This window comes from Capra hircus, chromosome 25 (genome assembly GCF_001704415.2).
Source record: "Capra hircus breed San Clemente chromosome 25, ASM170441v1, whole genome shotgun sequence".
Lineage (NCBI taxonomy): Eukaryota > Metazoa > Chordata > Mammalia > Artiodactyla > Bovidae > Capra > Capra hircus.
The window spans coordinates 37,296,178-37,407,538 of record NC_030832.1 but is presented as its reverse complement, the minus strand read 5'-3'; the positions used below and the strand labels follow the sequence as shown (position 1 = coordinate 37,407,538).

General features: G+C 45.5%; 4 protein-coding genes, 1 long non-coding RNA gene and 1 other non-coding gene across 6 annotated transcripts; 2 read left to right on the top strand and 4 right to left on the bottom strand.

Moving 5' to 3' along the window:
• LOC102168685 (olfactory receptor 2AE1) lies at positions 24,709-36,509 on the bottom strand. The gene is made up of 2 exons (XM_018040004.1): positions 36,503-36,509; positions 24,709-25,670 (listed from the first exon to the last, which is right to left on the bottom strand). The coding sequence occupies exons 1-2, from the start codon at positions 36,507-36,509 to the stop codon at positions 24,709-24,711; spliced, it is 969 nt and encodes a 322-aa protein (XP_017895493.1).
• On the bottom strand, positions 38,539-54,951 carry TRIM4 (tripartite motif containing 4). The gene is made up of 6 exons (XM_005697862.3): positions 53,702-54,951; positions 48,408-48,503; positions 47,500-47,730; positions 46,470-46,492; positions 46,116-46,213; positions 38,539-40,345 (listed from the first exon to the last, which is right to left on the bottom strand). The coding sequence occupies exons 1-6, from the start codon at positions 54,092-54,094 to the stop codon at positions 39,759-39,761; spliced, it is 1,428 nt and encodes a 475-aa protein (XP_005697919.3). The 5' UTR covers positions 54,095-54,951; the 3' UTR covers positions 38,539-39,758.
• TRNAV-CAC lies at positions 51,643-51,715 on the top strand. Its single transcript has one exon. It is a non-coding gene; the product is annotated as a tRNA-Val (tRNA).
• On the bottom strand, positions 58,886-65,283 carry GJC3 (gap junction protein gamma 3). The gene is made up of 2 exons (XM_018039908.1): positions 65,233-65,283; positions 58,886-60,236 (listed from the first exon to the last, which is right to left on the bottom strand). The coding sequence occupies exon 2, from the start codon at positions 60,233-60,235 to the stop codon at positions 59,405-59,407; it is 831 nt and encodes a 276-aa protein (XP_017895397.1). The 5' UTR covers position 60,236; positions 65,233-65,283; the 3' UTR covers positions 58,886-59,404.
• AZGP1 (alpha-2-glycoprotein 1, zinc-binding) lies at positions 77,090-81,612 on the top strand. Its single transcript, XM_005697863.3, has 4 exons — positions 77,090-77,253; positions 79,161-79,421; positions 80,144-80,419; positions 81,053-81,612. The coding sequence occupies exons 1-4, from the start codon at positions 77,121-77,123 to the stop codon at positions 81,346-81,348; spliced, it is 966 nt and encodes a 321-aa protein (XP_005697920.2). The 5' UTR covers positions 77,090-77,120; the 3' UTR covers positions 81,349-81,612.
• LOC108633847 lies at positions 78,614-81,526 on the bottom strand. Its single transcript, XR_001917197.1, has 2 exons — positions 81,226-81,526; positions 78,614-78,783 (listed from the first exon to the last, which is right to left on the bottom strand). It is a non-coding gene; the product is annotated as an uncharacterized LOC108633847 (long non-coding RNA).

The following is a 111,361-nucleotide window of genomic DNA, read 5'->3' as shown; positions in this document are numbered from 1 at the left end:
AGACCTTGGATTATAAATATCGTTTACCACTGAAATGAACCAGGGATCCTTAGAGAAAAGGCTGATTCCGGGGTTGGGAAAGTATGTGATGATGATGGACCATCTTGGGCTAGAAAGCAGGGAAATGTAAACATTGAGGGGGACATGTGGAAAGGACACTGAGCCAAGCTGAGGGGACTGTGTATGTACATATGTATATGTATGTATGAATATATATATATATATATTGCAATTTCTTGAGGAAACTCACAGCTTCAAAGTACTGCTGCTCCAAATGCCCACTAATTATAGAGGGAAAGGGGAGCATCAGAGCAGAGAAATCTGGCAGACACCCCTTTCATCAAGGGATCAGACAGCGGCATCAGGAATGGGATAAATAGCTGGCACTTCACCTGATGGGACACAGTGAGAACTCACTTCACCTGTGTGATAATCCTGCCAAGGAGGCAGGAAATCTGAAGAGTCAGACAAACCCAAGTAGGGGAGCATTCTTCTCCTGGTTTGTAACTGGTTTGGAATCTTTGAAAGAGGCGACATCACACGTTGCTGATGAAGGAGACTACAGAGGTGATGTCCTAATGTAGCTCAGGAGCTGGGTCCTTCTGCTCCAAGGACATGGTTGGGCAGGTGGGGGTCTGGGGCTCTGAGTTTAGCTGCTAGTGATGTGCATTAACCTCCAGACTTGTAGGTTGTATTGTGGTCACATAGGAGATGTTGTTTGTGGGAAATACGGGGGTATGAATTATCAGGTTGGCAATTTGCTCTGAGATGAATAAGAAAAATAGATCTTTCAACAGACTCTTCCATAGGTTTGTGATTATTTGTTCAGGCTCGTGGTCACAAGGGCTCCTTTTGGCTTACATAGCTCTCTCCATCTCTCACCCTGGTCTTCTTTGTCTGGCTTTCTTATAAGGAGGCAGCACCACACTCTGACTGAGAGATGGGTGCCTCTGAAGCTGGAGCTCCTAAGTTTAAAACCCCAGCACTGTCCAGGACTGAGTCTAGACTCATCAGCAGCTTTGGGCAAATGAGGACAAGTGGCTTTGGGTAAATGTGGTCTTTGCATTGCTTAGACCAAAGACTTTGCGCTGAATTTCAACACCTCTATGTCCCTCAGCTGAATGTCACTGTACACACATTGGCTTGGACTCAGTCTCTGTCTTAGGTTGGGTTCCTTAAAAGCAGAACCTGATACTGGGGTTCTGGCACAAATACTGAGAGAGCGATCTCAAGTAAAGGGATGCGGGGACCTGAGTGGGGCAGAAGGGAAAGCCGAGTTGAAGATGTGGTTTCTGCAGAGCCCAGTCCCACAGGGAATCTGAGACAGATTTGTAATCCAGAGTGGATCCCAGTTGGGGGCAGAACCAGCTTTCTGCACCCCATCATAGACTGGCCCTATCTCCCAGGATGTACAAACTCCCAGGTGAATAAGCTTTAGTTTGGCCCAGGGAGATTATCCAGAGTTTGGGTGGCCTGTTATGAGTAGCATCCAATACTCCCAGTGACTCAGGGTGGGAATGAATGACTCAGCCCAGGAAAAGGAATCTGGTAACTGCCTGGAAGTCTTGACTGAATCTTATAAATACTCTGTGTCTGTAAGTAGGGAATGTGCTCTTCTTACTCCTGTTTGTTCCTTTGGGATTTTATCTTTTCCTTACCAACAGTGGACTCAAGTTTGGGAACTTTCTAGAAACAATTGCTACCCCAAGCCAGGAGGAGAAGAGTGGGAGGGATTTCAACCCAGGGGGGCTTTGGCACCTATAGGGTTGGGGAACGTGGGGCTGGAGGTCCCACTCAGGGCCCTGAACTCACACAGCAGGACAGACACCCCTAACCCCAATTAGAATCCAGGAAATACTGTCCTAAACATTTTTGATTCAGTATCTCCATACACAGCAGGTGGTAAATGAGCCATTTAAACACAACCAATAAGGAGTGAAAAAATGAAGAGTTCACACTCAGCAAACTCCTAATAATTTTAATTATTTTTCACTGTAATTTGCTGACAAAAGACATTCAACAGTTTGTATTTACTCTAGAAGTCTTGATACTAATTAACGGTTTATGAACTCATATGAGTGCACCTTTCTAGAGGGTCTGCTAAGGATCAGGTATCTGATGGGTGAGGTCACATGTTCTCTTTAGTCAAAGCCACCAGAAGGCCAGCTTGGAGATCCAGGACCCAAGCCCTTTAGGTCATGGATCAGGGACTTGTTTGGTCTGGTATGCACTCCTTTAGGAGGAAAGCTGTTAACTCTCATTATATAGTTTAGGCAACTGAGGTTGAGAAGGTTTATATAACTCACCCAAGGCCTTCGTATCAGTCATGCTCTGTGGATCCCTACTAGCCAACTGTCTATATAGCAGAGAGTATAGGTGTCCCTGGAGCACGTAGAAGGCTCAGGGGCCTCCTGAAGCAGGTTCCCTCCACACTCTTTCCTCTCCTTTCTCCCCCTCTATCTCTGGCAATCAAACCAATTGATCCTAAAGGAATTCAACCCTGAATATTCATTGGAGGGACTGATGCTGAAGCTGAAGCTCCAATACTTTGGCCACCTGATACAAAGAGCCATGCATTGGAAAAGACCCTGATGCTGGGAAAGATTGAAGGCAGGAGGAAAATGGGATGACAGAGGATGAGATGGTTAGATGGCATCACCGACTCAATGGACATGAGTTTGAGCAAACTCTAGGAAATGGTGAAGGACAGGGGAGCCTGGCGTGCTGCAGTCCATGGGGTCACAAAGAGTTGGACATGACTGAGCAACTGAACAACAACAATCTCTGGCAAATTCTTATAGATTCTTAACCATTTGGATTTTTTATTTTAGTTACAGAAAATCAAAGTTTCAGAAATCTTGTTGCATCACAAGCACTACGATGGTTATAAATAAAAAAGGTAAAAAGCAAGTATTGGTGAGAATGTGTACCAATTGGATGGCTCGTTCATGCTGGTGGGATTGTAAAGTGGCACAGCCATCATGGAAAATGTTTGGCAGCTCCTCTGCAAGGTTGGCATAGAACTACCACATGACTCAAGAATTGCGCTTTTGGATAGATGTCTAAGAGAACTGAAAACAGTTTCTCAAATACATGTATCTTCATATCCATTGCAGTGCTATTCCCCAAAGCAAAAGGGTGGAAACAAAATCAGTGGATGAATGGATAAACAAATTGTTGTGTATCCATACAGAATGATACAAACTTCTTTTCGAGGCAAAACAAAAAAAAAATTGCTTTAATTGGAGTATAGTTGCTTTACAATGTTGTGTTAGTTTTGGCTGTAGAGTGAAATGAATTAGCTATTTGTATACTATATCCCCTCCCTCTTGGGCCTCCCTCCCACTCACCCATCTAGATCACTGCAGAGCACCAAGCTGAGCTCCCCATGCTAAACATAATATTATAAAGCAACTATATCCCAATTTTTTTTAATAAAAGTGTTGAACAAAAAAGGTTGACAACAACAAAAAAAAGAAAAAATTTTCATACATAAAATTCCTTCTCTACATCTGGGCCACCCTCTCCTTTAGGGTACCTTGTGCACATGCATTAACCAGCCCTCTTAGAAGACATAAGAATGCCTGCTTCATGTCAAGAGCAGTTTTCTCTGGTGCCAGCAAGATGACTCCCTAGAGACAACAATCCCTTTCATCTTGTAAGGGTGCAGATCTGGGTCACGTAAACTGCCAATATGTCATTTGGTATACAACCTTTTCACTCAAAAACTTAGCTAACTTTGCTTTGACCTCAAATGTTCAGAACAGTCCTCAGAACTTTCTGAAAGATTGTCTCTTGGGTTATAATTCTCAGATTGGCTCAAAGAAAATATTCTGTTTCTTTCTTATATGGACTATTAATTTTTTCATCCACAAATAAAATAGTATTCAGCCATTGAAAGAGTGAAGTACTGAATGCACGCTGTAAGAGGAATGAACCTTGAAAACCTGAATGAAAGAATCCAGACACAAAAGGCCACATATTACCTGCATCCATTTATGTGAAACATCAGAAATAGACAAATCTGTGAAGAGAGAATTTACATTGGTGGTTATCAGGGCCTAGGGAGAGGAGAGAGTGGGGAGAAAGTGTTTAATGGGCACAAATTTTACTGTGGTATAATAGAAATATTTTGGAACAAGATAGAGCTGTTGGTAGCACAACTTTGTGAATGTGGTAAGTGACACTGAATTGTTCACTTTAAAATGCTTGATTTTGTGTCATATGCATTTTACCTCAACGAAAATTTTCAAATCCCAGTGATGGACCCTATCAAGTATAAGATGGGTCACTATGGTGCCTGCAAAGCCCAGTGGCTTTTTCCAGAGGCCCTGCCACTGGCCAGCCCTGCTGACCAGACCAGGGTGAAACTTTGACCTTACAAGAAGAAGGTCCCTAGTTGGGTCTGGGATTCAATCATTTCCTTATTATTAATAGCAGTAAAAATTTGGCTTAATTTAGACCCTGTGTTTTGCAACTAAGAAATGAGAAGCACACTCAACAATGATAATGATGGATAAGATCAGCCGTTCTCACAGCCTGAAATGCCCTCTCTCCTGTTCTCCCTCTGGCCAAATGCATGACGAGATGGGTCAAGACAAGTTGAAGAAGCCACTCTTAGCCAGATGAAGAAGAGTCTTGAGATTCTACCCTGAGGCACTAAGATTTTATCTTGGGGATGATGAAGGTGGTTGTAAGGATTTGAACCACAGAGGAATGTCACAAGATCCATGTATTAGCAGGCTCTGTCGGTGGTTTAAGAAGAGAATCACCAGGAGGGAGGTGGGAGGGGGGGTCGGGACAGGGGGACACATGTACACTTGTGGCTGGTTCATGTCAATGTATGGCAAAAAAAAAAAAAAAACCCACAATATTATAAAGTAATTAGCCTCCAATTATAATAAATAAATTAATTTTTTAGAAAAAAAGAATCACCTGGGTGAGGCCAGCATAGAGTCAAGCAAAACTTGTTAGTAGTCACTGAAGCAATGAGGAGAGGCCAGTGCTTTGCCTTTCTTCTGCTATGTACTCCAGGACACTTGTTTTTTCCCTTCATCTCACACTTCTTGTTTCATTAATTCCCTTCTATATGATTGTCTGATATTTCCCTCTCGTCTTTGATTCCTCTTTTACTCCTTTTCATCACTTTCTGCTCTTCTGGAAACCCAAATGATTCTGATAGTGACATGTTTGAACCATCTGCAACACCCCCTAATATCTGACACCAAAAGTTCAGTGAATACCCAACATAGTCATGGGTAGAAGGAAGTACATATCATCTTTGTGGTCACAACTGGCTTTGTGGCATTTGGAACAAGAGTGGGAGCATGATGGGAAGTATGGAAGGAAATATTTATCCCACAGGAAGATGACACCACCTGCAGAGTTATTTCAGAAGGCCCCTTGAATCTAAGCAAACAGGCAGAATTTAGAATCCCAAGTTCTGGCTCTGTGTTCTGGATTCATAGTTTAACTGCTTGGGTGGGACTCTTCTCCAGCCTGTCAAGTGGGAATTAAATAACCCCAACACTGTTTATCTCACAGAGTTTTCACAAGGATCAGTTAAGAGAGACACGAAGGAACTTTATATGGTGTAGTTGAGAAGATGTTTAGTTGCTAAAATGTGTCCAATTCTTTGCAACCCCATGGACTATACACTACCAGGCTCCTGTGTCCATAGAGTTTCCCAAGTAAGAATATTGGAAAAGTGAAAGAAAGAAAGTGAAGTCACTCAGTCGTGTCCGACTCTTTGCGACCCAATGGTCTGTAGCCTACCAGGCTCCTCAGTCCATGGGATTTTCCAGGCAAGAATACTGGAGTGGGGTGCCATTTCCTTCTCCAGGGGATCTTTCCGACCCAGGGATTGAACCTGGGGCTCCAGCATTGCAGATAGACACTTTACCCTCTGAGCCATCAGGGAAGCCCAAGAATACTGGAGTGGGTAGCTATTTCCTTCTGCAGAGGATCTTCCTGGCCCCAGGGGAAGATCCCCTGCATTGGCAGGCAGATTCTTTACCACTGAGCCACCAGGGAAGCCCTTGGTAGAGATGTTAGTGGTTAATTTATCAGGAAAGAGATTTGGGGATAGAGTAGAGAGTGAGCAAACCCTAAGGAAGTCCTCCTCCTCCTCTTTGCTGTAAAGTCTATAAAAGTGCCTCTGCTTCTGGGAGGGGGAGGGGATTTCTCTATGGGGCAATGTGTGTGGGTCTGAAAAACAATTCTCCTACTTCAACCCAGCCATCTTGTCTCTGGTTTGGGTGCCTACCCTCTCAAAAGATCCAGGCTTTAGTGATAGTCCCACCCCCGTCTACCCCACCCCCTCACGCCGCACCCCCCCCCCACACACACACACACACATGCACTATACTCCTGGGCAAGGCTGAGCCTGGTTAACACCTTGGGCTCTAAAGCTAGATGATCTAAATTTGAATCTCAACTGCTTGAGTAGTTAGGGATGCATACTTGAGTGATCACTTCACCTTTATGTGTCCCTTCTTGCTAATTTGTAAAAGAGGGGATATAACAACACTTAACTCATAGGGTTATAGGGTAGACTGAATATCTTAATGCAGGCCAAGTGCTCAGAACAGGAATTATTAGCTTTCCTTGCCTGAGGGAGCAGGGGCGGGGGCGGTGGTAGGGGGTGCGCCCCTGTCTCTGCAGTCTCAGTTGAGAAACTGAAGCAAAGCAGGCCTGAATAGTCCTTGCCGCCCCTCCATGTCTTCAGCCTGCCTTTTCTCTGTGGAAAAACTTTAGCTAAAGAATAAGCTTAATCAGAGAACTGAGAAAATGCAGAAACAAAGGAAATCAGTGAAAGGAAACCAAATAATAATAGTGTCGTTATTACGCATTGTCTTTTCATGCTGTTCATGGGGTTCTCAAGCCAAGGATAAAGTGGTTTGCCATTCCCTTCTCCGGTGGACCATGTTTTGTCAGAACTCTCCTCCATGACCTGTCCATCTTGGGTGGCCCTACATGGCATGGCTCATAGTTTCATTGAACTACACAAGGCTGATGGTGTGATCACTAACCTAGAGCCAGACATCCTGGAATGTGAAGTCAAGTGGGCCTTAGGAAGCATCACTATGAAAAAAGCTAGTGGAGATGACGGAATTCAAGTTGAGCTATTTCAAATCCTAAAAGATGATGCTGTGAAAGTGCTGCACTCAATTTGCCAGAAAATTTGGAAAACTCAGCAGTGGCCACAGGACTGGAAGAGGTCAGTTTTCATTCCAATCCCAAAGAAAGGCAATGCCAAAGAATGCTCAAACTACCACACAATTGCACTCATCCCACGTGCTAGTAAAGTAATGCTCAAAATTCTCCAAGCCAGGCTTCAGCAATACGTGAACCATGAGCTTCCAGATGTTCAAGCTGGATTTAGGAAAGGCAGAGGAACCAGAGACCAAATTGCCAACATCTACTGGATCATCGAAAAAGCAAGAGAGTTCCAGAAAAATGTCTACTTTTGCTTTATTGACTATGCCAAAGCCTTAGACTGTGTGGATCATAACAAAGTGTGGAAAATTCTTAAAGAGATGGGAATACCAGACCACCTGACCTGCCTCCTGAGAAATCTGTATGCAGGTCAAGCAGCAACAGTTAGAACTGGACACAGAACAACAGATTGGTTCCAAATCGGGAAAGGAGTACATCAAGGCTGTATATTGTCACCCTGCTTATTTAACTTCTATGCAGAGTACATCATGAGAAATGCCGGGCTGGATGAAACACAAGCTAAAATCAAGATTGCCTGGAGAAATATCAATAACCCCATATATGCAGATGACATCACCCTTATGGCAGAAAGCAAAGAAGAACTAAAGTGCCTCTTGATGAAATTGAAAGAGGAGAGTGAAAAAGTTGGCTTAAAGCTCAACATTCAGAAAACTAAGATCATGGCATCTGGTCCCATCACTTCATGGCAAATAGATGGGAAAACAATGGAAACAGTCAGAGACTTTATTTTCTTGGCCTCCAAAATCACTGCAGATGGTGACTGCAGCCATGAAATTAAAAGACGCTTGCTCCTTGGAAGAAAAGCTATGACCAACCTAAACAGCATATTAAAAAGCAGAGACATTACTTTACCAACAAAGGTGCATCTAGTCAAAGTTATGGTTTTTCCAGTGGTCATGTATGGATGTGAGAGTTGGACACTAAAGAAAACTGAGCACCGAAGGATTGATGCTTTTGAACTGTGGTGTTAGAGAAGACTCCTGAGAGTCCCTTGGACAGCAAAGAGATCCAACCAGTCAATCCTAAAGGAAATCAGTCCTGAATATTCACTGGAAGGGATGCTGAGGCTGAAGCTCCAATTATTTGGCCACCTAATGAGAAGAACAGACTGATTGAAAAAGACCCTGATGCTGGGAAAGATTGAAGGCAGAAGAAGGGGACAACAGAGGATGAGATGGTTGGATGAAATCACTGGCACGACTGACATGAGTTTGAGTAAGCTCCGGGAGTTGGTGATGGACAGAAAAGCCTGGCGTGCTGCGGTCCATGGAGTCGCAAAGAGTCGGACGTGACTGAGCGACTGAACTGATTATGCATTGTCAAGGACCTTTAGTTCCTTTTCAAGGACTATAGATAAAATTCTGAGCCATATCTTGTGAGCTGTGTTGTAGATACTGAAACCCCACCAGGTGGAAGAATTTAAGTACATGATGACTGTGATGTAGCCACAACATAAGCTGCCACAATTCTGAGAGTTGGCCTCAAAGAAATGGAAACAAACAGCCCCTGGATCTGAAGAGTAACTATATTTAAAACAATCAAGATGGGACTTCTCTGGTGGCCCCATGGTTAAGAATCTGCCTTGCGATGCTAGGGATGTGGGTCCAGTCTCTGGTAGGGAACTAAGAACCTACATGCTGTGGAGCAACAAAGCCCGAACACCACAACTACTGAGCCTGAGAGCCACAACTAGAGAGTCCATGCACTGCAATGAAAGATCACACATGAGGCCGCAAAATCCTACATGCTGCAACTAAGACCCCCCACACACAAAAATAATCAAGATGACATTGATCAGACCAGACCACCAATGACTAATTCAAGATGACTCTCAGAGCCAACTGTGCTATTTTGCAGGTGAAGCTTTTGCACCCTGATTGCCGAGAGGTTGGGAGTGAGGGGAAGGAGTCAGCATTTGGACAGGCATCTGCCTTCCCCTCCACCCCCCACCCCCAGTTACCAGCATCCAAAATAAAGCAAGGCATACTTTCCATCAGCCTGGCCTCTTTATTGGATTGGAGAAGGAAATGGCAGCCCACTCCAGTACTCATGCCTGGAAAACCCCATGGACGGAGGAGCCTGGTAGGTTACAGTCCACGGGGTCTCGAAGAGTCCAACAGGACTGAGCAACTTCACTTTCACTTTTCACTTTCATGCATTGGAGAAGGAAATGGCAACTCACTCCAGTGTTCTTGCCTGGAGAATCCCAGGGACAGGGGAGCCTGGTGGGCTGCCATCTATGGGGTCGCACAGAGTCGGACATGACTGAAGCAGCTGCAGCAGCTTTATTGAATTTTGAGTAGGTAGCAGCTGGACTCCACTTTCAGTAACAAGGACACCCAGAAAGTTTGTCTATTTCCATCTCCCAGCCACCAAAACTTAGCTATAACCTATTACCTCAAATGGCAAGATCAAGTTTTGCTGTCCTGAGAGAAATGAGGATATGGGAGCAGAGATATATCACAAGTCTATCATCTTGCTTTCATTGTTTGCACACTCCAGAGTGTAACCTGTGAAATTTGAATCTAACACATGAACCACTCCAGACCAACACTGCCTCTCATATTGTGGGCGATCCTCTCAGCCAGTGGAAGTCAGGACTGACTTCCCAGAAGAGGAACCAACTGAGCTAACAAAATAGAAGGATGGGAATAGCAGGCTGATGGGGCCTCTTGTGTCTCCGAGTCTTCCCTGAGTGTGGTTTTTTGTTTTTTTTTCCTGAGTGTTATTTGATTTTCAACTTTGACTGATTGCTGACTTGTGAGGAAGAAGATAATCTGCTTCGAGTTGCTGAGGATACTGTGTTCTCATGCCTGCATAGTAAGTTTTCCTTGGCTGTACTGTAACTGCCTGTTTATTTGTCTCTGAATAATGTCTGGATCTTAGTCACATCTGCACCCTAAGCACTGCGAACAGAGCTTTGAAAGTATGTGCCGAGGCCATTCATACACAAATGAGTACGCAAGAGGGTGCTCTTCGTGCACACGTCTTTCTTCACAGTCAGAACGTGAGTCTCTTCCTGTGAGGTCTTACCAGCTGTGGAATGAAGGAACACAAAGATCATGCTTTCTATTATTTCCCCTTGCAGAGCAAGGCCATTTGCCTTTGCTAGGATGTGGCTCTGGCTACATTTTATTCCCAGGAAATGACTAGTCTACCTCTGTTGGGTTAGACCCCAACCAGCTAGACTGGCCCTGAGGTGAATAGGGCAGGTGATGGTTGTATAAGGCTTAGTGAGAAAGTCATCAGAGCTGAGTATATGCTCTGTAAGAAGATAAAAGCATATACTTCCTACAAGAGTTTTATTCTCAAGAAGAAGAAAGGCTGTGGGTTAGTTGAGTGAATTAAGTTGTCAGTTGTTATCAGATATCACCCCAGTTGTCCCTGTGGGAGGCAGTTTGGGTATCTCTCAGTCAGGAACATAGAGAGGTGGGTCCTCATGACTTGTGCTTGTCCTTGTTCCTGCTGAGGTGAGATGGAGTCCTTGGTTCTGGAGACCCATGGAGGAGCCTCTGGGCAGGGGTAGCTGTGGAGACAGAGGCCAGAATTTTATCCAATTTGCAGTTGTAGCCTTGGGTCTCACTATTTCCCAAACTGACCCTTATCACGAAACAGCAGACATGAAATACTGGCATTTCAGAGCAAATGACTTGCCACCTTTCTCAAGAATATTGAAGTGAGTGTTGTGTGTGTTAGTCATTCAGTGAGTAGCCATTCCCCTTTCCAGGGGATCTTCCCAACCCAAGCATCAAACCCAGGTCTTCTGCATTGCTGGCAGATTCTTTACCATCTGAGCTACCAGGGAAGCCATTTCTCATATTAGCTTATTTATAACATGTTGTTTTGATCAATATTTGTTGGGAAGGCATTTGCAGTCACTGAGCCTCAGTTTCTACATCTATAACTGGGAATATTGGCATTAAGCTACTTAACAGTGCCCAGAGAAGGCACCAAGAGGCGGCAAAAACACATCAGAATTCTTGGGACTTTCTATCCTACTTTTCCTGAGGGTCATCTTCCAGCTTCCCAGGTCTGTCCTTCGTTGATACTCAGGCTTGCTTCCATTTCTCTCCTTTGTTACCCCTCTGTAGGGCTCCATTTTCCCAGAAATTTCAGAGCTATGCCCCATACTGACCTTGGCTGTGTGTCTCACTCCCTCCACCGGGAGGCCACTCCCAAGGGAGGGACTATATGGATTTCTAGCCCACAGCCCAACACAGTATCTGTACCTAATATTCACCTACTTGTCCTTGAGTCAATGGACAAACGAATAGATATATTCAGGCATTGTATTTACAGTGGCAGCTGTGGATTATAACAGGTGCCTCTGGGAGAAAGTCTGAACCAAAAGTTGACAGGCTATGATGGCAGAAATTTCATGCTGTGTGATAAGTTCCCAAGTAAATGAAAGAGGGCAGGAGACATAGTTGGGACTTACTGCAATTTACCAGTGAAATATCCACACACTCAGGCTGCCATCCAACAGCCCTGCAAACTCTCAGGCCAGAATGAGGGAAAAAGTAGGTGAAAGGTGAGTGCTACCTTCTGCAGATGAACTGAAAGTGAGAAAGGATAAACAGAGAAAGAAGTCCACAAACACAGCTTACATGTCGTGTTTCCATTAATTTTAAGAGTCTTATAGATTTCGTTTTTCACATAATTCATGATTTCCCAGACCAAGAAGTCCCAGGACATATGGGGTCAGAGTAATGCCAATAAGGCCTTGCAATTTCCAGACCCTCAGTCCTTGGGCTTCTCTCATCAGGAATGGAGTGAAGGCTGACTGATGACACCGACTTCTAATATAATCCTCCTCCTTGCCATGTCCTCATGCCCCGTTATAGAGTCCCTATTTGTCACAAAGCAGGAGACTATCTGCTCTGACCCGATTTTGCCCCCTAGAAAATCTTCATGCCCTCTTTCTGGAGTCGCGTACGTGTACTGTATGTGCCCCGTCACTTGTGGATAAAGAGGTGGGGTCCACGTGATGATCGGGCTGCTTTCTCCTCTTTATACCCATTGATCTTGGACTTGCAGCCTTTTCAGAGAGAGAGGCAACCACTATTTGGTCTAGAATCTGTGTAACTTGCTGTCTACTGCAGGCCCCTCTGAGGGCAGGACAGAAATCAGCCTGAATTGATAACTGTTGGTGCCGCCATCACCACCTCCTCCGTGTCCTGTGTCTCCTTCAGGAGCCCTCTCATTAACAGAATCCTGATGGATCCTCCTAAATGTATGGGGACAGTGACCAAAGGCCCAGCCAGGCCTTCAGATTGTGTTAACAATTCAAGAAGATGGTGTGATCACCAAGAACCACTTGAAAAGGACATGCAGCCACCCAGTGGTCTTACCTCCACCCAACTCAAGTCCACCAACCTTTCTCATTCCTGCTCGGCGGGAAGCGCTCTCTTGGTGCCAGGGACAAGTGTGTTGTGTTAGCCACTCAGTCATATGACTGAGTAGCCCACCAGGCTCCTCTGTCCATGGAATTCTCTGGGCAAGGATACTGGAGTGGGTTGCCATTTCCTACTCCAAGGGATCTTCCCAACCCAGGGATCAAGCCTGGGTCTCCCGCATTGTGGGTAGATTCTTTGCCATCTTAGCCACCAGGGAAGCCCATGGACACGATGGTGACAAATACCTACCTATGTCCACAATATAAGTGCGGCAGGGGAACTAGGTGAGGAATCCCGCAATGGTGCTGGAGATAATAGAATTGTGTGCAGAGGACAGAAGTTTGCCAGGAGAGGAAGGGGTTATATCTGTTCAAGGGAGTTGGTCAGGAAAATCTAAAACAGGGGATTCTGTCTGCGCTGGGATTTGAAGGATGAGCAGGGGACTTATGAAAAAGGGGAGGCGTTTCTAGGCAGGGGGAGCTGCATGGGCAAAGATCTTCAGACCTAGCTCGCTGGGAGAATTTCAGGTATTTTAAAGCATGAGCACAGGGTAACTGAGCACAAATTATGAAGATAAGAATAATTTAGAAGAGACACGGCCAATAGTTTTATGAGAGTTTCTGTAATGGTCGGGCTTACTGATGACACTGATTGAGTTGTTATTGAATTCCCACAGAACACAAAACCAAATGAGTGTCTGTGATGCTCTGCCACCTGTCAAAGCAGAGAGGGCTCCTGCAGGTGCAGCCAGGTGGCCCTTCTACTGGCTGCAGCTCCAGCCCCACCCCCTTCTCAGCGCTTAAACCTCCCAGCCTCACTGGTCTCCACTATCCAGGAAAGGAAGCTCCACATTCAAAGTCCTGTAAAGAATAGCACACACAGCTGAAAGGAAACTCAGAGGAGAGGCTCTCAGCAAAGTTTCCATGGACTTGATCCCACACTTTTCCGCGGAATCCTGGGTTCTCCTGGTTACCAGTCTGGTGCTCCTCTATTTGTGAGTAACTGTTCAGACTCCTCTCCTCTGGAATCTTGGACTTGGGGTGGTAATCAGGTCTCCCTTTCCCTATCTGTTTTGAAGATCAAAGTTAACAGAGAGGATGTTATTAAAGTTTTAGGAACTACCAAAAATATTTCCCCTTTCTACCTAGAATGAGAATCTCGAAATCATGAGTCAAGTAATACATGTTTTTGTTCGATCTCTAAGTCGTGTCCGACTCTTGGCAGCCCCATGAGCTGCAGCACACCAGGCAGGCTTCCCTGTCCTTCACTCTCTGAGCTTTGCCGAAGCTCGTGTCCAGTGAGCCAGTGATGCCATCCAACCACCTCATCCTCTGTCTTCCTCTTCTCCTCCTTCCCTCAATCTTTCCCACCATGAGAGTCTTTTCCAATGAGCCAGTGATGCCATCCAACCATCTCATCCTCTTTCTTCCTCTTCTCCTCCTTCCCTCAATCTTTCCCACCATGAGAGTCTTTTCCAATGAGCCAGTGATGCCATCCAACCATCTCATCCTCTTTCTTCCTCTTCTCCTCCTTCCCTCAATCTTTCCCACCATGAGAGTCTTTTCCAATGAGTCAACCCTTACCATCACGTGGCCAAAGTACTGGAGCTTCAGCTTCAACATCAGTCCTTCCAATGAATATTCAGGGTTGATTTCTTTTAGGATTGACTGGTTTGATCTCCTGGCAGTCCAAGGGACTCTCAAGCGTCTTCTCCAACACCACAGTTCGAAAGCATCCGTTCTTTGGCACTCGGCTTCTTTATGGTCCAAGACTCACATCCATACATGACTACTGGGAAAACCATAGCTTTGACTACATGGACCTTTATTGGCAAAGTGATGTCTCAAGTGCGTGCATGCTTAGTCACTCAGTCATGTCTGACTCTGAAACCCCGTGGACTGCAGCCCGCCAGGCTCCTCTGTCCATAGGAATTCTCCAGGCAAGAATCCTGGAGTGGGTTGCCATGCCCTGGTCCAACAGGTCCTCCCAACCCATGGATCAAACCCAGGTCTCCCACATTGCAGGTGGATTCTTTACTCATAAACATGAGTAATTCCCTGAAAGGATTCCTGCCTGAACCTCTCAGGACCACTCAAATTAGAAATATTTATCAAGTATCCATTTTAGGATTGGTCCCATGAAGGCTTCAGCTGCTTTTAACTAATGATCATCACTTCCTGTGAGTCTCACAGTGGAGGTGGGAAAGGAGGTGATGAGTGAATGTAATATCACTTTTGGAGTTGCTGATATTATTTATTGCCTACATGTTACCTCCCTAATTTGACAGTTCCAGTTCTGAATCAGCGACTGGCGGCTCCGGCACCAACAGTCCACAATTTCTGTGACCTGGTTTTCTGTTTCACTTTATAGATACGGGACTTATTCACACGGATTTTTTAAGAAGCTGGGGATTCCTGGACCAAAACCTCTGCCTTATTTTGGAAATATTCTGTCCTACAAAAAGGTGCGTGCTATTTGAGCTCCAGCTTTGCTTCTTATGGTTGCCAATCTCAGGTGAGTTCCATAATAAAAATTCCCCTGCTTAGGAAGAAGGTATGAGGTTTCAAGCTCTCTAGAAGTGGCATCATAGGCTCTACTCAGCACACGGCCAAGGTTATCCCATGGCCCCACTGCCAACTGCTAAGAGCTCAGGTTTGCCTCCCCAGACAGCTGAGTTCTCTAACTGATTCAATACAGGACTTGATGTTTCATCTTGTGAGTATTGTGAAGAGGATTTTCTTTCTGCCAGATTCAGATTCTCAGGAAGGCACAATCCCCCTTAGGAGAAAAGAATGAGGGGGGTGCCCGGTCATGACTCGTTAAGCTGAGTACACTAGAGTCAGACTTTCCTGTTGCCAGCATATGCTGTGGGTTCCCCCTTTTTAAAAATTTCTTGTGGATTGATTGGAAACTTCACTTTCTAAGACAACCCTCATATTCACCCTTGAGTAATTGGCACATACGTGAGCTCCCTCAAGAACTGCAAACACCGACAGTTATTTCCATACACCTCTTGTAGCTGGTGACCACTGAGGGGATTTGAGAGCTGAAACAAGAACTTCCTGCTTTACTTCTGTGCCTTCAAAGCAGGCACCTCTTGCATGGGTCTTTGCAGAGTGAGTGAGTGAGCATCTAACAGAAACAAGATGATGGCTGTCTTCGACTTCAGATATTTATCTATTAAATTAATTGGTTTTAAAAATAAGGCAGAATCACTTATATAAAATCACTAGAAAGGATGTGATTTGGCAAAATTATTAAAATTTTAACTGAAAGGAATGTACCAGGTGGCAAATGGACTGTGAATTCTAACCAAGCCTTGATATTCATCCAGCTCTGATGCCTCCCCCAGGGCCCAGGCCCTGAACTGAAGGTTGTAAGTTATGTCCAGATGTTCAGAGGCAAAGCCCTGTGTGCAGGCTGCTCTCTGGCTCAGATTTCCTGTCCTGCAGACATGAGGCTTATTTCTCAGATCCTGATTCTCCCAACAGAGCTCTTCATTGTCTCATTACTGCCTCAGAACTTCCTGAACTTTCTTTCCCTCTGAAGAAGCCATAATTTCCCCTCCACCTTTCCCAGATAAACTCCTTTTGTAGATGCACCCCAAACCCACATTGCTGGAACTTTTTTTTGCATAGTTAAACCATCAGATATCCCAGCAGAAACTTAGCTACAGGAGGTTTCGTTTTGGGGTTTTTTTCTTTTCACTTTCTACTTTATATTTTTTATTCTTTTAAATATAAATTTATTTATTTTAATTGGAGGCTAATTACTTTACAATATTGTAGTGGTTTTGCCATACATGGACATGAATCCACCACAGTGTACATGTGTTCCTCATCCTGGACCCCCCCCCCACCTCCCTCCCCCTCCCATCCCTCTGGGTCATCCCATTGCACCAGCCCCAAGCACCCTGTCTCATGCATCGAACCTGGACTGGCGATCCATTTCACATATGATAATATACATGTTTCAATGCCTTTCTCCCAAATCATCCCACCCTCACTCTCTCCCACAGAGTCCAAAAGACTGTTCTATACGATAGGCTCCAGTTTCATCCACCTCATTAGAACTGATTCAGATGTATTCTTTTTAATGTCTGAGTAATATTCCATTGTGTGTATGTACCACAGCTTTCTTATCCATTCGTCTACTGATGGACATCTAGGTTGCTTACAGAAGTGAAAACTCAGGGCACGTGTTTTCATTGCACTGTCCTTTGTTCTTTCTGTAGTTGTGGCATCTCCCCATCTTTTCCATGTTGAGCTGGAAAACTAGAAAGTGAGTCCACTTTGAAATTCATTCATTTACTCTCTCTCTCTCATTCAACATATGCTCTCAGTTCCGTTCAGTTCCGTCGCTCAGTTGCGTTCGACTCTTTGCGACTTTATTCACTTTTAACTGAAAACCAAAATTCCTTTATATAAACTTTGGATTTAATATATCCTTTTCAAAGAAGGACTAGGGATAATGAGTGACAAGAAAAGGAAACCATTTCTGATCAGCTTTTAAAACATTTCTCTGGTTTTTGTTGTTTTTAAGTCAAAACTTTTCAATCTAAGTGTATAGAAGTATTGCTTTAATGACTCTGTCCCTCTGACTTTGAAGAGATGTGGGATATTTCTAACCCAGAGTGTTTCCAGTGGGCTGATAGACTTGATTTTATAGAGTGGCCCCTGCTGATTGCAGTGGCTGGTCCCTTTTACAGCTGATGGAGGTTTGGTGAGAGCAGAGGAGAGTTACCATGGAGAAGGCAATGGCACCCCACTCCAGTACTCTTGCCTGGAAAATCCCATGGATGGAGGAGCCTGGTGGGCTGCAGTCCATGGGGTCGCTACGAGTCGGACACGACTGAGCGACTTCACTTTCACTGTTCACTTTCTTGCATTGGAGAAGGAAATGGCAACCCACTTCAGTGTTCTTGCCTGGAGAATCCCAGGGGCAGGGGAGCCTGGTGGGCTGCCATCTATGGGGTCGCACAGAGTCAGACATGACTGAAGCATCTTAGCAGCAGCAGCAGCAGCAACAAGGTACAGAAAATAGTGTAAAGATTCTTTCTGCTCAGGATAACTTAACTCTTTCCTAATGTATAGGCAGCATTCTTTAATACAATGCTTAGTGGTAGCAGTAATTGTGAGGTTTGTATCTTTAGTTTTGGAAATGTTTCGAATGTTTTTTTTCCCATTAAAATGTATGTTTGTGGTACATTTGGGGATTATAGCTTTTTAAAAATCATTAACGATGAGAGTACCCTGTATTCAATCCAGGTTTGAATACAGCGTACAGTTCAGTCCAATTATGTAAAAAGTTTTTACATAATTTTTTAATTGAGATAAAATACCCATAACATAAAACTTACCATGTTTACTATTTTAAAATATATAGTTCAGTAACATTAAGTACTTTCATATTGTGTGCAACAAATCTCCAAAACTCTTTTTATCTTCCCAAACTACACCTCTACACCCATGAAACAATTTCCCATCACCTGGCATTCATCATTTTAGGTTCTGTCTCTGAACTTGACTCTTCTAGGCATTTGTATTTTAATAAATGGTTTAGTTCTCATAGAATAATGTCCTCAAGTTTCATCTATATTGTAGTACACATCAAAATTTCCTTCCTCTTCGAGGATGAATAAGATTCCATTGTATATATATTTGCCACGTTTGTTAATCCATTCATTCATCAATCTTGAATTGCTTCCACTTTGGGGCTCTTGTGAATTATGCTGCTGTGAACAGGGTGTACAAATACTGCCTTGAGATGCTGCTTTCAGTTCTTTTGGCCATACACCCAGAAATAGAATTGCTGTAATTGTCTTTCTTTTTTTAATCTTTTGAGGAACCATCAAATTATTGAGTGGCTGCACCATTTTATATTCCACCAACAGTGCACAAGCTTTCCAGTTTCTCCACATCTTTGCCAATAGTTGCTCATCTCTGCTGTTTTAGTAGTAGCCATCTTAATGAGCACGATGTGGTATCTCATCACGGCTTTTGTTTGCTTTTATTAAAGAGTGAGATTCATTTCTCCTACTGCTGTTAAGATGTGAATGGCATTTGACATTGTGTTAGTTCAAGGTGTACAAGACAATGATTCAATGTATGTATATATTCCAAAATGATTACCAAAATGAGTTTTGTTAATTTACCTCAAGTAGTTATAGCTTTTTCTTTTTTCTTTTTTTTTAATTTTACTTTATTTTACTTTATAATACTGTATTGGTTTTGCCATACATCAACATGAATCCACCACGGGTGTACATGAGTTCCCAATCCTGAACCCCTCTCCCACCTCCTTCCCCATACCATCTCTCTGGGTCATCCCAGAGCACCAGCCCCAAACATCCTGTATCCTGCATCAAACCTAGATGTAATCTCTTGGCAACTTTCAAATATACAATTCATACTGTTAACTATAGTCACCATGCTGTATATTATACCCTTCAAACTAATTTATCTTACTACTGGAAATTTTTAAATTTTGATCACCTTTTCCTGTTTCCCCCACCCCTAGCCCCAGCTCTGGCAATCACTAATCTGTTTTCTGTATCTAAAAGTGGAGGGGTTTTTTTGATCCTACACATAAGCGATATCATAGAGCATTTGTCTTTCTCTGTCTGACTTATTTCACTTAGCACAATGCCCTCAAGGTCCACCCATGTTGTCACAAATGACAAGAATTCTTTATTTTTTATAGAACTAATATTCCATTGTATATATAGGCCACCTTTTCTTTATCCATTCATCCATAGACAGACACTGAGGTTATTTCCATATTTTGACTACTATTAATAATACTGCAGTGAACATGGGGAAAGATAACTTTTCAAGACAGAGATTTCATTTACTTGAATTTCTACCCAGAACTGGAATTCCTAGATCATAATGTGGTTCTATTTTTAATTATTGAGGAACCTGAATATTTTTTCAATAGTAACGCTACCAATGTACATTCCCAAGATCCTGATGCTGGGAAAGATTGAGGGCAGGAGGAGAAGGGGGCAGCAGAGGAAGAGATGGTTGGATGGCATCACCAGCTCAATGGACGTGAGTTTGAACAAACTCCAGGAGATAGGGAAGCCTGGCATGCTGCAGTCCATGGGGTTTTTTTTTTTTTTTAATTTTATTTTTTATTTTTTAAATTTTAAAATCTTTAATTCTTACATGCGTTCCCAAACATGAACCCCCCTCCCACCTCCCTCCCCACAACATCTCTCTGGGTCATCCCCATGCACCAGCCCCAAGCATGCTGCACCCTGCGTCAGACATGGACTGGCGATTCAATTCTTACATGATAGTATACATGTTAGAATTCCCATTCTCCCAAATCATCCCACCCTCTCCCTCTCCCTCTGAGTCCAAAAGTCCATTATACACATCTGTGTCTTTTTTCCTGTCTTGCATACAGGGTCGTCATTGCCTACAATTCCATATATATGTGTTAGTATACTGTATTGGTGTTTTTCTTTCTGGCTTACTTCACTCTGTATAATTGGCTCCAGTTTCATCCATCTCATCAGAACTGATTCAAATGAATTCTTTTTAACGGCTGAGTAATACTCCATTGTGTATATGTACCACAACTTTCTTATCCATTCATCTGCTGATGGACATCTAGGTTGTTTCCATGTCCTGGCTATTATAAACAGTGCTGTGATGAACATTGGGGTACATGTGTCTCTTTCAATTCTGGTTTCCTTGGTGTGTATGCCCAGCAGTGGGATTGCTGGGTCATAAGGTAGTTCTATTTGCAATTTTTTAAGGAATCTCCACACTGTTCTCCATAGTGGCTGTACTAGTTTGCATTCCCACCAACAGTGTAGGAGGGTTCCCTTTTCTCCACACCCTCTCCAGCATTTATTGCTTGCAGATTTTTGGATCGCAGCCATTCTGACTGGTGTGAAGTGGTACCTCATTGTGGTTTTGATTTGCATTTCTCTAATGAGTGATGTTGAGCATCTTTTCATGTGTTTGTTAGCCATCCATATGTCTTCTTTGGAGAAATGTCTATTTAGTTCTCTTTACCAAGTGGTGCTGGGAAAACTGGTCAACCACTTGTAAAAGAATGAAACTAGATCACTTTCTAACACCATACACAAAAATAAACTCAAAATGGATTAAAGATCTAAATGTAAGGTCAGAAACTATAAAACTCCTAGAGGAGAACATAGGCAAAACACTCTCAGACATAAATCACAGCAGGATCCTCTATGATCCACCTCCCAGAATACTGGAAATAAAAGCAAAAATAAACAAATGGGATCTAATTAAAATTAAAAGCTTCTGCACAACAAAGGAAAATATAAGCAAGGTGAAAAGACAGCCTTCTGAATGGGAGAAAATAATAGCAAATGAAGCAACTGACAAACAACTAATCTCAAAAATATACAAGCAACTTATGCAGCTCAATTCCAGAAAAATAAACGACCCAATCAAAAACATGGGGTTTAAAGAGTCAGATTCAACTTAGTGACTAAACAGCAACAACAACAACAACAACAGGGCACAAGGATTCTCTTTTTTCCAAATCCTCCTCAGCAATTGTCTCTGTTCTTTTTGAGAAGAGCCATTCTCACAGGTGTGAGGTGATACCACACTGTGGTTTTGACTTGCATTTCCCTGATGATTAGGGATATTGAGCACATTTTCATATTCCTGTTGGCCATTTGTGTGTCTTCTTTGGAAAAAGTCTTTTCAGTTCTTCAGCCTATTTTTTAATCTGATTTGTGTGTGTGTGTGTTGGCTATTGAGTTGTATGGGTTTCTGATATATTTTGGACATTAAGCCCATATCACATAAATGATTTGTAACTATTTCCCCCATTCTCTAGGTTGACTTGACGTTTTTTGATGATTTCCCTTTCTGTGAAGGGCTTCCCTGATAGCTCAGTTGGTAAAGAATCTGCCTGCAATGTAGGAAACCCCAGTTCGATTCCTGGATTGGAAAGATCCGCTGGAGAAGGGATAGGCTACCCACGCCTATATTCTTGGACTTCCCTAGTGGCTCAGCTGGTGAAGAATCCACCTGCAATGTGGGAGACCTGGGTTCGATCCCTGGGTTGGGAAGATCCCCTAGAGAAGGGAAAGTCTACCCACTCCAATATGGCCTGGAGAATTTCATGGACTATAGGGTCACAAAGAGTTGGACACGACTGAGCGACTTTCACTTCACTTCACTTGCTGTGAAAATCTTTTGCTTTTTAGTTTAACATGATCCCACTTGTTTCTTTTCGCTCTCGTTCTTTTTGCTTTTGGTGCCATATCTAAAAAATATTGTCAAGACTAATGTCAAGGAGCTTGTCCCTTATGTTTTCTTCCAGGAGTTTTGCAGTTTCAGGTCTTACTTTCAAGCCATTAATCCTGTTTGAGATGATTTTCATAAATTATACACCAAATGATTTGTGAGGTTGAGCATCCTTTCATGTGCTTGTTGACCATTTGTATAACTTGTTTGGAAAAATGTCTTTTCAAGTCCTTTGCCCATGTTTAGGTTATTTTATTGTGACCGTCTTTGAATTGTAGTCATTTTTGTATATTCTGGATGTTAACCTCTTATCAGGATGCTTTTCCCTTATGTTTTCTTCTAAGAAGAAAATAATAGTTTAATGGTTTTAATTCTTACATTAGATATTTGATACATTTTCACTTAATGCTTTGTATAGTGTAAGGTAAGGGTCTAGCTTTATCCTTTTGCATGTGGATATCCAGTTTTCACAGCACAGTTATTGAAAAGATTGTCCTTTTCCCATTGAATGATCTTAGTATCCTTGATGATAATAATCTCATTGTATATATGAGGATCTTTTTCTGTGGTGTCTATTCCATTCCATTGGTCTATACATCCCTATATATGGTAGTATCACACTTTTTTGATTACTATAAATTTGTAGTAAGTTTTGAAATCAGAAAGTGTGAGTTTTCTAGTTTTAGTCTTTTCCAGGATTGCATTGGCTATTTGAGGTCCCTTAATTCCATATACATTTTAGGATAGATATTTCTTTTTTTGAAAACAAAATGCCACTGAGATTTTGGTAGGTTTTGCCTTGGCTCTGTAGATCAGTTTGGGTAATAAAGAGGTCTTAACAATGTAAATATTTCCAATCCATAAACATAGGATATCTTTCCATTTATTTACATACCTTTACCTTCTTTCAGCAGTGTTGGTTAGTTTTCAGTGTACAGATCTTTCACTTTCTTGGATAAGTTAATTCCTAAGTATTTTATTCCATTTGATTTCTATAGTAAGTGGAAAAAAATTGGACCCTTACCTTACACCATTTTCAAAATTTAACTGGAAATAAATCAAAAACCTAATGTAAGAGCTAAAACTATGAAACTCTTAGAAGAAAGTACAGAGAGAAAATTTCATGACATTGCATTTACAGTGTTTTCTTGGATATGACACAGAAATCCCAGGCAACAAAAGTAAAAATAAATAAATGGGAATATATCAAAGTTTTAAAACATGTTCATCAAATGACACAATCAACAGAGTAAAAGGCAACCAACGGAATGACAGAGAGATTTGTAAGCCCTATGTAAGATAAAGGGTTAATATCTAGAATATATCAAGAATAATTACAATTAGACAGCATCATCAACTCAATGGACATGAGTCTGAGCAAACTCCAGGAGATAATGAAGGACAGGGAAGCCTGGCATGCTGCAGTCTGCAGGGTCGCAAAAAGTTAGACACGACTAAGCAACTGAACAACAATGAACAACAGTAACTCTTCTCAAAGTGAGGTCATAATGTGCTATACTATTTACCTTTGGCAGATGTTAGCATTACGTGAATAACCATCCATCAGCTTAGCTCAGACTGTTTCATTCCCAAATAATCCTATAGCATCCTGGACAAGGTCGTAGTTGTACATGTATGTGTGTAGAGAGTAGGGGTGGGCGTAGCAGAAGAACAACCACTCTCGGTAACTAGGCTTGTGAGCTCGCTGTTTATATCAGACCATTGTGCCTTCAGGAATAATGCATGCACCACATCTCTGAAAATTCTGTCTACTTGATATTGGAGTGTTACAACACAAATCCAACCTTAAGGCTTTGTGTATAACATAGCACCCTACTCAGGATGGGCAGCTCATCTTATTATAGAATGGTGAAAAGCTGTTTCTCAAAGAGAAAATACTTACGCATCAAAGAAAGCAGAACTTTGCTCTCAAGCATCAAGTATTTTTCTTCTGAAGATGGTCCCGGGCCTGAATAACTAGTAGGAAAAGCAAGAGCTAGATATTTGGCTGTGGCTTTGGTGTCCCTGGGCTTCCCTGGTGGCTCAGATGGTAAAGTTTCTGCCTGCAATGCGGGAGACCCAGGTTCGATTCCTGGGTCGGGAAGATCCCCTGGCATCCCTCAGCCCACTAGACTCCAGGAAAGTTCACTGAGATGTCAAGTCTCTGCATCTACGTAGGATTAATATGTGGCTATCTTTCATGTCACGTGAGATAGTAAGACAATGTAGGTCCCTTTCATTTATTAATCCATAAACAAGTAGTTATTGAGTACTTATTTCATGTCAGACTCTTTTCTTGGCATTGGTGAGACAACAGGAAACAAAGCAAAACTCCTTACCCTCTTGAAAATTTCACTCTAGGAAGCAGACAATAAGAACAGAATGTTATGCAATATCAGAGAAGTATGATCACAAGGTAGGATCAGGGGACAAAGAGTGAAGAGGCTGCTTTAAACAGGCTCATCAGGGAGGCAAGTTTGGGCAAGATTCCATTTGAAAAGAGATCAAAAGGAAATGAAAGAGTGTCTAGCACCGTGAAGACTTGATCTTTGTACTTCTCAGCCTCCAAAACTGTGAGAAATAATGTCTGTTGTCTAAGTCACCAAGTCTTGGTACTGTTGCTATAGCAGCCCAAATGGACTAAGATGGTACTGTTTGGAGCTTCAATGCCTGAGAGCAAGTGAGAATACTGGAAATGTTTGTTAACCACTTCAATTTCGCAGTAGTCATCAAGGCTCTGGACCCTTGAAAATATCATTGCAGTTTACAGAGAACAATTTAAGGAGCTGATGGGAATTCCACTAATGTGCTCAGGACAACCGCACTCACGATCTTTTAGTGATATGGTCTCTCCCCAGCACCCTCCTCAGAGCCTTAGCTACATCTTTATTCCGGAGAGTATAAATCAGTGGATTCAATGTGGGAGTGATGATGCTGTAGAACACAGAACCCACTTTGTCTTGCAGTGGAGTGCGCTGGGCCCTGGGCCTCATATATGAGAAGATGCAAGCGCCAAACCAGAGGGAAACCACAGTGAGGTGAGAGCTGCAAGTGGCAAAGGCATTTCTCTTACTCCCAGCTGCACGCATCCGAATGACCCTGTGGAGGATGAAGACATAGGACGCAGAAATCAAGAGGATGGGGAGAAGGAGGAGGAGGAGGGTGCTGATGTACACTGTGGCCTCATACACAGCGATGTCTCCACATACCAACTTCACAACAGCTGGAAACTCACAGTAGAAGTGGTGGATTTGTCGAGGCCCACAGAAAGGGAAGCGCATCAAGCTTGCCGTGTAAATTAGGGAGTTCAGGGATGCTCCCAGCCAAGACGTGGCGGCCATCATTAGCGTCACCTTTCCGTTCATGAGAACAGTGTAGCGCAGTGGATGACAGATGGCAACATAGCGGTCGTAGGACATGAAAGCTAGGAGAAGACACTCCGCACCTCCCAGAGTCAGATAGAGGAAGTGCTGGGTCGCGCAGCCCACAAAGGAGATGGACTTCTGGCCAGATAGGTAGTTGGTCGCCATCTTGGGGATGGTGGTAGAGACGTGCATCAGATCCACGAGGGAGAGCTGGCTGAGGAGGAGGTACATGGGGGTGTGAAGCCGGGGGTCCACGCAGATGAGGAGCAGGGTGAGGGTGTTGCCGCTCACAGCAATGAGGAAGACCACCATGGTCAAGCAGAAAAGGAAAAGGTGGGCGAGAGAGTCAGCAAAGAGCCCTTCCAGGACGAAGTCTGCCAGAGAGGACTGATTCCTCTGCCATGTCTCCCCGTCCTCAGCCCCTGGGAAACAGGAAGTGGAGATGAAACGTGGTATCAGGAATACTGGGGTTCATCCACCCTGACGATAAGCCTCTTTCGATCCACAGAAGAATTTTGAAGAATAACATTTTTCTGGTTCTAATTATTCGACAGCTCTGATTATTGAAATTTCTCTTTTTTAAAATAAGAGAACTTCAGATCTCTGCTCACAAATATGAATGATCACTCTGAAATTTCAGAATACCTAGACTCTATTAGTGCTAGACTTCTAAACAAGTCTCTCCTCAGTAAGGAAGATATATACATTCATATGTGGATATATACATATGTTCTTTTTTAAGTATATATACTTTATAGATACACTCTAAATGTTATATATGATATAAATATAATATTTATATACAGATCTTTTCTTACATCAGTCAGGGTTTAACCAGAAAAGCTGAACCACCAAGAGATTTACATACATACACATTTAATGGCTTGTATAGAAATTTGGCCTTACTTGACTGTGAAAGCTGTAAAGCTGTCACCTTCTATCTGATTCTAGAACTTGAACTCCATGAGGCAAGCAATCAGAAAGGGAAGATGGGTATAAAAGTGTGGTAGCTCAAGGTCAGGCTGGAACCCACAAACATGACATAAATCCCACAAAGCAGACTGAGACCCATGTCATTATTGTTGCCTCTGAAACTGGTGGCATGGTTTCTCTTGCACAAGCTGGAGCTGCTTAACAAGGCTAAATGCACAGTCCTGGCCCCGGAGTCAGAGAAACTAGAGGAAGATCTAGGGGAAGGCAGAGTAACTGCCTGTTCACAGCCGCCTCACTCCAGTGAGGGGAGTCAGCACATCAGCAACAACGGATGCTTCCCCCTGCCCTCTCAATCTTCCTGAGAATCTCTTAACCAGAAACTCACGGCAATGGGAATTCTAGTAAATGTAGTTCATCCTAGCCAAGATGACATATTAAAAAACTCCAGAGTTCATCTTCAGTATATTTGGCAAACATATACTTAACACATCTCCTTAAATGACACATCGCCCCCAAATAAACACAACACAGCCATCCTTCTGCTCATGTAACTTTCCTGCACACCACCAAAAATATGCAAATATTCACAGCGAAGAAAGGAAGAAAGATCCACTACTGTGGTCCACAAAATGAGTCATCCTTTCCAACCGCTAACCTCTTCTGTGGATGCCGGCCTTCTTTCTCAGTGCTGTTCATGCCAATGGACTCCCAGAGTTGCTATAGCAGCACGGATAGAGGCTCTACATGGGCTCAACAACATGGGCTTGTAGTCGCCATGGCCAGTCTAGCCACCACTGAGTGCCCATCTGCCAGCAGAGCCCCAGCTCTGAGCCCCTGATATGACATCATCCCATAGTGCTATCAGACACTTGGTGATAGACTGATGATACTGGATAGCTTCCATTATTGAAGGGACTTTACTTTTTTCTTATTGGAGTTGACACTTTGGATACAGATTTGCCTCCTTTCCCTAGAGCACTGCTGCCAAAATGACCATCTATGAACATACACAATGCTCTGTTCACCATGTTATTCCGTGAAGTAATGTTATTACTGCTGAATAAGGAGCTCATTTCACAGCAAATGAAATGTGGGGATGGGCCCATGCTGAAGGAATCCATTAGTCTATTCCATATTCTCCAGCATCCTGAGACAATTGACCAGACAGACTTCTGAAGACTCAGTTACAGCAACTGGCAGTTGACAACACCTCATATTGCTGGGGCATTGTCCTCTAAGATGTGGTATATGTTCTGAATTTCTCTATCAACTTATGGTGCTGTTTCTTCTATTGCAACAGTTCATGGGACAGAAATCAAGAGGTGGAAGTGGGAATGAGTCCCCCACTGTACCATTTATAACTAGGATCCACTGCCAAATTTTTTACCCTCACACTTTTAGGCTCTGCTAGTTACAAAGGAAGGAATTCCTTCATCAGGCAACACAATTTCATTTACTGAGAGCTGAGACTGCCACTTTGGACTCTTCTTATCACTGAATCAACAAGCAAAGAAAGTTACTCTGCTAGTGGTTGTGATAGATCCTGACTAGCAAGGGAAAACTGAGTTGCTACTACATGGGAATAAGGAGGAACAAGTCTGGAATTCAGATTTTCTAGGGTGCACTCTGTATTCAAATGTCCAGTGATGAAAATCAGTGGAAAATCACAACAACCCAATTCAGACAAGACCGCTAATGGCCCAGATCCTTCAGGAGTGAAGGTTAGGGCTGCTCCCCACCCAGCAAGTAACCACGACCCACTGAAGACAAAGGGAATATGGAATGGGTTGTGAAAGAAGGTATTTAGAAAAAAAAAAAACCAGTCATGACTGTGTGAGCAGCTGCAGAATGAAAACTCACAATATTATAGGCATTTCGTACTTATTGATATGTGAATATCTTATGTATAGATATATTTACTAAATATTTCTGTTTATTCCACTCAGTCATCCCTTTGTCTAACATAAGATATATTAATATGGTTAGCTTCATATCTCAGTATTTAAGTTACAGGACATAAAAGGAGAGTAAGAATTAGGAGTAAAATTAATTTCACCTTTTTTATGGGAAAAAGGTTAGTGTGTTTTATTTGTTCCTCTTTGGAGAGGGTTTCATGGTTTTTAGCTGTACGTGGGATAGTTGTATCCAGGTAGGTGGAAGGGTATGTTGATATTGCCTTTGTTTGAAGATTAAGTATAGTTTAAAGAGAGGTGCATGGGTGCCAAGGCGACACATAACAAACCCACCATAATTATGTATCTGAAAACAGGAAAGATAAGACCTAGGAAGACCTGAGAGCATGAAAATTACAAATCAGGCTGATATAGCCAGGATCACAACATTTAATCGGCCAGATTTCCCAATAGGCCCTTTACCTAATTCTCACATAAATACTGATCAGAATAAGAGCTCAATCTCCACGGTGAAAGTGAACTTTAAAAAAAAAAAGTCTAAATTGATCCCCAAATACCCACCCTATCTCTCTTTGTGTTTTTCCTTCTAAGCATCTTCCTGGATCTTCATGTATTCCAGATTACTTACTTTTTAGAGTGAAGAACTTGGGATTGGATGTATTCTTCAGGGTGTAATTTGACCAGTAATCTCTCTCCATTTCATGCAGCAGAGGAGCATCTTTAGGGCCTTACACTGTTATTTCAAACTCAGCTTCCTGTGGTCTGACAGCCCAGTGTTCCCCACATTCCCTCTGGTCATTCCAGCCCCATCCATACATTTCCCTTTACTTAAGGATCCATATACTTCCCTCTTTCCTCATTAGTTTCTGTATTTCTCTGTAAATCTCCATAGCATCATAAATTTTCCCATTGTCTGATTCATGTCTCTCTTCCTCCCATAGGAACTTCACTAATAATTTCCCTAGTCTGATTTATGTCCCTCAAGAGACTTTCCTCTGCCTTCTCAGACTGCTTTCCTCACGGAATCACCAATCGTCACCCTGTAACTTGAGGGTTCCAGTAATATGCTGACAACGCCAGAGGATGCCTTAGTTTCAAGGAAAAGTTTCTTGTGGGGAACACAAGTGCAATAGTGAAATAGAGGGTGCAGAATAGTTCCACACTGACACACACATTAGCTACTGAACATCCAAACAGGGCCTTTCTGAGATGTTCATCAGATTCCCATCATAACTCTTAACACTGCCATTTACTGAGGAACAGCATAGAGGATATCATCTACACAGACTTTGTTGTTTACACTGAATCTTTGAATGACAGAGCGTCAGCAGGAGCAAGACAGCATGTAATTCTGGAACACTCTTGCAAAATGTATTCAGATGTTGAACTCCATCATCATGCATCAGCACAAATTAAGTAACTAAACTTTTCTTTAATCTGTTAGTTGAACCTTTGAATCATGCATATGCTTTCTCTGCCCCCAAACATATGAGCCACCTCTCCATCCAAAGATAGCAATAAGCACTTGAATCATAACAATTTACATTAATGTTTCCTGGTTAAGAAGCTATACTTAATACCAGTGTCATCATCAGTGAGTCCAAAGTCAAAAGAAAAATGTTTTGAATTTCATGTTCTATTGGATCATTCAAGGCACTCTCTTCTTAGCTTTACACCTCCTTTCCCATTTAATGAAGTAAAAATCTGGCTCTAGCACTGGTGTTTTGAGAATAAGCCCCTTCCTGATGACATGACATTTCCTCAGCAGGAATCATGACAGCTAGAACGAGGAAAGACTTGGCCTGACGTGAGCCAATCGTGAAGAAAGAGGAGCATCATCTGTGAGAAATAAAACTTCCTAAACCCAGAGGATCTATGTCAGCTGAGGCAAATGGGGGACACTAAGTACATGGCATCAGGGATTCCCACCCAAAGGACACATCCTAAATCTCCTCTGGAAACCATTACTCAGGATGCCAATTAGGCTTGCATTGTGCATGAGATAAGCATTCCCAAAGGGCTTTGCTTGAAGTTTGTTTGTAGGGGTCAGGGGACTGCGATATTTTGAGGACTGTGGCTCAGAAGATAACATGGGAATTTCATCTCCAAGGGCTAGTTAACCGTGGAGAGAAACAGTTCCTAGAGTCCCTGGTTTATTTTACCATCTTGAAACCCAGACTCTCTTGCCCCTTTCCATCCAACCGTTTGGAGAAAACAGTCTGAGAAAGATCGTGTCCCTGTTGCCCACAGGACCCAGTGGAGGGTTTCCCCATGTGCCATAGCACAGGAGAAAAGGTAAGGCATGGAGAGTGGTGATTACCGGTAACCCTTCCCATCCTTGCTGTTGGTTATTCTCCAGTTTCTTAGACTACATCGGTATAACATGTGCCAAGACTTCAGATACAGAATTTTTTAAAGTGGTGTAGCTATACATCTCCTCCTCATTTACTCCCATCTCGGTTATGCTCGGCTCTCCCTCTCCATTACCGTTACCATTAGAGGCGAAGGATCTATTGAGATATCCTTTGCTTCTCCTTCTCAACTCAGATACTGAAATGTCTTATTTCACTGAGTTTATTTTGTTTATTCTTTGAGTAGATTTACTGTATCACCACTTTCTTCAAAACTTCTGTCTAAGGATTTACTTGGTGCTCTCATTCTTACGAGCGTATAATATCCTTCTAATTAAAGTAGTTACAGCATTTATGGATTGATTTATTGACCAGTATTCAGTGATCATCTGCTAAGTCCCAAGCATTGTATTGTGTACAGTAACGAACAAGCAAGCATGCGCGCTCTTCCCCCATAAGACCGAGAGAGAGAACAAGTAAGTAAACAAACACACTACATCATGTTGGCTTAACGGTTTGTATTAGTCAACATTCTTCAAATGCCAATGACATTTAACAAACCTTACACTATCTTAAGGGAAGGTTGTGGGATCACAGCAGTGAATGGGGTAGAACTCATCTGTGCACCAGCTAGAGCCAATTACTTGAATCATGTCAGTGCCTTCTTTTCCCATCTTTCATCTTGGCTTGGGTCTCTGATCTCATTCTCTCAGACATTTTTAGATGGAGAGTACCCATACAGCTGGAAGCTCTCATGCCATGTTTTTAGCTTGAAATACAATACTCCTCCACCTCCAACTGAGAAAACTCCAGGGAAGAAATCTGTCCAGCAGTGTAGCCCTGTGGCCACCCCCTTGGAGCAATCGCTCTGTGTCAGAGCCTGCAGTAAAAAGGACAGACCTCCCTGGCACAGGTCTCTTGCAGTGGTTGGAGAGGTGGGGTGGTGATAGAACAAGGGAAACAGAGATTTGGAATGGAGTAGTATTACAAAGGAAGTGTGGTTGTGAAGGGGTGACGTTAGAAGTAGGCAAGGAGAGCGTGAAAGACGAAACAATGCATATCCATTGCTAAATGACGATAAAGAAGAATTTACTGTGCTGCGGTAAAACAGGGAGGTCACTGTCACCAACTGGGTCACAGGGGAAAGCCTCTTTTTAAACTGCCATCTAAGCCGAGATCTCTGAATTGAGATAAGGATTATCCAGAAGATTGAAGGTAAAAAGAGATCCAGATAAAGTCAAAGATGTACAAAATCCTTAAGTTGAAAAAAAAAATCTTGATGTAATTAAGGAGCTGAAAAGAAGGCAGTCTGACAGTGGATGCAATTGCAGAGCGAAGTAGGAGAGGCCAGGATGGATATAAGCATGAGGAAAAGGGGGAAGAAAGAGGGCGGGGAGGAAGGGAGGGAGGGAGAGGTAAGGAAGGAGGGAAGCTAGAAAAACCAAAGAAAGGGAGGGGGAGGAAGGGAAAGGAGAAAGGAAGGGAAAAAAGCAAAGTCCAGTAAATTGTATTCAAAGAAAAATGTGAGCTCTTAGAAAGTTTTAAAATAAGGAAGCATCAAGATTCAACCACTCGAAGCTGGGGAAAAGAACTGCCTTGACCTGGATCCAAGCCAGGCCAGGAATAGTGCCTTTTCCCACCAGCCAAACTGGAAAACCAGTTTGGAGTGCTGGGTGTAATCCTCAGAAGAGCCTCACCTCAATGGTGAGGAATAATTCTACCTAGACTAAACCCTGTTGTGGTTCTACTTAACAAATCCCAAAAGCAAAACCCAAAAGGATCAGATTCCCAATAACTGCATTCCAGGAAAAAAAAAAAAAAAAAGCTCAAGAATATTTTTAGGAATACAAAACTATCTAACACACAAGATAAATTTTACAATGTCTAGCATTCAATAAAAAATAATAATAATAACCAGGCTTGCAATTAAACGAAATGAATAGAAAAATCAGTGACTTAAAGTCTACTCAGAACCGCTACTCAATAGACAATTTGCAATATTCTATTGACTATATTGATTAGATCAGACAGAACCCTGGTGGTCTAGTGGTTAGGATTCCAGGCTTTCACTGCTATGGCCCCAGGTTCAATCCCTGGTAGGGGAACTGAGATCCTGCAGGCCACAGGACACAGCCAAAAGCAAAAAAAGACAAAGACATTAAATAATTCATTATAACATATTCCATACTTTCAAAATGATAGAGGAAAGATTAAATATGTTAATAAAGACATTTTAAAGAAGATAAAACAGAAGCACGCACACACACAAGTTGCTAGCGTTAGCTACAATGTCAGAAATGAAAAACACATTAGAGGATCAGCAGCAGACAGGACATTGCAAAAGGAAATATTGACACATAAAGACTTAGCAATAGAAGCTATAAGAAATGAAATAAGGTAGAAAAACTAAAAAATTAATGAACAGAGTATCTGTGAACTTTAGGACAACCTCAAATGGCCTAATTAATATATGTATAATTGGAGTATTGAAAGAGAGGAAAAAGGACAGAGAAAATATTTGAAGAAATAATAAGCGCTATTCACTAACTAGACCTAATTGAGAACATCCCATTCAACAAAAGAATAATACACATCTTTCAAGTGCATATGAAACATTTATCAAGATACATCCTGTCACAAATGGCAGGATTTCCTCTGAGGCTGAATAACATTTTTTTGTATGTACACACCACACTTTCTTTATCCACTCGCCTGAAAACGGACATTTGGGCTGCTCCCGTGTCTCGGCTATTGTCAATGCTGCTGCGGTGAACATGTGAATGCAGGTACATCTTTGAGGTACTGATTTCAGGTCCTTTGGACATAGAGTCAGGAATGGAATTGCTAGATCACATGGTAGTTCTATGTTTACTTTTTTGAGGAACCTCTGTTCTGTTTGTCGTAATCTTTTATTCTCTTGATAATAGCCATCCAAACAGGTGTGAGTTTTGTGGTTTCGACGTGCATTTCCCTGATGATTGTTCATGTTGAGCATCTTTTCTTGTAAATGATTTTTGGGAAAATGTCTTCAGAAAAATGTCTCTTCAGATCTTTCGCCCATCCTTAACAAGATCATTTATTTTGGGGTATTGAGCTGTAGCAATCCCTTATATATTTTGATATTACCTGGTGGGCTACAGTCTTTGGGGTCACAAAGAATTGGACATGACTGAGTGACTGAGCACAATCCTTTATCAGATTGAGGTTTAAAAATATTCTTTGGAAAAATGTCTCTTCAGACCTTTTGCCTATCCTTAATAAGGTCATTTATTTAATCTTGCTTTTGAGTTGTAGGAATTTCTTATATATTTTGGTTATTAATCCTTTATCAGATTATGGTTCAAAAATATTTTCTCTCACTCTGCAGGTTGCCCTTTCATTTTGTTGATTAATTCCTTTGCTATGCAGAAGCTTTTTATTTTGATATAATCTTTCTTGTTTGTTTTTGCTCTTGTTGCCTGTGCTTTTTGGAGTCATATTCAAGAAGTCATTACCAAAGCCAATTTTAAGCTTTTTCTCTATTCTTCTAGAATTTTTATCTTTCGGGTCTTACATTTAACTACTTAACCATTTTTAGTTGATTTTTGTGTGTGGTCTATGATAAGGACTTGATTTCTTCTTTTTTATGTGTATATCCAGTTTTCCAAAAACCACTTATTGAAAAGGCTTATAATTTTCCCCACTGTATTGAAAAGTAATTAACCAAAATGCCAAATTTAAAATTACTTTTAAACTTGGTATAGCTGTTTAAAGATCCAATAGCTGAAATAAAGTAAAACTTTAAATATTTTATTAAACCAAAAGAAGGCAGGAAAATAGTAACAAAGAAAAAACCAGAAAGGAAAAACTTGTTTTTAATTTTTCTTTTTGGCTGCACTGCACAGCATGTAGGATCTTAGTTTCCCAACCAGGGACTGAACCCACCCCCCCTGCACTGGGAAGCCAAGTCATAACCACTGAACCACCAGGGAAGTCCCCGGGGGTGGGGGGGGGATTTAAGCAAATTCCAAAATATCCATTTTCATTAAGTGAAGACATGCATTGGAGAAGGAAATGGCAACCCACTCCAGTATTCTTGCCTAGAAAATCCCAGGGATGGGGGAGCCTGGTGGGCTGCCGTCTATGGGGTCGAACAGAGTCGGACACGACTGAAGTGACTTAGCAGCAGCAGCAGCAAAAAGTCTTTCACTACCCACAAAGTGACAACTTGTTTGAAAGGAGACTCAGACCAAAAGCCAGAGGTTTTTACAATGGATAAAGAAGCACGACTTGAAAGTATGTGCATCATGCTGAATGAGAAACCAAGAATGAGATGACCTGTCTACAAGCATTCTGCAGGCCTGCACCACGACACCAGTAACGGCAGAACTGGGGAAGAACGGGTTCATTCAGAGGACCACGGTCCCCTTGATTCAGGAAATCTTTCCCACTGCAGAATCACCCATCTCCTGCATTCTTTCTTTCAGCCCTGAAAGGAGCCCAGTTCAGTTCAGTTCAGTTCAGTCGCTCAGTCGTGTCCGACTCTGCGACCCCATGAATCGCAGCACGCCAGGCCTCCCTGTCCATCACCATCTCCCGGAGTTCACTCAGACTTACATCCATCGAGTCCATGATGCCATCCAGCCATCTCATCCTCGGTCGTCCCCTTCTCCTCCTGCCCCCAATCCCTCCCAGCATCAGAGTCTTTTCCAATGAGTCAACTCTTCGCATGAGGTGGCCAAAGTACTGGAGTTTCAGCTTTAGCATCATTCCTTCCAAAGAAATCCCAGGGCTGATCTCCTTCAGAATGGACTGGTTGGATCTCCTTGCAGTCCAAGGGACTCTTAAGAGCCTTCTCCAACACCACAGTTCAAAAGCATCAATTCTTCGGTGCTCAGCCTCCTTCACAGTCCAACTCTCACATCCATACATGACCACTGGAAAAACCATAGCCTTGACTAGACGGACCTTAGTTGGCAAAGTAATGTCTCTGCTTTTCAATACTATCTAGGTCACCAAGAATTAAGGGCTGGACTCTCAGCATCCAGACTCCAGAGGAGCTCTGATTTTCTTTCTTTCCTGAGAGTCTCTACTGGCTGCCTGAATGCTGATACCTTCTAGGTCATCAGTATGGGTATTCTATTACAAACATCTTTCCAAAATTTCTTATGATTCTTCAGTTACCTGGATTTCTTCATTGTATCTCTTTTCTACTCTTTTTGGTCATTTCACACCACCTTAACATTTTTCAGCATACCAAAGGAAGACGTTTAAAGCAAGTCTTTAAAGCATTAATAGTAACAATGTATTGGGTGGTTATTGCACACCTAAGAGTGAATCTATAATGACAAGGGAACAAGGACTGGGAATCAACACTGTTTCCAAGTCTTTCAGCAACATGAAATAACACTATTGGAAGGTAGATTCAGATTTTTCAAAATGTATATTGTAAACTCTATGGCCTGACTCAAAAGCTTTTAAAAGAAGTACAAAAAATAAGTGCGATAAAATCAACTTTATTTTTTAAATAATAAAACTAGAGAAGGCAGAAAAGGGAAGAAATAGAAGAAACTAACAGAAAACAGCTAGCAAAATGGTATATTTTAATCCAACTATACATAGTAACTTTAAAGGTGAGTGGTTTAAAGTAACAGTTAAGAATTGACAGACTGTTTAGGAAAAAAAGCAAGACTCGACTATATGAGGACGTATTAGTCATGGTTCTTCAGTAAAACAGAACTAATACATCACTGGCCACTGGCTCCTGTGCTCATGGAGGACAAGAAGTTCCACAACCTGCTGAGAGCTAAAAAAACAGGAAAGCTGGTGGTTTAATTCTGTCCACGTCCAAAAGCCTGAGAACCAGGAGAGCTGATGGCATAAGTTCCAGTTGAGGTCCAGAGGCCCACGAATCAGAGGGTTGATGATGTAAGTCCCAGCCCAAGTCTGAAGGTCTGGGAACCAGGAGCACTGATGTCCAAGGGCAAAAAAAGATGAATGTCCCAGTTTAAAACAGAGAATAAATTGGCCCTTCCTCTGACTTTTTGTTCGGGTCTCAACTAACTGGGCGATGCCTACCTGCCATGGTGACTGCAATCTTCTTCAATCAGTCTGTGGATTCAAATGTTAATCTCTTCTGGAAACACCCTCACAGACACACCAAAAGATGTTTTACCAATGGATAATGTTTTCTGGGCATCCCTTAACTCAGTTGACACATAAAACTAACCATTACAGTGCTCTATGAGCCACCTATTTTAATATCATAAAAGAATACTTCCAGTTTCAGCTCCGACATGTAAAGAATTTGGAAATCATAACACATCATTATGATGTGAAAAAGATGAAGAGACTGAAAATCATTGGCTTTTGGGGGGGCCCATCAGAGAACTGAGGTTGCATGGCAAACTTGCACCCCCAAATCTGGAAAGACAGACAAATCCACAGACTCGAAGCTGAGATCTGCTTAACAGAGAACCAAAATCCACCGGTGCCATCACCTAGTGGGCATACTTAAATGACAGTTTTGACAGATCGCTGGTAGCGCAGTGTGGTCTAGCTTAAAAGTAAGAAGCTTTGGGGGAGCTGCAGTATTGAGAGAGCTGCCTATTTTCCTGGATTTTGCCTCCAGGCACCCCACCAGATTCTCAGAGTGAAAAACTGAGAACAATCCCCTCCTGGCTTTAGGCAGGGGGGGAACGGAGAAGGCAATGGCACCCCACTCCAGTACTCTTGCCTGGAAAATCCCATGGACGGAGGAGCCTGGTAGGCTGCAGTCCATGGGGTCGCTAAGAGTCGGACACGACTGAGCGACTTCCCTTTCACTTTTCACTTTCATGCATTGGAGGAGGAAATGGCAACCCACTCCAGTGTTCTTGCCTGGAGAATCCCAGGGATGGGGGAGCCTGGTGGGCTGCCTGCCGTCTATGGGGTCGCACAGAGTCGGATACGACTGAAGTGACTTAGCAGCTTAGCAGCAGAGGAGCAGAAATCCCAGGAGATCTGTGCACAGTGCTTTCCGCAACAAAGGCTAGCCTCTGGAGGAAAAGGCTTTGGCAGAACTTTATCCAGGGCCCCACCGAGTGGGCAGCTTACAGCGCCAGTGCATGTACCCACCGATCCTTGGGGGGCAGGGGAAAAGGCTCGGTTAGCATCGGAGATGGTCAACAGCACCTCGAGGGAGTTCCCTGGCAGTCCAGTGGTTAAGACTCCATCCTCTCACTGCCAAGGGCCTGGGTTCAATCCCTGGTGGGGGAACTAAGCTCCCACAAGCTGAGAGCACAGCCAGAAAAAAAAAAAAAATCACTTTGAGAAAGCACAGGATAAACAGTGGTTGCCAAACTGTCTTCTGGGGAGGCTTCACTGCTACTCCCAGAGCTAGTTTCCCTGGTGAAGAAGTGTGTTTACTGTCTTACAATTCTGGAGGCTGAAAGTCTGAGATCAAGGTGTTGGCAGGGCCAAGCTCCCTCAGAAGCTTCAAGGCGAGGATTCTTCGCCTTTTCCAGCTTCTGGCAGCCCTAGGCTTTCCCTGCCTGGGGACAGCATGACTCCAGCCTCTTCCACGGCCATCTTCCCTCTGTGTCCCGTGGCATTTCCACGTGCGAGCATCTGTGTTTACGAGATTCCCTCTAAGGATATCAGTCATATTGGATTAGGACCCACCCTAACAGCCTCATCTTTTTAATTAATTTTTATTGGAGTATAATTGCTTTACACTGTTAAGTCTCTGCTGTACAACAAAGGGAACCAGCTATATGTATATGCATGTCCCCTCTTTTTTGGATTTCCTTCCCATGCAGGCCATCACACTAATGGCCTCATCTTAATTTCCAAATAAGGTCACACTCAGACTGTGAGTCCTAGCTGTGATATCCTTTTCTTTGGAGGACAGAAATCAACTCATAAGAGCAAGTATCTTGGAGAGTTAAGGAGAACTCAGCAGAGATCACTGAATGAGGGGGACTGCTCAGGCTGAAAAGGGAGACAAGCCAGGATGGGCTGGGACATAGGAGGGGAGAGGGGTTAGGGAGGGGGCTGGAAGTTTTGTTAAGAAGCTGTGTTAAATGACTGCCAGAACATCTATTCAAAGTCGAGAAGGAAACACATTAAAATGGTTAATAGCAGTGGTTATTAGCAGTACTTTTAATTTTCCATCTCTGCTGTGAAAGTCACATGGGGGCATTACGTGAAAAGGCTGCTGCTGGGCTGCTATGTCGCTTCAGTCGTGTCCGACTCTGTGCAACCCTGTAGAAGACAGCGCACCAGGCTCCACCGTCCCAGCGATTCTCCAGGCAAGAACACTGGCGTGGGTTGCCATTTCCTTCTCCAATGCATGAAAGAGAAAGTGAAGTGGCTCAGTCGCGACCCCATGGACTGCAGCCCACCAGGCTCCTCCGTCCATGGGATTTTCCAGGCAAGAGTACTGGAGTGAGGTTAGCCCAGCGCAAATACTTAACAAGTGTTTCCCAACATTTGCCAGATGATGTTAACAACCTTGTGCACACAGTATACGAATCTGACAAAGGGAAAGCACAGTGAACGCTTGGAGGCAGAGACATGGCTGGGTGAAGAGACAGCCCAGGCAGAGGAGGGGCAAGCTGCCTCAGTTTTCCAATCCAGGAGAAGGCGAGATACCGGCACTTACTGGAAAGAAAAGGAAGTACATGACTGAACAGAAAGAGAGTCTATAAATCTATCAAATTTTGGCAAAAAAGTGAGATAAACCTACACTGTGGGATATCCTCGCTATGTAAGCACTGGTTAGGACACGTCAGCCTGCAAATGACCAAAACGCAACTGAAACTGCCTCACACAAGGAGCAACAGTCCCATATAACAAGAAATTCAGGATTCGGGAGATTCCAGCTGCTTCATGAAGCCAACAAAGACCACATTTCTCCTTCCAAGTCCACGGTTACCATGCTCCTCTTACTCCAGTACAGCTGCTGATGCCGGATGAGCTATGTCTTCCCAAACATCTCTTTCTAAAAGCTAAAGAACTTTCCCCAGAAGCACCCTGGGGGATTTCTCACCCGACCTCACTGGCCAGGATTCCCTCCCATGGGCCTGCCTCTCCTGGAGCACTTGGAGTGCACATCCCGAACAGTTCAATTAGGAAGAAGCAGAAGAGAGGGAGGGAAAAGTGCTCAAAGCGGCTACCGGAAAGGTACCCCACGGGGTCTTCCACATCTGCCTACACACAGGACATGCAGGGGCTGAACAGAACATGAGGCTGCCATCTGAATGAACCACCCAGGATGGAAACGCGTGAAGTCAAAGATGAGGGCCAAGCAATGAGTGTCCCCAGCCTGGGGTACAAGGCGAAGAGAATCACCTCATTTCCCACCAGTCACTGGGGGGATGACTACAGATGCTAATGGACTCAACCAGAAAAACGGCCGGAGGTGCGAGCTGGACGAGCAGGGGAACGTGTGCAGGTGCTCCCCATCCACGGCGTTGTAGAAGGAGACCTCCCCAGCCCCGTGATCCAGGAAAACTCCCACCCGCTGGAGAGCTGGCTCTCGCTTGCTAGGACTCACGGAGGTGCCTGACAGGGGCCGGCAGCCAGCAGAACTCCAGCAAACAGCCCAGATTCCCGCCTTGGGGCACATTGTGGAGCCACCAGGGGTCCCCATGATGTCCTCCCGACACACCCCCGCCGCCACCTCCAGGCTGCCTCGGTTCTCAACTTCCCAGTAATGTCTCCCTGAAGTGAAAACATTTTTCCCCAAAACGCAGGGTAAGTGCTGAAATCGCTCCACAAAGCCTGTGGTCCTCTGCGGATTCCTCCATCCGGTGGCGTAGCTCCATGCTGTAAAAAACAGTGGCCAAGAACTGGCTGATGCCCCGTTTTTCACGTATCTCCCTTCCTGGGAGAAGACAAGTTTGGAATGAGCGGTGTCCTCAGCCAGAGTTACAGCCACTGCAGAGAAAATGAGAGCTGAGATCAGTGATGAAGAGCTGACCACGAACCCTGCTCCAGAAATGCCCATCTGTCCCAGCTTCAGTTCCATCCTTCTCCTCCTATTAAGTACTGTTAGGAATGAGACACCTCACTGCCCCCTCAACTGCTCCTCAGCTGGACCTAGCAGGCCACAGTTTGCATTAGCAACCTGAAGTCTTCATTTCCCTTCGGCTCTCAGACTACAGCCTAGAAAATGGGAGCTTATTATTCCTTGGCCCCAAGTCTTCACCATCAACATAAAATTTGGAGAAACAATAATGCTGACTTGCTGAATCCGTACCAGAACCAAGGCTGTCACCTGGCTGGTTCTTTGTACAGGAACACACAGGTGTCATCCCAGGTCTCTCTCCACTGGTTCTAGTGGCTTGCTGGCCATCTCTACAAGCCCCCGGCAGGTAACTCAAAACCGAATTCAGAGCCTCAAAGTCCCCCTCCCTTCTCTTGAGACTAATCCTCCCTCACAAGCACACATCTTGTTTTCTCTGCTCTCTAAGGCTTAAGGACATGACCTTCACCCAAATGCTCATACTTGGAAATCTTAACCTTATTTGATTCTTCTTCCCCTCTGACCCTCGTTGGCTAATGAATCACCAAGTCCTATCAATTCTGCCTCTGAGATGGTCCCTCGGGTTCTTCCCTTCCTCTCCCATCGCCATTGTCTGCCTTCAGACCTTCAGCAACTGTATCTGTAACTTCCTCCCTGGCCTGCCTCCTAATTCTCTTCCCTCCCAAACCTTCCACGTCTCTTCAGTTTGCTGAGAGCTGTGTTTTGTTTTTCTTAATCGACATAGATGTTAGATTTTGACAAAGGTTTCTTTTTCCTGCATCTACTGAGGTAATCAAATTGATCTTTTTTAAAGTGCTAATGTGGTAAGTTATACTGATTTGCAAATATTAAACCAAACCTGCTTTTCTGCGATAAATCCCATTTGGTTGTGATGTATTATACATAATTGAATTCAACTTGCTAAAATTTTCTTTCAAATTCCTCTGTCATGAGGGACATTGACCTATAGTTCACTTTACTTGTAATATCTTTGATTTTAGTATCATGGTAATGCAGGTCTTATAGAACAAGTTGGGAACAGTCTCTTCAATTTTTTGTTAAGAGTTTGTATAGAATAAATATTTCTTAAATGTTTGGTGAAATCACCAGTGAAGCCATTTGGGAAGGTTTCTAACTATAACATGAATAAAACTATTCCAGTTATCTATTTTCTCTTGAGTCAGCTTTGGTCATTTGAGTCTTTTAAGGACTTTGTCCATTTCTTCCATGCTGTCAGATTTATCAGCATAAAGTTGCTCATAATATTTCCTTATTATCCTTTTAGCATCTACAGAAGCTGTAGTGATGATGCCCCTCTCATTCTTGATACTAGTAATATCTTTTTTTCTTCCAGTCATTCTGTTTAAAATATATTTCAATAAAATTTAAATTCTCAAACAGATAACTTTTGGTTCCACTAATTTTTCTGCTGTTTTTCTGTATTCTATTGCAATAATTTCTGCTCTGATTTTTAATTGTTTCCATCCTGTTTCTTTAGGGCTTTATCTGCTCTTCTTTTTCTAATGTCTTATGGTAGAAACTGGTATCACTGGTTGAAGAAATTCCTTTGTGTTACATGTGATTAGTGCTATAAATTCCCTCTTAAGTATTGCTTTAGTGGTACCCCACAAATTTCTTTTCATTCAAAGTACTTCCTGACTTGCCTTTTGATTCACCTTTAGCTCATGGATTATTGAGAAGTGAGTCATTTAGCTTCCTAACATTTGGGGACTTATCAAAGCTTTTTGTTTTTGTTTTTACTGATTTCAAAATGCACTGTAGTCAAAGGACATATTTTGCATGGCCTGAATCCTTTTGAATGCTGTAGCCCACAGGCTCCTCTGTTAATGGGGATTCTCCAGGCAAGAATACTGGTGTGGGTTACATGTCCTCCTCCAGGGGATCCTCCCAACCCAGGAACTGAACGCAGGTCTCCCACATTGCAGGTGTATTGTTTACCATCTGAACCACCAAGGAAGCCCTTTGAATACTGATGTCTTATGGCCCACCTTGTTCTACCCTGGGAAATGTTCCATGTACATGCAAAAAGAATGTGTATTCTGCTGTTGTTTGGGGCAGTATTCTATAAATAACAGAGTGGTCAAGTTGACTGATAGTTTTATTCAGTCTGTCTTTGATGATTTTCTGCCTACTTGTTCTAAAATTTATTTTTAAAAGGTATTGAAAATTCCAACTGCAATCGTGAATGTATCTATTTCTCCTTGCAGCTCTATTAGTTTTTGCTTAATATATTTTGAAGCTCTGTTGTTAACTGTATAAATGTTTAGAACTGATATATCCTCCTGATAAACTGACCCAGTTATCATTAGGAAATGACTTTCTTCATCTCTGGTAATATTCCTTGCTCTGAAATCTATTTGATAATAACATAACCAATAGACTTTTGACCAATGTTAGCATGATGTATCTTTTCTCATAACATGTATGGGTCTTTGTATTTAATGTGTGTTTCTAGCAGCATACAGTTAGTTGGATCTTTCATTTTTTTATCCAGTCCAATCAGTCTCTCCCTTTCAATTAGGATATCCAGACCATTTATACTTAATATGATTAGGTTTGTACCCATCATCTTGCTATATTTTCTACTTGTCCTTTTTTCCTCTTTTTTGCCTTCTGTCTGATTAACGAAGTATTTTTTTAATAATGATTCCACCTTATCTACTTTGTTGACTTATTAGCTATAACTTTGTTTCTAGTGGTTGCCATACAGTTTACAAAGGTACACCTTTCACTTAACAACCTACCTTCAAGTGATATTGTACCACTTCACATGTAAGAATGTATAACAGTATACCTTCATTTCTCCCCTCCCAACATTCATGTTCTTGTTGTTATAAAATAAAATAATATATTATTTTCTGCTTGTTTAAACAACTACTGTATTTGTCAAGCTTCTCCATAGAAACAGAACCAATAGGATATGTGGGTACTTGCAGAGATTAGAAGGAACTGGCCCATGTGATCATGCTGACTGCCAAGTCCAAATCCATGGTGTGTAACAGCAGCAAGACCCAGGGGAAATTAATGTTCCAGTTCCTTCCACAGGAAAGAACCAAAGGCAGGAAGAACCAAAGCTGCAGATGGAGTCTGAAGGCAGTCTGCTGTAAAAGTCCCTTGTTCATGGGGGAAAGTCAGCCCTTTTGTTCTACTCAGGCCTTTAACTGACTAGGGATTAGGCTTGCCAACATTATGGAAAGCAATCTGCTTTCCTCAAGTTTCCTGATTTATATGTTAACCTCATCTAAAAACACTCTCACAGCAACACCCAAAACAACGTTTGACCAAATATCTGAGCACCCAATCAAATTACCACCGGCATTAGCCATCCCTATCATCTTTAATGAGACGTAAATAATGACAAAAATAGATATTTCTTTACATCATTACCACTTTGGAAGACCTTTTATTCCTTTGTATAGATCTGACTTCTATCCAGTATCATTTTCCTTCTGCTTGAAGGACTTCCGCTAACATTTCTTACAGTGCTGGTCTGATAAACTCCTTCAGTTTCTGATATCTGCAAACATCTTTATCTCACCTTTGTTTCTGAAGTGTATTTTTGCCAGGAATAAAATTCTAGGTAAACAGTCTTTTTCTTTCAGCCTTTTAAAGTTCTTGCTCACTAGCACTGCTTCCAATGAGCATTGAGATGTCATCTTTATCTTTGTTCCACCTTGTTCTTTTCTAGTTGTTGCATCTAAAATTTCACCTTTGTCACTGGTTTTGGTGTGGTTTTCATCATCTTCCTCATTTAGAACTTGCTAAATTTCTTAGATGTGTGTGCTTACAGTTTTCATCAAATTTGGAAAGTTGAGTCACTGTTTCTCCAGCTGTTTTTCTGTCTCACCCCTATTCTTCTGCTCTCCCTGAGGGATCCCAGTTACCAGACAAAAGGCTGCATGAAGGTGGCCCACAGCTCACTGAGGAGGCTTTCATTTTTTTTTTCCCTCTGTTTTATTTTGCATAGTTTTGACTGCTCCATCTTTTCAAGTTCGTGTCCAATCACCTATTAGCCCCAACCAGCTTATTCTTCATCTCATAGTTTTCATCTCCAGAAGTCAGATCTGGGTTGTTTTTTTAAAATATCTCCCCTGTCCATAATATGCATCTTTACAAAATAGTTGCAATAACTGTTGCAATAATGTTCTTCTATGTTTATGCTACCATCTTGGTCAATCTTGAGTCAATTTCAATTGATTATTCTCCTCACCACGTCATGTTTCCTACCTTTTTGCCTGCCTGGTAATTTCTGATGGGATGCCAGACATTGTGACTGTACATTGTTGGGGACTCATTTTTAAAATACCTATCCATCTTCTTGAGCTGTGTCCTGGGATGCAGTTACTTGGAAATAATTTCATCCTTTTGCGTCTTGCTTTCCTGACATGTAAAGTGGGTCCAGAGCAGTGCTCAGCGAAGGGTTAATTATCCCCACTGATGAGGCGAGATTTTCCTGAGTGCTCTACCCAGTGCCCCATGAATTAAGAGCTTTCCAGGGGCTGGTAGGAACAGACGTTGCTCCTGGCCCTGTGCGAGCACCAGGAACTGTTTCTTCTAACCAATTTGAAAATTTCCTTCAACCTTGGGTAGCTCTTCACAAGCACGTGCTGATCAGTCCTCTGCTGAATGTTCACAGGACGTCTCTGTAAACCACCAGGGTTCTCCCTGTCCAGCTCTCTCCTCTCCAGCACTCTGGAAACTCCCACTGCTTTGTTCTGGACCCTCAGCACCACTCCTCAACTCAGGCAGTCCACCTGGCTCCCCCTGTGTTACCTTCCCTGAGCTCGCCTGGAAACCCTCAAGGCTGGAGGAGGGGGCCGTCATAGGACTCGGCTCATTCGGTTCACATTCCCCGTGTATCACTGTCCTTCACTGCCTGCTGTTCAGTGTTTTAAAAACTGTGGTTTCATGTATTGCCTATTTTGGATATCTTTGGTCAACTACATCTCAGGAGTAAGTCCAGTGCCCTGTCGCTTCATGTTATCAGGAAGTGGGCATCTACAGCGTGGCTCCTGATCAGGGATGGGCACTTGAGAATGCAGCTTCATGTCACGCACAGGCCTTGGCGCTTCTCTGAGAGCTGGTCAGTTTACCTCCAGTCGTTCTTACCCTCATCTTCTCAACCTCGTTCCTGCCTTTCCCCGCATGCCCCTTACGCTGAGTCTCATCAGACACCCTCCCCTCTATCTTCTCCACGTCTCAGCTCACGCTGCCACCTCTGCTTGGAAGCCGCCTCTCACTTTCCGCTTGGCAAACTCCTACTTATCCTCCAAAGTCCCAAACAACTGACACCTGTGCTGTGAAAACCTCCTCACTCTGCCCCAACAGAGAGGCTGTCATCTGCACTTCCGGGATATTTCACTCGCCACTGGCACACACGGGGCCCCGCTGTGCTGCACTAAGTGGTATGTCTGTCTCCCCAGCTTGCTTGTGTTCTTAGAAAGAACAGGTCCCTTGCTTTTTGTGTAACTAGCACCTTTAACATCCTAACATCCTTTGCCTTTACACGGATGGCTCTTCAGGGAAGCGTATATCCTTTCATCCCTAAGTGGTTATTTACCGTTCTCTTGGCCCTCCTGTTGGCTGCGCGCTCTGCTCCCTCCTCCCTCTGCAGACCCCTCTCGTTCCTTCTCCGAGCTCCAGCTCCCTGAAACTGCTCACCTTGGAATCGCTTCAGCATCTCCTTCATCATCGGAAGCCGGCACACAGTCTTCACCGTGAGGTCTTCAGAGGAATAGCTCACGTCCTGATTCTCACACCTAGGAAAAGCGCAGAAGGCTGCTCTTCTCAGGAGACAAACAGGACGGCCAAGACCCCCCAGCCCGCACCCGAAGGCTCCAGCCTAGAGCTCAGACTGCCCTCCCATTCCTCCTGGTGCAGGCACGCAGGCTTCCTCCCCTTCAGCCCCTCACGTTGGTGCCCATGGACCCGTGGGGCCCAGGCCTCCTTTCCCCTCTGCTTGGCCTGTATCTTTACAATCTGCTCAACCACCCGTAAGAAGGAAAGCGCTCACACCTGGTCAACACCTCTGCTGGATTCTGTGAAGAGAAGAAAGAAAGGAGTTATGTACCCTCCTGTGAGATCTGCTACTCAACTTGGTGAGCAGGGATTTTTCTGTCAGTTGCTTTTGTGAGCATCACACATGATCACCTGCTGCCAAGCCCAACAGGGTTAACACGAGGCAGTCTTTTTTTCGTGTGAGCCCTCTGCCCTATTTAACAATGTGGACCCATCCTTTCCTCGAAACCCTCCCCTTCCTCCTTTGGCACCAAGACGTGAGCTGTCTCCTGGCTCTCCGTCTACTTCTCCATCCACACTCTTTCAATCACAGACAAGTGTTAGTGAGGATGTGGTGCGAATACAAAATGGTTCAGCCACTTTGGAAAAAGGCAGTTTCTTAAAAAGTTAAATATAAATATACCATATCGCCTAGCAATTCTGCTCCTACTACTTAGCCAAGAGAAATGGAAACATATGTCCACACAAAGAATGGCACACAAATATTAAGGCAGAACCCTTCATAATAACATTTGGGTTATGTCCATCAGCTGGTGAACAGGTATACAAAATGTGGTATATTCTGCAATGGAATACTGTTCGGGAATAAAAAGGGAATGCAAATATGATACGATGCTCCAACATGAATGAACCTCAAGATCATCATACTAAATGAAAGAATTCACATACAAAAGAAATGTGTTATTTCAAAAGACTCTGCTGTAATATATGTTTGGATACAGAATTGGAGCTCCACTGCTCAAGCAAGCTGTAAACGTTCTAGACAGTTCTTGGAATTTACGTATCTCATATTACCTGAGCTCATCGAACCTAAACTTCACATTAATTTCCTTTGGAAAGTAAATCTTTGACTCTTTAATTATATAATAAAAAATAGTAACACAATTAGCAAAAGAGAAAAAAACATGTCTTCTACTAAACCCACTCACCAGGAAGGACACTCAGCTCTAAAGACAAGAGGGAGATGAGTTAGTGATGTGGGCAATTCCATCAAGACAGAGACTATGCCCTTCCCTGCTGGTCTCACCTGGAGCAGCTCCAGGGTGGAGCTCTGGCTCTTCTCCTTCACCTCCAGGATGAGCTTCTTCAAAGAAGTGATCATTTGGTTGAGCCTAGATATGTTCTCACTTTGCCTTTTCTTTGTCTCCTCTTCTTCCTGCCTCAGTCCCTGAAGAAACAATTGCTCTTCTTCAGTCAGGAGGACGTGCAGCTTTGCAAACTCTGCGATGACTCTCATCCGCTGATTCTTCATCTTCTCCTGCAGCCACAAGAGACTGGCTCAGTCCTTTCTCTGCCTGGTCCTTCCTCCTAAATTCCCTGCATGTGACTCCCCAGTAGTCCAGGATCCTTTCAACCAAATCACCTCCTCCAGAAAAGCTCCTGCTCACGGGCTACAAATTTCCTCCACTCCTTTCTCTACGCCTGCTTGCTATCTTTGTATTAGTCTTTACAGTACTAACTCATTCTTTGTAGTATCTGAGTTTCTACTACTGATCGTCAGGCCTTGTTCATATAGTTTTTAAACTAAAATGCACCTTCACACCTATTATTTAATTTAGCCCTCAGAACACCTAGGGTTTAGTGGTGGTAAATCGTAGACATACAGGTGCGTACCCACATCATACCTCCCAACTGGGGACAACAGCTCTGGGGGGAAAGTTCTTTTGCTTTCCACAATGCCATAGACCCAAATCAACACCCACCTCAGAAGCCAACCCAGAAGGACTGCAGGAAGGAAGGGGGCACCACCCTTGAGGTCCGAGGATGAAGGGTGTGGAACACGTGTGGTCCAAAGCCACGGCAGAGATCAATGCTTCCTGTTCTGTCAGCCTGACACCTGGTAAGACCCTGTGAGCTCTTCCCAGCCAAAGCCCTTGAGCAGCCTCAGGCTGAAAGGACTAAGGGCAAGAAATACCCAGCTCCTTCTGCTATTACCTTCCACTCTGCAGCATTCTTCACTTCCATGTCCTGAAAATGTATGACTTTCTTCATCTTGGCTGTCAGACTAGACTGAGTCTTCAGAAGTTTCTCCTGCCAGCAGAAGAAGCATGCCTAAGTAAGAAATCATCTCTTCCAGCACCTTGCTTGTTCAAGAGCTAAAAGTCACCTCGGCCAAACATGGGATGAGACAGAGAAGATGCTGAAGAGCCACAGGCTAATGCAGAGAACTAGGCTGCTCTCAAGTCATCAAAACACTACATCAAGTTTGGTCGTTAAGTAGACAAAAATTAATGAGTACCCAGCGCCAGCAAGGGAGAAGGCCTCTGGCACCATACTAGTAGGAAAACAGAAAGATCCCATCTAGTAAAGAAATTACCCTCCAATTAAAATAAAGAAATAAATTTTTTTTAAAGTTCCCACCTTTTTGAAGGGCAACTGGCAAGATTTAACAGTATTTAAAATATGCAATAATCCTATTTCTAATAATAATATCCAATAAAACACTAGTAAAAATAATATATATAGGAATGTTTATTGCAGCATTCTTCATTATCCATCAGTGGGGAATTATGATACACTGATACTCTACATCAATTTCAGCTCTTGCTATAATTCTGTTTTGAAAAGAACAAATATACACGTGTCTGTGTAACTGTGTATGTTTATAATTGAATAGAAAATAATCTGGAAAGATATATAACCAGGTATTATTAACATTGCTTATTTCTAGGGAATAGGAATGGTGGAGGGAGTCTGAGGGAGAACTAGAAATTTAATAAACTTGTTTTGTTTGGATTTCTACAAGAAGCATATATCCTTTTGTAATTTAAAAAACCCAAATAAGCTATAAAAAAAAAAATCGAGCCAATTAGAATCAACAGAGTAAGCTGCAGGGCAGCTAGTAGCAGAATGCCAGGCAGGACCTTAGAGGCAGAGGCAGACAGGTTAGAGACGGCACATATCAGAGTCAAACCTCATGTGCGTGTGAAGCCTCTAATGAGATAAACAGCTCCTTTGAATGTGACTAAGAACATTTTTTAAGTTTTCACTTTTGTTTGCTAATGAAAATATATTTGAAACAGAATTTTTCCATTTTTAAAAGCCCTTAGCAACTCCAGTGTGCGTGAATTATGCTGTCCCCTTACCCAAGACTCTGCCTATGCATGTGTGTGTCCTGCCACAGATGGGCTCTAAAGAGGCCCCCTGAGAAAACCCTTTGGGGAGATTAGAAAACTTCTTCCCTGCAGTAACAGAAATTGCCACAAGGTGGCGGGAGGGCAACACCGAGCATTTCAAAGCTGGGTAGACCCACAAGTTCAAAAAAATCACTTTTTCTTCATTTAACTTCAGACTTTTGTTGTTTATACAGAACTACAACAAAAGAACACACATTTATAGAATGAAGACATTTTCTGACTTGTGATCATGTAGTTTAAATGACACAAAACTTCAAATCAAATCTGAGTTTCAGTCTAGACCTTCACCAACTAGCTATGGATCTGTGGTTAAGTCAGTCTCACACATTTCCTGGGCTGCAGCTTCCTTACCTAGAAGACCACAATAGATGGTCTTCTCTTAAACACCATGCCACCTCTGAGGTTCTGTGAATTTCAATCATTGTAACCTCTGCATCCAATCCAAGAAAGTAGGTCTTACCTCCAAAATACATGTCAAATCTGCCCATCTGCCTATTTGCCACCCCCAGCCACCTCCTTGTTCAAACCACCTCTTGTCCAGACAGCTATCAATACAACAGCCTCATGACCGGTCTCCCTATTTCCAGTCTTGTTCATCTCTCAGCCAATGTCCTCAGAGTAGCCAGAATCATCTTCTAAGACCAGCCACGTCATGTCCGTCCCCTGCTGAGCTTCTCCACTGGCTTCCCTCATCACCGAGGAAATTCAGCCGCCCCGCGGTCCAACAGAACGCCACCCTTGCCTGCATCTCCCAACTCATCTCGCGCTACTTTTCCCCTTGCTGATCATGCTTCGGGGGCATCGCTCTTGCTTCCGTGTCATGGGGATGTCCCGCTCTTCCCAGCCTCAGGGTCTGAATTTGCTGTCCACTGCCTGGGATGCGCTTCCCGCAGTTCCTCTGATAGCTGATCCATCAAGCCTCAGCTGAAAGGCCATCTCTTCAGAGAAGACTGCCTGCGCCCTTATTGAGCCCTCGTCTCGTCTCTGGCGTGGCACGCTATTTCTTTCATGGCACATATCATCATCTGTGATTGTTTGTCTACTGTTTACCTCCTGCCCCAACCCCAGCCAGACTGTAAGCCCCATGGTCTTTTCAGCACTGTTCCTTTCCTGGGTCTGGTACTATAGTACCACATCTGACACAAAACGGGCGGTTCAAGAAATATTTCTTAAATGAGTTAATAGCAACGAAGGGATTAGTTCCCAGGGTCAACAGACCAAATGTGGGCTTGAAGTAAAGAGGTGCTGGGCTTGGAAGCCTTTTCCAAAAAAACACTTTGCTCCCTGAAGTTTATGAAGCTATTTCTATGTGTTCTCTCGTTCTCTCCCACCATCAACGACTCCATTAAAGGCAACTTCCGCTCTGGAATACTTCCCTCTGTGAAGGTACTAAGACGTAGGTCCATGGTCTCTATCCTATCTGTATATCAGAATGTCTTAAAAGTGCTTCCAGGTGGCTCTAATGTGTATCCTGAGCCACTGGCGTGGCCCCAAGAGAGCAAGCAGAGTGGGCTAGGAATTCATCAAAGCAGGTTTCCTGGAGGCGGTGCTTAGGGGCTCAGACCCTAAGAGAAAGCACTGTTTGCAGGGCTCAGGTGTGGGCACAGATGGGGGTATTTTCCACAGACTTAGGGAGCTCCAAACATTTATGACACAGTGCACGTGCTGAGAATGGGATGGTGGAAACAGGGCAGCTTTACCCAAGAGCAACCCAATGGTTTTCAAGTTAACTCGGGGTGAGGATGTGTATGTGCTGAGTCACTTCAGTCGTGTCTGACTCTCTGAGACCCTACTGACTGTAGCCCACCAGGCTCCTCTGTCCATGGGGTACTCCAAGCAAGAATACTGGAGTGTGTTGTCATGCTCTCCTCCAGGCGCTCTTCTCCACCCAGGGATCCAACCCGTATCTCTTCCATCTCCTGCACTGGCAGGCGGCTTCTTTACCACGAGCACCAGCTGGGGTGGGGATGAAGGTGGGTAAACAGCAGTGATTACGCAGAAGAAGGTGCAGAAAAGGATCAATCCTGGGAATTTCCCTGATGGTCCAGTGGCTAAGACTCTGTGTTCACAATGCAGGGGGCCCAGGTTCAATCCCTGGTCAGGGAACTAGATCGAACACGCCACAAATAAAAGATCCAGCGTGCCACAACCAAGATCAAGGATCCCATGTGCCAGAGCTGAGACCTGGCACAGCCAATTAAACAACAATAAATAAAAATTTTTTAAAAGCGAAAGCTTAAAAATATATAATCTAATATATATATATAATCTAAAATAAAATAATCTAAGAAAAAAAAAAGGATAGACATAATCCTAAAATGCTGTGTTTCTAGTCTCCTATGTCCCCTGTCTCCTGTCCCTCCTCCCTGGATTTCACATCACAGTTACTTCACTCTCACCGTGTCCCCAATGAGCACCAGACATCCGGACTGACGTCCTAGACTCCTCTCTCTGCCTGACCCATCACTACAATCAGTCACAATGTTACTCAGTCCGGCTCATAATTAATTCACACCCTCCTCTTCTCCAGGACCCCTGTCCTGCACTGGTTCAGGCCGAACGGCCTCCTGCTTCAAATGGTGCAACAACAACCTACCTGGGTCTTTCGCATTCATCCCCCGTGGATGCCACAATGAACTTGGTAAAACAAAAGAACTGAGAGCCGATCGTGGCTTCCCTTGCCTTAAAATCCTTCAATGATCCCGATTTGGTGGAAGAGACACTCAGGCTTTTCAGCGTGGTGAACAAGATCCTCCACAATGCAGACCCTGTCTCTTTCTTCAGCTTCAAGTCCCACCAGCCTCCCTCCCATGTGCCACCCTCCTAGGGCAAAGAGCAACCTCATCCATCAAGAGCGGGCTCATGTTTCACTCCTCCGTAAAGGTGATCCTCACTCTTGTCTGATGCCTCTAATCTCAGACCTCTGTGTGTTGATAACTCACACTGAAATTACTGGTCTACATGCTTATATCCCCTACAAGACAAGACCCATGTCTTTCTCATCCATTTATGTCCAGAGTCTAGAACAACGCCCAGCATACAGGAAGCACCAATAAAGGCTACTGAATAAAGAATGAATATACACTTTCTAGTCTAATTTTGCATGTTTCCTGTTTATAGTCAGCTGATAAAAACGAACAGCATTTGACAGTTTACAATACACTTTAACTTGTATCATTACATTCATGTTTTCAACGAGTACTTACTAGATACCAATTCAGATGGAGACCACTGGAGTGACACCTTCAGTAATGGAAGGGGGTGGGGCTAGTCTGGAAAGGATGATCAAGGAAGGTCTTCAAGCTAAAATCTAAAAGGATCTAAAGCACAGAAGGTATGGGTAGAGAGAGAGAACAGGCTTGAAACAAAAGCAGGAAGGCCAGGGTGGCTGGAACAGACTATGATAAACTGATTTATTTAACTGAAGCTTCTTAACCCATAAGATAGGTAGAACAGGGAATCTCCAAATTCAAACATTAAGTGATCTTCCCAACTGATAAAGCTAGTAACAAAATCTAGACTTATCCCTCCAAGCCAGGCTTTTCCCAAATCATCAGCTGTTGATGACATCTGTAGGCATAAACCTGTACCGTCCAATACAGCATCCACTAGCCATGTGAGTTCCTGATATATGGAGAGCCCAAACTGATGTGTGTAAATGTAAAGCACACATAGATTCAAAGGCCCATCATGAAAAAATTAAAATATCTCATTGATAATTTTCATATCGATGTTGGATATTTCCGATAAATGAGTTTAAAATTAGCATCACCTGTTTCTTTTCACCACTAGAAAAACTTTGAATAACAGATGTGCCTGGTTCCTTTTGTTTCTACTGGACAGCACTGGTGTATAACCTCTCAGGATGACCGAGCTGCCGGGGAGGCCAGTCCCTGGAAAGTTTTTCGGTGATGACTGAGCCCCCACCACCCTCCCGATTCCAGTTTTAAACTCCAACTCTGATCTGCGAGTCTCTTAACTTTTCTGAGCCTGTCAGGGTTGGGGGTGAGGGTAGGTTTATGCCTCCAGTGCAGACAGTAAATGTTCCCAGGGCATATACCAGCAGCCCAGCCCCGTAAACGGCCGGCTCACCCGGTAGCTCTTGCAGGCCTCGTCGGCTGGGGCCATGGTGTGGGCCTGGTGCTCCTGCGACTCCCTGCACACCAAGCACACGAGCCGCTGATCATCCTCGCAGAAAAGCCGCAGCGGCTCCCAGTGGCGGCCGCACAGGCCCGCGGGCACGGGGCCCAGGCGCCGGCGCCGCATCCTCTCGGTCAGCCGGGCCAGGGCCCAGTTGGGCCTCATCGAGGCGGGCGCCGACGGCCGCCGACACTCGGGGCAGCGGACGGGGCTGCCGCCCGGCGCCCAAGTGCGGCACAGGCAGCCGCGGCAGAAGTTGTGGCCGCACTCGATGGACACCGGGTCCGCGAAATAGTCCAGGCAGATGGCGCAGGTCAGCTCCTCCTGGAAGTCCTCGGCCTCCATGCCGCCCCTCTGTCCCGGATGAGACGCCTGCGGGCGGCGGGCGGCGGCCTTCGGACCCGCGGCCGCCGAATCTCCTCCGGGGTTCGCGATCCAGCGGGGGCGCGGGGCTGCGGGGCTGCGCGGGGACGGCGGCCCTTTCCGCGCGCTCCCGAGCGCGCGAACGGCCGGGTTTCCGCACGAAGACGGCCGGCGGGAAGTGACAGGACGGCGGGCTGCGACGGGACCAACAAGAGCGATGCGGAAGTCCCCCGGGAAGCCTAGAGACGCTTCGAGGCGCGTCGGTTTGCGGGGCGCGCGGGAGGATGGTGGTGCTACCGCCCCTGCAGCTGCTGCTGGTGGAACCAAACTGGGAGGCGCTAATGAACTTGTCCTTCCGGTTCGCCGGCTGCTCCCAGAAGATTTAGGGTCTAGAATCCTAGGCTAGCTGCTGCCCAGAAGGGCATTCAGGGCGAGGTACACCCTAGCGGCGTGGCGGGCCAGGCGGAGGACCTGGGGCTGGGGGCGTCTGTGCAGCCCCGCTGGAAATGGGGCTAAGGAGGCGCCCTGCCCCACAGGCTGGCTTTTTCTGAAGTTGTCCTTTTTTGTTCAGCTTCATTCTGTCAATACAAAGACAGACGTACAGAAACACAGACACAGGGAAGGAACCCGCTCTTGACCTCCAACCCCGAGGTCTAGTTGAGATGCTCAAAAGGCAGGATTTCTCGCTACTCCCACAAAACCCACCCACTCAAAGCTCAACTCTCCTGGAGTCTCCTGGGCCGACTGGAGAGCCAGCTTTCTGGGAGGCGAGCAGGAAAGGGAATATTTAGCCCCCACGACCTAGTGGGGAGCCATCTGATCACCCTACCACCCTGATTTTTCTTTCTTCCCCAGCATAGGGGACACACCAGGAAGAGGAAGCCCACCCTCAGGGCATGGGGCACTCTCAGCAATGCAGATAGTGGTTCTAATAATTAAGTTAGGGGGAAGAACCTAGGGTTAGATGGTTTCCTCCAGGTTTGAGACTTCCCAGCAGTATTTTAGGTGGTTCGATGCAGAGGAAGTCTGTAGGCTGAGGATGCTCTGTGTCAGCTCGTGGGTGATCTGTGAGCCGCTGTTGTCTAAGATGCTAGGAAGGAGTAGCTGCTGGTGCTAGAGCTGTTCCTGACCCTCCCACCTGAGAAGGTCAAGACCAGGGTGTGAGAGCAGTACCTGGAGAGTGGAGCTGAAGCTGTAGCTGTGGTGAGGATGTTGTGAAAGACCTAATGGGACCGGGAGAGTGGAAAGAAATCAGGTGTTTAAATGGGAGCGCTTACGATTCAGAAGCATGGGGGGCTTCCCTGGTGGCTCACTGGTAAAGAATCCGCCTGCCAATGCAGGAGACATGGGTTTGATCCCTGGTCTGGGAAGATCCCACGTACTTCAGAGCCACTAAGCCGGTGCGCCACAACTATGCTCTGGAGCCTGGGGCCCACCACCGCTGAGCCCATGCACCGCCGCCACTGAAGCTGGCACTCTAGAGCCGCTGGCACTCTAGAGCCGCTGGCACTCTAGAGCCCGTGCTCTGTCATAAGAGAAGCCGCCACATTGAGAAGCCTGGGCACCACAACTAGAGAGTAATCCCCGCTCTTCACAACTAGAGGAAAGCCCACGCAGCAGCCAAGACCTAGCACAGCCGAAAATGAAATAAATAATTTTTTAAAAAAAGATTCAGAAGCACAAATGAATTGACTTTTGGTACCCAACGTGAAGACAGCAACCATTTTGCTCTCCAAAGGAGCATCCATTGAGGCTTTCAACAAGCAAGATGCTTGCCTGTCTCGGGGAACTATTTGTTTGTCCTCGATGGAGTTTTGATCTTGTGTTTCTGAGGTGCTCAGTTGTTTATTCTTCCCACTCTATTCCTTTTCTTACGGAAGAAATGTCTCATTCTTCTTGTGTCCCAAAATCAGACACTGCCTTTCCTGTAATATGCTCCATAAGCGGTTACTGACGGTATGATCAGATGATTTGGAAAGGGGGTTCCTGTGATCACTGTTTTGGGGCTTTGATGGAAGTTCTATAGAATGTCTTAAATGTTTAAATTATAAAATGCATAGCTGCGTTTTCTTTGTGAATTGGAATACCATATTGAGAAGGAATCTGCGGGAATTCCCTGGTTGCCCAGTGGTTAGGACTCTGCACCTGCATTATGGAGCCCAAGTTCCATTCCTGGTCCCTGGTGGGGGGAACTGAGATCCTGAGTCCCACACGCTACACAGTGCAGCCAAAAAACAGGAGGAAAAAAAGAGAGAAGGAATCTGAGTCTTAAATATGAGCCAACCAAGAAGAGGTGCTCTTATCTGTTACTGATGCAAACATGAGTATCTGTGGTGTGAGTGTCTGTGTATCTGTATGTCTGCCTTTGTATTGAACTATATCTCCTTAATGTTTCTGTGTCTTCAATCCTGCCATACTTCTGAAATGAACATCCTTCTTTACTGAAAATATTGAGGCTCCCTAATTTACAGTTTTATTCATACGGAATTTCAGGGGATCTCAATTGGCTAAACAATCTTAACAAAGAAGAACAAAGCAGGAAGATTGACACTTCCCAATTTCAAACATTATTACAAAGCTACAGTAATCAAAACGTGGTGCTGCCATAAGAATAGATATATAGATCAATGGAATCGAATTGAGAGTACAGAAACAATGCCATACATCCCCAAGCAATTGATCTTCAACAATGGTGCCAAAAACTATTATACGTAGGGAAAATAAACTTTTCAACGAATAGTGCTGGGACCGCTGGATATCTACATGGACAAGAATGAAACTGGACCCTGTCTCATAACATATACAAAAATAATTCAAAATCAAAGACCTAAATGTAAAGCTAAAACTATAAAACTTTTAGAAGGGAAGGTAGATGTAATCTTCATAGTCATGAATTAGGCAATAGCAACCCACTCCAGTATTCTTGCCTGGAGAATCCCATGGACTGAGGAGCCTGGTGGGCTGCAGTCCACAGGGTCACAAAGAGTCGGACACGACTGAGTGACTTTACTTACTTACTTACTTACTTGTTAGCTATAACACCAAAATCATAAGCAACAAAAGAAAAAAATTGATAAACTGGGTTTCATCAAAATTAAAAACCTGCGCATCAAAGGATGCTGTCAGTTAAGTGAAAGACCACCCACTGAATGGAGAGAATATTTGGAATCATACTTGTGATGAGGATCACACAAGAAGAACTCAACAACAAAATTACAAACAACCCAATTTTTTTAAATGGGCAAAGGATTTAAATAAACATTCCTCCAAAGCAGCTGTACAACATTAGTCATTAGGAAAATGCAAATCAAAACCACAATGAAATATCATTTCACCCACTAGGATGGCTAGAATTTAAAAATCAAACAGGGAAAAAAGATAATATGAAATGTTAGCAAGGATGTGGATAAATTGGAACTCATTTATACATTGCTACTGGGAATATAAAAGAGTAACTGGTACAGCTGCTGTGGAAAAAAATTAGACAGTTCCTTAACAGGTTAAACAAGTGTTACCATAGGCCCCAGCAACTTCACTCCCAGGTATTTACCAAAGAGACCTGAAAGTATGTGTTCACACAGGAGCTAGTACATGAATGTTCATGGCACCATTTTTCATAATAGCCCCAAAGTGGAAACAATCCAAATGTCCACTGCCTGAAAAATGAATAAATAAAATGTCATATAGCCATACAATGAAATAATACTCAGTCATAAAAGGAATGAAGTACATGATGTTAAGTGAAAGATGCCGGGCACAAAAGACCACATACTGTATGATTCCATTTGTATGTAAAGCCCACCCTAAGAAAATCTGTAGAGACAGAATGTAGATTAGTGATTGCTTATGTCTGATGGGTATGGGGATTTGGGGGTAAAAGCTAAGTATTTTAGAGTTTCTTTTTGAGTTGATGAAATGTTCTTAAACTGTTGGCATTATGGATACACAGCTCTGTAGCTATACTAAAAGTCATTGAATTGTATACTTCAAATGGGTGAATTATATGATATGTAACCTACATCTCAATAAAGCTATTTAAAAAGGGACACCATCAAGGAGAGATTCAGAATGATGCCAGTTGCTATTTTCTGTCCTTGGTCACTTGGCTGGGCTCTGGCTCTACTAGATACTGGATTCTTTATGAAACACTGTGTAGCAGAAAGAAAACATTATTATTTTGCTAGCTGTTGCCAGAGTGTCTTTGGGGAACCAGATGTCTTTCCTTTGGAATAAACCTTCCTAATTTACTGGAGGATCCTTTGAGATTCCATTTCCAAACCTGGAAACCGCTCTTTGTTGAGAATTTGAGGACAAGGAAGAACTGAGAAAGGAGGTGTTTCTGCAAAAAGGTGGAAGACTGGGAAGCTTTTAGACCAAAATGACTGAGAGACTCGAGAAAAAAGCAGCCTGATACTCAGCATTAGATTACCTACTGAATCATACTGTGATATAAATGTCCCTTACGATTAGCCCTGAATCAGCAGTAATGATTTCTGTGTTATATTGAGGATTATGAATCTTTAAAAGTGTCATATAATCTTCCAAAAGAGTATAGCCAAGTGTTTGAATACATCAAATCTACATATCAAAGGACCCTGGGTTATGTATGTGTGAAAAGCCAGGGTTTCTGAATAAGACCTATGCTGCGGGACTGGGGGCATTTTTGGTTACAGGACTTCGAAGGTGGGGGGAGCAGAGGACGTGGACGGAAACAGGAGGAGACCCATTGAGACAGGAAAGAGGACTGTCCTCAGCAACAGGAGTGCCAGCTCAGTGGTCAGTATTTATTGTGCAGGACAGGGAAAGGCGCTGTCTTATGAAGGCTTCTGCTGGCCAACTCTGGAAACAAGCCTGTGAAAGCTGTGATGCTGACACCGGGGAATTCTCGTGAGAAGGCACGACAGGACTCTCCACGGAAAAGCTTCGGACACCAGGTCTCACCGCCCACCCCACCACGGCTCCTGGATTCGCAGCCACAGCCTTTAATTTGCCATGGAGATAAACCCCCACTCACTGGATGTCTGGACCAAGAGCTGATCACAGGGTTTCCTTCACAGGGGAGCCAGGTGTCTTCACAACTCTGCAGAAGCTGAGACTTTTTCTAAGTGGGAAGAGACCTAAACGGAAGGGCAGGAGGTAGAATGGGCTGAGCACTCTGGCCCTGATTCATTGGAAGGAACCATCCAGCTGTTGGGTGGTCAGGACACATTTGCTGAGAACCTGCTTTTCTATTTTATAGCTTATGGGGGCGTTGTGCTCCCCAGAGGGTGAGGGACCTTCAGGATCCATACATCAGGGGCGGGCAGAAAGAGGGACCTCAGAGCCCCTCTCGCCTGCTTCTCCAGGCCGTTCTCTTATTTCTACCACTGGGAAATTATCAGTGGGTGCCTTGCGTCTTTTGGCACTCTCTGAAGTCGGGGAGTAATTAGAAGAGGGGGATTTGTGCCTCCAGATCCCCCACCATCTCCCCAGGCCCAGGAGGACAAGCTCCAAAAGCGTGAACAAGAGACAGAGCCCCGTGACCCCAAACATGGTCTGCAAGAAGATGGTCTTCTCAGAGGGGCGAGAGAGGTAACAGTTGGTACTACCAAGGCAGGGCTCTAGACGACACACCAAGGAGCTGGGCATCCTGAACCCGTACAGGTGGTACTGGCCCCCCAAGGCTGCCCCCTCAAGGGCCAGTCGCACCCCGAGCTGTGCCACGTAGGCCCAGAGCAGCCTGGAGCGGCCAGCCCCTGAGGCCTCTCCGCCCTTCTCCCCTGGGCGGCTCAGCGTCTCCTCTTCCGTCTTCACCTTTTCCGATGCCTCCCAGTGCCAGATGACGTGATACAGAATGAAACCCATGTAGAGGGCGCTGGGCACAGCCACCAGCGTGACCTGGAAGGCCCAGAAGCGCAGGGGGGAGAGGGGGTGGAAGGCATCGTAGCACACGGCCTTGCAGCCCGCCTGCTGGGTGTGACACACGAACTCGCTCTGCTCCTCACCGCCGCCGAAGACCCCCGTCCCGCCGGCGGCCAGCAGCACCAGGCGGAGCCCCAGGAGCGCGGGAAGCAGGAGGCGGCCCACGGGGGTGGGGTGCTGGCTCTCCTCCGCGGCCACCCGCCTCAGGAAGCTGCCGCACATCCTGTTAGGAAGCAGAGGCAGCGGTGAGCGTCGGTGCGCTGCGCGCCGGGCCCCAGGAGAAGCGCCGGGCCCCCTCTCTACTCCCGATCCAAGGATGGGTAGGGCAGGCTTGCTTGCTCCTCCCCGAGAACCTGGTTGATCAGAAACCACGACCTGACTGCACCTCTTTATAGTTACGGAGTCATCTCTCTAAAATACTAATAGGGAGTGAGTGTGGCTGTGGCTTTCTCTTCTCGCCCCTTCGAGTGCTGCTGGGAATTCCGGTGAGAAGCCACGACAGGACTCTCCAAGGAAAAGCTTCGGACGCCAGTCCCGCCCCCCACCCCCCACCATGGCTCTTGGATTCGCAGCCACAGCCCTTAATTTGCCATGGAGATAAACCCCCACTCACTGGATGTCTGGACCAAGAGCTGATCATAGGGTTTCCTTCACAGGGGAGCCAGGTGTCCATAACTCTGCAGAAGCTGAGACTTTCTAAGTGGGAAGAGACCTAAACCGAAGGGCTGGAGGGGAAAAGAACTCTGGATCTGCAGGGAAAGCAGAGCCTGTCTTTGTCTCTCTCTTTCCCTCCCTTCCTCTCTAGCTTCTCAAAGGCTGAACAGTCAGAGTCCTCTGAAAACCGCTGCCTCCCCAGGCCCCGGTGCTCACAGGCTGCCCGTCTAGCCTCTGCTCCACTGACAGTGGGGAGACTGAGATGAGGTTAGGTCCGGGAGGGGGGCGGGGGTCAGTGGGGGTCCAGTGAACAGAGTGAGCGTTGAGGTTTGTCTGGTCTGATGTTCCAAGCAGCTTAGGAAAGGAGAACAGGTGGCGGAAGACCCGGCAGAACCTACCAGTTAAATGTCACGGGGTTTGGGCCAAAGCCAGAGCTGACTGGACAAAATTCGAAACTCGACCCTGCTTTGTCATTGCTCCTTGGGCTTGTATCTCCCTCGTGGTGAGACGTGACTGGAGTCGAGGACGGGCTGCAGAACTCCTTCAGTTCTCGGGACAGAATGCCATCACACCGTGAGGCCAGCTTGCCACCTTTCGTCTCTGTCCTCTGAGCAGCCCTCAACATCCAACTGCCCTTCCTAACTCTCCTCCATCAGCCCAAACTCTCACACACCTGGTTCCCCTGACTCACAGAAGACCATGCGAAGCTCTTATTCCAGAGAAAATAGAGACTGTAACATGAAACCCTGCAGCTACTTATCTTCACAGTCACGTCCTGCTGTAGCATCTTCGAGAAACAAGTGTCTTTCCACTTGTCCAAGGCAACCCTCCCTTTCAAATCTGTGTCCCTAGGGCGCTCCTTCCAGCTTCTTTGAGGATTTGACCCCCAAATTACCTTTCCTGTAATTCCGACCCTCCTTGTTTCCTCTCTGACTTTGAACTAGCTTCAGTTTCTTCCAGTTAAGTCCAATGTTAGTAACCTGAATTTCTAAGTTAATATGGCAGCAAGTGCAACATGGCTAATTGCTCTCATATCAGCTATTATAATACCCAGGGAGATGCGCAAAACAATCTTAAATTATTATTCGTGTTATAAACTATAGATAAGAATGGGCCATATGCCAGAACCTAGGGAGAATGGTCACTTCTGTGCAATCCAAAGAGACATTGAGATGCCTCCAAGACACAGTTCTGAGGGCTTCAATTGACCAAAGAATTATGTCACCATCCACCAACTGTGCAAAGCCATAGTTTGAGCCACTCAGAATCCAAGTTTGAACCTCTGCCTGCCCCCTCAGTCCCTGTCTTCCTTCTTCGTCACACACTGTGAAAACTCCAAGCATATCAGGCTGCTGAAAATTCTTTTCAGTAAAAGTGGGTTAAAATTTTAAAAGAAATTTATTCCAGTCTCTAGAAAGATGCGAAACTGGTCCCGTGATTAAAGATGGCAGATTGAAGATAAAAGGTTATCTCCTCTCACCCCTAACACTCCTCGAAAATGAGAGTAAATGGATCTTTATGAGTGCACCCGCTACAAAGAGAGTAGAAGAGCATCAGATTGCTCCTTGAAGACAATAGGAAAGATTCTGGAGAAAACTAAGTCAGCATGCTAGAAAGCACACTGGATAATCCTTTCAGAATTCAGAGGAAGAAGATGAATAAATAAAAATAATAAAAGGTACATAGATATGGATCAAAAGCAACAGAACTGGACATGGAACGACAGACTGGTTCCAAATAGGAAAAGGAGTACGTCAACGCTGTATATTGTCACCCTGCTTATTTAACTTCTATGCAGAGTACATCATGAAAAACACTGGACTGGAAGAAGCACAAGCTGGAATCAAGATTGCTGGGAGAAATATCAATAACCTCAGATATGCAGATGACACCACCCTTATGGCAGAAAGTGAAGAGGAACTAAAGAGCCTCTTGGTGAAAGTGAAAGAGGAGAGTGAAAATGTTGGCTTAAAGCTCAACGTTCAGAAAACGAAGATCATGGCATCCGGTCCCATCACTTCATGGCAGATAGATGGGGAAACAGTGGAAATAGTGGCTGACTTTATTTTTCTGGACTCCAAAATCACTGCAGATGGTGATTGCAGCCATGAAATTAAAAGACGCTTATTCCTTGGAAGAAAAGTTATGACCAACCTAGACAGCATATTCAAAAGCAGAGAGATTACTTTGCCAACAAAGGTCCGTCTAGTCAAGGCTATGGTTTTTCCAGTGGTCGTGTATGGATGTGAGAGTTGGACTGCGAAGAAAGCTGAACGCCAAAGAATTGATGCTTTTGAACTGTGGTGTTGGAGAAGACTCTTGAGAATCCCTTGGACTACAAGGAGATCCAACCAGTCCATCCTAAAGGAGATCAGCCCTGGGTGTTCAGGAAGGACTGATGTTGAAGCTGAAACTCCAATACTGCCACTTGATTCGAAAAGCTGACTCATTGGAAAAGACCCTAATGCTGGGAAAGATTGAGGCAGGAAGAGAAGGGGACGACAGAGGATGAGATGGTTGGATGGCATCATCGACTCGATGGACATGGGTTTGGGTGGACTCTGGGAGTTGGTGATGCTGTGGTTCATGGGGTTGCAAAGAGTCAGACACAACTGAGCAACTGAACTGAAAATCTGTTTATAATTTGGAAATCAAGATAACAATAAAGTCGCTAGATGTATTAGATGGGAAAGCTTAGTGGAAGCTTTCCTTAGAAAGGAGTGATTTCTCCATAAATGTTTCAGTTTTGTTTGGTGACTGAGCTCCACAGCGGACCAAAAGAGAGGTCAAGTTTCAAGGCTGGTCCTGGGTTTCTCAGCCTCAGCACTGTTGACATTTGGGGCCTGTGTCTTTAATGTGCGGCCTGTCAAAGGAGAGCTGGCCCATGAGCTGTAAGACCTTTAGCAGCACCCCTGAACTTCTGTCCACTAGATGCCAGCAGTGCACACACACCCCCCACAATGGTCTCCAGTCATTGCTAAGTGTCCCCTGGGGCGCAAATCGCTCCCGGCTGAACCACTGCCTTCAGGTAGCACTGATCCATCACCTGTCCACTCTTGGCTTCAGTTACCAGCTTGTAAAGCAAGACATCTGTACCAGAGCATCTCCAAGGGCTTTTGCAGGGCAGATCATCGGCCCATTTCTAGGTCGGTCGTACACCCTCCTGTGACAATGCCTCCAGCCCCTCCCACTACTGAGTTCAAAGGGTCCCAGCACTTGCAGGGGTGGGCAGCACTGAGCTCTAAGGGTTTCTGCCTCATCTCTCCCGGCAAGTGACCAGACTAAAGGCTAATTTAGTAAACTCTCAGCCTCGTCTTATTTCAAAGTGCAGCTCCAAACACACATCTCCCCAGAAGACCTGGGATTTAACAGAGAGCAGCCCTGACATGTTCCAAGCGTCAGGAGTTTGAGTGGTTTCCAGAAGCCCTGTCTCTGTTCTTCTCTCTCGCCCATGCCCACCCCAGAGCCGTAGCCAGAGACCCAGATGTTCTCTGGGAGGCTCTCAGAACTGAGCTGAGGTCTCCAGGTTTCCGCACAGAGGAAGAGAACAGGAAAAAGCAGGACAAGAGAGCTTGCTTGAGAACCCCTGGTTTGGAGCACCCTTCCGTGTCCTTTATGCCACGGCTGTTACCACCAGCACAGGGCTTATTCCACATGCATTCCAGGGCCTAGAGGGTGTAGGCAGTAAATATCCTGCCCCATCTTCCTAAGTCTGCAGACCAGGGGAAGTTTCTGATAAACTGGAGCCCAAATAAAGCCATCCCTCCTCCCCTGCTTTCCTGGGACCCCCTCCTTTCCCCATCTATTCCAGCCATCCCCTGCCCACCCCTCTCATTCTCTGAGACCCTCTCCCTCCTCCCAGAAACATATCTTTGCCCACAGCGGGTCACAGACCCCAGGCCAAACTATGGGACCCAGGGAGCTGAGGGCTCAGCACTGTTGAGAAAGCTCAAGAGACCACTCTGTTTCTGGAAGGGGAGAAATAGTTAGCAAATCAATTTATTCAAGAGGGGGTTGGCAGGATCTAAACCCTGTCAAGATATTAGAAGTAGTTCCTATGAGCTCAAGAGTTGGGAGAAAGAGGAAAGCCCAGAGTTTGAGGAGATTTTCAAATATATAAACATATTTTTTTTAATTCCATCATGATTTTGTTAAGAATTTTTCTGAGCATCTCTTTTTTTGTGGGGGGAGAAAAATTCCAGGATTCCACAGGTGGCAGAAGCCACCTCTGGAGAGAGTTAAGACTCAACATGGCCGTGAGGGAAGGGTGTCCACTGAGGCCAGTGCTGGGCCCAGCCCCCTGCCACCAGCTCACCCCACCTGGCCTTGAAAACATTCTAGATCTTTTGTTAAAGGGTGGTTAAGGGTGCAGCGGCCCTGGCATCACCAGGTATGCAGAACCTCAGGCCACGTCCCAGGCTTAGCGAGTCAAGTCTGAATGTTAATGATATCCCAGAGTGGGTGTGTGCATTAGAATCGCAACTGTGCAGCTCAGAGCCTAGGGTGGCCCTCTCCGCCACCCCAGGCCCTGGGCGAGCCCAGCCTTGTGCTGCCCCAGCACTCACCTGGCAGCTTGGAGCCAAAGCACCCGCAGCAGAGGAAAGAGGCAGACAGAAGAGTCCTCAGGGCCGAGCCTGCAGGGTCCTCGCTCTCCCCCAGGCCCTGCCTCCCTCCACCACCCACTCCTTCCCCCACCCCTTGTCATTCCTGGCAGCCTTCTGCAGGGTCAAAGAAATGCAGCCAGAGGCCCAGGCAGCCCAGCTGCTAAAGAATGGACTCCGGAGAACAACCCTCTGTTGTTGAGGGTCGGGGTACATCATCTATGTGAACTGAAATGGGGAGATCATCCGAAAGGAGGCAGAGGCTTTGGCATCTTTTCAGTGCAGGGGCTGGCAGGCAACAACAGAGAGCATTCGCTAGGGTTGTCTTGGCTGGGAGAAATAGCACGGGCCTCCCCCATAGCCCGATGGGCATCTGCCTGCTCCTCGTCCTCTCAGCAGCTCAGGGAGCCCAACCCCTGGGAGAATTCCAACACCCGAGTTCCAGATACCGCGCCTGTGGAGATGCGGGCATCGTGCCACTATTTTCTAGCATTTAATATTATTACAGAGAACTTCAAGTCCAGCTTGATAATCTTCACCTTTTAAGTCATTTGATCTTTTTACAGTTTGCCAGATGAATGGTTTTTTTTGTGTGGGGGGGTGTGCCCACACTGCATGGTTTTCGGGATCTCAGTTCCCGGACCAGGGATTGAACCCTCAGCAGTGAGAGCATGGCAGCCTAACCACTAGACCGCCAGAGAATTCTCAAATGAATGTTTTACTTTGGAAGCCTGTTCACTCCTCCAGGGGATACTATTCAGCAGGACTTCAGAAACCTCTCACTGGCTCTCTTCTGTTCACATCTGGTCCACAGGAAATACTGATGCATCTCTAGGGCCCAAAGACTCTGGGCACATAGGCCATATCCAGCGCAACCACACTGCCTTCCGTTCATCTGCTGGACATCCTGTCTCTTGCCTCTCTGATTTATCAGTCTGGGGCCCACACATTGGACTCTCACTGGGCATGAGATGCAGGCGGGAGGGAGCATCCTCTCCCAGCCCTTTCCATTGGGAAGAACTAAAAGCACATCTCTTTCCCAAGTAGCTTCCCTCCAGGGTCTTCCCTCGCGGCCCAGTGGTTAAGACTCCGTGCTTCTACTGCAGGGGCTGCAGGTTCAGTCCCTGGCTGGGGAACTGCTAAGATCCCACATGCCTCGCAGTGTGGCCAAAATAAAAATTTAAACTGAAGATAACAACAACAAAAACAAAGTAGCTTCTCTCCAGAGTTAGCCCTCTTTGCCTTTAATTTCCAACAGTTCAGCCAAACTTAGATGTGGGCATAGAGTTTGAGTGACATAACTGCTGTTCATTTGGTTTTCCTTTGAAATACTGCATCACAGACTAGCAATCTCTTTAGAATGTCCTACATATTATATTTTCCAAAACATTGCATCTTGAAATCCCAGTCCGAATTTCCAGTATCTTCTTACACCAACATTTATTCAGTGCATAATAAGTGATGGATATTATAAGTGCTAAATGGTTATTAACTCATACTTCATGACAACTTTATGAAGTACATACTATTACTACCCTCTTATAGAGGAGACTAATAAAGAACTGAGAAGTTAAGTAACTTATAAAAGGTCAACCAACTAGTGAATGGAGAAGTTGGGATTTGGATAAGCAATCTGGCTATAGATAGCAAACCCCTAAACTCTACTATGCTGCTAGCCTGCTCATATTTCAAATTACCAGCCTTTAAAGACCTGTAGATGAGAGTGAAAGAGGAGAGTGAAAAAGTTGGCTTAAAGCTCAATGTTCAGAAAATGAAGATCATGGCATCTGGTCCCATCACTTCATGGAAATAGATGGGGAAACAGTGGAAACAGTGTCAGACTTTATTTTGGGGGGCTCCAAAATCACTGCAGATGGTGACTGCAGCCATGAAATTAAAAGATGCTTACTCCTTGGAAGAAAAGTTATGACCAACCTAGATAGCATATTCAAAAGCAGAGACATTACTTTGCCAACAAAGGTCCGTCTAGTCAAGGATATGGTTTTTCCAGTGGTCATATATGGATGCGAGAGTTGGACTGTGAAGAAAGCTGAGCGCCAAAGAATTGATGCTTTTGAACTGTGGTGGTGGAGAAGGCTCTTAAGAGTCCCTTGGACTGCAAGGAGATCCAACCAGTCCATTCTGAAGGAGATCAGCCCTGGGATTTCTTTGGAAGGAATGATGCTGAAGCTGAAACTCCAATACTTTGGCCACCTCATGAGAAGAGTTGACTCATTGGAAAAGACTCTGATGCTGGGAGGGACTGGGGGCAGGAGGAGAAGGGGACGACCGAGGATGAGATGGCTGGATGGCATCACTGACTCGATGGACGCGAGTCTGAGTGAACTCTGGGAGATGGTGATGGACAGGGAGGCCTGGCGTGCTGCAATTCATGGGGTCGCAAAGAGTCGGACACGACTAAGCAATTGAACTGAACTGAACTGAACTGAAAGACCTATTAATGGTAAATCCACTATAATTTCGTATCCTCATGAAAATAAAAATCCTCTGCTTACATTTTCCACATCTGAATGACTAATTCTGCCATCCACCCTGGGTCCCAACCAAAACCTTTGCTGTCATCACCGACAGCTTCTCCTTCATTGAGCACATCGTATTAGTCTACTGGTTGTGGAGATTCTGTCCCTTGAATTAAGAAGACGTCTTAGTTCAAGACTGAATTACTGAAATGGCTTCTGTTTTTAGACTTGTCTACCCCTAATCCATTCTCAGCATTGTAGACAGAATATTTAACTCAATTCTTATTTAAATTTAACAACATCTTTACCAGTTTCTTTGCTCCAGTTGCTTCTTGAATATCATAACTTCCTTCTGGATTAAATCTTATTCTCCTTTTACGTGTGTGTGTGTGTGTGTGTGTGTGTGTGTGTGTGTGTGTTCATCTTAACTATTTTGTGTTCAGCTCAATCATGTGAAATATATAGTCACATTATGGTTCAGTGGATTTCCAAGACTCTTTCATCACGCAAAACTGGAATTTTGTCCCCATTTCGCCCTCCCGACGCCATTCTGTTTTCTATTCCTATGAATTTGACTGCTTTAGACTCTTCACATCAGTAGAATCCTATAGCATTTGTGACTGGCTTATTTTCAGTTCAGTTCAGTTCAGTTCAGTCACTCAGTCATGTTGGACTCTTTGAGACTCCATGAACCACAGCATGCCAGGCCTCCCTGTCCATCACCAACTCCCAGAGTCCACCCAAACCCATGTCCATTGAGTCAGTGATACCATCCAACCATCTCATCCTCTGTCATCCCCTTCTCCCCCTGCCCTCAATCTCTCCCAGCATCAGGGTCTTTTCAAATGAGTCAGCTCTTTGTATCAGGTGGCCAAAGTATTGGAGTTTCAGCTTCAACATCAGTCCTTCCAATGAATATTCAGGACTGATCTCCTTTAGAATGGACTGGGTGGATCTCCTTGCAGTCCAAGGGACTCTCAAGAGTCTTCTCCAACACCAGAGTTCAAAAGCATCAATTCTTCGGTGCTCAGCTTTCTTTATAGTCCAACCCTCTGTCTTCCAGGTCCATTCATGTTGTAACATCTATCAGAACTTCAGTCCTTTCTAGGGTTGAATGGTATTCCACTGTATGTATGTATGTGCGACATTTTGTTTATCCATTCATCCATTGATGGATTGTTGGGTTGTTTCCACCTCTTGGTTATTGTGAGTAATGCTGCTATGAACATCAGCTCAGTTCAGTTCAGTTCAGTCGCTCAGTCGTGTCCGACTCTTTGCGACCCCATGAATCGCAGCACGCCAGGCCTCCCTGTCCATCACCATCTCCCGGAGTTCACTCAGACTCGTGTCCATCGAGTCAGTGATGTCATCCAGCCATCTCATCCTCGGTCGTCCCCTTCTTCTCCTGCCCCCAATCCTTCCCAGCATCAAAGTCTTTTCCAGTGAGTCAACTCTTCGCATGAGGTGGCCAAAGTACTGGAGTTTCAGCTTCAGCATCATTCCTTCCAAAGAAATCCCAGGGCTGATCTCCTTCAGAATGGACTGGTTGGATCTCCTTGCAGTCCAAGGGACTCTCAAGAGTCTTCTCCAACACCACTGTTCAAAAGCATCAATTCTTTGGCGCTCAGCTTTCTTCACAGTCCAACTCTCACATCCATACATGACTACTAGAAAAATCATAGTCTTGACTAGACGGACCTTAGTCAGCAAAGTAATGTCTCTGCTTTTGAATATACTGTCTAGGTTGGTCATAACTTTTCTTCCAAGGAGTAAGCATCTTTTAATTTCATGGCTGCAATCACCATCTGCAGTGATTTTGGAGCCCAAAAAAATAAAGTCTGACACTGTTTTCACTGTTTCTCCATCTATTTCCCGTGAAATGATGGGACCAGATGCCATGATCTTCGTTTTCTGAATGTTGAGCTTTAAGCCAACTTTTTCACTCTCCTCTTTCACTTTCACCAAGAGGCATTTTAGATCCTCTTCACTTTCTGCCATAAGGGTGGGGTCATCTGCATATCTGAGGTTATTGATATTTCTCCCGGCAATCTTGATTCCAGCTTGTGCTTCTTCCAGCCTAGTGTTTCTCATGATGTACTCTGCATAGAAGGTTAATAAGCAGGGTGACAATATACAGCCTTGACATACTCCTTTTCCTATTTGGAACCAGTCTGTTGTTCCATATCCAGTTCTAACTGTTGCTTCCTGGCCTGCATAAAGATTTCTCAAGAGGTAGGTTAGGTGGTCTGGCATTCCCATCTCTTTCAGAATTTTCCGCACTTTATTGTGATCCACACAGTCAGCGGCTTTGGCATAGTCAATAAAGCAGAAATAGATGTTTTTCTGGAACTCTCTTGCTTTTTCGAAGATCCAGCGGATGTTGACAATTTGATCTCTGGTTCCTCTGCCTTTTCTAAAACCAGTTTGAACATCTGGAAGTTCACAGTTCACGTATTGCTGAAGCCTGGCTTGGAGAAGTTTGAGCATTACTTTACTAGCTTGTGAGATGAATGCAATTGTGCGGTAGTTTGAGCATTCTTTTGCATTGCCTTTCTTTGGGATTGGAATGAAAACTGACCTTTTCCAGTCCTGTGGCCACTGCTGAGTTTTCCAAATTTGCTGGCATATTGAGTGCAGCACTTTCACAGCATCATCTTTCAGGATTTGAAATAGCTCTACTGGAATTCCATCACCTCCACTAGCTTTGTTTGTAGTGATGCTTTCTAAGGCCCACTTGACTTCACATTCCAAGATGTCTGGTTCTAGATGATTGATCACACCATCGTGATTATCCGGGTCATGAAGATCCTATTTGTACAGTTCTTCTGTGTATTCTTGCCACCTCTTCTTAATATCTTCTGCTTCTGTTAGATCCATACCATTTCTGTCCTTTATTGAGCCCATCTTTGCATGAAATGTTCCCTTGATATCTCTAATTTTCTTGAAGAGATCTCTAGTCTTTCCCATTCTGTTGGTTTCCTCTGTTTCTTTGCATTGATCACTGAAGAAGGCTTTCTTATCTCTTCTTGCTATTCTTTGGAACTCTGCATTCAGATGCTTATATCTTTCCTTTTCTCCTTGGCTTTTCGCTTCTCTTCTTTTCACAGCTATTTGTAAGGCCTCCCCAGACAGCCATTTTGCTTTTTTTGCATTTCTTTTCCACGGGGATGGTCTTGATCCCTGTCTCCTGTACAATGTCATGAACATAGGTGTGCTAAATTTTTTTCTTCTTGAAGTACAACCTTTGGTAGCTCTACCAGGGAAGTGTTTAGGGTTAAACTCTTTCCTTTCTTCCTTTTTTTATTGAAGTATAGTTGCTGTACATTATTATATGTTTCAGGTGTATAACATAGGGGCCATGAAGCCAGGAATTCAAGAGTTCCCTCCTTTTCCAGACTTTATAGACTGACTTTAGTAAGTCTATAGATTTCCTTTATAGACTTCACCTGTGGAGAGAGCATGGCAGAGTATGCCATGACCCCGTGTTGCATACAGGCCAGGAGGAGAAAAATCAGAGTATGTTTTGTAAGATTCTTATACTGTGTGTGATGGGCTGACATCCCTTGCAGGTAAACTGCAATAAGGTGAAAATGTGAAATGTACAGTATTATACAGCCAAGAAAGGATTGTAGCTAATGGGCAACCAAGGAGACAAAGTAAAATAATAAACATGATCAGTTCATCCAAAAGAAGGTGGAAGAGGAGAGAAAGGGAACAAATAAAGCAGGTGAGACAAACAGCAAACAGATGGCAACATGGGAGGTTTGAATTTAACCATGTGAATAACCACATGAGGTGTAAATGGTCAAGCCACTTCAATTTACAGGCAGAGAGACAGACTGAGTAAAGCAAGGCCTACTCATATGCTAAGTGCAAATAACCCGCTCTTTCACTTTCTTTCTTATTTGTGGCCGCGCTCGGCCTCCGCCCTGTGCAGGCTTTTCTCTAGTGGCAGCGAGTGGGGGCTGCTCTCGAGTTGCGGTGCTCGGGTTTCTCGCCGCAGTGGCTGCCCTTGTGGCGGTGCACAGCCTCAGCTGCTCTGCGCCAGGTGAGAACGTCCTGGATCAGGGATCGAACCCAGGTCTCCTGCACTAGCAGGCAGATTCTTTACCTCTGAGCCACGAGGGAAGTCCTTAACCCGCTTTTTAATTTCACACGTGAATTAGAAGTAAAAGGATGGAAACATATACTATGCTAACACAAAGCAAGAGAAATCCGGGGGGGCGTTATTAATATCAATTAATATTAATGGTAATAGCAAAAATATTACCAGGGATAAAGAGGCCATTCCATTATTATAAAGGGACCAATTCATCAAACCCTAAACATTTACACTCCTAATAACCGTTAGGTGACTAGCAAGGAAACCAAGGTCCAGACAGTTTGAATCACTTGTGAAGGTCACTCAGGCAGCGAGTGGAAGAGGCAGGGTGGGAACCAAGGGTGGCTCTAGAGTCTGACGTCCCCCTCCGCTAAGCCGCGTCTCAAGAAGGAGCCTCTGCGTCAGGGGCCTTCAGCTCATCTTTGCTGATGGCATGCGGTCACCTCCTGGGAAAATCAGAACTGGAAGCCCACCTTTCGGGGCCTCGCAGATGGTCCAGACCCAGTGACCAAAGTCCTTGTCTAACTGAAGAGGGGGTGGAAGGTGGGGAGAAACACAGGACTCGGGGAACAGGCACACTTTTCAAAGTTGCCTGGATTTCTCCCGATTCCTCAATGGCTCCATTTATAAATGTCCACAGTGCCCCGGGCAGTGTGGGTATCAGGGGAGGAGGTTAAGGTTGGTGCTGGAGGTTGGGGGAGGGGGCTTCTGCCCAATTCTTTCTAAGCTTCTGACAGGACCCTAAAGCACCAAGACAAACTGCTCTTTCACAGTAAGTTCTGAGGATTGGTGCCAGGAAGGGAGCCCCCAGCGGTGCCGAGAAGTCATCCCCCTTCTTTATTCCACCAGACAAGGCCTTCTTTGTCTCCCTCCTCCCACCAGATGAGACCGGCCTCCTCCCACAGCTGTATGTTGACGAAACGTGCCAAGCCCTGGGGCAGCAGGGTGCCCGGGGTGCAGGGGTCACCCAAGGGTGGGGGGCAGAGGGAGGCCTGGCCTCTCTGCCCCCTCCCAGTGGTGGGAGGAGAAAGCTTTCTTCTCTCTCTCTCTCCCTCCCTCTCCCCACAGCTGGATGGACCTGTCTGCTTGGGGGGAGAGTGACAGAGACCACCAGGAACGAGGGTGGAGGGGGAGTCAGGAGAAGAAAAGAATCGTATTCCACGGCGCCAGGCCTGGGAGACTACGTGACCTAGAGAGAAGACAGATGGGCTGGTCCTGGGAAGGTGTATATGATTTCTGGGACATAGAAGGTACCACGCAGGTACGAGGTGGAGTCCCCAGGGTGACGAGGATGAAGGGAGATCCCAGGTGTGGAGAGCAACCTGTCTAAACCCAAGATTCCTGAATGTCTTGTGATGAGATTCATATGATTGGTGAGGCAATTGAATAAGAACATAGAAAAGTAATAACCATCAGCTCCATTAAAAATAAAAAGTTGTGTGAGAAAGTAAAATGATTATAGCTCACTACACAGCAGAGCTGTGAATGTATTAACAGTCATAATAATGAAAATAATGAAGATCTAGCCTAAGTCCTCATATAAGGTTTTTGTTTTCATATAAGGTATTTTATTGGGGAGATGGATGATGGGAAATGGAGGTGTGTGGTGAAGGCTAGGAAAGGATGAAGAAGAATCATCATTTTCCAGGATGTTGGCTTAATAATGAAACGTCAAGAAAGTGTTGAGAGACAAGGAGGTAAATGTATTCAAAGCAACCAGCTAGAAGATACGAAAAATCACTGTGTGAAAAATAAGGGGAAAATATTTTTAAAAACCATATGACTTTGCACAAACCAAACACTGAAAAAAATACTTATGGTCTTAAGCAAAGAATTTTGACTGAAAAATAATTAACGGGAAAAGGGAAGAATTGCAAAAAGATCATGTATTTGGAAGTAACAGTGTGGACGTTTACTTATAACAAAAAATGTGCGGGAATTCCCCGGCGGTTCAGTGATTAGAACCCCGTACTCTCACTGCTGTGGGCACAGGTTCAATCCCTGGTCAGAGAACTAAGATCCCACATGCCGAGGAATGACAAAGCCCCCACACAGCTACCGAGCCCCCTGCCACAACTAGAGAGTCCGTGCACCACAACGAAAGATCTCGGGTGCCACGAGTAAGACCCAACTCAGCCAAATAAATAAATGTTTTTTAAAAAGAAGAAGAAGGCCTACATCTGGATTTGGTCCCTGTCCTGAGCTCCCCAGGGAGACACTGGCCTGGATAAACACCGTGGTCCTCTAAGTCTGTCTCATAGCAGTGTTTATTCTCAACCCGTACTCAGTAGACAATACATGGAAATGCCATCCTTAATAATTAGTCATGGGGGTTCCCTGGTGGTCCGGGGTAAGACTCCGTGCTCCCAAGGCAGGGGGCCTGAGTTCAATCCCCAGTTAGGGATCTAGATCCCACATGCCGCAACTAAGAGTTTGCATACAGAGACTAAAGATCCCACGTGCTGCATGCAGACCCAATGCAGCCAAATAAAGAAAGAAATTTTTTATTTATTTATTTTAATTGGAGGCTACTTACTTTACAATATTGTAGTGGTTTTGCCATGCATTGAAACATGTATATTATCATATGTGAAACGGACCGCCAGTCCAGGTTCATTGCATGAGACAGAGTGCTCAGAGCTGATGCACTGAGAAATGTTTAGAATAACAATAATTAGTCATGGAAGAGGAACCAAGTAACTCAGAAGGAAATAACACAGCGAGTGATAGTTCAAAGCAATATTTGTTCTGACCTTTGAACAAACAAAGTATAACATGACAGGAGGAAATTTTTAGATCAGTGAGAAGATCCAGGGCCCCCGTGAACAGGCCAGGGCTGAGGCCAATTGGAATGTGAGACCCACGCCACCTATACAACAGGAGACGCAGGCCGGGGTGCAAGGGGAGGAAACCTCAGAAGACCTGAGTCCTGGCCAGGGGTGGGGACAAGGAAAGGGCACACAGCCACTCAGACAGCCAGAGAAACTTCCTGGAGGGGTTCGGATTTCAGGGAAGCCTAAGACAGCTTGCCAAGATGAGGCAAAAGATTGTTCCTGACCAGCCAACTGTGAGACAGCCGAGATATGAGGGCAGCAAGATGCTGACAAAGGGAAGCAACCCGAGGGCGGGGCAGGACCATCAGCAGTGACTGGGCACTGCAGGGAAGAGCGAGGGGTCCAGAGAGCCAAGTGTGGTCCTGCCGCGGCCACCTCCTGCCCACCCAGCAAAGACCCACCAACAGATCCTCCAGCAGGTGGGACCATCGTCAAGTGCAGCTGAGGATGCCTCACCCCAGGAGGGGCTCGTTGCCACAGATTACCTCCTTCTCAATAGTTTCTCAGCCCTTTTAGAAGAGCGTGTTGCTCTGTATTTGAGGGACCCCACTGCAGACAGCCCATCAACCCCGAGGAGTGCATGGGAAAACCTGCCTTTGCATGTGACGGGCTTTCTCTGTATCCTATGTTTTATTTTATGCATTAAACATTATCTTGCGAATTCTCTGGCAGTCCAGTGGTTAGGGCTCTGTGCTCTCGCTGCTGAGAGCTCAGGTTCAGTCCCTTGTTGGGGAATTAATATCTGCATGGAGCAGCCGAAAAAAAAAAAAATTTACCTTGAAGGAAATTTTTTAATTTATTTTATCAGTCAGCAGAGTCACTCAGTCGTGTCCGACTCTTTGTGATCCCATGGACTGCAGCACACCAAGCTTCCCTGTCCATCACCAACTCCCAGAGTTTACTCAAACTCATGTCCATCAAGTGGTGATGCCATCCAACCATCTCATCCTCTCTCGTCCCCTTCTCCTCCTGCCTTCAATCTTTCCCAGCCTCAGGGTCTTTTCGCATCAGGTGGCCAAAGCATTGGAGTTTCAGCTTTAGCATCATAAAATTTCTTTTATAAATAAATAAAATTTTAACATTAAAAAATAATAATTATCTTGAGAATAACTAGCAAGGGAGTAGGTGGCTGTGTGGTACTGTGCTTCATCACTCAGTCGTGTCTGACCCTTTGCGACCCCAAGAACTGTAGCCCACCAGCCTCCTCTGTCCATGGGGACAGGACTAGGCAAGAATACTGGAGTGGGTTGCCATGCCCTCAACCAGGGGAAGCTTCCCAACCCAGGGATCAAACCCAGGTCTCCTGCGTTGTGTGTGGATTCTTTACCACCTGAGCCACCAGGGAAGCCTGAGTAGACGGCATAAAAGGCTAAGAACTGCTGACCTAGAGGGATGGGTGTGCAGAGAACACAGACGGGGACTGAAAAGACACGATCAAGGAATGCGCCTCGTTCCTTGGACACTGGGCGCCCACAGGACTGTGCCCCAAAACTCTGACTCAAGCCTCCCTTTTGCACTTACCATCCCACTGCCCAACCGCTCGATCCGTTTCCACCAAGCCAGCCTCAGTGCCCCGCAAGTAGGTCTGGTGCCTTCTCTTTTTGTCTTCAGTCGCGGATCCATTGATCTGTTTTCCTAAATGTTCATTGATCGTCCTCTTGCCGCCAGGCACTGCACTATGCAACTGGTCCTGGGTACACCTGTCCTGCCACCAGACACCACAAGGAAACCTGGACGCCCCCGGGAGCCACCAAGACCCCCAGGACGGGTCGTCTGCTGCGGCCGCTTCTCTGATTCACTGACCCGAGTCGGTGTCCAGGGAGAGAGCAGCTGCTCCCCTGAGCCTGGGCCACACGCGCCTGTTCTGCTGCTGGGGGTGCTGCATAAGGGGCCTCTGGCTGTGCCTGCTTCCCCGATGGAAATGCTGGGGTTCCCCCAGGCATAGAAGGCCAGGAGGCAGAGCTCTGGCAGAGCAGCGGGGGTGGGTGGGGTGGGGAGGGGGTTACACCCGGGCTGGGGTCTACCCAGGCCCAGGCTTTGCCAACGGGGAAGGGTGAAGCAGGGAAGGGTGAAGCGTGGCTTGACAATATCCAGCTCCCCCTACGAACCCCGGGGTGGGGAGGTCAGAGAGGCTGGAAGGATGACCCACGCTCCAGTCATCTGCCGCTTGCCACACACACACCCAGCCCACTGGCATTCTTCCACACTGGGGTGCCCAAAGCCCTGGTCCCCAGATCAGCCGTCTCAGCTCTCGTGTTCAGATGGTCTGCACACTCGCTGAGCACAGACCCTCCCAGCCAGGCCTGTGCACCCTCTTCTCTCACTCGCAGCCCTGACACCTCTCATTGGCCTGTGGATTCCCGCCCCTCCCTGGCCCCACCCCTGACCAGGCTCAAAGCCCAGCCATTCCCATAGCTACACCTGGCTCTATTCTCCATGTTGTCTGCTGCCTGCTCCAGGACCGGGAGAAGTCCAGAACCTTCCAGCTGGACGGTGAGCACGATGGTGCCTGTCCTGCTGTCCCTGCTGCTACTTCTGGGCCCTGCAGCCCCCGAGGAGACCCAGGCTGGTGAGTGGGGAAGCAAGGGGTGGGTTTGGAGAAGAATGGAGGGGAGGCAATGAACTGGACAGATGGGCTCAAGAAGGGCCCCCAGGTGGCCAGGATTCTCAAGGGTACATAGGAACGGGTGTCCCAGGCTGCTCACTAGTTCAACTCACTTCCAAAAGCACTCAGGGAGCCTCTGAACTCAGGCAAAGTAAGACCTTAAGGAATCAGAATCTAAAACTCTTAATTTACAGGATAAACAAAACTAAGACCCAGAGATGTGGAGTGACCTGCCCAGGGTCACATAGCCCGAACCGAGCAGGAGCCACACCAGCAGAACTTCTCATCCCTTCCCTTGCTCTGACCACTGGATGGACCTGTCTGAGACTCAAGGGAGAGAGCGCGACCCCAAGGGGCAGATGTGAAGGCAGATTAACTGGAGAGATGGTTCCAGAAGAAAATTCATCCCTCACTCCACGGTTCAGATATTACTCCTCTGGGCCAGGCAGGCGGGTGACTAGGAAAGAAGCTGGCTGGAACTTGAGAGGAATAAGGGCCTATTCCAGGACAGCGAAATGAGTCTGGCCCTGGCATACAGAATTTCAGGATTAATAAACGTCACATAAACCGTGCAAATTTAAAATCCATTACTTTGTATGAGCTGCCAGAAATATGTTTTATATTAACTTTATAACAATCAATCACCTTTAGAATGTTAATCACCCTCTACACCAAACTCTGTATCAGTCAGGGTTCTCCAGAGAAACAAAACTAATAGGACTCTGGAGAAAAAGACTTATTTTAAGGAACTGGCTCACACAGCTGTGGGGCTGGGCTGGCAAGTCAGACACCTGCAGGACAAGTCGGTAGGCTGGAGACCCAGAGAAGAGCTGATGCTGCTGTCTTGAGTCTGAAGGCAACCTGAGGCAGAATTTCTACTTTAGGGGATTTCAGTCTTTCCCCTTGGGTCCTTCAACTGATTAGATGAGACCCACCCACGTTATGGAGGGTAATCTGTTTTACTTGAGGTCTATTGAGCTAAACAGTCATCACATTTAGAAACTAATTAGCAAAAATAATAGTTGAACTAGGATTCTGCCGTATGACCTCCAACATGATTAACACCCGTGTAAGTTATAAAGGATGAATCAATTATGGAATCGATTGTGGGAATGCTCCCCCATCTCCCAGTCTCCACCTCACACCAAAAGGCGAGTTACAGCCCTGGGAATTCTGAGATCCATCCTGGTCTTACCCTGTACCAAGCTACTCTAGGTCATTCCCTGAGTTTTCTAGCAAATTCTCCTTCTGACACTTTCTAACTACATGTATTTGTCAGGTTAGACTAGGCTATGCTCCAGTAACAAAGTTCGGGGAGGCTTAATCCATGAGATATTTATTTCTTGCTCATGTGAAGTTGAATACAGATCAGACACGTCCTCATGTAAAACTGAAGACAGATCAGGCAGTCTCCTCCATAGGATGACTCTGGGATCCAGCCCGTTTACATCTTGGGATTCTTCTGTCTCATCCTGTGGCCTCCACAGCCATCGCCTAAAGGGGGAGAGACAGATGGAGCAAACCAGCCCCTGGGGCCTTGGACCAAAAGATATCACGCCCACTCACACTTCCTTTTGACAGAACTCAACCACCTGGTCCCAATACACCTACAAGGAGGCTGAGAGATACAATCTGCTTATTTGTCAAGAAGACAAGATGCAGTGAAGGCCCACAATGGGCTCTGAACTGTCATCCCCGGGACATAAGGCTGCCCCTTCTCTTTGGGGAGGCTCCGGCGGTCTGCGGCGGACAGCGGGTGGACAGAGCTGAGGAGGGGAGGCCCGGTGCCCTCCCTTCCTGGCGCCCTGCTGCCCCGCACCAGACTCACCTGCAGGGACACTCGTCCTCAAAGTCCTCCTCGTCTTTCACAGGGAATTACTCTCTGAGCTTCCTCTACACCGGGCTGTCCAAACCCCGTGAGGGCTTCCCCAGCTTCCAGGCCATTGCCTACCTCAATGACCAGCCCTTCTTCCACTACGATAGCGAAGGCAGGAGGGCCGAGCCCCTGGCGCCGTGGAGCCAGGTGGAAGGAATGGAGGACTGGGAGAAGGAGAGTGCCCTTCAGAGGGCCAGGGAGGACATCTTCATGGAGACCCTGAGCGACATCATGGACTACTACAAGGACAGAGAAGGTGAGTGGACCACGGGCTGCGGGGGTGCAGGGGCTCCGCTCAAGAGGCAGCCCCGCAACTGTGAGCGGGATGGAAGCAGGCCCTCCCAAAGGAGGGTCAGGGAGCACGAGCGGAAACACACAGTTTCTGCTGCCTCTCCCGCATCCCACACTCACCTGCCTGCCTGCGCTCCCCACCCTCACTCCCAGGGCCGAGTCAGGACAAATCCGGGCACCTCTGAGCTCTCCCTTCCACACCCCATCCATCCAAGGCGGGTCCCTCTTTGTGTGCCAGACTCACCCTTGCCCAGGGACGTGGGGTGGAGAGTGAGGCAGCCTGCGGTGCGTCCTGGGTTCAGGTGGTGGCTCCCCCAGTCACGAGCTACTCGACCATGGACACATTGCTCGGTTGCCTAGTCTTATTGTTGTTGTTTAGACCCTAAGTCCAGCCTGACCCTTTGCGACCCCCATGGACCATAGCCCACCAGGCTCCTCTGTCCATGGGATTTCCCAGGCAAGAATATTGGAGTGGGGTTGCCCTTTCCTTCTCCAGGGAATCTTCCCAACCCAGGGATCAAACCTGTGTCTCCTGCATTGACAGGCGAGTTCTTTACTGCTGTGCTACCAGGGAAGCCCCTGCTATCTAGGCTGTTGGTGGCAGATCGTGCAAGACGAAGAGCTCTTTAGGCATAACTGATGCCTGGTTGGCTGGCTGACTTTCACGGGGCGGGGGGGAGGGCGCAGGGTCTCACACCTTTCAGGGAGCATTCGGCTGTGAGCTCCGGAATAACAAAAGCAGTGGAGCATTCTGGGGGTACGCCTACGATGGCCGGGACTTCATCAAGTTCGACAAAGAAATCCCAGCCTGGGTCCCTCTGGACCCAGCAGCTCAGAACACCAAGCGGAAGTGGGAAGCAGAGGCAGTCTACGTGCAGCGGGCCAAGGCCTACCTGGAAGAGGAGTGCCCAGGCATGCTGCAGAGGTACCTGCCCTACAGCAGGACCCACCTGGACCGACGAGGTACCCGCTGCTGCCTACGCCCCGCCCTCCCTCGCCCCAGCCTTCCCTTGCTCTGCTGGGAAAGACCAGGGCGACCGCAGGTGGGTGCCCAGGAGACTGTCCCAGGCAGACCCTGCAGTCCCTTCTCCCGGTGACACCACCGCCCAGCTTGGCCGTGGAGAGAAGGCAGGTGTGTGCAATGCCTGCCCCGCAAGGATGGAAACAGGGTACCAGGATCGGCTGGCATGAGCTGAGGCTGACTGGAGAAGCAATGAGGAAGAGGGTCGCGGCCCTGAGCAGGGAAGGGTCAGAAGGATGATGGGGTGGATGGATGGAGCCTGAGACAGAACTAAGAGGCAGGGCTGAGACCAGGGGTGGGGGGCACAGAGCCCGTTTTGCATGTCTGGGGGGAGAGAACAGAAAAACGTTTGGCCCGTTCACAACTTCTTGACCTTGGAAGTCATACATGCTGCAAGCTGGGCGGGGAAGAGCGTGGCCACAGAGGGCCCTTGGCGCAGTGGGGAAGGGTCTCGGGAAGGGTGGCGGGGGGCCCTGGCCTTCGAGGAGAAGCCCTGCTCACCCCTGATGCCGGGGTGGGGAGCCGTGGGCAGGGAGACGCCGGGCCCTCGGCACCCACACCCTGTCTCTCCACAGAGTCTCCCTCTGTGTCGGTCACCGGGCACGCGGCCCCGGGGCACAAGAGGACACTCAAGTGCCTGGCCTACAACTTCTACCCACGAAGCATCGGGCTGCACTGGACACGGGCAGGCGATGCCAAGGAGGCTGAGTCAGGGGGCGACGTGCTCCCCAGCGGCAATGGCACTTACCAGTCCTGGGTGGTGGTGGGGGTCCCCTCTGAGGACCAAGCCCCCTACTCCTGCCACGTGGAGCACAGAAGCCTGGCCCAGCCCCTCACTGTCCCGTGGGACCCACGGCAGCAAGCCAAATAGTCACCCTTTCTGTGCCATGAGAGAGGTGGGCGCTACGAGCCGCTGTCAACGTCGTGGGCCAGGCCCAGGGGACGGACGGCAGTGGATTCCGGGTGGTGGATTTGAGAGGGAAGACTTGAATGCGGAGCGCTGAGCCGTCTCACGGCCAACCATCCTTGCAAATAACCCATTATGTAATCTGCAAAATCAAATCAGTATCATTGCCTTATGGAATGATTATTTTTAAACTGCAAAGTGCTCTAGAAATGTGGGAGTTTGTCATTAGTCCTGCCTCTCCGAGCACTGGATTCATCTGAAATTCTTAGTGTTTACTGGGTGTCTCACCACCATAGTGTGGCCTGGACCACTGGTCCCAGGGGCACTGTTCACGCATGCCCACTGCGGATGTCACCAGTGGTCACAAGGCTGTGGAACTCTGCAGTCTCTTTAATACAAATCCATGCCTCTTCTGTACCTGTTTCCCCAGCAGTCCAACTCCCGGTAGACACCACCCTTCACTCCAGCTCCCGGACCTTCCCCACACCTTGTTGGCCTGGGACCACATACTCCATCCAGGACACAGAATCGGCCCTCTTGTTCTTGGACTCCCTCCCTCCTTTTATTTTTTTTAACTGTGTCACCCACCTCCACCCACAGGTTTAAGACCCAAAGACAGAGCAGAACTCACCTGTTCTTATTACCAGGCCTCCCCTGCCCAGGCAGGACCTTCCCTCACAGCCCCGCCTCAGCCTCCCACTTCCTACTGAGTCAGTCCTCCAAGCTGAGCTCCTTAGACAGATCCTTCCCTGCCTGCAGAATTCTGAGCCCACTTGCTTACCTCTCCTTCTTGACCTAACCTAAAATTAAGGACCATTCTCCTTTTTTTTTTTTTCTTAATTATTTGATCCAATTTGAAAATCAATGCCAAGAAGTAGCTTTTTTAGTCTATGTGATACCACACACCCCCACACACACCCCCTACCCCACACACCCCACCCCCACCCCCACCCCCACCCCCGTGCAAAAAAAAAAAAAGGCCAGTCTGACCAATAGGAGGGCTACAAAGAAAATCCAACTAGTCAAAAGGGTAAAAATGTAGCAATTGATATTGCAACACATTATGAGACTGGAACAAAGCATAACATGTGATAGGAAGAAATATTTAGATCAAGGAGGAGACCCAGGGTCCACGTGAACAGCCCAGGGCTGAGGCCAACTGGAATGTGAGACCCACCCCACCTATGGCAGGACCAATGGGCCAGGCTGGACAAGGGGGAGGAAACCTCAGAAGACTTGAGTCCTGGCCAAGTGTGGGGACAAGAAGAGGGCACAGAGCTGCTGATAAACCCAGAGAAACCTGCTGGAGGGGTTCAGATTTCAAGGGAAATCTAAGACAGCTTACCAAGAAGAGGCAAAAGATTGTCTCATACCAGTTGGGTATGAGACAGCCAAGATATAAGGGTGGCAAGATCCTGACAAAGGGAAGCAACCCAAGGGCAGGGCGTGGCCATTGGCAGCGACTGGGCACTACAGGGAGGAAGGAGGGGTCCAGAGAGCCAAGCGTGGTCCTGCCACAGCCACCTCCTGCCCACCCAGCAAAGCCCTACCAACGGATTCTCCAGCACGTGGGACCGTCTTCAAGTGCAGTTTGAGGATGTCCCACCCCAGGAGGGGCTCGTTGCCACAAGCTATCTCCTTCTCAGCAGTTCCTCAGTCCCTAAGTACCACTTTACCCCTCTCTGGAGGACTCTTCTGGGGCTAGCTCCTCCGCTGGAGTGAAGGGATGGCATGCTCCAAGTTAGGCAGGAGACACCAACTGGATATAGGGCTGAAATACCTTCTCTGCTAATGCCCTTTTCCATCTGGCTGAACAAGGCTAGAACTTGCAGTTCCAGCCAATCAGACCTTATGGCTTATCATCAGACATATCGAAGCTATTTCCTTTTAGTATCCTCTCCTTACCAGCCCTGACCCAGCCTGCAAACCCTCTGACAAGATCAGGAGGTTGAGTTCTGAGTGCAAGTTGGTACCCGCGTGGCTGGAGCAATGGGGCAGAGGATGCTGTGTCCCAGGAGAACGGAGGGAGGAGAGGAAGGAGGAAAGGCTGCTTGGGCTCCATCTGTGCAGAGGACTCAGCCGGAGACCCGGAGCTCTGAGAACCAGGCCACCGTTTACTCAAAGCCATGGGAGGCCCCTCCCCATCAGGAAAAGATGGTGGTTTGTTGTGCCTCACAGGACAGGGGAGAGTGCTGAGGATTCATGAGCAAAGCTCAGTGGAGCCCACCTCCCTGCGTTCTGTTGTGCCGCCTTCTTCCCCTTCTTTCCTCTGCTCCGCATCCCCAGGCCGTGCAGCTAGCTCTGGGCACCTCAAAACTCACATACCAGAGATCAGGATGGACACAGCACTTTTCCTAATTGGTGGAGGAGGGCGGGGGTGGGGAGGGAATCAGAGCTCCTGGGAGTGCTGCTCAGATTTCCCACACTCATAAGAGGCCAGGCCTGCTCAGTGTTAAATCCCAGGCCTCGAAAATGGGTGTGATTGGGAGGCAGGGGTCTCAGAAAGAGCCGGGGCTATGGAAGGGGCCTGGCGGAGAAAGATAATAGAATCACGATGTTGGCCTTGCCACCCTCAAGGGACCACAGGGATAAAGGAACCCTCGCTGCCTTGTGTTTAGGAGGCTCCCTCTATGTGAATGCTTTCCAATAAACAATAATATTTATACCAAAAGCATAGGACTCCTCTAAGTTAGATGTGAACCTCCCATTATTGGTCTCCTCTGCTGTCCCACACTGCCTCCTAGGCTCACGGCACATGTTGAGGGGGCAGTTAGCTTCTCTGGACCTTTGAGTACCCAGTCCTTATGTGCAGGATCTTAAAATCCATCATGAGGGTCAGAGTTCCTTCTTAGGCTAATGGGCCACAACTGCAGCTTTCAGGATGTGCAGGCTCAGTTGCAGCTGCATGTAATGGCCACGAGAGGGCACTATATGTCCAGCTAAGAGGCTGGGAGAGGTTCTCCCAGCAGCTTTAAGAACGTGCAGGGCTTGGCAGAGAGTTCTGGGTGAGAGGAGAAAGGAGGACATTTCTCTTCCACCATATCTGTTGGTCCCTTTTATAATTATGGGGTCACCTTACTCCATTTTCACTCCTATCCTCAAACATTGCACCCTGGATGTCTCAATTTCAGCATTATTTTCCCTGCTCCCAATTCCAGCATTATCTTCCCTGCTCCACCCTATCCCCAAAGAAAAGCAAAACCGCTTCCCTTCACCATCCTTCTCTCCTCCTCCTTCTGCTCTTTCTCTGAGTGTCTCCTCCCAACTTCCCAAACTAAGACCCTGGGCTCCCACCCCTCCCTTTCATTCCAATGGATGAAAGGATGTCATCAAACTGTGCGGAGTCCAGCCCTTTCCTCCCCGCAGACTGTACCTGTCTTGCTGCACCTCCGTCGGGAACTCAGAGTCCTCCCAAGTCTGCCTCCTTTCTGACCATCCTCAGTGCTCTGACCACACAGTAAGATCATGTCCTTTCCCTCTTAAAGATGAGGTGGAAAGAACCCAAAGGTCCATCACAGGATGAACAGATCAACAAAATGTGATCTACCCAGTGGAATATTACTCAACTTTAAAAAGGAAGGAAATCCTTACTCAAGATGAACGAACCTGAGGACAGCAGCAGAGCTTCGCTTAATCCAGGACTGGCTGTTGACTCCGGAAACTTCTGCCTGACTTACTTCACTTAGCATAATATCCTCAAGGCCCATCTGTATGGTCAAAAATAGCAGGATGTCCCTTCTCATGGCTGAATAATCCCACGTCTTAGAAGAAGATGCATTTTTATCTTTTTTATCCATTCATCCCTAAGTGGACACTTAGGCTGCTTCCATATCTTGGCTGTTGCAAATAATCCGGCAACGAACAGGAACTCAGGTGTCTCTTCAAGACCCTGATTTCATTTCGACTGGATATCTACCCAGAAGTGGGATTACTGGATCATATTGTAGTTTTAATTTTTTAAAAACACCTCCATACTGCTCTACATGGTCACCATGCCAATTTACAGCTTCCCTGGTGGCCCCAACAGTAAAGCGTCTGCCTGCAACTCAGGAAACACAGGTTCAATCCCTGGATCGGGAAGATCCCTGGAGAAGTAAACGGCTACCTACCGCAGGATTCCTGCCTGGGAAATCCCATGGACAGAGAAGCCTGGACTGCTACAGTCCATGGGGCCCCAAGAGTAGGACACGACTAACACACCAACAGTGCGCCAGGGTTACCTTTCCTCTGCATCCTCACCAGCATTTGCTATCTCTTGTCTTTCATATATAATATATTTCTAATATATATAATATATAATTAATATATATTACATATATTTATAATATATTCAATATATGTATATATAATAGCCATTATAACAAATGTGAGGCGATATCTCATTGTGGTTTTGATCTGCATTTTCCTGACGATTCATGATGCTGAGCATCTCTTCACGTACCTGTTGGCGATTTGTGTGTCTTCCTTAGGAAAATATCTATTCAGGTCCTCTGTCCAATATACAGTAAACAGGTTACTAGGTTTTTTGCTCTTAAGTTGTATGAGTTTCTTACAAATGCTTTTCTCCCATTCCCTAAGTTGCCTTTTCATTTTGTAGACTCTGTTTGCCCCTGAGCAGAAGTTCTCTCATTTAATTCAGTCCTACTTGTTTATTTTTGCTTTTGTTGCTTCTGCTTTTGGTATCATCCTCAAAAAATCATTGCCAAGACCAGTGTTGTCTTGTGTATTCTTTATTAGGTTTATGGTTTTGGGTCCTATATTTAAGTCTTTAAACCATTTCGAGTTATTGATAGTTTTGTGAGTGTAAAGACAGGGGTCCAGTTTCATTCTTCTGCTGGTGGAAACTCAGTTTCCCAGCACCATTTACTGGGGAGACTCCTGTTCCCATTGACCCTTCCTGGCAACCGTGTTGAAGATCAATTTACTGTCTCAGCATGGATTTATCTGTGGGCTCTTGATTCTGTTCCATTGGATTATGTGTCTCTGTAGGATTTTTTCTATTTCTGTGAAAAATGCCTCTTGGAATCTTGGTAGGGAATGCATTGATTCAAAGATGCTTTTTGTGTAATAGGGACATTTTAATGTTAATTCTCCCAGTTCATGAGCACAGGATATCTTTCCATTTATTTGTGACTTCTTCAGTTTCTTTCATCAGTCTTATAGTTTTCAGCGTACAGATCTTTCATCTCAATAAATCTATCGCTAATATTGTATTGTTTTTGATGCTATTGTGAATGTGATCGTTTTATCTCTTTCTTTTTCAGATATTTTGTTGTTAGTGTATACAGTCTTCCGCAGGGGCTGCACCATCGCACAAAGGCACACCAGCCATGCACAAGGGTTCCAATTTCTCCACATGCTCGCTAACATTTGTTGTTTTGTGTTGCGGGGGGGCGGGGGGTGGTTTATAGGAGCCATCGTATTGGGTATGTCTTCTCTGAGTTCTCACACAAGCCATCGACAGCTTTGAAACTGTTCTGTGTTTCCTACCATGTTGAAAGCAGTAAGCTTTGTTTTAATAGGATTCATTTCTGTTAAGAGGCAGATCCTGGCAGCGGAAAGTGCACCAACCGTGTGGCACACACAGGTCCGCGTTCTGACCCATTCAGTCACTGAAAGACCCTGAGCCCTGATCCGCTTTCTGCAGGCCTGTTTATCCTCGTCCTTTGGGGGAGCTAGGATATTAATCCTCTGTGCTCAAAGCCCTTAGCTGAAACAAGCCGGGATACATTTAAGTGGAGTTTCTCTTCCACAGGTAAATTGTGGATTCGATTTTCGAATGTGTTCCTGCGAGCCACTTTGCCGTCCCTGGGGGCACACACCCTGGGTATCCCCGGGTCAGATCCCTCCGCCCACCAGCTTCGGGTCTGGAGAACCACTGAGCTGTGGGGCCTCCAGGGTCCTAGAGAGGGCGCCAGGCCAGGCTGACGCTGACGTACTTCCGGCCTTTGTGTTTCGCAGTCGACGGCAGCCCCAGGGGGTCAGTTCTCCTTGCACGCCTCTGCGGCCCAGCGCGGTGAGGTGCGGTATCCCTGCGCCCGGGAGGATGAAGGTGTGGGTTTCCCGGTCCCACAGGGCGGGTCTCGGCCTGTGGGGCTCAAGAAACCCCGGCGGCCAGTCGCAGTCGCCACATCTCCCCTCCCACTCCGGCATTTTGGGTCCTGCGCTCCTTTTGTGCCCTTCGCTGGCAGTAACTTACAAAGACTGCGTCTGGGAGAGGGAGGTCCGCGCTGTGACGCCCTCATTCAAGCCTCCTTGGAACCTACCTAGTTGCGGGGTTCAGGCCGACGCCGCCAGCTCTTAAGTCCTTGGCACTGTCCATGGAAGCTCGTTTTGAAAAGACCTTGTGGAAAGTTGGGTTGTTGAACCAAAGAACGCACGCTGGATCCCTCGACTTTCCGTGTTCTTTTTTTCCACATACACTTAATCAGCCGGGCATTGACCTGAGTGTGCTACTGCTAAGTCACTTTAGTCGTGTCCGACTCTGTGTGACCCCATAGACGGCAGTCCACCAGGCTCCCCCGTCCCTGGGATTTTCCAGGCGAGAACACTGGAGTGGGTTGCCATTTCCTTCTCCAATGCGTGAAAGTGAAAAGTGAAAGGGAAGTCGCTCAGTCGTGTCCGACTCTTCGCGACCCCATGGACTGCAGCCTACCAGGCTCCTCCGTCCATGGGATTTTCCAGGCATGAGTACTGGAGTGGGGTGCCATCGCCTTCTCCTGTGTAGGGGAAATAAAAATCAGGCTAGAGTCTTGCGTTTCTCGACCTGGGATGCTCCTGGCAAGGGAACTGACGTGTTGTTGATACAAGGTGAGATCATAACCCAGAGATGGAGAGAGACAGAGCTTGGGGGCAGAGATCAAATCCGAAGGACTTTGCAGAGGCGGTGGTATTCGAAGGAGGAGCTGTGGAAATGCCCCACCAGCCCAGAGCATTCCAGATAGAGCTGGTGCAAAAGCACAAAGGTGGGAGGGTGGGGAGAATGGCAGAGAGACTGGTAAATATTTCAACACCCGTTCTTGTAAGTGTTTGTTCTGCGCTAGGTAGTGGAGATTAAAGAATGTGTGGCCACAAATCCTGTTCTAGAGATTTCTAAAAATAGTGAAAGTGGTCCAAAGGTACAAACTTTGGGTTATAAGGTAACAAATTCTGGGCATATAATGTATAGCATGGTGACTATAGTTAATACTGTACTGTATATTTGAAAATTGCTAGGAGAGTGGGTCTTAAAAGTTTGCATCACAAGAAAAAAAATTTAACTGACAGGTGTTAATTAAACTAATTGTGGTAATTTCACAATATGTACCTGAATCATTATGTTGTACACCTGAAACTAATATAACACTATATGATAATTATATCTCAGTCAGACTAGGGGAATTTTTTTAAATAAAAGGGAAAGGTAGCCTGATGGAAGGGCTATGAGGAAAGATGAGGCTTTAGCGTTAGGCTGACACGGGCAGATACACAAAAACAGGGACAAGTGTGCATAAGCCTTAAACTAAAGCGTGGGGCCTCAGGAGCCGACGGGAGGGAAGAAGGGGCGGGCCCTGTTCCTGGCTGGCCCTTAGCTGCCGAGTTCAGCTTCCTCAGAGTGCTTTGTTTGCAGGTGCTGGTGCTTTAGCAACACAAAGCAGCAACATGCTGAGAAAACTTGGATATGAAACAATAGGGCTTCACCTTATACTAACATATTAATAGTTCCACTGTTTACCAAGCACACATAAGCAAATTCGCAGTCCAGAAACACATAGTCTAGCTAAAGCTGTCTGTTATGGTCTAGCTAAGACTATCGGGTCACTGTTCCCCTCTGGTCCTTTTGTAATGTCTCAAGCTACGTTTTGCTGAATTTCTCAGGAGAGGATATGATGGATGATAGTTGTGGTTCTGTTGCAGAGATGAACAAGTATCAGAAACCAGCTGCCGTATGGATGAGATCAAAGTATGCGCAAGTCGGGTCGTTCTCAGGTTACCAGGGTTCAGTTTCCAGATGTTGTGTATGGACAATGGCTGGATGCATCCTGCCGCCTCCTCTCTTCACCCTCCACCACCCAGCCCCACCCCCGGAATCCACCCTCCCTGTGGATTGTGTAGCAACTAAGAGTTAAGGCTGCAGGGCACGTCTGATGAGGCTGCTCTTTCACACTATCTCAGGGAACTGTGCGCTCACTGTCTTTGCCTGCCATCACTGTTTCCCGTTAAATTATGCCACATTAGACCCTTTCACAAGGGTGCACAAGCTCCCACTTTATGTCCTTGCCACAGGTCCCTATCTTTCATCACTTTCCTTTTACCTTAAAATGGCATTCTTGACACGATCCTTCCCATTCACCACTTTAAAGACATGGTTTGGTACAAATATTTATTTACTTAGTTATGTTTGAAGAGGAACTTGAAGCTTGCTTAAAAAGAAAAACTACATCAGTCAGTTCATTTCAGTCACTGAGTCATCTCGACTCTTTGTGACCCCATGGTCTACAGCACATCAGGCCTCTCTGTCCATCACCAACTCCCAGAGCTTGCTCAAACTCATGTCCATCGAGTCGGTGATGTCATCCAACCATCTCATCCTCTGTCACCCCCTTCTCCTCCTGCCTTCAGTCTTTCCCAACATCAGGGTCTTTTCCAATGAGTCAGTTCTTTGCATCAAGTGGTGCTGGCGACGTAATGAAACACCAACACTGCAGAGTGGTTTGAATCTTTTTACTTTAACTCTTTGCTTCTTACAGTTGCTTTACTTTATATCTTTTGCACAACAATCTACAGGGCAAGTTGCCAAACACCATAATTCAGCGACTATACAGTGCGCAGGCGCAGGGCGAGATAACCTTTACCTTAACTTATTTACTGCAGCTAAGACTTTGTTTTGGGGAACTTCCTTATCAACTTAGAATCCGTTTTGTCCCTGGGTCTGTTCCTTTTGAGGAATCAGAGAAACATCCTTGTGTGCAAGAATTGTTCTTTTCCCACGGGAACAAACAGGATTCTTAGCTGAACATCTCGTTTGCAAGAAGGTTCAGCCCTGGTTGAGAGTCTTGTTTGCAAGCACTTCTCAACCTTCCTTATACCTTGTTCCCTACATCTCCCCCTTTCTTTTCTTGCAGGTGCTGAATAAGCGCTTGAAAAGGCAAAGCTGCTTCTTTCAATTGTTTCCCTTTTTGCTAGCGCCAGTAGACTATAAAAGCAATAAAACATAAAGCAACAATTAACAAAGTATTTACAAAGGATGTTGTTAACAATGTAGATATATGCCCTAAAGGATTAAGGTTATCTAATCCTTCTTGAAGACTCTTCAGTATATCAGAACCAAGAATATCAGGCAGCGTCTTACTAAAAGTTGACAATATAGTTTGTTCCAGTTCTATAATTTCAGCAGTTAAATTTTGGTGCCCCACCAAAGACCTTTTCATTTTTTCCCAACCCTCACTCATATTAAAAGGAACAGGGGTTACACATAGGTGAGATGAGTTCCAATCACATTTTAACACACTCTTTGTAGCTAACACAGTCACTTGATCTCCTAACCAGGAAACAGTATGTTGTAAATTCAATACATCAGTAGCCAATTGAGAGTCCAAATCATGCTGCTGTTGCCACAATAAATGAGCATCCTTATGCCACTCCCTGACAAAATCAGCAGTCTGTATGCCCTGATGCAAAGCAAGACCTGCTACCGTTGCTGTTGCTGTTACTGAAGCCACGGCGAGAATTGATGCGATGACAATGCCAAGCATTCTTCGAGATCGATGGAGAAGAGTTTGCACAGCGTTCACAAGAGGAGCGACAGCGAAAGAGCCCGACCAAGGCCGAGTAAGATTAACGGCCGAGTAAGATTAACAGGCAACCAGAGTCCAGCCCGTGCTTTCACAGTGACCAAAGAGTAATTACTTGTTTTCAACATTTTCCCACCAGGAACGGTTTATACATTGAGTCAAGTTACAATCAGAACATGATATAACTCCCAAAATTTCATTCCAAATCCATTGCCCATACAGTAAAGAATAAGGAAATTTTACACATGCTATAGCAGAGTAAGATTTATTAATATGCAAATGTACCTGAAATGGCCCTTTAGGATCATTAATATTCAAAGTAAAATTTCCCATCCATATAGTAAGGTTACCTGTACACTGCCCATGATTATACACTGGAATAGTAAAAGCAAATTTATTTCTAACTTTTATTTGCAAAGGAATAGTAAAAAAGCAATCCTTTAAATCTGAAACCATCAAAGACCAATACTGTGGAATCAAAGCAGGAGAAGGGAAACATAATTGCAAAGCCCCCATAGGTTTTATACATTTGTCAACTTCCCTTAAATCAGTCAACATTCTCCATTTACCAGATTTTTTCTTAATGACAAAAACAGGAGAATTCCAAGGAGACGTGGAAGGTTCGAGATGGCCAGATTGAAGCCGTTCTTCTACTAATTGTTCTAAAGCCTCGAGCTTCACTTTTGGAAGCGGCCACTGCTCAACGCATTTAGGGACATCAGTTAACCATTTCAATGGGAGAGCTCGAGGAATCTGAGCAGTGGCTACAAGTTTTCCGACGAGATGGTGAGCATTGCTCCTAAAGAAAATAAAAGATCCCTTCCCCAGATATTAATAGGTATATTAACAATGTAAAAAGAAATAAATACTTTCTTTCCATTAGACAATTGGCATGACAAAGGTTGAGCGCTTCTCCACACATCTGCTATAGATCCTAAGCCTGTTAAAACAAGAGGACTTTTTTCTTTTTTTTAGTCATTAGGCCACTGCTGGGGAGAAAAAACCGAAACATCTGCTCCTGTATCCACTAATCCTTCAAACTGTCTATCTTCAATAATCAGTGACATTAAAGGACGAAAGTCATTAATAAGCATTTCCCAAAATATACTTTGTCCCGTACTTCCAAAACCACTGACTATCTCATTTGAATATGAAGAAAATGGGTGATAAGGTAGCAAGAGAAGTTGTGCAATCCGTTCCCCTGCCAGTAAAGAAAGAGTTTGTGATGTAGAGACCATAATTAAAATTTCCCCGACATAGTCAGAATCAATTACTCCTGGGAATACAATCAATCCTCTTAATGTTGCACTACTTCATCCCAAAATTAACCCAAAATTTCCTCTTGGCAATGGGCCAAAGACATTAGTCCGTAATTTATAAACACCTCCTCCTGGGGATAAAAGAACATTTTCAGCTAATGGAAGATCTGCAGCTGCACTACCTAATGTAGCAGCCTTCAAATCTGAAATCATCATTTGAGCACCATTCGAGGCAACTGGCTGTCGAGGTTGGCATTGACCTGTTGCAGGAAACTGGCACGGAGCTCCTGGTACTGTTCCTGGGCCCCAGGAGCTCAGGCCCACTGGGAAGTTTCCCGACAAAGGGGCTCTTAAGGGATTCCCTCCCCAATCAGTTTTGGATCTACACTCCTGAGTCCAATGCTTTCCCTTGCCACATCTCCTACAAAGACCTGGGGGCTGTCGCTTTTCTGGCAATTGCTCATTTTTGGGCTCATCTTTTCGTTTCTTGCAATCTTTTCGAAAATGTCCTGGCTTCCCGCAATTAAAACAGTTTCCTCCCCTCTGAGGTTTCACAACCTTTGCCAAAGCTGCTGCAAAAACAGAGGCTTGATGTTCAGCTCCTCCAACCCCAGAGCATGCTCTTATGAACTCAGCCACAGAAGCCCCTTGTCCTTTTAAAGGTCCCAAAATCCTTTTACATTCTGGATTAGCATTTTCATATGCCAATGTATCAAGTAAAATTTTTGAGATCTCATCTCGACCGACTGTCCATTCAACAGCCACCTGAAGGCGGGCCAAAAAATCTGTATAAGGCTCATTAGAACCTTGTATAATTTTCACAAAAGACGGTTGAGCCTGTCCAGTAGGTACCACTCTACGCCACGCCCTTAAGAAAACCTGACGCACCTGTTGTAATTCCTGATCGGTGTACTGAGCTTGTTTCCTCAAGGCTCGATACTGCCCTTCTCCCATCAACTTGTCTTCTAAGGGACCTTGTGGATTTTGTCCCTCATTAATCCTAGCTTGTTTTCGGGCTTCTTCCTGCCACCAACTACGAAGCTGTAACCATTGAGATCCTTCTAAAACAGCTTGAGCTATAGATTCCCAATCAAGAGGAAGAATTAATTTAGAAGTTCCCACATTCTCTAACATTGATAACACGAAGGGAGATTGGGGACCATATTGAGAAACAGCGGCCTTAAGATCCTTGAAAAATTTATACTCCAAAGCCCTGTATTGAACATTAATCATTCCTGCCCGGGCATCATGCTGAGGTACAATGGGAAAGAGATGAGGCGGATCCACAAAACCTCCAGGGGGCGCTGGAAGATCATCATCATAGAACACAGTAGCAGGAACTGTAAATCGCTGCTTCTCTCTCCCTACCTCAGCCTTGTCGGCAGCCACCGGAAACAGGGATGCGTAAGGTGGTGCAGAAGCTTTAACAGCCTTGGAAGTTCGTTTTTTATTTGATAAAACCTTCCGAAAGGCAGTAGTCATTGCCTCTACAGAATCTGAATCCTCCCCAGAACTCACATCTCTATCTGTCTCGATGGATGAATCTTTACTATCATCCGGAGGTTTGGGCAGAGGCCGAGATGAAGCCCCCCCTTCACCTTCGTCCTCCTTCTCCTCTCTCACAGGCACATCTTCATACAGGGGATCTTCCTTCTTAAGAGAACATGAGACGGCCTCACCATCAGCAGCCATTAATTTTAGAGCCTGCGTTAGAGCGCTACATAGAGTCCACAGCCTTAAAGGAATCACGTTTCCTTTTTGATGCTGCCTTCTTAACTCCGTCTGCACCACTTTCCATTCCTTCAAATTCAGCTGTACTTCTGTTTGATGTTGAAACCAATAGCAATGCTGCTCTATAAGACACAACAACTCACTCAAGCGGCGAGGAGACGTTTTAATTCCTATAGAATGCAGGAGCCCCTTAACCAGCTCCATATATTGTGACTTTAAAGACGGGGAATTCCCCATAGTTTTTTCTTTTTCTTTTCTCTTTTTTCTGTTCTTTTTCTCTTATTTTTCTTTTTCTCGAAAGTCCCCCTTTCAGCGTTTCGCCCCGGGGTGCTCACCCTTTCGGGTTTTTTTTCTTTTCTCTTTTTTTCTCTTTTTCCCGAAAGTCCCCCTTTCAGCGTTTCGCCCCGGGGTGCTTACCCTTTCGGTTCCGTCGTGCCCCGCGCTGGGCGCCAGATGCTAGCGACAGAATGAAACACCAACACTGAAGAATGGTTTGAATCTTTTTACTTTAACTCTTTGCTTCTTACAGCTGCTTTACTTTATATCTTTTGCACAACAATCTACAGGGTAAGTTGCCAAACACCATAATTCAGTGACTATACAGTGCGCAGGCGCAGGGCGAGATAACCTTTACCTTAACTTATTTACTGCAGCTAAGACTTTGTTTTGGGGAACTTCCTTATCAACTTAGAATCCGTTTTGTCCCTGGGTCTGTTCCTTTTGAGGAATCAGAGAAACATCCTTGTGTGCAAGAATTGTTCTTTTCCCATGGGAACAAATAGAGGATTCTTAGCTGAACATCTCGTTTGCAAGAATGTTCAGCCCTGGTTGACAGTCTTGTTTGCAAGCACTTCTCAACCTTCCTTATACATTGTTCCCTACAAGTGGCCAGAGTATTGGAGTTTCAGATTCAGCATCAGTCCTTCCAATGAACACTTGGGACTGATTTCCTTTAGGATAGACTGGTTGTATCTCCTTGCAGTCCAAGGGACTCTCAAGAGTCTTCAACACCACAGTTCAAAAGCATCAATTCTTCTGCACTCAGCTTTCTTCAGAGTCCAACTCTCATATCCACATATGACTACTGGAAAAACCATGGCTTTGACTAGATGGACTTTTGTCAGCAAAGTAATGTCTCTGCTTTTCAATATGCTGTCTAGGTTGGTCATAACTTTTCTTCCAAGGAGTAAACATCTTTTAATTTCATGGCTGCAGTCACCATCTGCAGTGATTTTGGAGCCCAAGAAAATAAAGTCTGTCACTGTTTCCCCATCTATTTGCCATGAAGTGATGGGACCGGATGCCATGATCTTCGTTTTCTGAAGGTTGAGTTTTGAGCCAGATTTTTCCCTCTCCTCTTTGACTTTCATCAAGAGGTTCTTCAGTTCCTCTTCACTTTCTGCCATAAGGGTGGTGTCATCTGTGTATCCGAGGTTATTGATATATCTCCTGGCAATCTTGCACATAGATGGGATAAAAAATATCACAGCAGTCTGCAGTAATAATAAGGACAAAGCCCCAAGCAAAGGATGATGTTTTTATTTCTATGCAGGCTTCAAGTTCCTCTTCGAACGTAACTAAGTAAACACTTTCATCAAACTTTGTCTTTAAAGGGGCTTCCCTGGTGGCTCAGTGGTAAAGAATCTGCCTGCCAAGCAGGAGATGGTTCAATCCCTGGGTCAGGAAGATTCCCTGGAGGAGGAAATGGCAACCATCTCCAGCATTCTTGCTTGGGAAATCCCATGGACAGAGGAACCTGGTGGGCTACAGTCCATGGGGTCGCAAAAGAGTCAAACACCACTTAGCAACTAAACAACCGCATGTCTTTAAAATGACGAATGGGAAGGATTGTGCCAAGAATGCCATTTTCAAAACTCTATCCTTTGCTTGGGATTTTGTCCTTACTGTAGACTGCCCTGATATTTCTTACCCCATCTATGGAATAAACGTATTTACAAGAGTGAAGTGATTCATAACAATGCTTGTTTTCCAATTTCCTTTGAGGCAATGGATAGAGAAACATTATTTCCTGCATCTGCTCTGTCCTGCTATCACTTATCTCTCCTGGTCCGACTGGAACATGAAAACACCCTCTTTCTGGAAGCAGCTCTGTAATCACGGTCTGTTCTTGACCACGTGGTCCTTCTGTTGGACAGGTAAGACCGGAAGTAAAACTAAGGCAGGAATGGTTGCTCTTTCAAGTAAGTTCCCTTCCCAACGGCTCTATCTGTGGCACAGCATTGTCCAGGGCCCAGAAATGCCCCGCCCCCAAGGGCGTCCCTCCTGGAGGACTAAGCTGTGCTCAGTGTCAGTTTTATCTGTTTTTAAATAGAGGCATCAAACTTGCCCTCCCACCTCATTGAAGATTCAATGAGAAAAGACAGATGAAAGCACCGTGGAAACTGCCAAACATTAACACCTGTCACAGCCCCTAGGCGTTAAGCATCTCCAAGGAAACATGCATGGTACCAGATGCTTTGCAGCCACGATAGGATCATTTTTAAAACTCAGAACTTTTGCCAAAATTCATCAGCTATAGAGTGGGAGAGGCAAGTAATTTCAGGTTCAAAGCTCAGGCTGTCTTCACTAAAATCCTCCAGATATAGGCTCGTATTTTCGGCCATACCCACGATGAAGAGCTGTTTAAAGTTCTTAACAACGGCAGATGGGACTACAGTGATTAACCACAACTTCAGAACAGCTGGCTGAGAAGCACAAGGCTCTGTGCTCCATTTTAGAACAGGCCCCAAGCTGCCTGGAAAATCCACGGGCCCGTCCATTAGGGGAATGTTGCTGCATAATATAAAAGAGGAAGACGGAAGTGTTTAAGACGACAGAGCAGTATCTCACATTCCGGACATAGCCAGAGATGCTGCAATATTCTTTACCTAAAACTCTGTCTTCATATTATTGCATAAATGCACAAATGATAAACAACGTGGAAAAATAGGACTTGATTGTTTGTTGAAAACTGCTAAACAGCAACAGAAGAAAAAAAATGTAAGAAATGCAAAGAAGTCTTTTTTCCATTGGGGCTAAAAAGTTTTCTTTAGATTTTGAAAACAGTTCTATTTATCACCTGAGTACAGTCATGTGTCTGACTCTTTAGAAAAATTCTGAAACTCTTGCTTCCTGCCCAAGAAAGGTCCGGCTGCTTCTCAGCTCTCGCACTGCAGTCATCCTGGGATCTCCTTTCTGCAGCCCCCTGGGGAGCCCTTAATCCCGTCCCCTCCCATCTGTTGGGTTTCCTGCTTCTGGGTCCTAGTTCTATCCTGATTACTCCTCCTTTGCGTACGTACTAAGTTGCTTCAGTCCTGTCTGACTCTTTGTGACCCCATGGACTGCAGCACACCAGGCTTCCCTGTCTATCCCCAACTCCCCCGAAGCTTGCTCAAACTTATGTCCATTGAGTCGGTGATGCCATCCAGCCATCTCATCCTCCATCGTCCCCTCTTCCTCCTGCCTTCAATCTTTCCCAGCATCAGGGCCTTTTCCAAAGAGTCAGTTCTTCACGTCAGGTGGCCAGAGTATTGGAGTTTCAGCTTCAGCATCAGTCCTTCCAATGAATATTTAGGACTGATTTCCTTTAATTTCCTTTCCTTGACAAAGCTCCTCCTTTGGGTGAAGCATATTCTTCTGTAAGCATCCTGAGATAACATGCATGTTAGAGTAAATATTTTGAGACCTTGCTTATCTAAAAATGTCTTGCACCCCACTCTTGCCTGGCAAATCCCATGGATGGAGGAGCCTGGTGGGCTGCAGTCCATGGGGTCGCTAAAAGTCGGGCACGACTGAGCGACTTCACTTTCACTTTTCACTTTCATGCATTGGAAAAGGAAATGGCAACACACTCCAGTGTTCTTGCCTGGAGAATCCCAGGGATGGGGGAGCCTGGTGGGCTGCCATCTATGGGGTCACACAGAGTTGGACACGACTGAAGCGACTTAGCAGCAGCTCCCCTTTAAAAATAACTTTTTATAGTTTGGGTGTAAAATTCTAGTTTGGAAACTATATTCCTTTGGAATATTGTTTCCTAACTTCCAATATTGCTATTAAGCCACCACCCAGGAGCATTCTGATTCTTCATCCTTTACATGAGACCGCTTTTTGATTTCTGGTTTCTGGAAATCTTTAGGCTCAAAATTTTCTCATCCATGTGTCGATTTTGTTTCTTTCACGTTCGTTTTGCTAAGCATTCAGTGGGCTGTGAATGTCCTCCGTTTCTCAGAAACTACCTTAAATTGTCTTACTCATAATTTCCCCCCCTTCATTTTCTCTGTTCTTGCCTCCCCAAACTCTTAAAATTCAGATGTGGGACCTCCTGGGGTGATATTCTAATTTTCGTGTTCTTTACTCGTTTTTGAAAATGTGTTTGTCTTTTCTGCTCTGTTTGCTATCATATTTCCTTAACCTTCCCTGCTACTGAATGTCTCGTTTTTGCTCCAGTACTTCCCATTCCAAAGATACTCCTCGTGTCTCCTGAGTGTTCCATTTGTAGGGCGCCCTGCAATTCCTTCTGTCGCTGAGGCTGTTACCAGCAGAGGCTTCTGGTCACTGTTTTCTTCCGCTCCCTGCATTGTCATGACTTCTCTTGCTGTAGCCGCAGTCATTTCATGAGCTAGAGATGACCTCGGTGTGATTCACTTCTTCACAGGCGGCTCCAAGCCCACCAGCCCTTAACACAAATCCTCACAAATCCCATTGCTTTAAATATAGCCCCAAAGGATATATTTAGCCACCTGAGCCTGCCTGCTTTGCAAAAGAGCACTCAACATCAGCTCCCAGTAGATAAGACAAAGCCCAGGACAATAAAAACCCCAAGCCTGCCGCTGCCCTTCAGGGTTCTCTGACCCCGAAACTCCCCACTGGACTCCTGAGTGACATCACTGAGACACACCAGTCCCTCTCTCCTGGAAGCTCCCCCGCCCTGTTCCCTCTCTGCGTGCTGCAGCTGCTCCTGCAAGGTCTCCTGCTAGGCCTTCAGCTGTCTGTAAGGTCCTTTTCAAGCAGTCGTGACCAAGCGCTTCCCAGTAAAGCCTGTTCTGTGATCCTATCTCATCTTGATCCTGTCTCTTCCTTGATCAACCCTGAAGTTCTCAACCTCACCAGACCTAAAGATGGGGCTTTCCTCACACATCCCAGTGGTCCACTCATAGGCCTCATGGGCTCTGGGTGTGAGCAGGCCTCGTCCACCTTGAGCATCCCTTAGAAGATCTGAGGGGAGCTAGACTCCCACGGCCAGCATCGAGATCACACCTCTTGGTCAGTTTCTCCAGGGAAAAATCCTCCAGCCTCCCCCCTGAGGAGTCCAAGCCTGGCTGCCAGTACTCCGCATGCCAGGGGAGGAAAGGACTTGACCCTTGAAGGGTGGAGGGTGAAGGGCAAGGCCACTCTCATCCACCGGTGGGTCTGAGAGCCCGCACCCCACAGCTACCAACTAGACCGAGCCGAACTGAGGCCACCAGGCACAGCTGAGGCGTGGGTACTGTACAGAAACCAAGGGGTTAAACAAATGTCTACTTCCCCAATGATGAGACCCTCCCCACAAGCCTGTGTCGCAGACACACGGGTTTTTCACAGGACAGGAGATCACAAACTTCTCTAAAGGGCCAGACAGCAAATATTTGAGGCTTTGCAGGCCGCGTGGTTGATGTCACAACTATTCAGCTCTGTCATCATAGAGCAAAAGCAACTCTGTAAACCGAGAAGCGTGGTTTCTTTCCAAAATCACTTGATTTATGGACACCGAAGTTTGAATTTAATATAATTTCACATCATGAACAATAATCTTTCTTTTGATTTTTTTCCCCAGCCATTTAGAAACATAAAATTCTTCAATACATAAAATAGACAACTAACAAGAACCTACTATATAGCACAAGGAACTCTACTCAAAATTCTGTGATAACCTATATGGGAAAAGAATCTGAAAAAGAATGAATATATGTATAACTGAATCACTTTCCTGTACACTTGAAACTAACACAACATTGCAGAGCAACTATACAACAACAAAATTTTTAAAAATAAAACCCCCCAAATAAAATAAAAGCCATAAAATTCTTAGATTGCTAACTCTACCAATAAGCGGCAAGCCGCACTTGGCCCAGTGGCAGAAGCTTTCCATCCCTGTCCTAGAACATCTTGGTCAAGAGTTTACTGTCAAAGGCCTCGGAACCTTTCTTCCTCCTCCCCCTAGAATGCTCCCAGAGCTGACTTTCGTCTGGAGAAGAGTTACTGTTCTCTCTCCCTCTCCTCCCCCTCTTGCAGCATCTAAGACATGCCATGGAAATGCAGACACTTATGAATTGCCCTGGAGTGGAAAAGGTGGTGACAGCAATTCCAGGAGTTCCTGCCAAGTTCTACCCTGAGTGGAACAAGTTGTTGATTGTTCTCTGTCCCTGGATTTTACCCAAGGTGATACAGGAGTGCAGCGAGAGGAGAGGAGATGGCTGGGGAAGTGGGGGCCCTGAGGCAGAGCTTATGAGTCAGAACCTCTGTCTCCAGCAAGAAAGGTGGTTTTCAGTAAGCCAGAGCTTTCTAATCTCAGTTTTCAAATCAGCAAGGAATCCTCCATTGAAGGGGCAGAATGGGGGTTTGGCAGAGAAAAGAGCTGCTTCTGCCACTCCTTTTTTTAAAATTAATTTTTATTGGAATATGTTGATTTACAACATCATGTTAATTTCTGCTGTACAGCAAAATGAATCAGTTATACATGCATCCACTCTTACATCACAGAGTATTACAGAGTTCCTTGTGCTATACAGTGGGTTCTTATTAGTTATCTATTATATTTATAGGCTTGTGTATACGTCAGTCCCAATCTCCTGATTCTTAATGTGCATGTCGGGGGTAAATCAGGTCTATTTGCTGAGCCTCAATTCCTCTGTCTCTAAAATGAAGATAAGCATTCCCTACCTCATTGGGTAGTCCTGTGGTTTACTTCCTAAAATTCCCATCACATCAAGGGAGCTCAGTGGTAGAGAGTATAGTTCCAATTTATCTAGACAAGGAAACTCAGAGAGGTTAAGGCACCATCCCAAAGGCACACAGCTCACTAAAGGGTGGAGGCGGGAATACAATTTATTTTCTCAACTCTCCACTGATATTCTTTCTTCAACCCTGCACTGCGGGAAGAGGAGGCCTTAGTCCTTTTTCTTACCACACCTGAAATTCTACAGTAGGGAAGGCGTCAGGGCTGAGGACATCAGGTCCACTCCACCCCCCTTTCTCCCAGCCCCCCTACCCACCCACCTTGGTTTCTGCTGCAGGGGACAGACCCTCTCTGCCCTCGGTCAGACAGTGGGCAAAGCGCCTCTCTGCACCACACAGCTCAGTATGGATGGGCCTCACCTCTCTGCCACCTCCGCTCTCCCGGCATCTCATCCCCACTGCCTTCCTGAGGCAGGCTCCCTTCCCCTGGACAGCTACAACGATTCTTTGTAACCTATTTACACACGGAGGAGTGAGAGCCAGGGCCTGGCTGCACTCAAACCACTGGGGCCCCCAGCCCTGTTTACATAAAGACAGAAGCCAAGACAGGTGACCCCGTTGCCCTGGGGGGGCGGGAGAGAGGGCAGGCGACTGAAAACTGAACCTAAGTCCAGACCCCAAGGCTCGGGCTCCTGGTTTCTGGGCTACGTCCCACAGGAGCAGCGCCTCCGCGCCCTTACCCAGGGAGGCCTGTTTACTCGGCTGGGTGAGAGCTGTTTGCACAAGGAGGGAGTCATAGTGCCATCTGGTTGTTCTCTGGCTGAGTGGGGGCTGGGGTCCTTTGCAGGTCAGGCCCCATCTGCATTCCAGGGCCTCTGAGCAGGCAGCCCCCTGACCAGTCTTTTGGAGACACTTGTTGCTGTGGCCAGCACAACGGGTAGGGATCGAAAGTGGTCGACACACAGTTTGGGAAAAAGAAACTAGAGACAGAATTAAAGTTTTAAAGATGGGACCAGGGGACTCAAGACCTCTTGGGGTCAAGAGCCCTGTTCCTCAGAGCCACATCACTTCTGTTCAGTGTCTTGGCAAGTAGAAAGATCTGTTGTGCTACCATGAAGTCAGCCTCCTGCGTCCCTGGACACCTCTCCCGTTTCATTGATTACTTTAAACTATCTGTTATTTTCTTGTACAAGGGCTATCGCATAGCTGGAGGTCATAGACCCACATATGCCTTGGGAAAACATCTTGGCGTGTGCACAAGCAGCGTTCTGAACTTGCGCAGACCCGGCGTTCCAAGGTCCGCACTGTTTTTCCTTAGCTTAGCAGGGCATGACAACCCCAACTGATCAACCCGATGTACTTTTATTTGGGTTATGCTGTATTGCTGTATTTTGTTTTTATTCTTTTCCCATGGTGATTTTCTCATGGCTTAGCCAGAGCAACAGGTGGCTGACTGTTAACCCCTGCATATCCCCCTTTTTGTTTTTGTAGCAGAAGATATGTTCTTGCAACTTCTTTCTTCGTTAGTTTTTGGAGCGTTTTTTGCATGCATCTGAGGACTATTGTTAGTCTCCTCATCTGTATGAGTTTGGGCTCCCCAGTATACTCTGAGATTTTTGTGTATGTCTGCAGACAGTCTTTTTTGGACCTTGGTGAGGCTGTTCAGAACCCAAATGTCTCCAATTCCTGGAGGGACGAGACAGGAAAAAAAAAATGTTTTAATTTTACCCACAGGTATAAATCACAAAATTGTTTTAAACCATCAGTGACTTGAGGAGAAGAGTTTTTTAATATCTGAAAACAAAGATTAGAAGCCAGTAACATGTCAGACAAAAAGTCATGAAAATTGTAGTCATATTTAGCAGTCTGTTCAATCTCATATAACCAAGAGGTCCTTGCCTGATGACAGAGGACATCCACGAAGGTGATAGTCTCCAAGAAGCTCATGAAATTTTTGCCAGTATCTGTGCAACCTGTCCAGCAAAGTGGGTGCCCTGATCACTGGAGACTGCAGAAAATGTATTTTAGCCATTTTTTTTTTTCCATTGTGAGATATTAACCCTACAGCCAGGAAAGGCTTTATCCTACCAAATAAAAGTGAGGTTTGTCAGGGGGCCAGGAAAAGCCAAGTGGCCGTCTTGGGCTTCCCATAGCCCTGACTGGTTTATAGCCATTGTTTATCCATTTCAAATTTTCTGATGAGGGGTTAATTTTATAGAAGCAGAATGAGCTTTGTCTATGTGTGCCATAGTTTCCCTAGATCATTGGGAAATAACACTCATTGATTTTATCAAAGTAACAAAAGATTTTAAAAGCAAGTATGAATCACTTAAAGATAAATTTACATAGTCTGTTATCAAAAGCCATATTTCAAGAAAACTTGGTTTTTTAACAGGAAGAGAAAATCAAATTCCAGATTGGTACCAGCTTATATTCGCTGTGAAACAATAGTTATTCACTTAGTCAAAGTAACAATAAAAGATTTCAAAGGCAGTTTAATGTCTTAAGAAATTTGTATCATGCACAAAACTCTCTTGCACTTGCCGCAAACCTTTTTATACTTCTGTATTCACCACTCTATTTGCCGCCTGTAAGTTCAGATGTACTTCCCTTTTCTTTAATAGAATGTAATTCCATTCCTTATAGCTTTTTATTAAAAACACACATCCTACTTTCTTTCAGCAACCATGAACTGTACTTCATATCATCATTTTGTAGATTGGTAAATATAACTCACCCAAAGCTATGTCATTTGCAAAAGTATCTTCACAAAGTCAATAAATAAACATTCATACCAGGTATCAATTCAATAGTGAATATTTCCCAGTTCACAAACGCCTGAAACTCATTTTAGTTTAATTTTTTGAATTTAGAATTGTTTGATTTGGAAGCACTTACTTCTCTTTAGGCCAATTAAATAGAGCTCATTGACCAATCAGCCTTTAGCAATTTTGTCCAAAGATGAAGACACACACTGAGACACACATAAATTTAGACAGAGATCTCATACTTTTCTGTTTGATATTTAAAACGTCTCTCTTTTTTTTTTTTTTTGCTTAATATTTCAAATGTCTCTTTGCCCCTTCTTTTTTTCTTGGTTTGAGTTCTGCCAATTTGTTTATGGCTGGAATCCCAGATAGAGTGGGTTGTGTATCCCAAGGATATGATAAGAGTTAACTTTAGGTTTTTTCCCAGGTCTGTTTTTGTTTCTCAGGCAGAATTGGAGCTCCAAAAAAGTATTTTAACAAGCCAACTTTGTTTGTTTTTTTTTTACTTGCTCATGCAAGAAGAACTGCTTTTTCAACTTCAAAAAAAGAGTTTATTTTAACCATTTTTTTCCCAAAGTCTAAAGAATATCATGGCCATTCGGTGTCAAAAATGTCATCTCTCTTTTTTGTAGTCATAGTTCATAGCTAAACTTTAAGCCAGAAAGTGTTCTAGTTGGCTCTGATGACAGGGGTAGACTGATAAGGTGCTGTCCCAGCAAGGATTGTCTCTCTGGGGAGGTGAGGTCTTCTCTTAAAGTAAAGAAAGCCTGTCCTTTAACCTCTATTTTCTCCCAGGCTCTTATGCAATATTGCCTCACCTGTTCTATAGCCTGATCTTCCATAAGCTCTTGATTTTGACTTCTCCCCCAGTTTCCACTGCCTATCAATTGATCTAAAGAGATGGGGATCTGTCTGGCTTGGTCATGAGCCACCATAATCAAATGGGAACCCTCAGCTAGTCCCTGCACTATTTCCCAGGTAAAAGGAGAATTGACTTCATAATTTTCAACAGCTTGCTTAAGTCCCATTAGTATTTTGGAGGGAATCTGTTTGGACACAGCCTCAGACACCCCGTTAGGATTATTAGGATCTTTCCAGGAGCTACTAGTTCCTGCGCTGTCATTGGAAATGTCATGGTCATAGCTTCCAAGTCACCCTCCTGTTGAGCCCACCAAATACTTTTCTGGAGGGGTGGCAGAACTGTGGCCTGTGGCAAGGAAGGAGAAGCTTAAGTCACTTGACAAAGAGGAAGAGGAAGTAAAGGAAATTTGTCCTCCCCAAACAAAGGTGCAGTTTCGCTCTCGGCGATTTTTTTCAGCTCCAAAATCACTGCAGATGGTGACTGCGGCCATGAAATTAAAAGACGCTTGCTCCTTGGAAGAAAAGTTATGACAAACCTAGACAGCATATTGAAAAGCAGAGACATTGCTTTGCCAACAAAGGTCCGTCTAGTCAAAGCTATGGTTTTTCCAGTGGTCATGTACGGATGTGAGAGTTGGACTATAAAGAAAGCTGAGCGCCAAAGAATTGATGCTTTTGAACTGTGGTGTTGGAGAAGATTCTTGAGAGTCCCTTGGACTGCAAGAAGATCCAACCAGTCCATCCTAAAGGAAATCAGTCCTGAATATTCATTTGGAAGGGCTGATGCTGAAGCTGAAACTCCAATACTTTGGCCACCTGATGCGAATCACTGACTCATTGGAAAAGACCCTGATGCTGGGAAAGATTGAAGGCGGGAGGAGAAGGGGACGACAGAGGATGAGATGGTTGGGTGGCATCACTGACTTAATGGACATGAGTTTGAATAAACTCTGGGAATTGGCGATGGACAGGGAGGCCTGGCGTGCTGCAGTCCATGAGGTCACAAAGAGTCAGACATGACTGAGTGACTGAACTGAACTGAAACAAAGATGCAGTTTCGCTCTCGGTGATCCTTCACTTTTGAGCCCCACATTGGGCGCCACTTGCTGCAGCCAGCACAGCAGGTAGGGATCAAAAGTGGTCGACACAGTTTGGGAAAAAGAAAAAGGGACAGAATTAAAGTTTTAAAGATGGGACCAGGGGACTCAAGACCTCTTGGGTCAACAGCCCTGTTCGTTGGGGCCACATCTCTTCTATTTAGTGTCTTGGCAAGCAGAAAGGATCTGTTGTGCTACCATGAAGTCAGCCTCCTGTGTTCCTGGACACCTCTCCCATTCTGTTGATTACTTTAAACTACCTTTGTTATTTGCTTGTACAAAGGCTATCGCCTAGCTGGAGGTCGTAGACCCACATATGCCTTGGAAAACATCTTGGCGTGTGTACAAGCAGCGTTCTGAACTTGCGCTGACCTGGCGTTCCAAGGTCTGCACTGATTTTCCTTAGCTTAGCAGGGCATGACAACCCCAACTGATCAACCCGATGTACTTTTATTTGGGTTATGCTGTACTGCTATATTTTGCTTATATTCTTTTCCCATGGTGATTTTCTCATGGCTTAGCCAGAGCAACATGTGGCTGACTATTAACCCCTGAAGCTTGTCATTCCTTTGAGAGCAAATATGGAAAATGTGGGGGAAATTCTCAAAATAGGGCTAACTTTTTCCCCTGTAGTTCATACCCACACCAAATAAATCATCTTGAACTTTTCAAGGTGGGAAGAAATGCAGTTTTCAGCACTCAAGGAATGGTGATGTTTAGCACCATAAAGTACTTTGCAGTCAGCAAGGTATTATCATTTCCCCATTTGACATGACCTTCAAGACAGCACGGAGGTGGGAAGCAGTGATCAACGTCATCCTGTTTCACAGATGAGGAGCTGACAAGAAGAGTCAAGTTACTGCCACGAAGCCACTCACGCAACAGCATGTGCAGGTGATACTCCTTTTCTACTCTGTCTCTGCCTCCCACTTGGCTGTTAAGCAAGGTGTGCAGAGAGCTTGTTCCTATATGTAACAGCCTTGCAGGTGGCTCCCAGGAAAGCTGCAGGGCACTGTGCCCAGACCATGGGCTCTGTCCATGGGAACCTCCAGGGGGTGTTCCCTGGGCACCAGATGAAGCTTTATGTGGACCAGTCACATGAAGCCACATGTAACATACACACTCTTGTTCAGTTCAGTTCAGTTGCTCAGTTATGTCCGACTCTTTGACCCCATGAAGTGCAGCACACCAGGCCTCCCTGTCTATTAGCACCTACCGGAGCTTACTCAAACTCATGTCCATTGAGTTGGTGATGTCATCCAACCATCTCATCCTCTGCTGTCCCCTTCTCCTCTCGCCTTCAATCATTCCTAGCATCAGGGTCTTTTCTAATGAGTCATCTCTTCGTATCAGGTGGCCAAAGTATTGGAGTTTCAGCTTCAACATCAGTCCTTCAATTAATATTTAGGACTAATTTCCTTTAGGATGGACTGGTTGGATCTTCTTGCAGTCCAAGGGACTCTCAAGAATCTTCTCCAACACACAGTTCAAAAGGATCAATTCTTTGGCGCTCAGCTTTCTTTATAGTCCAACTCTCACATCCATACATGACTACTGGAAAAATCATAGCCTTGACTAGACGGACCTTTGTTGGCAAAGTAATGTCTCTGCTTTTGAATATGCTGTCTAGGTTGGTCATAGCTTTTCTTCCAAGGAGCAAGCGTCTTTTAATTTCATGGCTGCAGTCACCATCTGCAGTGATTCTGGAGCCCCCCAGAATAAAATCAGCCACTGTTTCCACTGTTTCCCCATCTATTTGCCATGAAGTGATGGGACCGGATGCCATGATCTTAGTTTTCTGAATGTTGAATTTTAAGCCAAACTTTGCACTCTCCTCTTTCACTTTCATCAAGAGACTCTTCAGTTCTTCTTCGCTTTCTGCCATAAGGGTGGTGTCATCTGCATATCTGAGGTTATTGATGTTTCTCCCGACAATCTTGATTCCAGTTTGTGCTTCATCCAGCCCGGCATTTCACATGACATACTTGGCATATAAATTAAATAAGCAGGGTGACACTATACAGCCTTGACATACTCCTTTCCTGATTTGGAACTAGTCTGTTGTTCCATGTCCAGTTCTAACTGTTGCTTCTTGACCTGCACACAGATTTCTCAGGAGGCGAGTCAGATGATCTGGTATTCCCATCTCTTGAAGAGGTTTCCACAGTTTGTTGTAATCCACACAAAGGCTTTGGCATAGTCAATAAATGCAAAGTCAAGTGGGCCTTAGGAATCATCACTATGAACAAAGCTAGTGGAGGTAATGGAATTCCAGTCAAGCTATTTCGAATCCTAAAAGATGATGCTGTGAAAGTGCTGCAGTCAATATGCCAGCAAATTTGGAAAACTCAGCAGTTACCACAGGACTGGAAAAGGTCAGTTTTCATTCCAATTTCAAAGAAAGGCAATGCCAAAGGATGTTCAGACTACCACACAATTGCACTCATCTCACATGCTAGCAAAGTAATGCTCAAAATTCTCCAAGGCAGGCTTCAGTAGTTCGTGAACCGTGAATTTCCAGATGTTCAAGCTGAATTTAGAGAAGGCCGAGGAACCAGAGATCAAATTGCCGACATCTGTTGGATCGTTGAAAAAGCAAGAGAGTTCCAGAAAAACATCTGTTTCTTTTTTATTGACTATGCCAAAACCTTTGACTGTGTGGATCACACAGTCTTGTACCACCAGCGAAATGGTGGTGAGGGAACATGTTATGGGACCGCTAAAGTTTCCTCCAAGTTCATTTGCCCCTGCTTCCTCTCTGCCTTATCTGCCTTCATTAAAACTGTGGGTTTCTACCTGAAGCCATGACCTAAGTTCCAAGAACAGTCCCAGTTCCTTCTTCCCAGTTCTTTATCTTCCCTTTTTAACCCCAAACACCAAACCCACCCAATAGGCATCACTCCCAGCTGCCTCCCCTTTCTTTCTCCACCTCTGTCCCTTAAGCCCAGCTGCCCTGCTCCATCCAAATTGCTTTGACCTGTGAAGTCGATCGGAACTTCTCAGCTCTCCTTCCGCCCCCGTTAGCCCAGCCCCAGCACCTGACTCTGCACCTGACCAGCCTCACCTCCTGGTCTTTTCCCTCCCTGTCAAATCCTGTCTCCCCCTCTTCTCACCAATCCATCCTTCAGTGACTACTTTTCTGCCAACTAATGTGCAACTCTGTTTTTACAGCTTGCAAAGTACAGTTGCCTTTGTGCATATACAAACATTCTTACCAAGTCTCATTTAGAAGTTAGTTTTTCCTCCCTGCTAGATATCTCTTCATCTCCTGCCTAAACTACTACTGGTTTGGGATGGTGTTGGGGGGAGTGGATGTGGGAGTTTTGCTTCTATGTTTTGAGTTTTTTTTCCTTGTTTGTCTTTGCCTTCAGTACGCCTGAGTTCTGCCTGCCTTAAAAAAAAAAAAAAATTGGCCACACTGTGTGGCATGCAGTATCTTAATTCCCCAATCAGGGATCAGACCCTGGCCCTCTGCAGTGGAAGCATGGAGTCTTAACCACTGGATTGCCAAGGAAGTCCCCTGCCATTGTTCCTTTAACCAACCTACATTAAGATCTTTCCCTGCCTTCCTGACAAATTGCTCTTTATAAGCTTTCAAGTATTCTTCCTAACATGAAGACCTCACTTCCTTTCCTCCAAAAATCCTAATTAACCCTCTCCAGTCTCTTCTTTCTCAACATTCAGAGCCTGTCAACAATCATTAGAATGTGACTCCTGGATGGACTTCCCTGGTGGTCCAGTGGTTAAGAATCCACCTGCCAATGCAGGGAACATGGGTTCAGTCTGTGGCTGGGGAAGATCCCACATGCTTCAGAGCAACTAAGCCCATGCACCCCAACTGCTGAGGCTGTGAGGCACAACTAGTGAGCCCCACGCCATGACTAATGAAGCCCGTGCCTGGAGCTGGTGCACCGCAGCAAAGAGCAGCCCCTGCTCGCCGCAGCTGGAGAAGGCCCATACTGTAGCCATGATGACCCAGCGCAGCCCCAAACAAGTAAGTAAAGGAAGGAAGAAAGATAAATATTAAAGGAAGTGACTCCTGGAACCAGCAGCTCTAAGGATCGGCTGGCCACGAAGGACAGTTCTCCCCATGACCAGTCACCCCGTGCCGCCTGGGTGTGTCTACACATCCACACTTTGTCTCCTTACCCTGCAAGCTCCTTGCGGCAGCGAAGAGATCCTTTTCCTTTGTTTAGAGGAAGCTCTGGATTCGTTTGGGTGCTTTCCAGTTTCTAGCCCAACTCAGACGTGTCCTGTATCCTGTGCCCTATTACCTGTAGGTTTGGAGTTACATCAAAGGCAGTTTGCAGGGTGTGGGGGAGGAGGCACTGTGTAAAAATTGAGAAACTTCAACTGAATATCCCATTTCTCATTTCTCCTTGGAAGAATTAGCCTCTCTGGAAATTCTGAATCCACACCCGGCTTGGCAGCAACAGCCTGAAGGGTGAATGCTTCCCTTGGCCAGAGTGTGTGCTCAACAGATGGGCAACTCCCCACAGCCTCACTTCGAGCTCAGGTAACAGTTACATTTACCCCAGCCATTGGCTAGCCTGGCCCCTGTGGGCATTTGTGGGTGGGATGGCTGGACACGCATAAAGAGAAATCGGTGTTCAATAGAATAAAAGTGTGGGACTTAGGGGCAACAAGAAGAAAAGCTGCATGCATCACAGCTGACTGTGGGGCAGGCTTACACAGCCCCTGTTTCCTTTTTTTCTAAGTAATTTTTTATTTGAGTATAGTTGTTAGTTTCTGCTGTATAGCAAAATGAATCAGTTATACATGTACATACATCTTTTTTTAGGTTCTATTCCGTTATAGGTCATAACAGAATATTGGGTAGAGTTCCCTGTGTCTGACAGAGACAATCCTTTTTCTACTACCAGAGAGTTACCTTGGAAAGAGGCACCCCACAGAACCCTTAGTTCTGTCCTGGGTATTTTGGGGACTCATACATTGGTTTCGGAGAAGGCAATGGCACCCCACTCCAGTACTCTTGCCTGGAAAATCCCAGGGACGGGGGAGCCTGGTGGACACGACCGAGCAACTTGACTTTCACTTTTCACTTTCATGCATTGGAGAAGGAAATGGCAACCCACTCCAGTGTTCTTGCCTGGAGAATCCCAGGGATGGGGGAGCCTGGTGGGCTGCCATCTATGGGGTCGCACAGAGTCGGACACAACTGAAGTGACTTGGCAGCATACATTGGTTTAATGTCCCCACCAGATTGTAAACTTCTAGAATACCAGTGCAATGTCACTATCATATCCTCCAAAACAAGCATAATCCCTGATACATAATATATCATGATCAATGGCTATGAATAAATAAGTTCTGCCATAATACTGATGTGACTCAATAAATTAAGCAAGGTCAATGGAAGGACATTTGTCACCCTTCTGGTGTAAATAACTTTGCTACAGCACAAAGATAAGAATTAAGCCTCTTTGGAGAAGAAATATGGTTATACATTTATTTTTTATTGAAATATATAGTTGATATACAATTTAAGTTACAGATCTATAGTGATTCACAATTTTTAAAGGTTCTACTCCATT

What these genes read in the sequence shown, in the direction of transcription:
- TRIM4 (XM_005697862.3), bottom strand. Translation starts at nt 54,094, where the DNA reads ATGGAGGCCGAGGACTTCCAGGAGGAGCTGACCTGCGCCATCTGCCTG. An exon ending in CCACCCTGGAGCTGCTCCAG is followed by an intron (nt 46,493 to 47,499) that starts GTGAGACCAGCA and finishes TTCTCTTCACAG; the next exon opens with AATCCAGCAGAGGTGTTGAC. An exon ending in CCAGCAGAGGTGTTGACCAG is followed by an intron (nt 46,214 to 46,469) that starts GTGTGAGCGCTT and finishes CGCTTTTCCTAG; the next exon opens with GTGTGAGAATCAGGACGTGA.
- GJC3 (XM_018039908.1), bottom strand. Translation starts at nt 60,235, where the DNA reads ATGTGCGGCAGCTTCCTGAGGCGGGTGGCCGCGGAGGAGAGCCAGCAC.
- AZGP1 (XM_005697863.3), top strand. Translation starts at nt 77,121, where the DNA reads ATGTTGTCTGCTGCCTGCTCCAGGACCGGGAGAAGTCCAGAACCTTCC. An exon ending in CTACTACAAGGACAGAGAAG is followed by an intron (nt 79,422 to 80,143) that starts GTGAGTGGACCA and finishes GGGAGGGCGCAG; the next exon opens with GGTCTCACACCTTTCAGGGA. An exon ending in GACCCACCTGGACCGACGAG is followed by an intron (nt 80,420 to 81,052) that starts GTACCCGCTGCT and finishes GTCTCTCCACAG; the next exon opens with AGTCTCCCTCTGTGTCGGTC.